At 36.3% G+C, this 143,508-nt stretch overlaps 7 protein-coding genes and 1 pseudogene across 7 annotated transcripts in view; all 8 read left to right on the top strand.

The window, feature by feature from the left end:
* Positions 1 to 47,375: 47,375 nt before the first annotated feature.
* Positions 47,376 to 57,114, top strand: LOC133879810 (uncharacterized; annotated as a pseudogene).
* A 3,783-nt stretch (positions 57,115 to 60,897) lies between these two features.
* On the top strand, positions 60,898 to 74,186 carry LOC133880545 (uncharacterized). The gene is made up of 14 exons (XM_062319498.1): positions 60,898 to 61,321; positions 61,925 to 62,470; positions 63,019 to 64,227; positions 64,311 to 64,638; positions 64,748 to 65,003; positions 65,096 to 65,312; positions 65,451 to 65,824; positions 65,989 to 66,522; positions 66,828 to 68,025; positions 68,433 to 68,783; positions 69,008 to 69,245; positions 70,528 to 73,184; positions 73,283 to 73,407; positions 73,652 to 74,186. The coding sequence occupies exons 1-14, from the start codon at positions 61,202 to 61,204 to the stop codon at positions 73,914 to 73,916; spliced, it is 8,418 nt and encodes a 2,805-aa protein (XP_062175482.1). The 5' UTR covers positions 60,898 to 61,201; the 3' UTR covers positions 73,917 to 74,186.
* Positions 74,187 to 86,775: 12,589 nt separating this feature from the next.
* Positions 86,776 to 90,781, top strand: LOC133879809 (uncharacterized). Its single transcript, XM_062318585.1, has 4 exons — positions 86,776 to 86,918; positions 88,751 to 89,335; positions 89,478 to 90,669; positions 90,771 to 90,781. The coding sequence occupies exons 1-4, from the start codon at positions 86,793 to 86,795 to the stop codon at positions 90,779 to 90,781; spliced, it is 1,914 nt and encodes a 637-aa protein (XP_062174569.1). The 5' UTR covers positions 86,776 to 86,792.
* A 169-nt stretch (positions 90,782 to 90,950) lies between these two features.
* LOC133879808 (uncharacterized) lies at positions 90,951 to 100,099 on the top strand. Its single transcript, XM_062318584.1, has 11 exons — positions 90,951 to 91,098; positions 91,211 to 91,460; positions 91,559 to 91,760; positions 91,896 to 92,248; positions 92,375 to 92,908; positions 93,204 to 94,401; positions 94,829 to 95,179; positions 95,413 to 95,650; positions 96,148 to 98,795; positions 98,895 to 99,043; positions 99,618 to 100,099. The coding sequence occupies exons 1-11, from the start codon at positions 90,951 to 90,953 to the stop codon at positions 99,961 to 99,963; spliced, it is 6,417 nt and encodes a 2,138-aa protein (XP_062174568.1). The 3' UTR covers positions 99,964 to 100,099.
* A 5,627-nt stretch (positions 100,100 to 105,726) lies between these two features.
* Positions 105,727 to 109,802, top strand: LOC133879807 (helicase sen1-like). The gene is made up of 5 exons (XM_062318583.1): positions 105,727 to 105,846; positions 107,139 to 107,663; positions 107,805 to 108,989; positions 109,096 to 109,423; positions 109,543 to 109,802. The coding sequence occupies exons 1-5, from the start codon at positions 105,727 to 105,729 to the stop codon at positions 109,800 to 109,802; spliced, it is 2,418 nt and encodes an 805-aa protein (XP_062174567.1).
* Positions 109,803 to 109,807: 5 nt separating this feature from the next.
* Positions 109,808 to 118,187, top strand: LOC133879806 (uncharacterized). The gene is made up of 9 exons (XM_062318582.1): positions 109,808 to 110,107; positions 110,247 to 110,620; positions 110,774 to 111,304; positions 111,639 to 112,836; positions 113,262 to 113,612; positions 113,822 to 114,059; positions 114,564 to 117,202; positions 117,303 to 117,451; positions 117,818 to 118,187. The coding sequence occupies exons 1-9, from the start codon at positions 109,808 to 109,810 to the stop codon at positions 118,101 to 118,103; spliced, it is 6,066 nt and encodes a 2,021-aa protein (XP_062174566.1). The 3' UTR covers positions 118,104 to 118,187.
* A 21,554-nt stretch (positions 118,188 to 139,741) lies between these two features.
* Positions 139,742 to 140,595, top strand: LOC133879805 (probable helicase MAGATAMA 3). The gene is made up of 3 exons (XM_062318581.1): positions 139,742 to 139,813; positions 139,902 to 140,229; positions 140,336 to 140,595. Exons 1-3 carry the CDS (start codon positions 139,799 to 139,801, stop codon positions 140,593 to 140,595), a joined length of 603 nt encoding a protein of 200 aa, XP_062174565.1. The 5' UTR covers positions 139,742 to 139,798.
* Positions 140,596 to 140,648: 53 nt separating this feature from the next.
* The window catches only part of LOC133879803 (uncharacterized), an 8,473-nt gene continuing 5,613 nt past the window's right edge, over positions 140,649 to 143,508 (top strand). The window contains exons 1-4 of the mRNA XM_062318579.1: positions 140,649 to 140,900; positions 141,130 to 141,503; positions 141,657 to 142,190; positions 142,523 to 143,508. The exon at positions 142,523 to 143,508 is cut by the window's right edge and continues 212 nt beyond it. Of these exons, the coding sequence (XP_062174563.1) occupies positions 140,649 to 140,900; positions 141,130 to 141,503; positions 141,657 to 142,190; positions 142,523 to 143,508 (2,146 nt within the window). The remainder of the gene's footprint in view (positions 140,901 to 141,129; positions 141,504 to 141,656; positions 142,191 to 142,522) is intronic.

The following is a 143,508-nucleotide window of genomic DNA, read 5'->3' as shown; positions in this document are numbered from 1 at the left end:
TGACTTCACCACCATTAACCTAAGAAAGAAATAAAGAAGCAGAACAAAATAGAAAGAAGAAAGAGGAAAGATCAGAAGAAGAAAGAAAGACGACCCTTTTTTTTTTTTTTACAAACATAAACGAGTCCTCACAGTGGCACGACGATGTGTCGCAAAGCCAACATATGGTATATATCCCATAATATATATACCTAGTAAATCAGAGTAACATATAACTAACTATGCAGCAGAAACATAAACCTGAACAGTGAAAAGTATAGCTTATACATCTATTACAAATTATTTACAATACATAGCCATTTAACATCTATATGTTTAAGTCTTCTCAACATAATATTTAAACAACAGGAATGGCTTATACAATAACAAGTGACCAAAGCGTCACAAGCCATAAACAAACCTATAAAATAGTGGACAACTGTGGTCCAACCATTACGACCATCGCGGCGAATTTCGGTCATATTATCCCAAGTGCACACCTACAACACTCTCCCCTACGACCGGAGTACCTGCAGCCAAAGGAACATCTATACGGTTGTGGGGGTTTGCCACATCCGTATAGGTGGAATTATGAGCCCACCGTCTTAGCATACATAAATACATTAAGACCTCAGAGGTATACTATTCACTGAGTTTTCGCAAAGAACCAACTTTCTTTTTCTAGTCCTGCGTACACTATAACAGCCACCAATTTTATAAACTTTTGTTTGAAAACCACCATAGCTGATGTAGCACACACCGGCTAATAGAAAACATTTGAACATACTTGGCAGCTAAGATTATACGTAGAAGTTCTGTTGTAGAAACAACTACGTACGACCTCACCTACGATAATAGTTTAAGGTTTGTTTGCTTAGGTTTACATAATCCTTACGTTAGAAATCAATGGCATTTAAATCATGCAACTATCCGATAGAAATATACATAAGCTCTTTTTCATTGAAACTCATATGCATACCAATACGTATAGCAAAACTACTCACAGTATAAAAACATCACTCATCAAAACCATGCTATAAATGATTATGCAATGCACATCATGGAAATTAATCCAAGCATCATGGGTTACCCCAAGCATCATGGAACTTAATCCAAGCATCATGGAAATTAATCCAAGCATCATGGGTTACCCCAAGCATCATGGAAATTAATCCAAGCATCATGGAAAATAATCCAAGCATCATGGGTTACCCCAAGCATCATGGAAATTAATCCAAGCATCATGGGTTACCCCAAGCATCATGGAACTTAATCCAAGCATTGTTTCCCATGGGCTATGAACCTCCCTTCGATGCACGTTTAGCGTTCATATGCATATGCATCATACCTTAAAACAATATACATTTCATGAATTATGCCTTTAACACATGCTTTCTTTATAAAAACGTAAACGATTTAACATGTCATTTCTTAAACAATTTGCATAACTTAATTCATTCTAAAATCCTATTCATGTTCCATTGCAATCATAGTTTTCAAAACTCCCAACCCTAACATATAGTAACTTCATTTATTTAAACTCCACATATCATATTCATACTTCAAAGCATTATCATAACTTCAAAATACTCAAAAGTACTCAAATCATCCAAACAAATCATAATCAACATACAGTTGGCTCTAGTTTGTAAAACAACATATACTTTGCAATTCATCATTTATGAAAATAATACTTCTCAGTGAGTAGAATACTCACCTTGGCTGCATTGGACTCTTGACTCAAACATTTCTCCTGTGTTCTAGTTACTTGAACTCAAGATTAGAGAACACGATGAAGTTTCCAATCACGACACGTGCCTGCAAACATTTATGACGTTAAACTATGCTATTGAACATATACTCTATGACACATCAACTACCCGCGTGCTCACACGTCGCTTTACTCGCTTCCAAAGCCAACTAAGCACCTTGCCTACCATTGGGTTAACCATTGGTTATAGGTTCATAATTATTTCGCTTATTATTTTTAAGTCGCGTTTACTATTTTATTTGCCTACTTATTATTATTTCATCACATTATCATCGTTAATCCTTTAATGGCTTGATACTTATTTACTAAGTCAACAATATATTTAACCCATATATATATATATACACAACGCTTAAACCTAATCAATTGATGCACATTAATATCATGTGTACACGGATATGTGAATTAGGTACTTAGTCACCTTCTTATCATTATTATCAATTAAGTCTTATAATTTGCTTATCCACTTAGGCTAACTATGTGTATTCGGTCAATATACATATGTAGGTACATATATGCATAGAAGGCTTATTAAGTAAAACATAGACTCCTAACGCACTTAGAGGTTTCATATTACATAGGTAAACACATTAGTCATCCAATTACATTTACCAAATGACTCCAGAGCTTATTATGTATTTCTCTCACTTATGTATACTTATTGACTTAAGATTGTGTTGGACATAACAACTTTATGTTCTTTTAACCTTAATCACTACATCTAATATTTTATTCTTATTAGTTTCTAACTTTCCAAGTAGATTAGATTTAAGACTTTAATCTTATTTAACATACTAATTTAATAACTCATGTTAAACTAGATTATAATCACATTTATAAGATATCTATATTCATTCATTAAACTTATATATAGACTTCAAAGCTAAACATTAGGCTTAGGTTCTAGGTCTAATTCATGCTTTGTCATATTACTTAAAACTCCTAAGCAATATATAAATCGTACATCTACAACTCAATAACTTAGTTAAACCTAAGCATCCAAAATGAAGTCATAAACTCTCATCATCTCAAGCTAACATCAAACCCTCAATTAGTCATGAGAACCAACATCAACCATTAACAATTCCTCTCTAAATACCAAAATCAACTCCATATACCTAAGGGAAACACTCATAGATTCTCTACACAAAATCACATAGCAATACTCATTGAATTCCCCACCAATTAATAATCACCCTAACCCTAAATCAAAGCTCCAACTCACCGCCTTAAACATCATCAAAAACACTTCCATAAACACTGCCAACTCACACATACAACTGGCCCAAATACAAATGGCCATCAACACTAAATTTAAACGTCCCAAAACCACCGAAATCAAGGCCCTAAGAAAATCAATAACTCCATTAGAATTTCAACCAACATAAACCAAGCAAAACACCTCTACAAAAATGTTACAAAAGCATACAAACTATCCCATTAACAACCAATCAGTTATAGTCATCAAGAACTACCAAAATCAACCTAAGAATGCTATTTGACCAACCATAAAAATTTGCCCAAATCAACAAGACCAACCTAATTTGATATACCCAATTTCTTCCTAATCACTAGGCCATCCCATTCGGTCACCATAAAAAGGAGCCAAATCCAACGCTTCCACTCAGCCCCTCCACTTTCAAGAACACTAACCCATTCAATTCGACTTCCATGGAAAACCAACCAAAACTCTAACCTCATCACTGCCGTGACCCCTCATTCATCAAAATACAACAACATATCTAAACAAAATCAAACCCAAAATAAGAAATCACAAATCAAATACCTAAGTTAGACACAAATCGACAAGAACAAACCGAATCAAACTAGATTATAGGATTTACTCACATTGAGGATTTTCCTAGAAAATCCACCGAAGAAATCACTGAACATTGGCTCTGGTTCGTCGGAGAATTCGCCGGAAAACCATTACTAGAGGGTTGGGTCTCACAGGTCTCGGGTCGTGGATCACTGGGTCACGGGTTTCGGATTACACGGGTTTTGCACTCATCCGGGCCACAGCTCGCTGGAAACCGCTACTAGGACCGCCAGATTTCAGTTCTTGCCGCCGGAAATCGCGCCGGACTTCACCACTGAAAGATCGGGTCACATGGGTTCAGTGGGTCATGGGTCGCAGGTCTCGGGTTCGTGGGGTTCTGGGCAGTCCACTACCGATGGAAACCACCGGAGAACGGCCTCCACCCGCCGAAAATCGCTTCTCGGGCCGCTGGAGCGTCTCTGGTTCGGTAGGTCGTTCGGGTTTCACACGGACAGGTTACGGGTTTTCGAACTGCCCGGGTTTTCTCTCACGGGTCTGGCGGGTTGTGGGTCACAGGCTTGCCGGAAATCGGCTCCCCTTGCTCTCTCTGTCGGGTCTCCAACTCACGGATCCACCGAATCCGTTCCTCTCACTCTCTGTCTCTTCCTTTCTCCCGATCCCTCGGTCTCCCTCTATCTCATGCTCTCTGTCTCTCTTTCCCTCTCAGTCTCTCGATCTCTCTCTCGTTCTCTCTACGGGTCACTCAGCAGAAGGACGAAGAAGAAGAAGAAATGAAGAAGAAAGAAGAAAGGGAGAAGAAAAATAGAAGAGAAAAGAAAAGAGGAAGGGGGGGGGGGGCCAATGCGTAGGGTTTGCCACATCCGTATAGGTGGAATCATGAGCCCACCGTCTTAGCATAAATAGCTACACTAAGACCTCAGAGGTATACTATTCACTGAGTTTTCGCAAAGAACCAACTTTTCATTTTCTAGTCATGTATACACTATAACAGCTACCAATCTTATAAATTTTTGTTTGAAAATCCCCATAGCTGATTTAGCGAACACTGACTAATAGAAAACATTTAAAGCATATTACGCAGCTGAGCTTATACATAGAAGTTTCATTGTTGGAAACCACTACATACATCCTCACCTACTATATTACTTTTATTTCAATGAGATTTAGAAGACAATAACATTTAAATCATGCAACCATCCGATAGAAATATACATAAGCTCTTTTTCATTAAAACTCTTATGCATACCAATACGTATAGCAAAACTACTCATAGTATAAAAACATCACTCATCAAAACCATGCTATGAATGATTATGCAATGCACATCATGGAAATTAATCCAAGCATCATGGGTTACCCCAAGCATCATGGAAATTAATCCAAGCATTGTTTCCCGTGGGCTATGAACCTCACTTCAATGCACGTTTAGCGTTCATATGCATATGCATCATGCCTTAAACGTCCAGAGAAATAGTAAGCGTCCAGAATTGTGGTCCTTTATTGCGAGGCGATTTTGATATAGTAAACGTCCGAATTTAGGAAAAGATATTTCTGACATATTTGTTGGAATTTTTATTATCTTTCCAACGCCACTAATTTCATCGCAATCCAATATCTGATGCAAAAGTTATGATTAAAACACTGAGACATGTGCAGAATCCAAATTTGAACCCAATCCGATTTTGACTCTTATTAGAGAAATTCCGATTTAATCCTTCACTTGATTTGATTAAACTTAACCACATCATATAGGTATTCTATTATGATTGGTTAAGCTTAAACATATCTTCTAGGTCTTCTTAAAGTGTACTTTAAGCCCAAAAAGCATGAAATTAATTGCATCTTTATTTAAAACCTGAAAACATTAAAACAACACAAAATTAAACAAATAACAATGCTAAGGAATTAACATATATAAGTTAAGGGGCTTGAATGTGTAACATTCAACGCTTATCACACCCCCAAACTTACATATTGCTAGTCCCTTAGCAATACAAAACAAGAAATAAAACTGAAAAACAACGGAATAAATCCTTCTTTCGTGGGATGTACGATTGCATTTAGCGTATGCAACAAGCCTTTTAAACCTCTAGGACTCCCTAGTGGACGAGTGAAGTCTCGTGAGGGTTTGCCAGAAATGATACCCACAAACATTGTTCCTACCATGTTATCCCCAAGAATGCAGCATCATAAAAATAATGGTTCTCATTCATTAGCAAGCTTAACAAAATAAACTCCATCTTCACAATTTCAGGGAACAAAAAATTAAGCTACTAACATGGCATTATGAGATATCACAAGATTCAACTAGTGTAAAGTGAACTTAACACATAGTCATGAGGTTTCAAAACTAATTTCAATCATGAATGGTTCAACACTCAAAATTCGTTGGACTCCCCATTAGATAAAACAACCAAGGCATATATATATTTTATTATTTTTATATATGCAGGCTGTGCAATGCTTAGCTCCCTTAAGCTTTCTAATTGACCCATGTAACGAGTGTTAGGTCAATGACTCCCAAACCAGATGGTTTTAGGGCACTAGGTGTAAAACACCCTAAAGACTTACTAACTCGAGTCAAAAAGGCTACGAAGCTAAACTTAGCCATTTATCAATCAAGGTAAACTTCCACCTTTTGACGCGAATACTCAATGCTTAATGAGGCAAGAGATCCGGTTACTCAGTGAAAAGCTCAAAGTAATCAATATTATTATTCTTTTATTTCTTTCTTTCTTTCTTTCTTTCTTCTTTTTTTTATTTTTTTTTTATTTTTTTTTTATGCCAAGGTTATTCCTCCAATAAGTTACCCAGCTGCATCTAAGATATTGATAACAGACATAACTGATTTCAAATTTCATACCCCACAGACTACATGCTAGTGTGCTTGTGAGAATCAAATTGAAACAAGTAATATCTCATGCTGCCAAAGAAATTAACAAAACTTCTTAATTCCCTAGTCAAGTGATCATGTGTTCATCATGTTAAGCTCACCAATGAAATACGAATCAAAATTCAAAATTTAACCAAATTCTTAGAAATAGCATGATCAGGCAGTCACAATATCTACAAGAGGACAACAAAATGTTTTTCTCACCCCCAAACTTAAACGATACATTGTCCCCAATGTATAGATAGAGATACAATACCGGGTGGAAGGAAAAAAATAAATGGGACTGGTTGTACTCCCCCAATCTTCAACGCAAGAATGCCTGTCCTAAAAAAAAAAAACAAAGCACTACTCCAGCTTTATAATAAGAATCAAGAAAATCAACAAGAGAAGTGTTAGTAAAGTGGGTTGCCTCCCATTAGCGCTAAGTTTAACGTCTTCAGCCAGACAAACTAGATCCACAAACAAATCAAAAATAAAAATGAGGAAGGGTAAGAAAAACTCCTCTAATCCAAGTAGATGGGATCCGTCAAGTGGATGGAAGCAGCATTTTCATTCTGTGCAACGCCCTCTATGTAGGGCTTCAATCTTTGGCCGTTGACTTTGAACAAAGTGCCATCTTTTGGGTCCTGTAATTCGATGGCGCCATGTGGAGACACTGACGTGACTATGAAAGGGCCATCCCATCTGGAGCGAAGCTTCCCAGGAAAGAGCCGGAGTTTGGAATTGAAAAGCCATACCTTTTGTTCTGGCACAAAGGATTTGGGCAGAATATGTCGGTCATGAAATGCCTTTGTCTTTTCCTTGTAAATGCGGGCACTATCATATGCATCATTGCGCAGCTCCTCCAATTCTGTCAACTGAAGTTTCCGGTGAGAGCCAGCTTCTTTCATGTCAAAATTGAACTGCTTGATTGCCCACAGAGCTTTGTGCTCTAGCTCCACAGGAAGGTGGCATGCCTTACCATAAACAATCCGATATGGAGACATACCGATTGGTGTCTTGTAAGCTGTGCGATAGGCCCATAATGCATCATGGAGGCGCAAGGACCAATCCTTACGATCTGGCCTAACTGTCTTCTCTAGAATGTGCTTCATCTCCCTGTTGGAAACTTCCACTTGGCCACTAGTTTGAGGATGGTAGGGAGTGGCTACTTTGTGTGTGACGGAATATTTAAGGAGCAAGGTCTTGAGAAACCGGTTGCAAAAGTGCTTACCTCCATCACTAATGATGGCCCGTGGGGTACTGAATCGGCTGAAAATGTTAGTCTGGATGAATTTGACCACAACCTTGTGATCATTAGTCTTGGTGGCCACAGCCTCAACCCATTTAGAGACATAATCCACTCCTACAAGAATATACTCAAACCCAAAAGATGGCGGGAAGGGTCCCATGAAGTCGATACCCCAAACGTCAAAGATTTCAACAATTAGGATAGGGTTTAGTGGCATCATGTCCCTCCGAGACATAGCTCCAAGGCGTTGGCACCTCTCACAAGCTCGACAAAACCCATAGGCATCTTTGAACAAGGTAGGCCATGTGAATCCGCTCTGTAGAACCTTGGCTGCAGTTTTCTTGGCACTGAAGTGTCCTCCACATGCTAATGAATGGCAGAAGGTAAGAATACTGTGGAATTCACTCTCGGGAACACAACGGCGGATTATCTGATCAGCACAATACTTGAATAACTCCGGATCTTCCCAAAAATAAGATCGAACTTGCTTGAAGAAGCGGTCCTTGTCTTGTTTGGACCAATGAGAAGGGATCCGACCTGTGGCTAAATAGTTAACAGTATCAGCATACCAAGGCAGCTCCCTCGAAGTAATCTCAAATAGTTGCTCATCTGGGAAGGAATCATTAACTGGAATAGGCTGAGGTTTCTCAAACATAATCCGTGACAGGTGGTCAGCGACAACATTCTCAGTTCCCTTCTTGTCCCGTATTTCGATGTCAAATTCTTGCAGAAGAAGTATCCATCGAATCAACCGGGGCTTAGTTTCTTTCTTGGATAGCAAATGGCGCAGAGCCGCATGATCTGAGTAGATGATTACCTTGGATCCCAGAAGATATGAGCGGAATTTATCCAAGGCAAAGACAACGGCTAGCAACTCTTTTTCTGTTGTTGTGTAATTGACTTGAGCATCCATCAGAGTCTTGCTAGCATAATAGATGACATGAGGAAGCTTACCTTCATGTTGTCCCAGGACCGCACCCACAGCATAATCAGATGCATCACACATGATTTCAAACGGCAAAGACCAGTCGGGGGGCTTCATGATGGGAGCAGAAGATAGCATAGAACGGAGCTTATGGAATGCCTCTAGACATGCATCATCAAAGTGGAAAGTAGTATCCTTGGCAAGTAAATTACACAAGGGTCTTGAAATCTTACTGAAATCCTTGATGAAGCGGCGATAGAAGCCGGCATGGCCGAGGAAGGAACGAATCTGCTTCACTGAAGTAGGTGGCGGTAGATTTTCAATCAGTTCAACTTTGGCACGGTCCACCTCAATTCCTCTTTTAGATACTATATGGCCCAAAACTATTCCCTCTTGCACCATGAAGTGGCTCTTCTCCCAGCTTAAGATTAGATCTGTTTCTTTGCAACGTTGAAGCACAAGTGATAGATTGTGGAGACATGTATCAAAGGAGGAACCAAAAACAGAGAAATCATCCATAAATACCTCTAAAAAATTTTCTACCATGTCTGAGAAGATCGACATCATGCATCGCTGAAAAGTGGCAGGTGCATTGCATAATCCAAAGGGCATGCGCCTATAAGCGAAAGTACCAAAAGGGCAGGTAAAGGTCGTCTTCTCTTGGTCTTGGGGATCAACTGCCACTTGATTATACCCGGAGTACCCATCTAGGAAACAGTAGTAGCTTTGGCCAGCAAGACGTTCCAGGATCTGATCAATGAATGGGAGTGGAAAGTGATCCTTCCGAGTATGGGAGTTGAGCTTGCGGTAGTCAATACAGACGCGCCATCCCGTGGTTGTGCGCTGGGGAATCAATTCGCCAACTGAGTTCTCTACCACTGTGATGCCAGACTTTTTTGGAACCACTTGGGTGGGGCTCACCCACTTGCTATCGGAGATAGGGTAGATGATACCTGCATCAAGTAATTTGACCACCTCCTTCATCACTACTTCCTTCATATTGGGATTCAGCCGGCGCTGTGCCTCACGAGACGGTCGAGCATCTTCCTCTAAATGAATCCGGTGCATACAGATGGAGGGGTCTATGCCCTTCAAATCAGCTACAGTCCATCCAATAGCCTCTTTATGCTTCTTCAATACTGCTAATAAACTGTCTTCTTGGTCCTTTTGTAGATCTGAAGCAATGATGACCGGCAAGGTATCATTAGAGCCGAGGAAGGCATACTTGAGCTTGTCTGGCAGTGGCTTCAATTCAAGCTTCGGTGGAGACTCAAGGGAAGGAACGGGAGGAGTGCTTGAAGTTGGAGGTAGGGGCTCCTTGGGTAGTCTCCATGGATAAAAATCTGCACTGGCAGCTGTCTCTAGCAAGGCATTTACCTCATCAATGTATTGATTGGTGTTGAAGTCTTCAGAGCCAAAGTGAGTTAGGCAGTCTTCCAAATGATCCTTTGCCAAAATAATGGGGAGTGAATCTTCTACATATTCTTCAATGTTGTCCACAAAGAGACACTCATTTTGATCAGGTGCATGCTGGAATGCAGTGAAGATATTTAACCTGACCTTCATATTACCAAAGGAGATCTCCATGACTCCTGTACGACAGTTGATGCATGCATTGGCCGTGGCTAAGAAAGGGCGCCCAAGGATGACCGGGATCAGCTTCTCAGGATTGGGAACGGGCTCAGTGTCAAGTACGATGAAGTCCACTGGGAAGAAAAACTTATCTACTTTGATGATGACATCTTCTATTACCCCTCTTGGTTTCTTAATAGACCGATCAGCCAACTGTAGAATTACTGTGGTGGGCTTCAGTTCCCCTAGGCCAAGTTGCTGATACACTGAATAGGGAAGTAAATTCACACCAGCTCCTAGATCTAGGAGTGCTTTATCAACCTCACTCTGTCCGATGATACATGAAATTGTAGGGGATCCAGGATCCTTGAACTTCGGAGGAGTGTTGTGTTGAATTAGGGAACTCACATGCTCAGTAAGAAGTACTTTCTTGGGAATATGATTTCTACTTTTCCTTTTCTGAGTACACAAGTCCTTGAGGAATTTTGCATAGGCATGTACTTGCTTGATGGCATCAAGGAGTGGAAGGTTGATTTTTACCTGTTTGAATACATCCATCATATCTTGTATTTTCTCTCCTTGTTTCCCAAAGTGAGAAGGTGCCTTGAGACGTTCCGGGAATGGAACTTGAGGCTCATATGGTATCTCAAGAGTGGGAGCTGATGAAGAAGAGGCCTCAATGTTTACTTGCTTACCCTTGTCCTTCTGCAGATTCTGTGGGATCTCAGTTTGCTCATCCACCTTTTCTTGCACATAATTGTCGACCCTTCTTCCACTACGCAATGTGGTGATGGCTTGAACTTGTTGGTGATGTGAAGTATTGCCTTCTACCATGTAATGTCCTTTCGGGTTGGCCACCGGCTGACTTGGAAGTGTCCCCTCTTCTCTCTTGTTGAGGGTATTAGCCATCTGTCCCATTTGAGCCTCTAACTTGGCGATGGATTGAGAGTGAGAGTTCACTATCTGATTCTGAGAGTCCACCTTCTGATTGATCTCGCCTAGAAGTTTCAACATCTGAGCCTGAATGCCAGAATCTGACTGAGAAGATGGTGTGGCCTGAGATTGCTGTTGTGAAGGGCGGTATGTGGAAGAAGATTGGTAGGGCTGCCTGTTAGATTGAGCTTGATTATGCACCCCTGGGACTGAGTCACTTGAAGCTTGAGCCTTCCATGAGAAATTGGGATGATTTCTCCACCCTGGGTTATAAGTATTGGAGTATGGATCATTACCCGGATGTGAAAAAGCTGCATTGACCTGCTCGGTTGAATCATCATAAAACTTTCCAGCAGTAGGACAATCATTTGTATGATGCATAGGATTAGAACAAAATGAGCATGGTGTGTGCTGTGTGTGCATGTGAGTAGAATTAGGAGCAAAACCAGCAACCATCATTTGATCTAATTTCCTAGTGATAGCATCAACTACTTGGGTAGCTACATCTGCAGAATGTCCTATTTCAAAAAGACCTTCGGTCTTTGGTGCTTTAGGTGCAGGTGCTCTACGTCTAGTGGATGCATGCTGAGTGGAATTATTACTCAAGTTTTCAAACAATGTCCATGCTTCGTCCTCACTTTTCATCATAAATGTTCCCCCACAAGATGCATCTACCATTTGTCTATTAGGCTCAGTCAAGCCTTCATAGAAGCTTTGCACTAGCTGCCACTTTGGGACAGCGTGGTGTGGGCATGATCTAAGTAGGTCCTTGAGTCTTTCCCAGGTCTCATACAATTGTTCTCCCTCATATTGGGAGATACTAGTGATAGCTCTCCTAATATCATTGGTCTTTCCTATGGGAAAATACTTCTTTAGAAATTCTTGTTGCAATTGAGCCCAAGAAGTAATGGAGTTTGGTGCTAAGGAATGAAACCAATGTTTGGCTCTTTCCTTGAGGGAGAAGGGAAAGAGACGCATCCGTAGAGCGTCCTCGGTGAACCCGCTCAATTTAATGGTAGAACAAATTGCTAAGAATTCACCGAGGAAATCGTAAGGATTTTCAGTACTAAGTCCTAGAAAAGATGGTAAACTCTGTATAGTACTAGGCTTAATCTCATAGTGGGCTGCTGTAACATCCGGCAACCTGAGACATGTGGGAGAAGTGTATGTGGTAGGGAGATAATGATCTCTCAAAGCCATAGGGTTATCGTCACCCATAGTCTCAGTGGTGCGTTTTCCTAGCAAATTAGAGTTCCTTTCGGATCTAAGTTGTCTAAGAGTGCGTTCAATGTCAGGGTCGCAAGAAATTAAAGGCAATGATAAAGAACGACGACCCAGCATACAACAAAACAAAATAAAGATAAAAACAAAATAAAAAGCTCACAACCGGCCCGTAGGAATGCTGGAATTTAGCTGCTGTAGATGATGATGGCGGTCAGCGAGGAAAACTGAGAGGGAAAAGGAAAAGAAAAACTAAAAGCAAAATTAGAAACACAAATCAATAGTAAAAATAAAAATAAAAAGAAATAGAAAATAATGAAGCTAGATTTAATCTTTAAAACTTAATAACACAACCGTTTGTAGTCCCCGGCAACGGCGCCAAAAATTGATGTGGTCTTTTGTTTACCAAAATATATCAATAATAAATAACCACTCGCAATAGGACGAATCCTTGTAGGATAAGGCTATAGAGAGGGTGTCGAACCTCAAGGACTACAGGGGTATTGCTATCAAGTTTATGAAGATTAAAAATAACTAATGAAAAGATTGTTGAAGAAACTTCAGAGAGACTTCAGAGAGATTTCCTGTGGGTGTGGCTAATCGGTTGGAGAAACTTCAGAGAGATTTCCTTTGGGGTGGTGTTGGAGATGAATTCAAATTTCATTTGGTTAATTGACGTTCAATTTGTTCTTCTAAAGCTTCGGGGGGGTTAGGAGTGAGAAGTTTGGTTAGATTCAATAAAGCCTTGATGGGTAAATGGTTATGGAGATTTGCTATGGAGAGAGATGCTTTTTGGAGAAAGGTGGTGGAGGTCAAATATGGTAGTTTGAGGGGTGGTTGGTGTTCTAAGGAGGTTGGGGGTCCTTGATAAGCGTTGAATGTTACACATTCAAGCCCCTTAACTTATATATGTTAATTCCTTAGCATTGTTATTTGTTTAATTTTGTGTTGTTTTAATGTTTTCAGGTTTTAAATAAAGATGCAATTAATTTCATGCTTTTTGGGCTTAAAGTACACTTTGAGAAGACCTAGAAGATATGTTTAAGCTTAACCAATCATAATAGAATACCTATATGATGTGGTTAAGTTTAATCAAATCAAGTGAAGGATTAAATCGGAATTTCTCTAATAAGAGTCAAAATCGGATTGGGTTCAAATTTGGATTCTGCACATGTCTCAGTGTTTTAATCATAACTTTTGCATCAGATATTGGATTGCGATGAAATTAGTGGCGTTGGAAAGATAATAAAAATTCCAACAAATATGTCAGAAATAGCTTTTCCTAAATTCGGACGTTTACTATATCAAAATCGCCTCGCAATAAAGGACCACAATTCTGGCCGAATTTGGAATCCTTTTCCTACTTGGATTGAAGTTTCAATCTCCTACTTGGACAAGAAGACTCAAGAGACGATTTTTCTGGAATGGCAAGAGCTTCTAGGCCTTAAAAAAAAATTGAGAAAAGACACTGCTACGGAGAGAAAAATTCAGAGAAAAACTTCTTGAAGGCTTGAAGAGTTGAAGAGAAGTAATCATGGCAAGAGGCCATTGCAGCAACTTCATGAGCGGCTAAAAACCTTTGTAGGGTATTGATGTAGCCCTATCCAAGCACAATGGTTTGATTGTATTTTAATTTAGAGAATTTTAGTTTATGCATGTTGGTTGTATAATTATGAGAATTGCTACAATTTGATATTGTTCTTCATCTTTTAATGCAATTGTTCTTCAATTCATAATCAATATTGGTAGAATTCTTCTCTTGTCTTAGAAAGCTTTTTACCTTTATTGAACACAAATCATTCTTATTTTCTGTGATTATGAGAATGATGATTATACAACGGGTTTAATTGACATATGATCAAGAGAATTAGATAGGCCATGCCTAGGGAAGATGAATCGTACTACACCCTAGTTTAGTGTAATTTAGGTAGACGATTCGTGCCAACCGAAGATGGGTTATACTTTTTCATTGATTGTATGTATCCTATTAAAGACGTAGCTAATCCATGCCTAGGGAAGACGGGTCGTACCGCATCTTAGTGGTTAGGTGGACGGTCCGTGCCAACCGAAGATGGATTATACTTATGCTTTAATATGGTAATTTCTTGTTTATTTATAGCATGCATAGAATGAATTTCTCTAATTAAATATGATTAACCATTGATGTGCGGATAGCGGTGAAGTCAATACTCTACTCTTTTTCTCTCTCTTATATTTCAATTCTCTTTTACGTTTATTTTTATGCACTTTAGTTAATTACAAATTCAACAATCTTTTCATTAGTTATTTTTAATCTTCATAAACTTGATAGCAATACCCCTGTAGTCCTTGAGGTTCGACACCCTCTCTATAGCCTTATCCTACAAGGATTCGTCCTATTGCGAGTGGTTATTTATTATTGATATATTTTGGTAAACAAAAGACCACATCAATTTTTGGCGCCGTTGCCGGGGACTACAAACGGTTGTGTTATTAAGTTTTAAAGATTAAATCTAGCTTCATTATTTTCTATTTCTTTTTATTTTTATTTTTACTATTGATTTGTGTTTCTAATTTTGCTTTTAGTTTTTCTTTTCCTTTTCCCTCTCAGTTTTCCTCGCTGACCGCCATCATCATCTACAGCAGCTAAATTCCAGCATTCCTACGGGCCGGTTGTGAGCTTTTTATTTTGTTTTTATCTTTATTTTGTTTTGTTGTATGCTGGGTCGTCGTTCTTTATCATTGCCTTTAATTTCTTGCGACCCTGACATTGAACGCACTCTTAGACAACTTAGATCCGAAAGGAACTCTAATTTGCTAGGAAAACGCACCACTGAGACTATGGGTGACGATAACCCTATGGCTTTGAGAGATCATTATCTCCCTACCACATACACTTCTCCCACATGTCTCAGGTTGCCGGATGTTACAGCAGCCCACTATGAGATTAAGCCTAGTACTATACAGAGTTTACCATCTTTTCTAGGACTTAGTACTGAAAATCCTTACGATTTCCTCGGTGAATTCTTAGCAATTTGTTCTACCATTAAATTGAGCGGGTTCACCGAGGACGCTCTACGGATGCGTCTCTTTCCCTTCTCCCTCAAGGAAAGAGCCAAACATTGGTTTCATTCCTTAGCACCAAACTCCATTACTTCTTGGGCTCAATTGCAACAAGAATTTCTAAAGAAGTATTTTCCCATAGGAAAGACCAATGATATTAGGAGAGCTATCACTAGTATCTCCCAATATGAGGGAGAACAATTGTATGAGACCTGGGAAAGACTCAAGGACCTACTTAGATCATGCCCACACCACGCTGTCCCAAAGTGGCAGCTAGTGCAAAGCTTCTATGAAGGCTTGACTGAGCCTAATAGACAAATGGTAGATGCATCTTGTGGGGGAACATTTATGATGAAAAGTGAGGACGAAGCATGGACATTGTTTGAAAACTTGAGTAATAATTCCACTCAGCATGCATCCACTAGACGTAGAGCACCTGCACCTAAAGCACCAAAGACCGAAGGTCTTTTTGAAATAGGACATTCTGCAGATGTAGCTACCCAAGTAGTTGATGCTATCACTAGGAAATTAGATCAAATGATGGTTGCTGGTTTTGCTCCTAATTCTACTCACATGCACACACAGCACACACCATGCTCATTTTGTTCTAATCCTATGCATCATACAAATGATTGTCCTACTGCTGGAAAGTTTTATGATGATTCAACCGAGCAGGTCAATGCAGCTTTTTCACATCCGGGTAATGATCCATACTCCAATACTTATAACCCAGGGTGGAGAAATCATCCCAATTTCTCATGGAAGGCTCAAGCTTCAAGTGACTCAGTCCCAGGGGTGCATAATCAAGCTCAATCTAACAGGCAGCCCTACCAATCTTCTTCCACATACCGCCCTTCACAACAGCAATCTCAGGCCACACCATCTTCTCAGTCAGATTCTGGCATTCAGGCTCAGATGTTGAAACTTCTAGGCGAGATCAATCAGAAGGTGGACTCTCAGAATCAGATAGTGAACTCTCACTCTCAATCCATCGCCAAGTTAGAGGCTCAAATGGGACAGATGGCTAATACCCTCAACAAGAGAGAAGAGGGGACACTTCCAAGTCAGCCGGTGGCCAACCCGAAAGGACATTACATGGTAGAAGGCAATACTTCACATCACCAACAAGTTCAAGCCATCACCACATTGCGTAGTGGAAGAAGGGTCGACAATTATGTGCAAGAAAAGGTGGATGAGCAAACTGAGATCCCACAGAATCTGCAGAAGGACAAGGGTAAGCAAGTAAACATTGAGGCCTCTTCTTCATCAGCTCCCACTCTTGAGATACCATATGAGCCTCAAGTTCCATTCCCGGAACGTCTCAAGGCACCTTCTCACTTTGGGAAACAAGGAGAGAAAATACAAGATATGATGGATGTATTCAAACAGGTAAAAATCAACCTTCCACTCCTTGATGCCATCAAGCAAGTACATGCCTATGCAAAATTCCTCAAGGACTTGTGTACTCAGAAAAGGAAAAGTAGAAATCATATTCCCAAGAAAGTACTTCTTACTGAGCATGTGAGTTCCCTAATTCAACACAACACTCCTCCGAAGTTCAAGGATCCTGGATCCCCTACAATTTCATGTATCATCGGACAGAGTGAGGTTGATAAAGCACTCCTAGATCTAGGAGCTGGTGTGAATTTACTTCCCTATTCAGTGTATCAGCAACTTGGCCTAGGGGAACTGAAGCCCACCACAGTAATTCTACAGTTGGCTGATCGGTCTATTAAGAAACCAAGAGGGGTAATAGAAGATGTCATCATCAAAGTAGATAAGTTTTTCTTCCCAGTGGACTTCATCGTACTTGACACTGAGCCCGTTCCCAATCCTGAGAAGCTGATCCCGGTCATCCTTGGGCGCCCTTTCTTAGCCACGGCCAATGCATGCATCAACTGTCGTACAGGAGTCATGGAGATCTCCTTTGGTAATATGAAGGTCAGGTTAAATATCTTCACTGCATTCCAGCATGCACCTGATCAAAATGAGTGTCTCTTTGTGGACAACATTGAAGAATATGTAGAAGATTCACTCCCCATTATTTTGGCAAAGGATCATTTGGAAGACTGCCTAACTCACTTTGGCTCTGAAGACTTCAACACCAATCAATACATTGATGAGGTAAATGCCTTGCTAGAGACAGCTGCCAGTGCAGATTTTTATCCATGGAGACTACCCAAGGAGCCCCTACCTCCAACTTCAAGCACTCCTCCCGTTCCTTCCCTTGAGTCTCCACCGAAGCTTGAATTGAAGCCACTGCCAGACAAGCTCAAGTATGCCTTCCTCGGCTCTAATGATACCTTGCCGGTCATCATTGCTTCAGATCTACAAAAGGACCAAGAAGACAGTTTATTAGCAGTATTGAAGAAGCATAAAGAGGCTATTGGATGGACTGTAGCTGATTTGAAGGGCATAGACCCCTCCATCTGTATGCACCGGATTCATTTAGAGGAAGATGCTCGACCGTCTCGTGAGGCACAGCGCCGGCTGAATCCCAATATGAAGGAAGTAGTGATGAAGGAGGTGGTCAAATTACTTGATGCAGGTATCATCTACCCTATCTCCGATAGCAAGTGGGTGAGCCCCACCCAAGTGGTTCCAAAAAAGTCTGGCATCACAGTGGTAGAGAACTCAGTTGGCGAATTGATTCCCCAGCGCACAACCACGGGATGGCGCGTCTGTATTGACTACCGCAAGCTCAACTCCCATACTCGGAAGGATCACTTTCCACTCCCATTCATTGATCAGATCCTGGAACGTCTTGCTGGCCAAAGCTACTACTGTTTCCTAGATGGGTACTCCGGGTATAATCAAGTGGCAGTTGATCCCCAAGACCAAGAGAAGACGACCTTTACCTGCCCTTTTGGTACTTTCGCTTATAGGCGCATGCCCTTTGGATTATGCAATGCACCTGCCACTTTTCAGCGATGCATGATGTCGATCTTCTCAGACATGGTAGAAAATTTTTTAGAGGTATTTATGGATGATTTCTCTGTTTTTGGTTCCTCCTTTGATACATGTCTCCACAATCTATCACTTGTGCTTCAACGTTGCAAAGAAACAGATCTAATCTTAAGCTGGGAGAAGAGCCACTTCATGGTGCAAGAGGGAATAGTTTTGGGCCATATAGTATCTAAAAGAGGAATTGAGGTGGACCGTGCCAAAGTTGAACTGATTGAAAATCTACCGCCACCTACTTCAGTGAAGCAGATTCGTTCCTTCCTCGGCCATGCCGGCTTCTATCGCCGCTTCATCAAGGATTTCAGTAAGATTTCAAGACCCTTGTGTAATTTACTTGCCAAGGATACTACTTTCCACTTTGATGATGCATGTCTAGAGGCATTCCATAAGCTCCGTTCTATGCTATCTTCTGCTCCCATCATGAAGCCCCCCGACTGGTCTTTGCCGTTTGAAATCATGTGTGATGCATCTGATTATGCTGTGGGTGCGGTCCTGGGACAACATGAAGGTAAGCTTCCTCATGTCATCTATTATGCTAGCAAGACTCTGATGGATGCTCAAGTCAATTACACAACAACAGAAAAAGAGTTGCTAGCCGTTGTCTTTGCCTTGGATAAATTCCGCTCATATCTTCTGGGATCCAAGGTAATCATCTACTCAGATCATGCGGCTCTGCGCCATTTGCTATCCAAGAAAGAAACTAAGCCCCGGTTGATTCGATGGATACTTCTTCTGCAAGAATTTGACATCGAAATACGGGACAAGAAGGGAACTGAGAATGTTGTCGCTGACCACCTGTCACGGATTATGTTTGAGAAACCTCAGCCTATTCCAGTTAATGATTCCTTCCCAGATGAGCAACTATTTGAGATTACTTCGAGGGAGCTGCCTTGGTATGCTGATACTGTTAACTATTTAGCCACAGGTCGGATCCCTTCTCATTGGTCCAAACAAGACAAGGACCGCTTCTTCAAGCAAGTTCGATCTTATTTTTGGGAAGATCCGGAGTTATTCAAGTATTGTGCTGATCAGATAATCCGCCGTTGTGTTCCCGAGAGTGAATTCCACAGTATTCTTACCTTCTGCCATTCATTAGCATGTGGAGGACACTTCAGTGCCAAGAAAACTGCAGCCAAGGTTCTACAGAGCGGATTCACATGGCCTACCTTGTTCAAAGATGCCTATGGGTTTTGTCGAGCTTGTGAGAGGTGCCAACGCCTTGGAGCTATGTCTCGGAGGGACATGATGCCACTAAACCCTATCCTAATTGTTGAAATCTTTGACGTTTGGGGTATCGACTTCATGGGACCCTTCCCGCCATCTTTTGGGTTTGAGTATATTCTTGTAGGAGTGGATTATGTCTCTAAATGGGTTGAGGCTGTGGCCACCAAGACTAATGATCACAAGGTTGTGGTCAAATTCATCCAGACTAACATTTTCAGCCGATTCAGTACCCCACGGGCCATCATTAGTGATGGAGGTAAGCACTTTTGCAACCGGTTTCTCAAGACCTTGCTCCTTAAATATTCCGTCACACACAAAGTAGCCACTCCCTACCATCCTCAAACTAGTGGCCAAGTGGAAGTTTCCAACAGGGAGATGAAGCACATTCTAGAGAAGACAGTTAGGCCAGATCGTAAGGATTGGTCCTTGCGCCTCCATGATGCATTATGGGCCTATCGCACAGCTTACAAGACACCAATCGGTATGTCTCCATATCGGATTGTTTATGGTAAGGCATGCCACCTTCCTGTGGAGCTAGAGCACAAAGCTCTGTGGGCAATCAAGCAGTTCAATTTTGACATGAAAGAAGCTGGCTCTCACCGGAAACTTCAGTTGACAGAATTGGAGGAGCTGCGCAATGATGCATATGATAGTGCCCGCATTTACAAGGAAAAGACAAAGGCATTTCATGACCGACATATTCTGCCCAAATCCTTTGTGCCAGAACAAAAGGTATGGCTTTTCAATTCCAAACTCCGGCTCTTTCCTGGGAAGCTTCGCTCCAGATGGGATGGCCCTTTCATAGTCACGTCAGTGTCTCCACATGGCGCCATCGAATTACAGGACCCAAAAGATGGCACTTTGTTCAAAGTCAACGGCCAAAGATTGAAGCCCTACATAGAGGGCGTTGCACAGAATGAAAATGCAGCTTCCATCCACTTGACGGATCCCATCTACTTGGATTAGAGGAGTTTTTCTTACCCTTCCTCATTTTTATTTTTGATTTGTTTGTGGATCTAGTTTGTCTGGCTGAAGACGTTAAACTTAGCGCTAATGGGAGGCAACCCACTTTACTAACACTTCTCTTGTTGATTTTCTTGATTCTTATTATAAAGCTGGAGTAGTGCTTTGTTTTTTTTTTTTAGGACAGGCATTCTTGCGTTGAAGATTGGGGGAGTACAACCAGTCCCATTTATTTTTTTCCTTCCACCCGGTATTGTATCTCTATCTATACATTGGGGACAATGTATCGTTTAAGTTTGGGGGTGAGAAAAACATTTTGTTGTCCTCTTGTAGATATTGTGACTGCCTGATCATGCTATTTCTAAGAATTTGGTTAAATTTTGAATTTTGATTCGTATTTCATTGGTGAGCTTAACATGATGAACACATGATCACTTGACTAGGGAATTAAGAAGTTTTGTTAATTTCTTTGGCAGCATGAGATATTACTTGTTTCAATTTGATTCTCACAAGCACACTAGCATGTAGTCTGTGGGGTATGAAATTTGAAATCAGTTATGTCTGTTATCAATATCTTAGATGCAGCTGGGTAACTTATTGGAGGAATAACCTTGGCATAAAAAAAAAAAAAAAAAAAAAAAAAAAAAAAAAAGAAAGAAAGAAAGAAAGAAATAAAAGAATAATAATATTGATTACTTTGAGCTTTTCACTGAGTAACCGGATCTCTTGCCTCATTAAGCATTGAGTATTCGCGTCAAAAGGTGGAAGTTTACCTTGATTGATAAATGGCTAAGTTTAGCTTCGTAGCCTTTTTGACTCGAGTTAGTAAGTCTTTAAGGTGTTTTACACCTAGTGCCCTAAAACCATCTGGTTTGGGAGTCATTGACCTAACACTCGTTACATGGGTCAATTAGAAAGCTTAAGGGAGCTAAGCATTGCACAGCCTGCATATATAAAAATAATAAAATATATATATATGCCTTGGTTGTTTTATCTAATGGGGAGTCCAACGAATTTTGAGTGTTGAACCATTCATGATTGAAATTAGTTTTGAAACCTCATGACTATGTGTTAAGTTCACTTTACACTAGTTGAATCTTGTGATATCTCATAATGCCATGTTAGTAGCTTAATTTTTTGTTCCCTGAAATTGTGAAGATGGAGTTTATTTTGTTAAGCTTGTTAATGAATGAGAACCATTATTTTTATGATGCTGCATTCTTGGGGATAACATGGTAGGAACAATGTTTGTGGGTATCATTTCTGGCAAACCCTCACGAGACTTCACTCGTCCACTAGGGAGTCCTAGAGGTTTAAAAGGCTTGTTGCATACGCTAAATGCAATCGTACATCCCACGAAAGAAGGATTTATTCCGTTGTTTTTCAGTTTTATTTCTTGTTTTGTATTGCTAAGGGACTAGCAATATGTAAGTTTGGGGGTGTGATAAGCGTTGAATGTTACACATTCAAGCCCCTTAACTTATATATGTTAATTCCTTAGCATTGTTATTTGTTTAATTTTGTGTTGTTTTAATGTTTTCAGGTTTTAAATAAAGATGCAATTAATTTCATGCTTTTTGGGCTTAAAGTACACTTTGAGAAGACCTAGAAGATATGTTTAAGCTTAACCAATCATAATAGAATACCTATATGATGTGGTTAAGTTTAATCAAATCAAGTGAAGGATTAAATCGGAATTTCTCTAATAAGAGTCAAAATCGGATTGGGTTCAAATTTGGATTCTGCACATGTCTCAGTGTTTTAATCATAACTTTTGCATCAGATATTGGATTTCGATGAAATTAGTGGCGTTGGAAAGCTAATAAAAATTCCAACAAATATGTCAGAAATAGCTTTTCCTAAATTCGGACGTTTACTATATCAAAATCGCCTCGCAATAAAGGACCACAATTCTGGCCGAATTTGGAATCCTTTTCCTACTTGGATTGAAGTTTCAATCTCCTACTTGGACAAGAAGACTCAAGAGACGATTTTTCTGGAATGGCAAGAGCTTCTAGGCCTTAAAAAAACATTGAGAAAAGACACTGCTACGGAGAGAAAAATTCAGAGAAAAACTTCTTGAAGGCTTGAAGAGTTGAAGAGAAGTAATCATGGCAAGAGGCCATTGCAGCAACTTCATGAGCGGCTAAAAACCTTTGTAGGGTATTGATGTAGCCCTATCCAAGCACAATGGTTTGATTGTATTTTAATTTAGAGAATTTTAGTTTATGCATGTTGGTTGTATAATTATGAGAATTGCTACAATTTGATATTGTTCTTCATCTTTTAATGCAATTGTTCTTCAATTCATAATCAATATTGGTAGAATTCTTCTCTTGTCTTAGAAAGCTTTTTACCTTTATTGAACACAAATCATTCTTATTTTCTGTGATTATGAGAATGATGATTATACAACGGGTTTAATTGACATATGATCAAGAGAATTAGATAGGCCATGCCTAGGGAAGATGAATCGTACTACACCCTAGTTTAGTGTAATTTAGGTAGACGATTCGTGCCAACCGAAGATGGGTTATACTTTTTCATTGATTGTATGTATCCTATTAAAGACGTAGCTAATCCATGCCTAGGGAAGACGGGTCGTACCGCATCTTAGTGGTTAGGTGGACGGTCCGTGCCAACCGAAGATGGATTATACTTATGCTTTAATATGGTAATTTCTTGTTTATTTATAGCATGCATAGAATGAATTTCTCTAATTAAATATGATTAACCATTGATGTGCGGATAGCGGTGAAGTCAATACTCTACTCTTTTTCTCTCTCTTATATTTCAATTCTCTTTTACGTTTATTTTTATGCACTTTAGTTAATTACAAATTCAACAATCTTTTCATTAGTTATTTTTAATCTTCATAAACTTGATAGCAATACCCCTGTAGTCCTTGAGGTTCGACACCCTCTCTATAGCCTTATCCTACAAGGATTCGTCCTATTGCGAGTGGTTATTTATTATTGATATATTTTGGTAAACAAAAGACCACATCAGTCCTTATGGGTTTGGCGTGTGGAAAAGCATTAGGAGGGGATGGGATGATTTTGCTGCGCATGTGAGATATGAGATCGGGAATGGCTCAAAAGTTCTGTTTTGGCATGATGTTTGGTGTGGGGAAATTCCTTTGAAGATCCTCTTTCCTGAGTTGTTTCTTATTGCTAGAAGAAAGGATGCTTGGGTGAAGGATATTATGCAGAGACAAAATGGCATCATCTCATGGAATATTTTGTTTGCTCGTCCTGTTCATGATTGGGAGGTCGAAGCGGTTAGTAGGTTTTTCGGGATTTTGTACAACATCAAAGTTAGCAGCGAGGGAGAGGATAAGTTGTGTTGGGTGCCAGCACGTAAAAAATCTTTTGAGGTAAAGTCCTACTATCAGTTGATGTCGAGTCCTACTCAGTCTTCATTTCCATGGAGAAGTATTTGGAAAGTTAATGTTCCCTCGAGAGTGGCTTTCTTTGTTTGGACAGCTACTCTAGGGAAATCTTTAACTTTGGATAATCTTCGTAAGAGAAACATTATCGTAATGGATTGGTGCTCTATGTGTAAATCCGCTGGAGAATCCATTGATCATTTATTTCTGCATTGTATGATGGCTACTGTATTATGGAGGGCGCTCTTGCAATTGTTTGGGGTGGAGTGGGTAATGCCGAAGTCGGTGAAAGACATGTTGGGGAGTTGGAGGGGCCAGAAGGGTAATCGGACCTCGTTACAGATTTGGCGCATGGCTCCGTTGTGTTTGATGTGGTGCATTTGGAGGGAACGGAATGCTCGCTGCTTTGAAGATTGTGAGACTGATTTGTCAAATCTGAAGAGAAAGATGTTTCAAATGTTGTTTATGTGGAGGGATAGAATTAAGACTATGCATGAATGTTCCTATTTTGAATTCTTAGATAGTTGTTCTCTTTCTTCCTTACTTTAGGGGTTCCTTGTATACATCCTGTGTACTTTGGGTTGCGCCCCTTTGCGCCTTTTCAATACATTTTACTTATCAAAAAAAAAATTCAACACTCAAGGTTACTCTCTTAAATAAACAACTTAAAGTCAATGACAACCTTCATCAATAAACCACAATTTACAACTCCAAAAATCAGATTTGCATCCCATCAAAATACTCATCAAAACTAGTCCATACCTTCTCCAAAACTCAACTCAATTCAACCAAACATTAGGCCATCCACTTAATGGAGAATTAGCCATCAATTAACACAATTAACCCTAATCTAGGAGCACAAACCAGATCTGGAACTTTATCCAAAAATATTACTTTTCCAATCCCATTAACAATCTAACGATCTATTTTAGAGTACAATACATGGGCTAGCATCTACAAAATAAAAACCCCAATCTTCACCAATGTTCATTACCAATTCACTAACATTATTACTCAATTAAAACCCCCAATTCCAGATTTGGATTTCCATAAAAAGAACCCTTCATAATCTCTTTTTATTCAAGCATTAACCACTTGCAACAAAGCATTAATCATAGGTTATCAAAATCAATAATCAAAACCCATAAAATATACATCATTTGACAAACACCAAGAAACCCATCCAGAATTTTCCACAACAATACCATCAATTCAAAGCTTTAAGAAATAAACTACCCAACGATTGTACAAGCCAACATAACCAAGATACATCTTTCTAACACTACTCCATTATAGCGAATTAAATGCCCATCCTCATATACAAACACCCCTTCGAGTAGCACCACATGAGGAACTCTAAAAATCTCCAATCATAAACCCTATTTTCGGACCCAAATAAAGCCCTCACAAATCAATATGATTTCAAGCTTCAAACTATACCATTCTAGCTTCAATGGGCGAAACTCCTTAGCAATTAACCCAAAAATTAACTATAATCTCACAAAAACCGAAATCCATACCAATATAAACCTAGAATCCGAATCTAAACAAATCGCAAACCTTACGCATGATTTTCGTGCTAAACAATTGAAGGGTAACATAAAACACAAGGAAAAATGCTAGAAATTACCCCACAAAAGCCCATGGCCGAAACCCATAAATTTTCCCATCAACCGGTTGCTTCTTCTTCTCTGAAATTCAGCATCTCTCTCTCTCGGGTTGTCGCTTGGCTGGGCAAAAGAAAGGGAGAAGGAGATGAGAACGTGGGGGAAAGAAAGGGAGGGGGCTGGGCTGCATGAAAAACTAGGGGAGGAGAGTGCGTGAGATGGAGAAGAGGAAAGAAAGAAAAGAAAGGAGAAGAGAAGTGTGCGGTGAGGGAGAGAAAATGGAGAAAAGGGGAAAAAGAATAAAAAGAAAAGAAAGAGGAAGAGAGAGGGAGAAGTATTCGGGTGGTACAAAAAGAGAGGAGAAAAGAAAGAGAAAAGGGGAAGGAAGATAAGATAAGGGGGCCATGTGTCATTTTGTGGTTGAGTGAGAGATGATAATGTAATCTTCTTCTAACCAACCCGGTGAAAACATGTGGCAAGCTAAGATTCCTTTTATTAAAACCCCCCAACTATAATAAATTAAGATAGGACCCCATCATATTTTATTTCTATCATTTATTAATTAATATTTAATCCCACATTTATTTAAACTACACTTTAACAAATGTGATTAATTATTTATTCAATTAGGACCTACTATAATAATTATCCATCTTAACCCATTGTATTTTATTTTCATAATATAAATATTATTACCTAGAATATAATTATTGTCCCATCAATTAAATAAATACAATTTATTAAATGCTAAATTCTTATAAATTTTTTTTGGTCTTTACAGAATTCAACAAGAGCTCAAAGAAGTTCAAGATCCCTCTAAAGCCGTTTCAAGTGTGCTGCGCTACAATTGAAGTTTATCTTAGAGGTCGGCTCTAAGGTAAGGAATTCCATTGAAGACCCCTTCAGGCAGGAGACCTGGTTGGAAAGCATTCGTGTTGGGTTACACTTGAGAGAGCAAGGTACGACCACTGCATCGGTACATGTGAGTGTTACTATCTTGTATCTAGCTTCGTCTTCTGAATAGTGGAATTCCTGGGTTTGGCTGCTCCGGAGTGGTTTTTCTCTTAATTGAGTTTCCACTTCATCAACAAAAACTATGTGTCTTTTATTTTCCGCTGTGCTTGATTTTTGTTGACACTTATTGCACACACTTTATTTTTAGAAGTCAATTTCAATTTTCACATTTACTCCCTGTTGCCAGGTACAGTGGGAAGTGAACCCCCACTTAATTATTGTATGTCCATGATGTTCTTGTTTCATGTTCCATGCTCATGCTCATGCTCAATTAGTATATTATTACTTTCATGCTCATGCCTTAGACACATACTTTCAATATAAAACAATAAACAATTCAACACATCAATTCATCAATCAATATTGCGTAATTTAAATCCCAAACCACAGCATGCAGTCAAACATTTAAATCATAATTCATATCACACTTCACATTCATAAATCAATTCACAATAATGTTATTGGCATAATTTTCAACATATACGAAACTATTTAAATCATCTAAAACATATATTTTTAATATAACGTCGGTTCGGTAAGAAAAACACATTATTTGCATTTCAATAAACGACATAAAAATAGTATTTTGCTCAGTGAATAAAATACTCACATTGACTGCGCGGATTTAAGCACTAGGTCTCTTAGACACCACATTGCAATGTGTCGCTGTGGAATAACACATTGCACTATTTAACACTTTAAATAATTAACACCATAATTAGCACTTGAATCTCAAGGCTAAATTGTTGGAAAACTCATAATATTTTTAATGGTTTCAAACACTTACCCACAAATCTTAGACACTAACTAAAACTCAAACAATATTGTTTGGGAAAAAATCAACTCCGAGGACACGTGGAGCCTAACCTTGAGTCACCTCGGACACTCATCCTGACCTTGTATAAGAACATGTCTCGGATATTTACACCTCAGAGGACTGGTATCCTGAGATCTCCCAGTCTGATCAGAGCGAACATGTCTCAGATATTTACACCTCGGAGGACTGGTATCTTGAGATCTCCCAGTCTGATCGGAGCGAACATGTCTCGGATATTTACGCCTCGGAGGATTGATCGAAGCACACTATAACCGTCTCGGAGGTATCTTCCTAAACTAGACTAATAAGTGATTAAATGTTAACAGAACACTGGAATGAGTTCATCCCTGAGGCAAGAACGCTGCACAATGAGATAAGGCCTGTATCCCAGAAGCCTAGGGATAAGTCTTTATCTCATAATCAACGGGATAAGACCGCTAATAATGTGGAACTAAGATTGAAAAGGCAGAGTGCTGTCCAAGTTGGACTCTGCTGCCTTATTCAAATTTCTTGAAGATAAGGCAGAGACTCGAGCAAACTAGGACTCAAACTCCTAGTCCAATTGGGCTTCAAGAGTTCCAGTAGGTCTGTAACTACAAGCCTATAAATAAGACCACTACGCCAGGTATTAAGAACAGATTCTCTGAGCTTTTAAGATTACTGATATTCTCCAAAAAATTAGTTTGAACTGACTTAGGCATCGGAGTGGGCGTAGTCAGCACCCCCGACCAGTCGTACGTTATTTTGTAGCTTTCAAGGTAGGCCAATGAAGGGAGACAACGAATCATAAGGCGACATGTCACCATACCGGAAACTGTACCAACAGTTTGGCACCGTCTGTGGGAAGTGAGATAATTCGTTTCTTATAACAATCCGTGATGGTGACTACGAGACGCTCTAATCCGGTTCAAAATGAAACTCATGAAGAAGAGCAATGCCCTAATCTAGGCCGAGATGATGTCCGTGGAGAAGCAGAGTCTACCGGTCCAGAGGCCAGAATAACCCAGCTGAGCCAACAATTGGTTCAGGCACAGAAGAATGTGGAGGACTTGCTGGCTCAGAATGCCTTCCTGATAGCTGCTCAGACACCACCTCCATTAAATCATGATGCGGTTGAAGGAACAAATCCTAATGGAAACCCTGAAGGGTTAGGGGAGAGAGCTGAGCCGCGGGTCGAAGACCATGCGGAGCCTATTAAGCATGTTCCACCCCCAACAACGGATGTAGAGAAATGATTGCAGCAGATGGTCTTGGACTTGAGCGCAAAGTACGATGCCCTTTCGAGAACCATGGATCAGAAACGCGATGGGACAGAGTCTCTTGTGGGCAACCTCCTCAAAAGCAAGGATTCCATATTCACTGACGAAGTGTCAAACTTCAACTTAGCTGGAAGGTTCAAGCTAACCGATATTTCTATTTTTCAGGTAGTGAAGACCCAGCCGAGCACCTGGATAACTTCCAAGCTCACATGTCTCTACACAAGACACCCGACGCGGTGGCGTGTCGAGCTTTTCCCCTTACCTTGTCAGGAAAGGCCCGAGACTAGCTCAAGAACCTTCTCCCAAAATCGATTGATAATTTCGATACCTTTGGTAGGAAGGTCCTAGCCCAGTTTGTGTCTAGGAGGATCAGGAGGAAACCCCGAGGGTATCTACTCTCTATACGACAAGGACCAAACAAATCTTTGAAAGATTATTTATGGAGATTCAACCAGGAGAAGTTGGAAACAGAGAGCGCGCCAGACGATTTTATTTATGGTGCAATTTTCCAAGGACTAAAGAAAGACGGACCTCTGATGGCTGACTTGGGGTTGAAACCACCTAAGGATCTCCATACCTTTATGGTAAAGGTGGACAGGTACATCAATCAGGAGGAAACGTTTGAGCCCTTCTCGGTGATTCTCAGCAGCAGCAGCAATAGCCTTCCATCGAGAAGTCCAAGAAAAAGAAGAACCCTGAGGCCACACAGGATGCCAGTCCCGGGGAGCACAAGAAGACAAAGAAGAATTTTGGAGATTACAAGTGGACTCTATTAAATACCTCTCTCACCGAGGTACTTATGGAACTCAAAAAAGATCCACACTACTAGAGGCCTAGGCCCATCCCAGGAAATCCTCCTCCACGCTTGGCTCACATATACTACGCCTTCCATGATTCATATGGTCACCTAACCGAGCAGTGTGTATCGCTGAGACAGTTGATTGAGAAGTTCATCAAAAATGGGAAGTTAGTTCGATTTCTCGTTAATGAGAGAAACCAATAGGAACGGGACCAATATCCACGGCTGAGAAGAGAAGAGGATCGGAATGAAAGGAGGAACTATCAACCAAGGCGGGAAGAGAGAAGAAGTAGAAGCAGAGAGCCAGCCCCTCGGCCTCGAGAGGAAGAAAGAAGGGGAAGAAGCAAGAGCAGGGCTCGGTAGGAGCAACAAGGCAACCTTCTTGTCATTCACACCATCTCGGGAGGATTTGGAGGTGGAGGAGAGTCCAATTCGGCTCGGGAGGCTTCCGTACACAGACGCCTTTGTGGTCACTCTGACAATAGCGAATTATCAGACTCGGTGGATCCTTGTTGACACATGGAGCTCGACTGATATTCTGTTTAAGTCAGCTTTTGACTACATGGGAGTCCCACGGGAGAAGGTGGTCCCGGTCTCATGCCACTTATTGGGTTTCGCTGGAGAGAATGTGCTGCCTATCGGTTCGATTGATCTCCCTATCACGGCAGGGACTTATCCGAGGCAAAGGGTCATCATGGTAAGATTTTTGATAGTTGATAGAACTTTGGTCTACAACGCCATTATTGGAAGGACAGCTCTCAACGATTTAAAAGCTGTGACCTCAACACCACATCTCAGTATGAAGTTCTCGATAGAAGAAGGAGTTGGAGTGGTAAAGGGAGACCAGAGGAGGCTAGACGTTGTTACAACTTGTCCTTGAAAAGCACCTTGAGGCAGTACAATCTGGGTGAGAAAGCTAAGGAGGACAGGAAGTAGCAATCATCGTTGGGGGAGCCTGTGGTAGGCTTGGAAGAGTTTGAAATGGGTGATCCAGGGAAGAAAGTTCGTATAGGTTCATAACTCCCATAACTTGTGAAAGAAGATCTGGTGGCATTCTTGAGGCGCAATAGTGATGTATTCGACTGGAGCCATGAAGACATGCCCAGGATCGATCCCTCAATCATTGTCCATAAGTTGAATGTGGACCCGAATCATCGACCAATGAAACAGAAAAGAAGAACTTTCGCCGCTGAGCAAAATCAAGCTGTTGCAAAAGAGGTAGAGAAGCTGCTAAAAGCTGGATTTATCCGGGAAGTGGATTACCCCGAATGGTTGTCCAATGTGGTGCTGGTGAAGAAGTCTAATGGCAAGTGGAGGATGTGCGTAGACTTCACTGATTTAAATAAGGCGTGCCCGAAGGATAGTTTTCCTTTGCCTCGGATTGATCTGTTGGTAGACTCGACGTCAGGACATAAGCTCCTAAGCTTTATGGATGCTTTTTCGGGATATAACCAGATCTATATGGAAGAGGCTGATCAAGAAAAAACTTCTTTCATCACAAATCGAGGGCTCTACTGCTATAAAATGATGCCATTCGGATCGAAGAACACCGGAGCCACTTATCAGCGGCTGGCGAACAGGATGTTTCGGAGTCAAGTTGGCAAAAACGTTGAGGTGTACGTAGATGACATGCTGGTTAAAAGTATCCGGGCAACCAAACACATAGAAGACCTCCGAGAAACTTTCCAGAATTTAAGAAAGCACAAAATGAAGCTTAACCCTATGAAGTGTGCCTTCGGAGTTTCTTCAGGAAAATTTTTAGGGTTCATGGTATCACACAGGGGTATTGAAGCGAATCCAGAGAAGGTCAATGCTGTCCTTGAGATGGAGGCACCGAGAACAACGAAACAACTTCAACGGCTGACAGGAAGAATTGCGGCCTTGAACCGATTCATTTCACAGTCAACAGATAAATGCCTTCCATTCTTTAAAATTTTGAGAAAAGCGTTTACGTGGAGTGAGGAATGTGAGGAAGCTTTCAAAAAGTTGAAAGAATACTTAATTAACCCTCCATTGTTGAGCTGCTCTACAGAAGGGGAAATACTCTTTCTCTATTTGACAGTATCCCCCTCAGCGGTAAGCTCGACTTTAGTTAGAGAAGATGCAGGAATTCAAAAATCAGTCTACTTTACGAGTAAGGCACTTCACGGAGCAGAGGAAATGTATCCTCGGATAAAAAAGTTGGCGTTCGCTTTGATTGTCTCGGCCAGGAGATTGAGGCCATACTTTTAGGCTTATGCCATTCTAGTCTTGACGGAGTATCCGATGAAAAAAGTTCTGCAAAAGCCTGACCTCTCGAGAAGGTTAGTCAACTGGGCAATGGAACTCGGACAATTCGATATCGAGTTTCATCCTCGGACAGCTATCAAGGGGCAGGTTCTGGCAGATTTCTTGGTGGAATTTTGTAACATCCCCGAAGCGGAAGAACTTCCTGAAGAACTAACCTGGGTGGTGTATGTGGATGGTTCCTCAGCACGGGGCAGAAGCGGAGTAGGTGTCATCCTCAAGAATCCTGAAGATCAAGAGTTCGGTTTTGCTATAAAATTGGACTTTGTCACGATGAATAATGAAGCAGAGTATGAAGCCGTAATAGCAGGTTTGGCATTATCCCGAGAGATGGGAGCAACTAATGTTGAAATCCGAAGTGATTCTCAAGTAGTGGTGGGCCAAGTTCAAGGACAATTTGAAACAGAAGAACGAATGACCAGATATCTGGACCAGGTGCGTCATTTCCAATCTTATTTTAAAAGGGTCGTTGTCACAAAGATACCTCGGGAGGAAAATATCCGAGTAGATGAACTTTCAAAGATAGCATCAGGAACAAATGAAGAAATTGAGGTATCGAGACGATAGATTATTGTTCTGACTGAGTTGTCCATAACCTCGAAGATTGACGTCATGGAAGCGGATACAACGCCGAACGAACCATAATGGGCTAATGAGATTATTCAGTTCCTGAGAAACGGGTTGTTACCCAAGACAAGGTTGCAGCTCGGAAGGTGAAGATTCAAGCAACACGGTTTTGCCTCCTCGAAGAAGTACTATATAAAAGGGGATACTTCCGAACCCCTGCTCAAATGCCTCTCTAAGACCGAGGCCGATTATGTTCTTAAGGAAATCCATGAAGGTGTGTGCGGAAACCATTTGGGAGGAAGGATGCTAGCACAAAAGACCATCTAAGCAGGTTATTATTGGCCTACGATCAGCAAGGATTCAGCTCTTCTTGTAAAGCATTGTGACAAATGCCAGAGGTTCTCAAGAATTATGAAAACAGCGCCCGAGAAGCTTACTCCCCTCACTTCTCCATGGCCATTTGCAAAATGGGGGGTGGATATTGTCGGTCCAATGCCTGTAGGGAAAGGGGGTCGAAAGTTCTTAGCTGTAGTTGTAGACTATTTTACTAAATGGACAGAAGCAGAAGCATTAGCAGCTATAACTACAACAAACATCACAAGTTTCCTTTAGAAGTCGGTGGTGTGTCGATTCGGAATCCCTCATACGTTTGTAACAGACAATGGGAAGTAGTTTGACTGCAAACCATTCCGGAGGGGGTGTTCAGAACTTCGTATCCGAAACTACTATGCTTCGGTACTGTATCCAAAGGCAAATGGGCAAGTGGAGGTGACAAACAAGACCCTGGTAAGGACATTGAAGAAAAAGCTCGAAAAGAAGAAATGAGCATGGGTTGAATATGTTCCAGAGGTGATCTAGTCATACCGAATCACAATGAGAACTCCAACAGGCGAGAAGCCATTTTCACTCAACAATGGGACCGAGGCCGTGATACCAGTCGAAGTGGGATCCCCGAGTTTTCGTGTAGCTTACTACAATCCCCGGCTCAATGACGAAAAAGCTAAGTTACACCTAGATCTTTTGCAGAAAAAAAGAGACGACGCTCAAATTACATGGGCAGCATATCAGAATCAAACAGCTCGGTACTTCAATAAATTGGTGGTTCCTAAAAAGTTTCAAGTCGAAGATTGGGTACTCAGGAAAGTGAGCTTAATGACAAAAGATCCAACGGAAGGCAAAATGGCACCAAAATGGGAAGGTCCCTATAAGGTAGTAGGATGCCATCAGAAAGGAGCTTATCATCTGATGACCGAGACAGGGAAGATGCTCCCGAGATCGTGGAACGCCGAGCACTTGAAGAAGTACTATATGTAATTCTTTGTTTTTTCTCTACAGATTTTATCATCAATAAAGATATTTCGCCAGTTCATTTCAAAAATTGTGGAAGTCTAAGAAATAGCCTGGCTCCTTTCCTCGGACGACTTGAAAGGGTTATGGAAGGAAGTCCAAGAAAAGAATCCACCCGAATCCTTCCTTCGAACAACCCGAAAGGGTCATGGAAAGGATGCAAAGGGAAAAACCCCTCAGTTGGGGGTTTCCGAATGGATAAGGTTAAGGATATCCGGATAAAGATCCGCCCGAATCCTTTCCTCGAACAACCCGAAAGAGTCATGGAAAGGATGCAAAGGGAAGAAACCCCTCGGTTGGAGGTTTCCAAAGGGATAAGGTTAAGGATATCCAGATAAGGATCCGCCTGAATCCTTTCATCGGACAACCCGAAAGGGTCATGGAAATGATACAAAGTAGGGTTGGCAATTTTTGACACGACCCGCGAACCCGACACGAACACGACACGAAAATTCAGGGTTAGGGTTTAATATTATCGGGTTCGGGTCAACCCGATTATGACCCGTTTATAATCGTGTCTGGCGGGTCAACCCGCGGGTTGACCCGCCAGACACGATTACACGATTAGCTCCTCTTTTTTTTTTCTTTTTTTTTTTTATAAAAAAAGTCAGGTCCAAAACCAAAAGGACCGAAACGGCGAAACCCTACCCGGATCACGCATCACCCATTTCTTGTTTTCTTTTCGCTTCACGCCATCACCCAGTTGGGCCAGTGCCGCCAGTTCACCGTCTTCAATCTTCATGAAGTTCACAGACTCACAGTTCACACCGCAACCCTCATAAACGGCCGAGACACCTCTCGGAGACTCGGATCCTCCCCACGAGGTCCAGGGGCCCAAGTTCTCAGAGCCGCAAAAGCCGAGTTCTCAAAGCCGAGCTCCACCACGCAACCCTCCAAAACGGCGACGTCTCCACCGGTTCTGTCCGGGCTTTCCCTTCGATCTCCACCGGCGTCGTCCCCACCAGCTCTTTCCCTTCAATTTCCACCGGCGTCGTCCCCACCGGATCTTTCAAGGTCCAAGCCAGTCGAACCTCCTAAAGGCGGAAGTGCTCGGTTCTAGTCATCAGATCCGGAGGCCTGGGCTTGCCAGCCCTACTCGGCTGCTCCACCTCGTCGACGTCGTGTCCTGTGGGCTGTGGGGTGGGCACTGGGCTCGTCGACGTCGTGTCCTGTGGGTTGTGGGGTGGGCAGTGGGCACGCGTTACCGGGTTCAACGGGTTCGTGTCGTGTAACCCGGTTCACAACTGGGTCGTGTTCGGGTTATAGTGTTTGACCCGATTAATAATCGGGTCGGGTTCGTGTCTGACCCGATTATGTAATCGGGTCAGCCGGGTCGACACGAACCCCACCCGCTGACCCGAATTGCCAAGCCTAATACAAAGGGAAGAAACCCCTTGGTTGGGGGTTTTCAAAGGGATAAGGTTAAGAATTTGCCCGAGTCCTTTCCTCGGACAACCGGAAAGGGTTATAGGAAGGATACCAAGGCAAGAAACCCCTCGGTTGGGGGCTTCCAGATGCTAAGGATATGAATTATCTAAATACAGTCATTACAAGACGTAACTTCACATGGAAGAAAAGAGATGAGGAGATTGAAAGGTCAACAAGTGATTTATAAAGTCTTTTACAGGTTACAAAGATTTAAAAAAAAAAAAAAAAAAAAAAAAAAAAAAAAAAAAAGAAAAGAAAAGAAAAGAAAAGAAAAGAAAGAAAGAAAGAAGAAAGAAAGAAAAATTCAGGCCTAGGGAACAACTCTTAGTTCGCAACGTCATCGAGAGGATCATCTCGGGGGTCCGGTGTGTCAGGCCCCCAACTCGGAACATCAGGCATGAATTCTTTACCAAAGTCTTCCATTTCTTGGACTGCTTCATCCAGAATTCCGACTAGAAGCGGCCCAACAATTTCAGGATCGAACTTATACTAAGGATTCATCACCAAGGTTCGGAAATTTTTGAAACCCCAGTTGAATCCCCGACCCCAGCTCTGGTCTCGAAGATGTGGCAGTAACTCAGTTGCTTCAGATAGCGCTTCAATTTTGCTTGGCCCGCGTCATTTCTGGCTCTAAGTCTGATCAAAAGACTTTCCGAACGGTCCTGTGCCTTGACAGCTTTGTCTCTTTCGGCCTCGAGCCTTTCAACCTCGGCCTTAAGCTTCTCCTTTTGGCTTCAGCATTTTCAGCATTCTTGAACGCTTCAGAGCATTCGTTTTGCACAGCCCGCAAGCAAGAAGCTAGTTGATCTGCACGGTCAAGTTCCGCAGAGAGGCCCGTGACAGAGCGAGTATACTGCTCATTTGCCTCAAACACTTCCTTTTCTAAACGAGCTTTGGCGGAACGTTCCTCAAATATAATTAAGTCCCGGGAAGCAAGCTCTTCGTCTCGGGATTGAAGGAGAGCTTTCAAAGTTGCTACTTCATTCTCTAGGCCCGAGAGTCGAGCTTGCATTTCGGGAGTTGGTGCAGTAGGCTGCGCTTCTTGACGGTTTTCATATCTTTTCCAGAGGGCTGTCATCTTCACCAGAAGCTATAAAGAAGAAGGTAGGCAAATTTAGATTAAAGTGCTTAAATTTGGTTCAAACGAAACAAAGGTTTTCTTTCGGAAGCTCACCTGGTAATGGGATATAAGAATGCCTTGCGCAATTCTCTCAGGGGAGGAAGTCCCTGCATTTCCCAGGAACCCTTCGGGGATTAAGTTTTTAATGGCCTCCATCGGATGACCCAGAAGACCTCTACCCAAGACCTCAAAGGCCGCTGTAAATCTAGAAGAAGAGCTAGGGCCAACAGAAGGAGCAGCTTTCATATTTGGGGCTGCCTCAGACTCATTAGGCCTTAATTCAGAAATGCTAGCCTTGGTGTTGGATCTGTTTCTATTAGAAGCTTCGAGATGCAGAGCTACCTCGGGAGTGGTTGTCTCGGTGCTGACTCTTGATCTTTCAGGCACTTCGAGATGTTGGTTCGCTTCGGGCTGATTCGCGCCCCCTACTTCAAGGTCAGCACCTGGCCTATTCTAAACTCCCGCTTGCAGAGGAATTTTTAGCCCTTCGGTACTTACCTTCTCGAGTGTTCCTGTTTGAACTTCTTCTTCAGTCTGATCAGGAGCCGTGTATGATTCTGGAGAGGTAGCATGCTCCATTTCGCAATCATAGTTGGGGGGTGGGGGAGTTCCGGGACGCTCTGTTGAAGGAGTCCAAGGAGTATGCTCTTCCACCATGTCTTCGGCGAAAGCTTCATCTGGGGGGGGGTGCTAACATCCTCATCCCTCTCTTCAGCAGACTCTTCACCCGAAGAGGCAGATTCTTGCCGAACCTCCTCGGCATCAGAAGGCCTTATGACCGGCCTCCCCCACATGTGCTCAGCCTCCGAAATTATTTCGGCCAAGTGATCTTGGGCACAAAATTTCTTTTTCCTCGCCAGGTGCTTCACTCGACGCGTGGCTGACAAGTTATAGGCCTCAGGTATTGGTTTGCCCTCCCCTTCTGGTCTCTTTGGCACCGGACTTGTTGTTATAGAGGTACAGGCATTGGCTTCCTCAAGAGGAATATCTGAGCCCCGGTATGATGCCTCGGAGCCAGATTCATCTCTTAGGGCGAAAGGGGGCAAAGAGCCAGCTCCTCGGGTTGGGGAGATTTCTGGAACAAAACCCCGAAAGCTCGCTGATCCCTCTTCAGTGTTGGTTTCATCTGTGGACATCCTCGGAGAAGTTCTCTTCACACTTGAGGCGGTCAGAGGAATGTTCCCTCTTCTTCATCAAAGGAACGTCCTCGGGAGTTCCTTCAGCTCTGCCAGAAGGTCTCTTCTTGGTGACAGGCCTCGGAGACGGAGGTGCATCACTTCTTTTCTTGGCTGCTCCCCTTTTGGTGATGGTATTCTTGTCCCTCGGAATATTGTATCCAAGAAATTGCCTTAAATTTTCCTCGGTCATAGTGTTATCAAAATCAATCTCCTCAAACTTCTCGGTTTTAACCCTAGCTGCAGACCAGTCACTTATCTTCATGACATCTTCCCGATCAGATATGCTAATTGAAGGGAGTTCACTTCGATCAGGTCGCAATAATGGCCAGGTCCGAGACTTCCTGCGGTTCTCGGGAAAAATCACACCTTTGGGGCATTCCCATTCCCCAGATACTCGAAAGAACTGTTGCTCCCAGAACTTGTTATTGGTCAACCCACTCTTAAGTTTGATGAATATCGGGGGGTGACAGACGGATAGCTCAATCATTCCCTCTAAAGTCTGCCTTGGCCTATAGATATTCAAGAATTGAAGAATCCTCATCTCCTTCTTCAATACTAGCCTCCAGTGGATGAATGAAGCGAATAAATATCTCCAGGCGTTAGGCATGATCTGACCAGAAGCAGCCATTAGAAAAAGGACGAAGTCCCGAGCGATCTCCTGGAAGGGTAACCGGAGTCCAGCCATGAACATCTTTTCGAATAAAGTGACGTTGCTGCCATCGATAACCCGAGCCCCAGGGGTTTGATAGAATATCTTCACCGTCGGAGGGATGTCATAGTTAAGTTGTAGTACACCCTCGTGCCTTGCAAAGACGGCGGTCCCCACCCTGCTCTCCAGGGGAGAAAGGTCTACGTGGCCATCAGACCTTTTGGTTCGGGCCCGAGAGGTAGAGGGAATATTGGAGGTAGCTTTCTTGGGGGCCATTTTAGAAAGAGAGAGGAAGAGTGGGAGTTTCAGAGAAGGAAAAGTTCGAAGAAAATGGCGACAATGGAGGATAATGAGAGAGTACGGAAGTATGTAGAAGGATGAATAGTGAAAGCAGTCAAAACATTAAATATCCCCCCACGCGTCCAAGATATTAAAAGGTGCCATCATTTCAGTATCTCCGAAAATTGAAGGGACGTACGTTTCGAATCCAGAAATTAAATGGTTATTAAAAGACGCAACCTCGAGAATAGCACGTCGTGATTTCAAAAGAGCGGTGGCGTCAGGAATATGCCGGTTTCCATCATTATAATAAAAAGAAGCGGCAAAATTTAAACGTTCAAACTTCTAAAAAGGCGCGGCACTTATGACAAAAGTGATGACAGAGTGCAGGTTTGCGGGCAACAAATAATTCCCTTAATTTCAATTTATTTTTGAAATTAGAGAATTAAGGGGGTAACTGTTAGGGGAAAAATCAACTTCGAGGACACATGGAGCCTAACCTTGAGTCACCTGGGTGTTGATACCTCGGACACTCATCCTGACCTTGTATAAGAACATGTCTTAGATATTTACACCTCGGAGGGCTGGTATCCTAAGATCTCCCAGTCTGATCGGAGCGAACATGTCTCGGATATTTACACCTCGGAGGACTGGTATCCTGAGATCTCCCAGTCTGATCGGAGCGAACATGTCTCGGATGTTTACGCCTCGGAGGATTGATCGAAGCACACTACAACCGTCTCGGAGGTATCTTCTTAAACTAGACTAATAAGTGATTAATGTTAACAGAATACTGGCATGAGTTCATCCCTAAGGCAAGAACGCTGCACAATGAGATAAGGCTCGTATCCCATAAGCCTAGGGATAAGTCTTTATCCCATAATCAACGGGATAAGACCGCTAATAATGTGAAACTAAGATTGAAAAGGCAGAGTGCTGTCCAAGTTGGACTCTGCTGCCTTATTCAAATTTCCAGAAGATAAGGCAGAGACTCTAGCAAACTAGGACTCAAACTCTTAGTCCAATTGGGCTTCAAGAGTTTCAGTAGGTCTGTAACTACAAGCCTATAAATAAGACCACTACGCCAGGTATTAAGAATAGATTCTTTGAGCTTTTGAGATTACTGATATTCTCCAGAAAATTAGTTTGAACTGACTTAGGCATCGGAGTGGGCGTAGTCGGCACCCCCGACTAGTCATTTGTTATTTTGCAGGTTTCTAGGTAGGCCAATCAAGGGAGACAACGAATTACAATGTGACACGTCACCATACCGGAAACTGTACCAACAAATACTAACTCAAAGTATTTACTAAGTGTTAGATATTAAAATCACTATCTAACTATTTACTCATAATATTAATTACTAACCCACAATTAATTTCACTAACCCATAATTCACAAATTAACAATCTAGGTTTTAAAACACTCAAAAACCCAAAATTAATTTAACTCATCAAATTAGGGTTTCTAATCTTGAATCCAAATCACAAAAACATTACCCCAATCATAATATTATTAACTCAATAGCATCTACTAAGGGTTAATCATATGAAAACACCACTAAAATTAAATTCCCAAAAGTTAGGTTTTGAGGAAAACTTACCAAAATTTCATCAAACCAAAACTCATAGTTTGGGAAGCTATAAGCAAGTTCCAAGTAATCCATCACCTAAAAAAACACTATATTAAGCTCACATTTCAAGATTTTAACTCGTAATTATAAAATCGTGAGTTTAGTATTTTATCTTAAAACGATCGGTGAAAATGTAAATCGTTACGCATAGATTATGTTCCCGAAGTCAGATTTGAGTTTGGAGACAAGAGAGAGGTGTGCTCTTTTTTTCTTTTTCTTTTTTTAATGAGGGGCGCCATATCTTTGTTTTCTTTTCTTTTGTGAAGGGCCAGGCGGGCCCTTCACTTTGTCATACATGTGGGGCGCAAGTCGCCCCACATCTGTAGTTTATTATTTTTTTTTATTATTCTTTTGACTTTTTTTTTCTGATTCTTTTTTTTTCTTTTTCTATTATTTCTATTTTTTTATTTTCTTTTCTACTTTCTTTTCTTTTGTATTTTCTTTTAGACTTTAAAAATTTTCATTTTCATTTTTAATGACACTAAATTAATTTTAATCAATTATTTACTCAAATTTCGTATTTTAATTATTACGAAATGTCTCGGACATTACAATTCGAATCTCACTTCGAACGTTCATGCCTAGGATTTCATCGATCATTCGATTTCAACTTATGTTCGGTCCAACAGAAAAATCCTTTAAAAGGTCCAAGGCCTCACACTATATCAAATGGGAACCAACCCTAAGATCCTTAAGTCATAATTAGAATGTACTTAACTCTAATTGATGTCTGGTTATTACATAAAGTTACTTGATTTTTTTTCTTTACTCTAAAATATTTGGAAAATTCTAAGAATAAAATACTTTAGTTTGAGGAAAGAGGAGGACACTACCCAATGAACTTCTTTTACCATTCCCTTTTTCTTTCCTGGCAAACTCTCTTAGCATTTCTGGTGAGCTTTTCTTTAAAAGTTTGAGAAAACTCAAAAAATGGCCATCTAACAAGCTCTCAACTCTATCTCAAATTTTACTTTTGTCAAACAAGCTCTCCAAATATCAAGAGCCAAAAAGTGAGAGCTATTTAATTTTTTAAGGTTATATATTCATTTCCCTTCTCTCTCCCATCTACCAAGAACAAAGAAATAATTAAAAATAATAATATTTAACTAAAATAGAGCAAGATGTAGAGAGTTTGATGATCGGTTCCTTTTAAAAGTGGCTCTCCAAATTAGAAAATGTAGGTTTTTCTCCTCAATTTTAACTTTTGTTTGAAGAGTTCACTAGGAGTGCTCTAAGAGCATTTACACTTGGCTAGCGAAATGTTATTTTGTCTACCCATAATACAAATTTGGATGAAAAATTACATACATTCAACTAGCTACTTTAACAAAAAATTTGGTGAGATACTAGAGTGCTCAATAAATTTGGTGAGTACTTTACACTCACCAAGTGTTAAAAAAACATTTTTTTTTTTATTCTATTTGGAGGGCCTACTTATCGATGGTACAATAAAAATTCCCATGAACGACTACCAGTTCAAGGAAATTAGGACATTATTGGAGGGCCTACTTATAGACGGGCATATAATTGAATTTTTCAAGAATGACTACCAAGCCACATCGTTCAAGGAAATTTGTGACTATTGGAGGGCCTACTTACCGATGGGCTTTTGATAAGTCACCCACCGAAGTTGCCAAAGGCCCAACGGCCCATTACTGAATGGGCCTAAAAAGGCCGATGGTCCATAACTAAAGGAGCTGGAATGTTCAATGGCATGCGGTCCAGACAACCAACAAGGATTCGAGTGCACTCTTGTCAAGGTACAATGCCCAACACCCAATTCCCCCACTCCGCCAGCTTAGAAAACGGTCTGATCACGCCATGCACTCTCATAACAAACTTGAGGAAGGAATCGTCACCTCAATAACAAATTATTGACGAGAATTCTTAAAACCTTGAAAAGCAAGGCGAGGTGATGACCTATAAATGGATATAAGAGGGCCTTTTCTCAGGTGAACCCTCCAACCTCATTTTTCTCTTGCAAATCCTCTTCCCCATGAGTTGCGTGCAGTCACTATATTAACACTATCATTCTCTCTCATCTCGATAAAAAAATCATTGAAAAAATAAATTTAAATTGAATAAGTAAAATAAAAAAGTGTAATGTAATTACTTTGAAAACATGGGCATATAATTTTATTTTATTTTTTTAAAAAAAATAAAAAAAAATGAAGACAACCTTTGTTGAGCGAATGTGATTCAGGATTCTCTAATTAAAAGAGTGTTCGAGAGGATGGGCAATTTCCACCTCTTTGTTTTTTTTTTTTTTTTGCACAGTAAATATGACTAGAATTTGGGTCTTTGTTATTCTACTAATTAAACTTGCCGTTTGGTTGTTTCCTAGGTGTTATTGTTGCCTATTTATCAAGCCAACAAGGGGGGTGTGCCAAACATTGTGGTGTGGAATGTGGATGGATTGAAAATGAAAATGGTGAAGTCTTCGTTTGGATATTATTTTTTAAGGAGAATTTTACTTATAATTTTTTATTTTTAATCCATTTTTTTTAAAAAAATATATATATATATATTTAAACTTTAAAAAGTGTCAATTTAGGGTATTCATCTTTTAATTTTTTTTTTTTTCAATTTCAACGCTCTGTTAGAATTTTCCGTTAAATCATGTCAAAATTCTTAAAATACCCCACTTTTTTTTGGAAAAAAAAAAAAAAAAATCTAGGATTTAAGTATTTGTCAGAATTTAATGGAATTTGTAAAAATAACATTGCCAGAATCTTAAAAAAAATTTATAATTTTTTTTTAAAAAAATAAACACATGGGTGTTTTGAGAATTTTGACATGATTTAACGAAAAATTCTAACGAAATGTTGAAATTGAAAAAAGAAAAACAAAAACAAAAAGATAGATACCGTAAATTGATATTTTTAAAGTTTAGGTACATTTTTTCAAAAGTGATGAAATGATCGGAGGTTATAAATAAAGTTTTCCTTATTTTTTGATGAACCCTGAAAACTTTTATCTTTATTTTTCTTCTAACGATTTTACAAACGGAGCCTTAGCGCATGATGCTATGATAGTGGCATGTGTTTTTTTCTTTTCTTTTCCCGCCTTCAAAGAGTTGGGAAAATTCTATGAACAAAATACTATACTTTAGTACGAGGATATAAAAAGGACACGGCACAAATGCATATCTTTTACTTTTGATGAGTAGTAAAGCTCTTTTTTCTTTCTACCTAAGAAATCCCATTCCTCTCTCCTAAGTATATACCTTGTCCCTATAGTTTCCAAACTTCTATAGTTTCCAAGTGAATTGGGTTTTCTTTTCTTGTCATCACGGATATTGGCTGCATATCTTTTACTTTTTCTTCCGACGATTTTACAAACCGAGCCTTAGCGGATGATGCTACGATAGTGGCATGTGCTTCTTTTTCTTATTTTTTTTCTTTTCCCGCCTTCGAAGAGTTGGGAAAATTCTAAGAACAAAATACTACATTTTAGTACGAGGATGTAAAAAGGACACAGCACGAATGCATATCTTTTACTTTTGATGAGTAGTAATGCTTGTACTATAGATTCCTAGCTATAGGTTCAAAGCTCTTTCCTTTCTGCCTAAGAAACCCCATTCCTCTCTCCTAAATATATACCCATGGCCTGTCCCTGTTCTAAACTTCTAAAGTTTCCGAGTGAATTTGGTTTTCTTTTCTTATCAACGATCACTGATATTGGCTGCATATCTTTTACTTTTTTGATAACTAGTAATGCTTGTACTATAGATTCCTAGCTATAGGTTCAAAGCTCTTTCCTTTCTACCTAAGAAATCCCATTCCTCTCTCCTAAATATATATACCCTGTCCCTGTTCTAAACTTCTGACGTCTCCAAGGGAATTGGGTTTTCTTTTCTTTTCTTATCATCGATCACTGATATTGGCTGCAGTTCAGAAGAAGAAAGATATTGGATGAGTGGAAATGATGGAGGGGGGAAGTTCAAAGACAAAGAGAGCAGCTTTTAATGATCGTGGTGGTTTCCTTGATACTGTGCTTTCTTGGTCCCTTGAAGACATTTACGATGAAAATCTTTACAAGAACCAGGTTTGATTGCTTTAAAAAATTTCACTTATAACTCTTGATGTTTCATCACTTTTGTAAGTAAGTACTTAAACTTTAAAAACTGTCAATTAAAAGTATTCATCTTTCAATTTTTTTTTTTTTCAATTGCAACTTTCCGTTAGAATTTTCCGATAAATCCTATCAAAATTCTCAAAATACACCTATTTTTTTAGAAAAAAAAAAATTGCAAGGATTTAGGTGTTGGTCAGAATTTAACAGAATTTACAAAAATATCTATGTCTGAATCTTTGAAAAATTTTCTATTTTCTATTTTTTTTTTAAAAAAAAAAAAATAGGGGTATTTTGAGAATTTTGAACACTTTTTAAAGTCTGAGTACTTAATTACAAAAGCGATGAAAGATCAGGGATTACAAATGAAGTTTTTCCTTTAGTTTATTACAATCTATTATGTATTTTATCATGAGATTTTATCACAAATTTTTGAATAATTTATACCATTTAATAGTCCATGAAACATTGAGATGCTAAAAAAAAATTGCAATATCCGCAATTGCATCTGCAAAATGTGTATATCACTTTTAGATATTCACATCCGTATTATGTTTTTATTAGTCGCATCCGCATGGTTATTGCGGTTATTATCCATTATCCGCATATAGGTAATAGACATTTTAGGCCTTCTTGGGTCTCTATAAGGGCCAATTTTAAACGATTTTTAAAATAATTTGGGCCAATTTTGGGTATTTTTAACTTGTTTTAATTTTTTTTTTTTTATGCCATAATCTTTTGAAAATATATTAATTTCATATCACTTTTGTCTTTTTGCAAAATGGTACAAAAGAATTCAACATAGCCAACCAAACCAATGTAAACATAACATATACTTAATCCAAAACAATATAATTTTGATATTAAATGGTTGTTCGAACATGTCCGGACAGGTGGGCTAGATAGGGACATTGTAACAATTACTTGTCTGAATTATACCCGTTCAAATAGGTCTCGGGCTGCTGCTCAACACTTATCTATAGAGAAAGCTCCCAAGATTTGAATTATACTAAATGGTTAATGAAAACATCTATTTGTTTTCCCCATCATCAAAAAGAGATCTATTTGTTTAACATTTTTTTTTTTTTCCTTACGTTAATTGAGTGATATGTTGGTAGGAGGAATTTTAGTTGTAGGCGATTTCACTTACTACTGTTCTGAAGAACAAATACAAGCTGTTGCATGCTTCAGTGATTAATTCACGTTTTTTATCTTCTCTTAGTTGCATGTTTATGTGGATTAATTCATGCATTTTAGCTTATTGTTTGATTCTTTATAGGTAGAAAAAATTCCACAGGAGTTTGAATCTGTTCATCAGTATTTTGGGTCATACGTTTATCCCTTACTGGAAGAAACTCGTGCAGAACTGCAATCAAGTATGGAGATTATATCAAACGCTCCATTCGCTGAAGTAAGAGCATTTGATGAATCTAAGCCGTATGGGAAGAATTTGTATGATGTTAAGATTGATTCTTGGAGAAACAGATTCAGTTCTCCTGGGAAGGAGCCCTACAAAACACTGCCTGGAGATTTATTTGTTTTAGCAGATGCTAAACCTGAGGATGTTTCTGATTTACAGAGAACAGGAAGGCAATGGTCTTTTGTAACGGTCACTAAAATCCAAGAGGATGAAAACGAGGATAATAGCACATCTACTAGTTTTAAAGTCAAGGCGTCGAAAGACATTGGAGATGATGCTGGGATACAGAAATCATTGTTTCTGATTTTCTTGATAAATACAGTCACTAACAAGAGAATATGGAATGCCTTGCACATGTCTGGGAATCTGGAGATTATCAAAAACGTTCTGAGTACTAATTCTTTGGTAAATACTAATTCTTTAGCATTTCATTCCGATTAAATCACTACTTATCCTATAAGCTTGAAATTGATTTGAAATGGTAAAGTTAATCATTTAATTAACATTTTAACTCTCCCATTCATGTGGGGCAATAACCATGTGAAATGGAGATGAACCATTTTATAGTCAACATTTAATGTTATTGCATCTAACGATGTAAATAATGTCATATCATTTAAATTTTTTAAATGGCGTGCAAATATATTTATTACATGATATCATTTACCCTGTTAAAACAACATTAAATTGTTATGTGCTGAACTCATTATTTCCTCTAGTTATCAAAGCTGTGTACTGTTGTGGATAGTTTTGTTTGAGTTTATTACATCTCTCTCCCCTCCCCTTACCCCCTTAATTTTGGTTATAAAATGTCATACTCATATATTTTGTATGTAAACAATAACAAGAGAAATTTGTTTTGACTTAATTTGAACTCATATTTGTTTTACTGACATTAATGAATTGTTGGAGACTTAGTTTGACTATTTTCTTTTTCTGATGTTGCACAATAGATTGAGGAAGATGGTGGTCTCTGTTGTGCACAGAGAGGTGGGAGCTCGGATGAGAAATTTGTGACAAGTGTTACTTCTAAACTGAATGAATCACAAACCAAGGCAGTTCTGGCATGTCTCCATAAGATACATTGCAACCACAAATCAGCTGTGGAACTTATATGGGGTCCTCCAGGTACAGGGAAAACAAAAACTACCAGTACACTGCTCTTTACCCTTTTAAAAATGGGATGTAGGACTCTTACCTGTGCCCCAACAAATGCTGCAATCACAACAGTGGCCTCTTGCACTTTAAAGCTGGTGAAAGAATCCTTCGAAACTAATAATTGGAGCGGTGCTTTGTTTTTCTCATTGGGAGATATTCTCTTATTTGGGAGTAAGGAGCGGCTGCAATTTGGTTTAGACGTAGAAGAGATACATTTGGATTATCGGGTCAAAAGGCTTACTGAGTGCTTAGGACCTCTGACTGGTTGGAGGCATTGTTTTGCTTCAATGATTGATCTTCTCGAAGATTGTGTTTCTCAATATAAAATCGTCTTGGAGAATGAATCTCCCAAGGAGAGAGAACACAACAACGAAAATGAAATCAAAAAGAAAGGTAGTAGTATTAGCAAGAGGGAGTACAACTCATTTCTGGATTTTTTGAGGAAAAGATTTGTTTCTACTTCACCATCAGTCAAAAATTGTATTCTTGTCTTTTGTATGCATTTACCAAAAAAAAACGTTCTGGAACAAAATTTCCAAAACATGGTCTCTCTTATTGGCTTGCTTGAGTCTTTTGAAACCTTGTTGTTTCAAGATAATGTGGAATCTGAAGTACTGGAGGAACTTTTTTCGCGTTCGGAATTAGCTGCGGATATATCTCAGTCATTCATGGATATGCCATTCCAGTTGTATGAAAGGAGAAGTGAGTGTCTGTCTGTTTTAAGGACTCTTAACGGTTCGTTTAATAAACTTCACCTTCCAAACATTATGAACAAACAGTCAGTAGCGGAATATTGTCTTCAAACAGCTTCCTTAATTTTTTGCACTGCTTCAAGTTCTTCTAAGCTGCACTCAATGGCAATGAAACCACTGAGCATTCTGGTTATTGATGAAGCTGCACAATTAAAGGAGTGCGAGTCAGCCATACCATTGCAACTTCCGGGTTTAAGGCATGCGATTCTTGTTGGCGATGAGTGCCAATTACCAGCAATGGTTGAAAGCAATGTATGTAAACGCTATTTGGTTACTCTTTTTTTTTTTTTTTTTTTTTCCTTTTAGTATTTTTCAATATCTATTATGTTTCTTTTCACAGATTTCTGATGAAGCTGGCTTTGGGAGAAGTTTATTTGAGAGATTGAGCTCATTGGGTCACTCAAAGCATCTTCTCAATATACAGTACCGGATGCATCCATCCATAAGTTTCTTCCCAAATTCAAATTTTTATCACAAACAGATCTTAGATTCTCCAAATGTTAAAAGAAGAGGCCACAAAAAGCACTACCTTTCTGGGCCAATGTTTGGTCCCTATTCTTTTATAAATGTAGTAGGTGGAAGAGAAGAGAAGGATGATGTTGGGCGTAGTTGGAGAAACATGGTTGAGGTTGCTGTTGTTATGAAAATAATGCTGAACTTATACAAAGGTTACCCTCTTTTGTCTGAATTTAAAAAAGGTTGCTTTTGTTATAGAGAAGCTAGTGCTTAAACCTTTCATTAACTTCTTTTCCCCCTCTTTTGTCTTTTGCTCTGAATACAGCTTGGGATGGTTCAGAACAGAAACTCAGCGTTGGTGTTGTATCTCCTTATGCTGCCCAAGTTGTTGCAATTCAAAAGAAACTTGGACAGAAGTACGATAACCTTGACGGGTTTGCTGTGAAGGTTAAATCAGTTGATGGGTTCCAAGGTGGGGAAGAGGACATAATAATAATATCAACTGTAAGATCTAATAGTTGTGCATCAATTGGGTTCTTATCAAATCCTCAGAGAACTAATGTTGCTCTTACAAGAGCTAGGTAATACTTATGCTAAACTCTTTTGATAAGTTTGCTTTTGCTTCCATTTTAACAAGTGTGTTGAATAATAATTAGCCCTATAATACCTTTAGGCACTGTCTATGGATTTTGGGAAATGAAAGAACGCTGTGTAATAGTGAATCTGTTTGGAAAGCCTTGGTCCGTGATGCTAAGAATCGCCAATGTTTCTATAATGCCGATGAAGATCATGATTTGAAAAAAGCAATACTGGATGTGAAGAAAGAGTTTGAACAATTTGACGATTTGCTCAATGGGGATAGCATACTTTTCAGAAGTTCTAGGTGGAAGGTACTTGGTGTTCAATAGTTATTCTTTTCATACAACATATTTATATTTGTAACTCCTATAAGTGGCAATTTTAATTTTCTTGTTTACATTTTTTTTTTGTAGTCTTTGTATTAAAATTTTTGTACTCAATATCAACAGGTTCTTTTCAGTGATAACTTTCTGAAGTCATTTCAAAAACTGAAGTCTGTACAAACAAAGAAATCAGTTATACACTTTCTAGTTAAACTTTCTAGCGGATGGAGACCCAAGAGGAAGCATGTACATCCCCTTTGTGGAGGTTCTTCACAGATTTTAAAGCAATTTGAGGTTGAAGGTCTTTATGTTGTTTGTGCAAATGACATAGTAAAAGATTGGAGTGACATGGTGAAGGAATTTAGGTACTGTCAAGTTTTGAAGATCTGGGACATATTATCTGTAGAGGATATTCCAAAATTAATCAAACGTCTTGATATTATGTTTGGAAAATATACAGATGACTTTATTAAACACAGCAAAGAGAGATGTCTGGAGGGGTATGTATGTTCTTTTGCATTCTTGTAGATTTGTATGATAAGTTTTAAAACTTAAATGAATCCTTTTCTGGATCTTTTAAATTTACGAGCATCTCTTCTTTACGTTTGACGTTCTAATTGGCTTAAACTTTTTTTTTTTTTTTTAACATTTTTTTTACATAGGAATTTGGAAGTTCCGAAGAGTTGGTCATGTTCTTCTGATATTGTCAGGATTAAGAATCTTGATAGCAGTGAAAATGAGATTGATTTAAGTGGTTCCGCTTCTGATGGAAGAAGTTACGTTGAGAATGTAAGGGTGAGTGAGAGTCTGATGCTGATGAAATTTTACTCCTTATCATCAGGTGTAGTGGGCCATTTGCTTTCTGATCATGATGGTGGCGAATTGGACCTTCCATTTGAAGTAACTGAACAAGAGTTGGAGATAATCCTTTTTCCTAAAAGTACCTTTATACTTGGCCGGTCAGGTACTGGGAAAACAACTGTTTTGACTATGAAGTTATTTCAAAAAGAAAAACTACACCATATGGCAAAACACTTATTCTATGGTGTCAAGAGTGATAGACCTGTGCATAGTCAGGAAAAGGAAGCCGAGGAGACTATTTCAGAAAAAGAGCGAGCCGTACTACGCCAGCTTTTCGTGACAGTCAGTCATAAACTGTGTTATGCTGTCAAACAACACGTTTCTCATTTGAAAAGGTGTGTAGATTAGAGCTTAGGGCAGCACATGAGATATCAGGAGTGTAGATTATTCTTTTCCTATCATTTATTTACATGGGAATGTTTTTGCATATGTTTAGCTTTCAAATCTGTGATATGGGGATAAGAGTTTAGGGTAGGACGTATACATGAATTAAAATATGTCTTTCTTCTATTGGTAGGAATCTAGCTGGCAAATCCATCTCTACCTAATATTTAGGTTCTGGCTTTTAGTTCCTCATGTGCATTGGTTGTTTTGTTTATTAACATGATAAGCCTTAGTCAACTTTTTTTTTTCCTTGCAGCTCTGCCTGTGGTGGTAATTATTCCAAAGGATGCAATTCAATTGATATTGATGATTTTGGTGATGCAACTCAATTCAAGGATGTCCTAGATACTTTTGTTGATGTTCCACCCAAGGCATACCCTCTTGTCATTACATTTCATGATTTTCTGATAATGCTTGATGGAACTGTGGGTAATTCATACTTTGAAAGATTCCATGAAGTAAGGAAACATTCTCTTGGTAAAGTTCGTGCTGGATCTGTTGCCTTACAGACATTTATAAGGAATAGAGAAGTTAATTATGAAAGGTTTAGTTCATCATACTGGCCCCATTTCAGTACCCAATTGACCAAGAATCTTGACTCTTCAAGAGTTTTTACAGAGATTATTTCTCATATAAAAGGTGGCCCACAAGCTCTAGAGCCAGGTGATGGTATACTCAGTGGTGAAGACTATGTTTTACTATCAGACAGCAGAGTGTCCAGTTTAAATAGACAGAAGAGAGAGAATATATATGAAGCCTTTCAAAATTATGAAAAAATGAAGGTTGAAAATGGTGAATTTGATATGGCTGATCTTGTAATTGATCTTCATCGTCGATTGAGAGTTGAAAGATATGAAGGTGATGAAATTCATTTTGTATATGTGGATGAGGTGCAGGATCTGACATTGAGCCAAATTTCACTATTCAAATATATTTGCAAAAATGTAGAAGAAGGTTTTGTTTTCTCTGGTGACACAGCACAGACAATTGCGAGGGGAATTGATTTTAGATTCCAGGATATACGATCTCTGTTCTACAAGAAGTTTCTACTGGAGTCTAAAAGTTGTGGACATGATAAAAGAAAAGAGAAAGGGATAATCTCAGATATTTTTAATTTGAGCCAAAATTTCCGTACTCATGATGGGGTTCTTAAACTGTCACAGAGTGTTATTGAACTTCTTTATCATTTCTTTCCTCATTCTATTGATGTTTTGCAGCCTGAGACTAGTCTTATATATGGTGAAGCTCCAATCTTGCTTGGATCAGGGAACAATCAAAACACAATCATTACTATTTTTGGAAATATTGGAAAAGCTGGAAGGAGTATTGTTGGCTTTGGTGCGGAGCAGGTAATATTGGTACGGGATGATCATGTTCGGAAGGAAATTACCAAATATGTTGGGAAGCAAGCTCTTGTTCTAACTATTGTGGAGTGCAAGGGCCTTGAGTTTCAGGTGGTTATAATGCATAACTATTTATTCAATTTACTGGTTTATATGGAGCTGAATAAAGTTATCATCTTGAAAGGTCCTTTTTGGTATGCTCAGATTCATCACCATTTTTAGTGGGAAAGCATAACTCAAATGCTGGCTCTGCCATGTTTGCCTGATTACCGTATCAAAATATTTCAAAGTGCATATATAGCAATTTTCTTGCAAAAGTTCAAAGTTTGAAGCTTCATGTCTAAACACATTTCTGTAAGAGATCTGTTGCAGTAACAGGAAATGAAAAACTTAATTTTTCTAAAATTTATTTAGATGTTAACAACTATCACTGTATTTGTTCAAATTTGTATCTTTGTCAGTAGTTTATTGTCTTATTGTTCTACCCATTTGTGACACCTATTTTGCTCTTCATGTAGGATGTATTGTTGTACAACTTTTTTGGCGCATCACCTCTGAAAAATCAGTGGAGGGTGATATATAAATATATGAAGGAGAAAGATTTACTCGACTCAACTTCTCTCTCTTTCCCAAGTTTCAATGAGGCTAAGCACAATGTCTTGTGCTCAGAACTGAAGCAACTTTATGTGGCTGTCACTCGTACGAGGCAGAGGTTGTGGATCTGTGAGAATGTAGAGGAGTTCTGCATGCCTATGTTTGACTATTGGAAGAAAAAGTGTCTTGTCCAAGTCAGACAGCTGGATGACTCACTTGCTCAGGCAATGCAAGTTGCCAGCAGCCCAGAGGAGTGGAGGTCGCGGGGCATCAAGGTTAGTACTATTTATTATTGAAGCGTAGTTTGCTGCAGTTGTGAATGGAAAATAAGATCATGGTGAAGGAATAGTTTATTTGTATCATAGACATACAATAGTTTCAAAAAACAATAATGGTGATGTCTAACTCTTCTTTCTTTTGTCTTGCAGTTGTATCGTGAGTATAACTATGAAATGGCAACACTTTGCTTTGAGAGAGCTGAAGATACTTATTGGGAAAGAAGGTCTAAGGCTTCTGGCTTAAGAGCTACTGCTGACCGCATGCGCCATTCGAATCCTAAAGATGCAAACGTGATCCTTAGGGAAGCTGCTGAAATATTTGAAGCCATAGGCAAGGCTGATTCTGCTGCCCAATGTTTCTCTGATTTGGGGGAGTATGAAAGAGCAGGTACGCATTCGGTTCTCTGACGTGGGTCAACTAGAACTTACCATCTTTGACGAAAATTTTGGTGTTACGGTTGTGCTATTGCAACTATATCATTTTTATGGAACATAAACAACATCTTTAAAATTCAATCTGTCTCTCAATTGAAAGATAATCCTTTTGTAATGTTGGAAGTTTTAATATAACACAACTAGGAGATGATAATTCTATGTTGGATTTCTTTGTCATGGCTGGATTTTATGAAAGAAATAAGTTGGGGGGAGAGGATCCATTGTCTGGTGCAATGGAAAAGTCATGAGCTGCCAAGTGCAGGAGCACATTACATTGTGAATGGCCGCTTCATGAGAAAATATTGAAAAAGGTAGGTCCATATCCAAGCTACTCCCCAGATCCCACTTAGATTGAACCAGCATTGGGTGATGACACTTTTTAGAAATAACTTTGGAGAGGGGCGACCTTATAGTGGGAAATGTATCAAACATTGTATAGCTTACTATTGATGTTTGATCAAAATAAGTTGTTTCCACAATGTGTTCAAAAAATCCAGCAGGTATAACATGTGCAGGTTTTCTGACTTTACATATTGCAGTGGCCACTAGAACATTATTCAGAACTTAGGTTGCTTGCCACTAGTTATTTCAGTCAGCAGCTCATAGGAACAGACCAAATGACACTGCACTTCAGCTAATGGTGAGCGGTAGTTGGGCGTTAGCTCAAGTGGTAGATTGGGTTTTTCTTCCACTTTAAATGTGTAGTTCTACAGTCTTTTTACTGTTTACTTTGGTCTCTTTTCCATTATTTATTGCAATCTTCTTAGAATCTCTATTATATTTTGTCATTTGACGTTGGGAAGTTTTTTTAATTGATCTCTGAATTTTCCGGGATAAATTGGTCTCTTGATGAGGGCCAGAAAATCACAATGACCTCTATTTTTTATTTCTAGCTAACGTTTTTATGCTCTAGTATTGGTTCCAGTCTGAGATTGGTAGATTTTGACTTCGAACATTTCAACTTATTGTTTCAGGGAGGCTTTATTTGGAAAAATGTGGCGAATCTGAGCTGAAAAGAGCCGGCGAATGCTTTTCTCTAGCTGGATGCTATGAACTTGCAGCTGATGTTTATGCTAAGGGCTGTTTTTTCTCAGACTGTTTGGAAGTTTGCACCAAAGGAAAATTATTTGACATTGGTTTTCAGTACGTTCAGGATTGGAAACAACATGGAACTGCAGATTTTGGTGTGGTTAGAATGGGAAAAGAAATAGGCAAAATTGCACAAGAGTTTCTAGAGAGTTGTGCTCGTCATTATCACAAGCTTAAGGATAGCAGATCCATGATGAAATTTGTTAAAGCTTTTCAATCCATGGATTTGATTCGCGAGTTCTTGAAATTCCATGGCTGTCTTGATGAGCTTATTATGTTGGAAGAAGAATCAGGAAACTTCTTGGTGGCTGCAGATATGGCTTGGCAGATAGGAGATATTCTTCATGAAGCTGATCTCCTGGGGAAGGCTGGGAATTTCAAAGAAGCATCCTTGTTATTTCTTTTCTATGTTCTCTCCAACTCACTTTGGGAGCCTGGAAGCAAAGGCTGGCCATTAAAGCAGTTTACAAAGAAGCAGGAGCTTTTAGAAAAAGCTAGGACATTTGCAAAGAATGAGTCAGAAAACTTTTTCTTGTTTGTTTGTATTGAGGCTGATATTTTATCAAATGAGCAGAGTAACTTGTCCATGATGGACAATAATTTGAATGCAGCTCAGAGACATAATAGTATTGGAGGTGAAATAATATGTGCTCGAAAAATTCTAGATGCTCATCTCCATTCAAACTCCTCAGAGAATGTATGGGAAGATAATTTTGTTTTCGATCTGATAAAGCATTCGGAACAGAAGATCACTACAAATCATATTTCTTTAGAAACACTGGTTTGCTTTTGGAATCTTTGGAAAGAAAAGATTGTGAACATTATTGAATACCTCAGATGTCCTGAAACCCAAGTTGTTAATGAATATGGAGATTTCTGCTTGAATTACTTTGGAGTGAGGAAGCGGTTTCAGAATGACAAAGCCATCTATCTTTTGCTCAACCCTGATGCTGATTGGGTGAGACAATTGGATAATAAATTCCTTCATCGGAATGGGAAGGTGGTTTCTATCAATTTCCACCAATTTGTTTCGATTGCTCGAAGTTACTGGTGTTCAGAATTACTTTATGTGGGTATGAAGGTTTTGGGCAGCGTTAAAGCCCTTTATGATTTGTCATTAAAGAATCCCCTCTCTATGTTCCGCCAAAGCATATCTCTTACTCATATCTATGAGGTTGCAAAGTCTCTTTTGGAATCCCAATATCTGGACCTCAAGGTCCATGATAATAAGGCATTGAGGAAATATGTCGAACTTTCCACTGATATCTTTGACTACATATTTCCTTTGGACTGGCAGAATTCATTGGCAGAGAACATGTTTTCTTTGAGAGGAACTGAGGTTATGAAGAATTTACTAAAACAGGTCATACGTAAAAACATCAGCTCAAAGGGTAGGCTGACTTACGGGCAAATTGGAAGAGTTGTAATGGTAATTCTTGGATTGGGTAAGCTTGACAATGATTTATGTGAGGAGATTTTGGATAGGTTTGATGTGAATTACGGGAATGTGCCCTGGAAGACCTTCATTCAAACTCTCTTCGTGAATATGGGATCAAAATTTCCACATCATACCGTCCCTGACAATAGCAGTGAATCTCCACGAGTGGTATCCCTTCTGCTGACTCTCAATGAAGCTTTGGTAAATACTTACAGGGTAGAGTGGAAGAAAGAAAAGGACTATATGTCACCTGGTTGTTTTTTGTATCTTGTTGAGCGCCTACTGATCTTGGCATCATACTCCCAGGGTTACTTTATCACTTCAAAGTCTTCTTTTGCTGAATGGTTTATCTACCAAGAGGGAGATACCAGCCCAGTTTCCACTTCTATGGCTGAAATGCAACCATTGCTTAAAAGAATCTACCACTTTGTTGTCAAGGAAGTTGTTATGCCGCTTATTTATAATATGAATGAAACAATGGAATGGATCAAGAAGTCTCGTATAGATGCGAAAGACTACTATCCACAGCTGGTGTTGAGATTGGTTGCCATCATATGTTTGGTTCATCTGAACTGTGGGAATTTTTCAGATTTACTTTTTGATTTGCTTCAAAGGAACTATATTACTGAGCAACTTCCACGGGACTTTTATGATGTCCTTAGGAGAAGATTGAAACATTTCAACAATGTAAATGCGATTGCTGAAGCATTTAAAAAAATTGACAATCCTCTTGTAATTGTGGGTTTGGGAAAAAATTGTTCAGAATTTCGATGCCCAGATGCCATTTTTGTGGACATGACGGTAAAACAGTGCAGGGAGGACATTATAAGAGTCTTGTTTCCAAAGACAGCCAAAGAATTGCAAGGTCAAACTGGAATTATTGAAGTGGAAACTACTAATTCTTGCAGCGAAGTGCTTTCATCTGGCGGTTATGATCAGGAGGGCTGTGAACTTGCATTTTCAAACTCTGTTTTGAACAACATGAATGGAAGCAAGCTGCCAATGGACTGTAGTTACTTTTGGGAAATGTTTGAAGCATTAAAGTCATTGGAGAATGGTAGAGATCCAAAGAGCTTTTTGGCCAATGCTCAAGTAATCAAGGTAATGCAAAATTGCTTCACATTATTTTCAACTTGAGTGGAAAGCATATGCACATGAGGTCCATACTGAATTTTCTTCTTTTTATGTGTAAATATCAGGTGGATGTTGACAAAAGTATTCTCCTTCTAAATAATGTTGTGAACGAAAGCCGTCAGAACACTATTTACCATGATGATGAAAACCTATTGCAGGAAGTAGCCTGCATGCTTGATGAACTGAAACTACTTTCTGCTGCATTGGGTGTGAGGTAAGTATAATGGAGGTTGATATATGCCTTGCCTTCTGAGGCTATTTCCCAAGTTTATTTTTTGTTTTTTTTATTTTTATTTTATTTTATGGTAATATCTTTAAATGCCTTTAATTTCTCATGGATCTGAAGCTAAATCGAACTTACACGATTGGGTCATCACAACACTTACTGATGGTATATATAATGAGATGATTTTATCTAGCTGACATGCTATTTCACTTTCTCAGTGAACCGGAGCTTGGGAAGAATATGTCAACAATTGGAGATCTTTCCAAGAGATTGCTGTCAAGGATGCCAAATGTGAAACCTATCTTGAGTCAGCAATTCTTGCAACACGGCACAAACATTCTGGTTGAGACATCAGAAGCTAGAAGTACATCTGTTGACCAGGATGATGAGGACGATGGTAGCAAGGGCAAGACAAATAGTAGTTCTGATAAGGGTAAGTCAAAGGCTTTAGAAGCCAACAGTGAAAACAGTCAGAAAACAGAAAACAAGGGGAAGGGGAACAAGTCCAAGAAAAAGAACAATCGTAAAGGAGGCAAGAAGAGATAAATGGCTGCACATGAGGTGGAAGCTGCTATGCCATCTTATGTTTCAGAAATGTTCTTCATATGCACTGTGCACTATATAGGATTTTAGATTATTGTAATTGACAATGCTGTTTCCCTATCTTTTTCTGCAGTAAATATGTTGTGGGTTAGACGTTCTTTCTCGAATTTTAATCCCCCAACTAAGTAAACTTCATGCCTAACCAGAATCAAGGTCTAGAAATTAGAAGGTCACGAGTCTCAAATCAAAAGTAAGGGTCCATATGATTATTGCATATTTTCAGACATTTTTAATAAATAAATAAATAAAATCAAACATTTGAAACTGTGATTATTTTACCGAGACTGGCAGCAGGCCTGATGGATGCAAGTCACTGTCATTGAAAACTGGAGTCTGGAGTTGTTCACCTTCACGCCATGCTTCAAGTTCACGCAATCCCGCGACACGCGATTTTATTAATAGCAAAAAAATCTCTTCTGCTTCATTTACACAGCCACCTATAAGTGATTCACGGCCACCTAAAAGCACAACTTCTTACCAACCCCGTACGTGGCACTTTCCTTTTTTTTTTTTTTTTTTTTTTTTTTTTGAAAACCCAAAAAACTAAAACCAGCTGAAATCAACTTCTCCAAATTTCCCCCCACGCACAGTCCCCAAATTTCCCCCCAACACTGAAACCCCCAAATTTCCTCTCTCTCTCTCTCTCTCTCTCTCGTTCGCTCTCCGGCAGGCCGTCCCCCTCCGGCGTGTTCCTCATCTTCTTGGCCGGCTGTCACTTCGTTAAACAAATCTCACCGGTGTACAAACTTTTTTCCCGGTGGTTTCGAGGGGGAATATTTGGTGTAGAGGGATGGGCTCGACTGGCGAGAGGGAGAGAGAGAGAGAGAGAGAGAGAGAGAGAGAGAGAGAGAGAGAGAGAGAGAGAGAGAGAGCTGCATGCATATGGCATCCTCCCGGAGATCTGCTGTGCTCTATGTCGACAAAATGTCGAAGATCTCAATCACTTGTTCTTCACCTGTCCCTTCTCAGAGCGTATATGGTGTATTCTATGTGATAAGAGCAACCTGCCATGGGTCCATAGGAGCTGGGGGGAAACTATGCATTGGATGACTCAGAATTTCAAAGGGGTGGGGGGAGGAAATTTGAGCGAGAGGGAGAGAGAGAGGCGGCGGATTGGGGGAGGAAAAAAATTTGGGGAACTTTGGGCGAGAGAGAGAGAGAGAGAGAGGGGCGGCGATTTGGGGGGACGTATAGTGTTTTCTTTTTCTTTTTTTTTTTTTAAAAAAAAAAAAAAAATTCACAAACCACTAAGCAAGTTGGCTAGCTAGCGATTTGGGAGGAAATTGCATCAACATCATGCAGAAGAACATAAATATGATTTTTCCCTTACATTTGCCCCTTTAACACTGCCAAGTGCCAAGCCAATCACGAAGCGGAGAAATTCAATGAGAATAACAATTTCTTTCTTTGGCAGAGAAAGATGAAGGATCTTTTGATTCAACAACGGACCTACAATGCGTTATTGAGAAAGGTGAGGAAACCTTGAAGATATATGAACACTAATCATGAGTGGGAAGAGATGGATGGGAAAGCTACCAATATGAGCCGTCTTAATTTGTTAGATGAAATCATTCACAATATGACTGATAAAAGAAAAAGCACAATCAATTTGGCAGAAATTAGAGAATCTATACATGGCGGAGAATTTGAAAAATAAGTTGTATGTGAAGATACAATTATCACTTAAAAAAAAAAAAATTATTTAGTATCGTTTGAGTTTGCGGCACTTGTACAAAATGACACTAAATAGCGTTATTTAGTGTTCAAATGCCACTAATTGTAATTTAGTGTCGTTTAAATAGTAAACAACGTCATTAAAAATTAGAATTTAGTGTCGTTTGATATTTTGTGACTCGTGAATTTTGACACGTCACTAAATACCCTATATTTTTTTTTAAATATATATATATATTGAAATTTAAATATTTAGGGACATGTCAAATTTGACACATCACTAATAAATTGATTAATAATATTAATATGTGTTTAAAAAAATATTTAGTAACAAAAATTAATTGGTATACCCTATAGAGTGTATAATTATATCATTGTAGTTTAAGGTTTTTCTTCTCTGTATATATAATGATTATACATATTAATTAATAAAAAAATTTGAAAAAATATTATTTAAATGGAATTGTAGATAGTGAATAGTTAAAATGGTAAGGCCGGTGGTGGTGCTTTAAAAAAATGGTTCACTATAATAGAGAAAAGTGATTTTTAATTATTTTGGTGAGACAATCTCACCAAATTTCACTAACTAAAATAGTTAAAAATAACTTTTATTTATTTTAGTTGTCCATTTTTTTAAAGCACTTCAGCAATCAAAGAGGGAGGGAGGGGAGTCGAGAGGGGGCACATGCCCCCACTCAACTCCCAAAAATTTCCCTTAGCCCCAGTAGAAATTTTTCAGATATTATGGTTGCCCCCCACCGTACCTCAGAGTCTCACTATTTCATATATTCACTATCACTATTTTATTTAAATAATCTTTTTCAAAAGTGACCGGAGGTCATGTGTGATACATGAGAAAGAAATGAAAAAAAAAAAAAAAAATTGAAGAGAGAAAATTTTAATAGTTTTTGATTGTTTTGGGTGTGTGAATAATGATTATTATTGTTGGTGAGTACTGTTCACTCGGTCACCAAATTAATGATCTTAATGGGGACTCATTTTGCACCAACAAATTAACTCACCAAAATAGTCATAAGTCAGCCATTTCACCGTCAAGATTTTATTTCATAAATTTAACGATGAATATGCTGTGATGTCACGTCGTTAAATATAATAAAATAAAATATTTTCAGTCCATTTTGGCTCCTAATAATGCAACAACGATTAAAGCAGAATCATTTTAATGCATGCATGCATTTGCCGCGCGTCCGTAAATTGGATGATTGTTCATGCCAATAGCAATGATTGCATGGCATCGCTGATAGCTCTCTTGGGAAGGCAGATCGACCGTCGCCACCTTTCCCACTTCTCCATGTTATAAGCGAAGCGAGACTATAATTTGAAGACATGAACCGGCCAATGCTTTTTTACCCTCGAGAAATAGAAGAAAAATCCAAGGCTTGGAGGTGGAATCATCCGCCATGGGATCGGAACTGCTTTTTCAGGTATGTAAGATATTTCAATCTTCATGCATGTTTAATTATGATCAGACCCTTCAACCATTCTTAACATTGAAACTAAAAATAGATCTATTTTTTCAGTAAAATCCTGGAATTTTTTCTTCTTCTTCTTTCATAGTTTTCGGTTTGACATTACGTCGTTAGTATGTATACCATTAAATACAATAAAATAAATCAACTAATTAAACGATAAAGGGAAAAAGATGCAGATGATCATATCATCAAATAGTTTAAACCTTTCTCCTATATATACTAGAAGTTGAAACGGAATACTATTAAGTCTAAATGAAAAGGGATGGTATAAGATAGAAGATTTATTATAGTAAAGAAGAATCCAATGCAGCTTTAATGCAAGAGTCCTTTTTTTCTTTTCTTTTTTCCCTTTTTTTTTTTTAAATAACAAAAAGATTGAAAAAAAAATATAAAAAACAAAATAACGTGTTTTAAATGACTTTTTATCTAAACTACTTAAAAAAAAAAACTTACTTAAAATATGTCACATTAATTAATATAAAATTTGTGTAAACAGTAATATTATTCGATTCATATGCAAAATACCCACAAACTTTAAAATTACGTTTTACTTTTACATCAAATCAAAACATTTTTTTAAACAAAATTATCACCCTATTTTTAATTATTTACACCTACACACTTTAAAAGGTGGCATGAAAACCTCTTAAACTATGACGTGTGTTTTTTTCTTTTCTTTTCCCGCCAACTAAAAAAAATGTGGAAAATTCTAAGAACAAAATACCAAAAATATCTTTTTAGTACGATGAAAGGGAAGGACGTACACTTCACTGACCAAAGAACTTCTTTTCACTTTCCCTTTTCTTCTTCTTCTTTTTGAATAAATCATTGATATTGCCTGCAGATCAGAAGAAGAAAGAATGCGAGAAAGACATTGGAAGAGTGGAAGTGATATTGGCTGCAGTTGATCGATCAGAAGAAGAAAGATTGTGAGAAAGATGTTGGAAGAGTGGAAGTGATATTGCCTGCAGTTGATCAGAAGAAGAAAGATTGTGAGAAAGATATTGGAAGAGTGGAAATGATGGAGGGGCAACGTTCAAAGACAAAGAGAGCAGCTTTTAGTGATCGCGGTTACCTTGATGTTGTGCTTTCTTGGTCCCTTGAAGACATCTACGATGAGAACCTTTACAAGAACCAGGTTTAATTGCTTTAATCCAACATTCTCTTTCTTCTTTTGGTTTTTAGTTTATTATGGTCTCATTATATTTTATCGCAATTTTTTTGAATAATTTTTAGCATTTACAAAAGAAAAGACTTGTACTTTTTGTTACCATTTCTATACTTAGCCCACTTTGCATGAGCCCGTCTAATTTTATATCAAGACCAAAAGATATAAAGAACAAAAAAAGAGATCGACGTAGCTTGGCCATCCCAAAGCTTCCTTTTTGGCTTTTGCGTGTCATTTTCTTCCCTTTAGTACCATTTGTGGAGAGAAGAATGAAGCTCTCCACGCTCATTTTATTGGCCGAGGACGTCAACCACTTAAAAGAATCACTTGTCCGAACACTTGTCCCGACAGGTAGACTTGATAGAAACTCTTTCATAATTGTCGGTCCGAATTGTTGACAGACAATTACACTGAATCTCAATCCTATAGAGAAAGCTACCAAAATTTTGTGTTATATATACTAAATGGTTAATAAAAAAGATATTTTTGTTTAAATTTATCTTCTCTTAAGTCTTTGGCGCATGTTTCTGTGGATTAAGTCATGCATTTGAACACTTGTTTGATTCTTTATAGGTAGAAAAAATTCCACAGGCGTTTGAAAATGTTGGGCAGTATTTTGGGTCATACGTTTACCCCTTGCTGGAAGAGACTCGTGCACAACTGCAATCAAGTATGGAGATTATATCAAACGCTCCATTTGCTGAAGTAAGAGCATTTGATGAATCTAAGCCGTATGGGAAGAATTTGTATGATGTTAAGATTGATTCTTGGAGAAACAGATTCAGTTCTCCTGGGAAGGAGCCCTACAAAACACTGCCTGGAGATTTATTTGTTTTAGCAGATGCTAAACCTGATGATGTTTCTGATTTACAGAGAACAGGAAGGCAATGGTCTTTTGTAACGGTCACTAAAATCCAAGAGGATGAAAACGAGGATAATAGCACATCTACTAGTTTTAAAGTCAAGGCGTCAAAAGACATTGGAGATGATGCTGGGATACAGAAATCATTGTTTCTGATTTTCTTGATAAATACAGTCACTAACAAGAGAATATGGAATGCCTTGCACATGTCTGGGAATCTGGAGATTATCAAAAACGTTCTGAGCACTAATTCTTTGGTAAATACTAATTCTTTAGCATTTCATTCCGGTTAAATCACTACTTATCCTAGAAGCTTGAAATTGATTTGAAATGGTAAAGTTAATCATTTAATTAACACTTTAACACTCCCATTCACGTGGGGCAATAATCATGTGAAATGGAGATGAACCATTTTATAGTCAACATTTAATGTTATTGCATCTAACGATGTAAATAATGTCATATCATTTAAATTTTTTAAATGGCGTGCAAATATATTTTTTACATGACATCATTTACACCGTTAAAACAACATTAAATTGTTATGTGCTGAACTCATTATTTCCTCTAGTTATCAAAGCTGTGTACTGTTGTGGATAGTTTTGTTTGAGTTTATTACATCTCTCTCCCCTCCCCTTACCCCCTTAATTTTGGTTATAAAATGTCATACTCATATATTTTGTATGTAAACAATAACAAGAGAAATTTGTTTTGACTTAATCTGAACTCATATTTGTTTTACTGACATTAATTAATTGTTGGAGACTTAGTTTGACTATTTTCTTTTTCTGATGTTGTACAATAGATTGAGGAAGATGGTGGTCTCTGTTGTGCACAGAGAGGTGGGAGCTGGGATGAGAAATTTGTGACAAGTGTTACTTCTAAACTGGATGAATCGCAAACCAAGGCAGTTCTGGCATGTCTCCATAAGATACATTGCAACCACAAATCAGCTGTGGAACTTATATGGGGTCCTCCAGGTACAGGGAAAACAAAAACTACCAGTACACTGCTCTTTACCCTTTTAAAAATGGGATGTAGGACTCTTACCTGTGCCCCAACAAATGCTGCAATTACAACAGTGGCCTCTTGCACTTTAAAGCTGGTGAAAGAATCCTTCGAAACTAACAATTGGAGCGGTGCTTTGTTTTTCTCATTGGGAGATATTCTCTTATTTGGGAGTAAGGAGCGGCTGCAATTTGGTTCAGACGTTGAAGAGATACATTTGGATTATCGGGTCAAAAGGCTTACTGAGTGCTTAGGACCTCTGACTGGTTGGAGGCATTCTTTTGCTTCAATGATTGATCTTCTTGAAGATTGTGTTTCTCAATATAAAATCTTCTTGGAGAATGAATCTCTCAAGGAGAGAGAACACAACAATGAAAATGAAATCAAAAAGAAAGGTAGTAGTATTAGCAAGAGGGAGTGCAACTCATTTCTGGATTTTTTGAGGAAAAGATTTGTTTCTACTTCACCATCAGTCAAAAATTGTATTCTCGTCTTTTGTATGCATTTACCAAAAAAAAACGTTCTGGAACAAAATTTCCAAAACATGGTCTCTCTTATTGGCTTGCTTGAGTCTTTTGAAACCTTGTTGTTTCAAGATAATGTGGAATCTGAAGTACTGGAGGAACTTTTTTCGCGTTCGGAATTAGCTGCGGATATATCTCAGTCATTCATGGATATGCCATTCCAGTTGTATGAAAGGAGAAGTGAGTGTCTGTCTGTTTTAAGGACTCTTAACCGTTCGTTTAATAAACTTCACCTCCCAAACATTATGAACAAACAGTCAGTAGCGGAATATTGTCTTCAAACAGCTTCCTTACTTTTTTGCACTGCTTCAAGTTCTTCTAAGCTGCACTCAATGGCAATGAAACCACTGAGCATTCTGGTCATTGATGAAGCTGCACAATTAAAGGAGTGCGAGTCAGCCATACCATTACAACTTCTGGGTTTAAGGCATGCGATTCTTGTTGGCGATGAGTGCCAATTACCAGCAATGGTTGAAAGCAATGTATGTAAATGCTATTTGGTTACTCCTTTTTTTTTTTTTTTCCTTTTAATATTTTTCAATATCTATTATGTTTCTTTTCACAGATTTCTGATGAAGCTGGCTTTGGGAGAAGTTTATTTGAGAGATTGAGCTCATTGGGTCACTCAAAGCATCTTCTCAATATACAGTACCGGATGCATCCATCCATAAGTTTCTTCCCAAATTCAAAATTTTATCACAAACAGATCTTAGATTCTCCAAATGTTAAAAGAAGAGGCCACAAAAAGCACTACCTTTCTGGGCCAATGTTTGGTCCCTATTCTTTTATCAATGTAGTAGGTGGAAGAGAAGAGAAGGATGATGTTGGGCGTAGTAGGAGAAACATGGTTGAGGTTGCTGTTGTTATGAAAATAATGCTGAACTTATACAAAGGTTACCCTCCTTTGTCTGAATTTAAAAGGTTGCTTTTGTTATAGAGAAGCTAGCTTAAACCTTTCATTAACTTCTTTTCCCCCTCTTTTGTCTTTTGCTCTGAATACAGCTTGGGATGGTTCAGAACAGAAACTCAGCGTTGGTGTTGTCTCTCCTTATGCTGCCCAAGTAGTTGCAATTCAAAAGAAACTTGGACAGAAGTACGATAACCTTGACGGGTTTGCTGTGAAGGTTAAATCAGTTGATGGGTTCCAAGGTGGGGAAGAGGACATAATAATAATATCAACTGTAAGATCTAATAGTTGTGCATCAATTGGGTTCTTATCAAATCCTCAGAGAACTAATGTTGCTCTTACAAGGGCTAGGTAATACTTATTCTAAACTCTTTTGATAAGTTTGCTTTTGCTTCCATTTTAACAAGTGTGTTGAATAATAATTGGCCCTGTAATACCTTTAGGCATTGTCTATGGATTTTGGGAAATGAAAGAACGCTGTCTAATAGTGAATCTGTTTGGGAAGCCTTGGTCTGTGATGCTAAGAATCGCCAATGTTTCTTTAATGCCGATGAAGATCATGATTTGAAAAAAGCAATATTGGATGTGAAGAAAGAGTTTGAACAATTTGACGATTTGCTCAATGGGGATAGCATACTTTTCAGAAGTGCTAGGTGGAAGGTACTTGGTGTTCAATAGTTATTCTTTTCATGCAACATATTTATATTTGTAACTCCTATAAGTGGCAATTTTAATATTCTTGTTTACATTTTTTTTTTGTAGTCTTTTTATTAAAATTTTTGTACTCAATATCAACAGGTTCTTTTCAGTGATAACTTTCTGAAGTCATTTCAAAAACTGAAGTCTGTACAAACAAAGAAATCAGTTATACACTTTCTAGTTAAACTTTCTAGCGGATGGAGACCCAAGAGGAAGCATGTAGATCCCATTTGTGGAGGTTCTTCACAGATTTTAAAGCAATTTGAGGTTGAAGGTCTTTATGTTGTTTGTGCAAATGACATAGTAAAAGATTGGAGTGACATGGTGAAGGAATTTAGGTACTGTCAAGTTTTGAAGATCTGGGACATATTATCTGCAGAGGATATTCCAAAATTAATCAAACGTCTTGATATTATGTTTGGAAAATATACAGATGACTTTTTTAAACACAGCAAAGAGAGATGTCTGGAGGGGTATGTATGTTCTTTTGCATTCTAGTAGATTTGTATGATAAGTTTTAAAACTTAAATGATGCCTTTTCTGGATCTTTTAAATTTACAAGCATCTCTTCTTTATGTTTGACGTTCTAATTGGCTCAAACTTTTTTTTTTTTTTTTTTAACATTTTTTTTGCATAGGAATTTGGAAGTTCCGAAGAGTTGGTCATATTCTTCTGACATTGTCAGGATTAAGAATCTTGATAGCAGTGAAAATGAGATTGATTTAAGTGGTTCTGCTTCTAATGGAAGAAGTTATGTTGAGAATGTAAAGGTGAGTGAGAGTCTGATGCTGATGAAATTTTACTCCTTATCATCAGGTGTAGTGGGCCATTTGCTTTCTTATCATGATGGTGGCGAATTGGATCTTCCATTTGAAGTAACTGAACAAGAGTTGGAGATAATCCTTTTTCCTGGAAGTACCTTTATACTTGGCCGGTCAGGTACTGGGAAAACAACTGTTTTGACTATGAAGTTATTTCAAAAAGAAAAACTACACCATATGGCAAAAGACTTATTCTATGGTGTCAAGAGTGATAGACCTGTGCATAGTCAGGAAAAGGAAGCCGAGGAGACTATTTCAGAAAAAGAGCGTGCGGTACTGCGCCAGCTTTTCGTGACAGTCAGTCATAAACTGTGTTATGCTGTCAAACAACACGTTTCTCATTTGAAAAGGTGTGTAGATTAGAGCTTAGGGCAGCACATGAGATATCAGGAGTGTAGGTTATTCTTTTCCTATCATTTATTTACATGGGAATGTTTCTGCATATGTTTAGCTTTCAAATCTCTGACATGGGGATAAGAGCTTAGGGTAAGACGTATACATGAAGTAAAATATGTCTTTCTTCTATTGGTAGGAATCTAGCCGGCAAATCCATCTCTACCGAATATTTAGGTTCTGGCTTTTAGTTCCTCATGTGCATTGGTTGTTTTGTTTATTATCATTATAAGCCTTAGTCAACTTCTTTTTTCCCTTGCAGCTCTGCCTGTGGTGGTAATTATTCCAAAGGAAGCAATTCAATTGATATTGATGATTTTGGTGATGCAACTCAATTCAAGGATGTCCTAGATACTTTTGTTGATGTTCCACCCAAGGCATACCCTCTTGTCATTACATTTCATGATTTTCTGATAATGCTTGATGGAACTGTGGGTAATTCGTACTTTGAAAGATTCCATGAAGTAAGGAAACATTCTCTTGGTAAAGTTCGTGCTGGATCTGTTGCCTTACAGACATTTATAAGGAATAGAGAAGTTAATTATGAAAGGTTTAGTTCATCATACTGGCCCCATTTCAGTACCCAACTGACTAAGAATCTTGACTCTTCAAGAGTTTTTACAGAGATTATTTCTCATATAAAAGGTGGCCCACAAGCTCTAGAGCCAGGTGATGGTATACTCAGTGGTGAAGACTATGTTTTACTATCAGACAGCAGAGTGTCCAGTTTAAATAGACAGAAGAGAGAGAATATTTATGAAGCCTTTCAAAATTATGAAAAAATGAAGGTTGAAAATGGTGACTTTGATATGGCTGATCTTGTAATTGATCTTCATCGTCGATTGAGAGTTGAAAGATATGAGGGTGATGAAATTGATTTTGTATATGTGGATGAGGTGCAGGATCTGACATTGAGCCAAATTTCACTATTCAAATATATCTGCAAAAATGTAGAAGAAGGTTTTGTTTTCTCTGGTGACACAGCACAGACAATTGCGAGGGGAATTGATTTTAGATTCCAGGATATACGATCTCTGTTCTACAAGAAGTTTCTACTGGAGTCTAAGAGTTGTGGACATGATAAAAGAAAAGAGAAAGGGATAATCTCAGATATTTTCCATTTAAGCCAAAATTTCCGTACTCATGATGGGGTTCTTAAACTGTCACAGAGTGTTATTGAACTTCTTTATCATTTCTTTCCTCATTCTATTGATGTTTTGCAGCCTGAGACTAGTCTCATATATGGTGAAGCTCCAATCTTGCTTGGATCAGGGAACAATCAAAACACAATCATTACTATTTTTGGAAATATTGGAAAAGCTGGAAGGAGTATTGTTGGCTTTGGTGCGGAGCAGGTAATATTGGTACGAGATGATCATGTTCGGAAGGAAATTACCAAATATGTTGGGAAGCAAGCTCTTGTTCTAACTATTGTGGAGTGCAAGGGCCTTGAGTTTCAGGTGGTTATAATGCATAACTATTTATTCAATTTACTGGTTTATATGGAGCTGAATAAAGTTATCATCTTGAATGGTCCTTTTTGGTATGCTCAGATTCATCACCATTTTTAGTGGGAAAGCATAACTCAAATGCTGGCTCTGCTATGTTTGCCTGATTACCGTATCAAAATATTTCAAAGTGCGTATATAGCAATTTTCTTGCAAAAGTTCAAAGTTTGAAGCTTAATGTCTAAACACATTTCTGTAAGAGATCTGTTGCAGTAACAGGAAATGAAAAACTTAATTTTTCTAAAATTTATTTAGATGTTAACAACTATCACTGTATTTGTTCAAATTTGTATCTTTGTCAGTAGTTTATTGTCTTTTTGTTCTACCCATTTGTGACTCCTATTTTGCTCTTCATGTAGGATGTATTGTTGTACAACTTTTTTGGCTCTTCACCTCTGAAAAATCAGTGGAGGGTGATATATAAATATATGAACGAGCAAGATTTACTCAACTCAACTTCTATCTCTTTCCCAAGTTTCAATGAGGCTAAGCACAATGTCTTGTGCTCAGAACTGAAGCAACTTTATGTGGCTGTCACTCGTACGAGGCAGAGGTTGTGGATCTGTGAGAATGTAGAGGAGTTCTGCATTCCTATGTTTGACTATTGGAAGAAAAAGTGTCTTGTCCAAGTCAGACAGCTGGATGACTCACTTGCTCAGGCAATGCAAGTTTCCAGCAGCCCAGAGGAGTGGAGGTTGCGGGGCATCAAGGTTAGTACTATTTATTATGCCATTGATTTTGACCCTCTATTATTGAAACATATTTTGCTCCAGTTGTGAATGGTACATATGAGGTTATTGCGTGGAACAAATCATGGGGAAGGAATAAGATTGTTCATTTTTATTTGAATCATAGACTTACAATTGTTTCAAAAAAATTAGCTGTCTAAAACAATAATGGTGAAGTCTTGCTCTTTTTATCGTTTTTCATGTAGTTGTATCGTGAGTATAACTATGAAATGGCGACAATGTGCTTCGAGAGAGCTGGAGATAAATATTGGGAAAGACGGTCTAAGGCTTCTGGCCTTAGAACTACGGCTGACTGCATGCGCCATTCAAATCCTGAAGCAGCAAACATGATCCTTAGGGAAGCTGCTGAAATATTTGAAGCCATAGGCAAGGCTGATTCTGCTGCCCAATGTTTCTCTGATTTGGGGGAGTATGAAAGAGCAGGTACGCATTCGATTCTTTGACGTTGGTCAACTATAACTTACCATCTTTGACGAAAAATTTGGTGTTATGGTTCTACTATTGCAACTATATCATTTTTATGGAACATAAGCATCATCTCTAAAATTCAATTTGTCTCTCAATTGAAAGTTAAACCTTTTGTAACGTTGGAAGTTTTAGTATAACACAACTTGGAGATGATAAATCTATGTTGGATTTCTGTGTCATGGCTGGATTTTATGAGAAAAATATGTTGGGGGAGTGGGGCCATTGTCTGGTGCAATGGTAAAGTTATGGGTGTCCAAGTGCACGTGCACATTCCAGTGTGAATGGCCGCTTCATGAGAAAATATCCAAGCTACTCCCCAGACCCCACTTAGATTGAACCAGCATTAGGTGACAACACTTCTTAGAAATATGTAGGGGGAGGGACGACCCTTCTTAGCAATAGGTGGGAAATGTATCAAACATTGTATAGCTTACTATTGCTGTTTGATCAAAATAAGTTGTTTACATAATGTGTTCTGATAATCCAGCTGGTATAACATGTGCAGGTTTTACATATTACAGAACTTAGATTGCTTGCAACTAGTTATTTCAGTCAGCAGCTCATAGGATTTATGTTGTGTATCCTAAGATACTACCCTTCAGTTATTGGTTAGGGGTACTTGGGCCTTAGCTCAATTGGTAAATTTTTCGGGTAGAGTAAGGTCAGGTCGTCTTAGGTTCAAATCATTTTCTTTTTATAAGTAAATCAATCTTATTAGAAGGTCTTAGGTTCAAATCTTGCCGAAATAAAATACGTTAAGAGTATCATCAAGTGGCAGGTTGAAGTGGGGTAAAGTCGGTTATATCATTGAAAGTTGACACTATGCAACTGCCCCTTGTCTCAAGTACAAAACTTGAGTTGCATTGCACAAACTTGAATTTTTCATCCCACCTCTTAATCAATGCGTACTGAAGCCAAGATGTCTTGTCCTACTTTAAAATGTGCAGTTCTGCAGTCTTCTTATTGTTTACTTTGGTCTCTTTTCCATTATTTATTGCAATCTTGTTAGAATCTCTGTTATAGTTTGTATCTGAAAATTTGCTATGTGAAGTTGGGAAGTAATTTCTGGGAATAAATTATTCCCTTGACGAGTGCCAAAAAATACCATCAACACTATTTTTTATTTGTATCTATATTTTTTATGCTCTAGTTTGTAAGTGTCAAAGTCTGAGTCTATATTATTTCCAGTCTGAGATTGGTAGATTTAGACTTAGAACATTTCAATTTATTGTTTCAGGGTGGCTTTATTTGGAAAAGTGTGGCGAGTCTGGGCTGAAAAGCGCTGGCGAATGCTTTTTTCTAGCCAAATGCTATGAACGTGCAGCTGATGTGTATGCTAGGGGCTATTTTTTCTCAGACTGTTTGAAAGTTTGCTCCAAAGGAAAATTATTTGACATGGGTTTTCAGTACATTCAGCATTGGAAACAACATGCAGTTACAGATTCTGGTGTGGTTAGGATAAGAAAAGAAATAGACAAAATTGAACAAGAGTTTTTAGAGAGTTGTGCTTTTCATCATTATAAGCTTAAGGATAGCAGATCCATGATGAAATTTGTTAAAGCTTTTCAATCCATAGATTTGATGCGCAAATTCTTGAAGTTCTATGGTTGTCTTGATGAGCTTCTGATGTTGGAAGAAGATTCAGGAAACTTCTTGGTGGCTGCAAACATTGCGAGGCAGAGAGGGGAGATTCTACATGAAACTGACCTCCTAGGGAAGGCTGGGAATTTCACAGAAGCATCCTTGTTAATTCTTATGTATGTTATGTCCAACTCACTTTGGCAACTTGGAAGCTATGGCTGGCCGTTAAAGCAGTTTACACAGAAGCAGAAGCTTTTAGCAAAAGCCAAGACATTTGCAAAGAAAGAGTCAAAAAACTTTTTTGAGTTTTTTTGTACTGAGGCTGATGTTTTATCAAATGAGCAGAGTAACTTGTCCACGATGAAAAATTATTTGAATGCAGCTCACAAACATAAGAGTGTTGGAGGTGGAATAATATGTGCGCGAAAAATTCTAGATGCTCATCTTCATTCAAACTCCTCAAAGTATGTATGGGAAGATAATTTTGTTTTTGATCTAAAAAAGCATTCAGAACAGAAGATCGCTACAAATCAGATTTCCTTAGAAACACTGATTTGCTTTTGGAATCTTTGGAAAGATAAGATTGTGAATATCATTGAATACCTCGGATGTCTTCAAACCCAAGCTGTCAATGAATATGGAGATTTTTGCTTGAATTACTTTGGAGTGCGGAAGCAGTTTGATAATGATAGTGCCATCTATCTTTTGCTCAACCCTGATGCAGATTGGGTGAGACAATTGGATAATAGATTTCTTCATCAGAACGGGAAGCTGGTTTCTATCACCTTTCACAAGTTTGTTTCAACTGCACAAAGTTATTGGTGTTCAGAATTACTTTCTGTTGGTATGAAGGTTTTGGACAGTGTCAAAGCCCTTTATGATTTGTCATTAAAGAATTCTCTCTCCATGTTCTGCCAAAGCATATCTCTTACTCATATCTATGAGGTTGCGAAGTTTCTTTTGGAATCCGAATATCTGGACCTCAAGTTCCATGATAATAAGGCATTGTGGCAATATGTCAAACTTTCCACTAATATCTTCGGCTACATATTTCATCTGGACTGGCAGAAATCTTTGGCAGAGAACATGTATTCTTTGAGAGGAACTGAGGTTATGAAGAATTTATTAAAACAAGTCATACGTGGAAACATCAGCTCAAAGGGTAGGTTGACTTATGGGCAAATTGGAAGAGTTGTAATGGTAATTCTTGGATTGGGTAAGCTTGACAATGATTTATGTAAGGAGATTTTGGATAGGTTTGATGGGATTAACAAGGATCTGCCCTGGAAGACCTTCATTGAAACTCTCTTTGTGAATATGGGATCAAAAATTCCACAGGGTACCGTGCCTGACAATAGCAGTGAATCTCCAAGAGTGTTATCCCTTCTGTTGACGCTCAACGAAGCTTTGGTAAATACGTACAGGGTAGGCTGGATTAAAGAAAGGGACTATATGTCACCTGGTTGTTTCTTGTATATTGTTGAGCGTCTACTGATGTTGGCATCATACTCCCAGGGTTACTTTATCACTTCAAAGTCTTCTTTTGCTGAATGGTTTATCTACCAAGAGGGAGATACTAACCCAGATTCCACTTCTTTGGCTGAAATGCAACCATCTCTTGAAAAAATTTACCACTTTGTTGTCTATGAAGTTGTTATGCCACTTATTTATAATAAGAAGGATACAATGAAATGGATCAAAATGTCTGGTATATATGCGAAAGACTACTATCCTCTGATGGTGTTGAGATTGGTTACCATAATATGTTTGGTTCATCTGAACTGTGGGAAGTTTTCAGATTTACTTTTTGATTTGCTTCAAAGGAGCTATATTACTGTGCAACTTCCATGGGACTTTCATGATGTCCTTCGGAGAAGATTGAAACATTTCCACAATGTAAAAGTGATTGCTGAAGCATTTAAAAAAATTAACAATCCTCTTGTAATTGTGAGTTTGGGAAAAAATTGTTCACAATTTCTATGTCCAGATGTCATTTTTGTGGACATGACGGTAAAACAGTGCAGGGAGGACATTTTAAGAGTCTTGTTTCCAAAGACAGCCAAAGCCTTGCAAGGTCAAACTGGAATTATTGAAGTGGAAACAACTCATTCTTGCAGTGATGAAGTGCTTTCATCCGGCAGTTATGTTCAGGAGGGTTGTAAACTTGCACCTTCAAACTTTGTTTTGAACAACATGAATGGAACCATGCTGCCAATGGATTATAGTTTCTTTTGGGAAATGTTTGAAGCATTGAAGTCATTGGAGAATGGTAGAGATCCAAAGAACTTTTTGGCCAATGCTCAAATAATCAAGGTAATGCAAAATCGCTTCACATTATTTTTGACTTGAGTGGAAAGCATATGCACATGAGATCCATACTGAATTTTCCTCTTTTACTGTGTAAATATCAGGTGGATGTTGACAAATGTATTCTCCTTGTAAATACTGTTGTGAACGAAAGCCTTCAGAATACTCTTTTCCTCTTTTCCTGCATGCTTGATGAACTGAAGCTACTTTCTGCTGCATTGGGTGTGAGGTAAGCATAATGGAGGTTGATTTGCCCTGCCTTCTTAGACTTTTTACCATGGGTTTTTGTTTTCTTTTATGGTAATATCTGTATTATACCACATTACCTATTCTACTGGATCTTACAGAGCCTGTTTGATCATAGAAAAGATTCTGTTCTAGTGAACCAGCCTATCCTCTATGGGATACATTTACTGATGCTTTATATGATGAGTATGATTTTATCTCGCTGACTTGCTTTTTCACCTTCTCAGTGAACCGGAGCTTGGGAAGGATATGTCAACAATTGGAGAACTTTCCAAGAGATTGCTGTCAAGAAGGCCAATGGTGGAACCTATATTGAGTCAGCAATTCTTGCAGCAGGGCACAAGCATTCTGGTTGAGACATCAGAAGCTACAAGTACATCTGTTGACCAGGAGAATGCGGAGAATGGTAGCAAGGATAAGACAAATAGTAGTGCTGATCATAAGGGTAAGTCAAAGGCCTTAGAAGCTGATTTTGTCTGGAGCCAACAGTAAAAACAGTCAGGAAACTGAAAACAAGGGGGAAGGGGAAAAAGGCCAAAAATAAAGACGAGTGGTAAAGGAGGATGGAAGTGATAAATAGGTGCGTATGAGCTGAAATGTGCTATGAAATTTTATGTTTCAAAAATGTTCTTCATACGCACTTGAAAGTGTTGAACTATATAGCATTTTAGAACATATCGTTGAAATTTGAAGCTCAATATTTGGTAGTATTATTGTAATTGGCATTTGGCAATGCTATGGCACTTGTAGTTTTAGGTCCTATATTGTGAAGTTGAATCTCAAATCAAAAGTCGTGTCCATAGATTCCTTTAATAAGTAACTATTTTTAAATCATGTCGATGCTTACAAAATAATCTTTACTTTTTCAATTTGAAAAAGAAAAAAGGGAAAAAAAAATAAATAAATAAAAAACCTTGAATTAGTAAATATATTGTGATTTTTTTTTTCCTGAGCAAGTGATTATATTGTGAATGGCCCCCTAGTTAAAGGCATAAATCGGCCAATTTTTTAAAAGGGAAATCAGGTCATTTTTTATATTATTGATTTTCATATTAACTGGATAGTTAAGAGAAGAGAAATAAACACATACATAATAATTTCATTTTTTTTACTTCAAAAAAAAATTAATAATAATAATTTCTTTTTTTTTTTGCTATGTTTCTTTTATTCATTTATTGATTGATCACATTTAACCATTTTTTATGTAAAAATATTATTATAAAACGGGAAAGAAAAAAATTATGTCCTTAATTTCCATTTTTACTTCTAAAGGTACTTTTTTTTATGGGAAAAGTTCACATACCCACTCAAACTACCAAACAAATTTCAATGTCCTCTCCCCCATGACACGTATACTCTTATTAAAATAATAAAAAAAATCTAATCATTTTTTTAAAAACAAATAAATAACTAAAATAAAAAAAAACCCAAAACAGACGTTCCCCATCATAATTCATATCACACTTCACATTCATAAATCAATTCACAATAATGTTATTGGCATAATTTTCAACATATTCGAAACTATTTAAATCATCTAAAACATATATTTTTAATATAACGTCGGTTCGATAAGAAAAACACATATTATTTACATTTCAATAAACTACATAAAAATAGTATTTTGCTTAGTGAGTAAAATACTCACCTTGATTGTGCGGATTTAAACACTAGGTCTCCTAGACACCACCTTCCAATGTATCACTGTGGAATAAAACATTGCACTATTTAGCACTTTAAATAATTAAGACCATAATTAGCACTTGAATTGCTCAAGGATAAACTGCTGGAAAACTTATAATATTTTTAAGAGTTCCAAACGTCTAGCCACAAATCTTATACACTAACTAAAACTCAAACAATACTAACCCAAAGTATTTACTAAGTGTTACATATTAAAATCACTATCTAACTATTTACTCATAATATTAATTACTAACCCACAATTAATTTCACTAACCCATAAATTATTTTCACTAATACTTTTATATTAACATTAACCCTAAAATTATATTCACTAATCTTTTTACAATAATTACTAACTTATCAACATAAATCATTAACACATTTAAAATAACATTAACCTATAACAAAATCTCAAAGTTAACTTCGCAAATACTATTTAAACTAAATACCCATAATTATTTATCTTTACTAACATTAGAACATAACCCATAAATATTTATTTTTTACAAAACTCATAACTAATTTGGAATTAATCATCACTATAACCACAATTAATCCACAAATTAACAATCTAAGTTTTAAAACACTGAAAAACCCAAAATTAATTTAACCCATCAAATTAGGGTTTCTAATCTTGAATCCAAATCACCAAAACACTACCACAATCATAATATTATTAACCCAATAACATTTAATAATGGTTAATCACATGAAAACACCACTAAAATTAAATACCCAAAAGTTTGAGGAAAACTTACCAAAATCTTATATATATATATATATATATATATATATATATATATATAAAAGCCGAGTTTTTCCTTAGAATGACATAGAATAGTGACACGTGGCATGAACCCATACTTTTTAGTGACTGAACCGGTCTTTTAAATAAAATTAAACCGGTCTATTTAATCTCTCTCTCTTTCTCTCTCTCTCTCTCTCTATTAATGATACAAATAGTCTCTCTCTCAATTAATGATATGAGTATGACCTTTTGGTATTTTTATATTTTTGGTTGAAATCTAAATATAACCGGTCAATTTAATTTCTATCTCTCTCTATTAATGATACAAGTAGCATCTTTCTCTCAATTAATGATATAAGTATAACTCTTTGGTATTTTTATATTTTTGGTTGAAATCTAAATATGTTTCCATTTTGTTTGTGAATGTTTATGAGATTTTTTTTTTTATTCATTTGTTTTTTCGAATGTTCAGAATTATATAGGATTGAAATATAATAGGTCTCACACCAACATTAAAAAAAATTCCTACTAATTTTCTATTTTATATTTTGATAATCAAAATCGTGGTTTTCTTCTTGCTATTTTTCTTCTTCATACTTATTTTAATTCTAAACTACACCTATGAGAAAAAATATTTTAACATGTTTTAATTTATATGAATTAAACTAAAAATAAGGGTCTTATGTATTAATTCATTTAAATGTTTTATATACCATATATATATAAAAGCCGAGTTCCAACTTAGAGTTGGCCTAGAATTAGGACACGTGACATGAATCCATACTTTTTAAATATTGAACCGGCCATTTGAGTAAAAAACTGATAATTTAAGTAAAACTAAACCGATCTGTGTATTTCAAGTAAAATAAATTGTGCATTTAATATCACTAATTAACTATCTTATATTGAATAAAAAATGAATAGAAACGTCAATTTTTTTTTTGTCATTAAATCCTCACTAATTTCTACCTATTTCTCTTCCTTTAAGTAAAATCTTTTACTCTAACACCGCTTCTCCTCCTACTAAATGTCCGTTACAAACTAAACCTCAAAGAGTCAAATGTCAGTTTTTTTTTTTCTTTGGGAAATGTCAAAAGTCACTCCAATATCTCTCACTTTCTCAAATAAATATATGGAGAAGTAATGGTTTGTGGCTATGCAAAACTGCAATGTTGTTTACATTACCGGAGAGTGATGCTCAAAGCAAAGAGAGCGAAGTTTTTGCTATTGTTGGAACCTTTTTGTTTGTAATATTGTTATAGCTTTTTTTCTTTTTCTTTTTCTTTTTTTTTTTTTTTTTTTTTAATTTGCCTTTCAAGTTTGTCAAGGTTGTGTTCAATAGAATTGTAAATAATATGTTTGTATTTATTTTATGTGCTTCAGTTTTTCTGATTTGATTTTCTATCCTTATTTTTGCATTGATAATTTTTATATATATATATATATATATATATATATATATATATATATATATATATATATATATATATATATATATATATATATTTTGTTTTGAGTACGAGGTATGATATTTTTTAATTTACGTTGTTCACTGTTTTTTTTTTCCTGTATAATGCACATTGTTAACGTGCTTAATTGATAGACAATATTGATTTTCAAGGTTTATTATGAACCGGAAAAGTATATGAAAAAGAAAACTCTAATTTATTATTTATTTTTTATGTAATTAATATATTATTTTTCATTCAAATTGCTTATTTTATCTTTTGTAAATTTTACACTAAATTCAAGAAAATGATGGTAAGAGAGAGTTTCCTATGATTGTTTTTTGTACGGGGTATGATGATTTTTTAGCGTATTATGTTTATTGAGTAGTTTTTTATTACTTTGTGTAATACAAAAAAGATAATACTATTATATGGACATAAATTTCCTACAAACCGGTTTGTAGGAAATTTCTTACAATCCATATATAAGATTGACATGTGTCATTTGGCATGTGAGAATCATATGTTATTTAAATAGCATGTACGAACATAGCATTAATAAAAAAACATGAGCTTCTCACATGTTTAAAGGATACGTGTCTTTTTTAATTGTGAGTCGTAGAAAATTTCCTATAAACCAGCTTATAAGAAATTTTTGTCCCTATTATATTATATTTTGTTTTATTTTGTATTCATAAAAAAATATTTTGTTTAGTTTGTTAGATTAATTTTTTTAAATGTTTATAATTAATTGGGTTTTGTTTTTATTTAAATATAATGGGCATCACACTAACAGTATCATAAATTCATGCTAATTTTTTATTAATGCTTTGGTAATTAGACTAAACCATGTTTTCTTCTTGCTATTTTTTTTTTCTTTATACTTATTTTTCGTTATAAACTATTCATATGGGCACAAATATTTTACCATGTATTAATTTATATGGATTAAACTAAAATTAAGTGTCTTATTTTTTAGTTATTTTGAATGTTTTAAGGAATATTTGTGTTTTCGTTTGTATGATTTACTCGAGTTTCAGCCATTTTGTTTAGTTTGCTATGCATTTTTTTTAGAATGTTTAAAATTATATGATTTTTATTTGTATCAAAATGTAATATGTATCATACCAATAATATTAGAGACTCCTGCTATTTTGTTTTATTAATACTTTGATAATCATAATCTACAGGTTTTCTTATTGCCTTTTTTTTTTTTTTTTTTTCTTTCTTTATACTTTTTTTTTTTTTTGAACTACTGATATGGGAACAAAGATTTTAATATGTTTTAATTTATATGGATTAAAAAAAAAATTAAGGGTCTTATTTTTTAATATATTTGAATTTTTTATTTTTTTTAGTATGATTCACTCAAAAAAAAAAAAAATTGAAGTGTTTTTTCTGCTTTTGAAAGCAAAATAAGGTAAAAAAATTATTTGATTAAGCATTAAACGTGATGTCAGATGATTTATTTGATTCATTAAATGTTGAGTAAAAAAAATTTGTTTTATTTTGTAGGATTTGGCTTAGGTGCTGTAAAAAAAAATTGCATCACCATCTTGACCATTGAAAAAACTACAGCACCTACGCTATAATATTTGAAATTTAGATTTTCTTTTTGCTATTTTTTTTATACTTTTCGTTATAAACTACACCTATATAAACAAATATTTTAAAAAGTTTTTGTTTTTTTTGGGTTAAAATAAAATTAAGGGTCTTAACCTTTATTGTTTTTTTATTGAAAGATGTGTGATAATTTTTATTTTTTTTTACAAGCATTTTTTAGGCTATAATAAAAAGTACGATGAAGATATGCTTAAATTCTGAAACTAAATTATAATAAAAAATCCCGCGCATAGTACATTATGAGCTAGTTTCATTAAACCAAAACTCATAATTTGGGTAGCTTTAAGCAAGTTTCAAGTAACCCATTATCTAAAAAAACACTAGATTAAACTTACATTTCAAGATTTTAACTCGAAATTACAAAATCGTGAATTTAGTATTTTACCTTCAAACGATCGGTGAAAACGTAGATCCTTACGCGCAAGGGTCAGGCGGCCCTTCACTATGTCATACATGTGGGGCGCAAGTCGCCTCACATCTTTAGTTTATTTATTTGTTTTGATTCTTTTGACTTTTCTTATTTCTTTTCTGATTCTTCTTTTTCTTTTTTCTTTTGCTATTATTTCTATTTTCTCTTTCTTTCTTTTCTATTTTCTTTTCTTTTATATTTTCGTTTAGACTTTAAAAATATTCATCTTCATTTTTAATGACACTAAATAAATTTTAATCAATTATTTACTCAAATTTTATATTTTAATTACTACGAAATGTCTCGGACATTACAATTTGAATCTCACTTCGAACGTTCATGACTAGGATTTCATTGATCATTCGATTCCAACTCATGTTCGGTCCAACAGAAAAATCCTTTAAAAGGTCCAAGCCCTCACACTATACCAAATGGGAACCAACCCTAAGATCCTTAAGTCATAATTAGAACATACTTAACTCTAATTAATGTTCGAGTATTACATAAAGTGACTTGAATTTTTTTCTTTACTGTAAAAAATTTGGAAAATTCTAAGAATAAAATACTTTAGTTTGAAGAAAGAGGAGGACACTACCCAAAGAACTTCTTTTACCATTCCCTATTTCTTTCCTGGCAAACTCTCTTAGCATTTTTGGTGAGTTTTCTTTAAAAGTTTGAGAAAACTCGAAAAATGGCCATTTAACAAGCTCTCGACTCTATCTCAAATTTAACTTTTGTCAAACAAGCTCTCAAAATATCAAGAGCCAAAAAGTGAGAGCTATTTAATTTTTTAAGATTATATATTCATTTCCCTTCTCTCTTTCATCTACCAAGAACAAAGAAATAATTAAAAAAATAATATTTAACTAAAATAAAGCAAGATGTAGAGAGTTTGATGATTGGTTCCTTTTAAAAGTGGCTCTCCAATTAGAAAATGTAGGTTTTTCTCCTCAATTTTAACTTTTGTTTGAAAAGCTTACTAGGAATGCTCTAAAAGCATTTACACTTGGCTAGCCAAATGTTATTTTGTCTACCCGAAATACAAATTTTGAAGAAAAATTACATACATTCAACTAGCTACTTTAACAAAAAAATTTGGTGCGTTTGGGAATTAAATTTTTTGAACTTAGAATAGAATTCTGATTCATTGCGCGAATTTTGAAATTTGACTTTGTGAGATAAAATTTGAAAAAGTTAAATAAAATATAATTTATTTTTGAAAAAAGTAGAGATGAATAGAGAAGAATTCTGATTCAACTCTGTTGTTTTTTGAACTTAGAATAGAATTCTGATTCATTGCGCGAATTTTGAAATTTGACTTTGTGAGATAAAATTTGAAAAAGTTAAATAAAATATAATTTATTTTTTAAAAAAGTAGAGATGAATAGAGAAGAATTCTGATTCAACTCTGTTGGCAAACAGACCAGAGTGCTCAATAAATTTGGTGAGTATTTTACACTCACCAAGTGTTAAAAAAACATTTTTTTTTTATTATTCTATCTGGAGGGCCTACTTTTCGATGGTACAATAAAAATTCCCATGAACGACTATCAGTTCAAGGAAATTAGGACATTATTGGAGGGCCTACTTATAGACGGGCATATAATTGAATTTTTCATGAATGATTATCAGGCCACATCGTTCAAGGAAATTTGTGACTATTGGAGGGCCTACTTACCGATGGGCTTTTGATAAATCATCCACCGAAGTTGCCAGAAGGCCCAACGGCCCATTACTGAATGGGCCTAAAAAGGCCGACAATCCATAACTAAAGGAACTGAATGTTCAATGGCATGCGGTCCAGACAACCAATAAGGATTCGAGTGCACTCTTGTCAAGGTACAATTCCCAACACCCAATTCCCTCACTCCGCCAGCTTAGTAAACGGTTTGATCACGCCATGCACTCTCATAACAAACTTGAGGAAGGAATCGTCACGTCAATAACATATTACTGACGAGATGTGACGACCCATTTTTTTATTTTTTTTTATACAAACATAAAACAAGTCGTCACAGTGGCACGACTATTTGTCGCTCAGCCAACATATGGCACATACCCCATAACATGTACCTGATAATCAGAGTTATATCTAACAACAGAAAACATAATGACACTATCATAATTTCAGCGGAATAGCACATCTAAAATTTAACCTGTTAATTATACAAAAGAGCCATACAGATGTCTATCTGTTTAAGGCTTAACATCATTACATCATATAACAAAATAATGGCTTATACAAAAGAATAGGTGACACCAACGTCACAAGTTATATACAAAATATACCAAAAGAGAGGACATCATAGTCCATCCCATTACAACTATCGCTGCGGACCTCAGTCGTAATATCCCAAATAATACGCCATTGGATCGTCATCGAACCCTGGAGTACCTGCAGCCAAATGAGCAGCATCTATACGATTGTGAGGGTTTACCTCATCCATATAGGTGGAATTATGAGCCCACCGTCTTAGCATAAATAAATACACTAAGACCTCATAGGTATATTATTCACTGAGTTTTCACAAAAAACCAACTTTTCTTTTCTAGTCATGCGTACACTATAACAGCCACCAATTTTATAAACTTTTGTTTGAAAACCCCCATAGCTGATATAGCAAACACCAACTAATAGAAAACATTCAAAGCATACTACGCAACTGAGCTTATACGTAAAAGTTCCATTGTTGGAAACAACTACATACATTCTCACCTATTATATTACTTTTGATTTAGTGAGACTTAGAAAACAATGATATTTAAATAATGCAACCATCCGATAGAAATATACATAAGTTATTTTCCATTGAGACTCTTATGCATACTAATACGTTTAGTAAAACTACTCATAGTATAAAAAACATTACTCATAAAAACAATACTATACATGCTCATGCTTATTGTTTATACCTTGGGAATCTAACCCAAGTATAGTGCTTCAAAAGGAATCTAACCCAAGTAAGTATCTCGTGAATACTTCAAGGGAATTTAAACCAAGAAAGTACTAGTACCTCAAGAGAATCTAATCTAAGTAAGCACCTCATGAGAATCTAACTCATGGTTGACAGGTTGAGGACCTTAAGGGAATCTAACCCAAGTAAGTACCTCGTGAATACCTCAAGGGAATCTAACCCAAGTAGGGATTTCATGGGAATCTAATCCATGTATAATTTTCGGTGGGCTATGAATCTCACTTCGATGCATGTTTAGCGTTCACATGCTTATGCCTCATGCCTTAAATCAGTACATTTCATTTCATGAATTATGCTTATAACACATGTTTTCTTTATAAAATATAAACAGTTCAACATGTCATTTCTTAAACAACTTGCATAACTTAAATCTCCAACCCTAGCAGGCAATAAAACACTTCAAATCATATCTCAAAACATCAAATATATTTCTTACTCATATCTCAAATCATCTTGAATCACATAAACATTATTGTCATATTTCAACATAATTAAAACTACTCAAATCATCCAAAACATATATTTCAACATACAGTCGGTTCGGCTTTATAAAACACATATATTTTACAATTCTATAATATACGAAAATAGTAGTTTCTCAGTGAATAGAATACTCACCTTGAATTGCTCGTACTCTTGATTCCAACTGTAACGACCCACCCCCAATGACACAATATTGTCCGCTTTTGGCTCCCCATACCAGACTTCCCAGGAGGTCACCCATCCTGGGATTGCTATCGCAAAAGCACGCTTAACTGCGGAGTTCTGATAAGTTCATGACCATCACGGCTTTAAAACGCGTTGTGTTATAAATGATACATTTATACATATAAGCACATCCTCATTCTCAGGCGATGTGGGACGTCACAATCACCCCCTCTTTGGACCCAGCGTCCCCGCTGGCGTCCCTCATTGGGCTTGTGCACGCTCCCACCATCTCAGGCTGGGCAATGGCTCTGATACCATTTGTAACGACCTACCCCCAATGACACAATATTGTCCGCTTTTGGCTCCCTATACCAGACTTCCCAGGAGGTCACCCATCCTGGGATTGCTATCGCAAAAGCACGCTTAACTGCGGAGTTCTGATAGGTTCATGACCATCACGGCTTTAAAACGCGTTGTGTCATAAATGGTACATTTATACATATAAGCACATCCTCATTCCCAGGCGATGTGGGACGTCACACCAACAATCCTAGGTTCGACCCGCAAAGTGCCACTATAATTACTACACAATGCACCGTTTAGCTATTTAATCAACAACTATAACAATTAGCACTTTGAATCGCTCAAAGGCTACGACACGAATTTCCCGCTAATTAACTAAACCTATACATGGAAATATTCTTAAATTTGCAATTAAAATTTTTCAATTTATACAAATTATTATTTTTATGACCTAATCCCATGAATGCCTATTTTTCATGAAATCCATAGATGATTTGAAATTATTTAACACTTTCAATGCATTTAATATATTAATTCACAATCTATGTTTTAAACACTTCAAAACCCTCAAATTAATTTAACTCATCAAATTATGACTTCTCAAACTTAACCCATAATTATAAAATACTACCATAATCACAATATCATTAACCCACAGTATTTACTAAGGGTTAATCTCCTAAAATACAACTAAAATCAAATAACTAAAAGTTAAGGTTTGAGGAAAACTCACCACAAGATCACCAAACCAGAACTCAAAGTTTGGGTAGCCTCAAGCAAATACCAACAAGCCAAAATACCTAAAGAACATAGATGATTAAATTTAGGGTTAAATACATATTTGCCCCCTGTGCTTTACGACCTTTATTTTTTGCCCTCTCAGTTTCATTTTTTTTTTATCAAATTTGGTACCTGTGGTATATGAAAAGACGGAAATGGTACCTCCGTCTGATTTCCCGTCCAAAACTAACGTCCACCCACGACATTTTCTGTCATGTTGTTGTCTGGATGTTGTTGGAAACGATGTGTAAAGAATTGGATTCTGGGCTTCAAATTTTTAGGTACCCAATGACGTGGGTGGACGTTAGTTTTGGATGGGAAATCAGACGGAGGTACCATTTCCGTCTTTTCATATACCACAGGTACCAAATTTGATAAAAAGTGAAACTGAGGGGGCAAAAAATAAAGGTCGTAAAGCACATGGGGCAAATATGTATTTAATCCTTACATTTATTTATAAGATTTTACCCAAAAATTACAAAACCGTGAGTTTAATGTTTTACCTCAAAGCGAACGGTAGGAATGTAGATTCAAGTGCAAGGATCACGTTACCGAAGACGGATTGAAGATCAGACCGTTGCATCTTTGTCGATCGTAGTTTTTCTACAAAAGAAAACTCCCCCTTTTTACCCATTTTCTCACGGGTCTGATGGAAAAGGAGACTTCCTTTTCCTTTTTTTTTTTTTTTTTTTTTTTTTCACTTTTGTCTTTTTTTTTTTTTTTTCTTCTTTTTCTTTTAGAAGGGCCACATGGCCCTTCTTGTTTAGTGGTGGGGCGCAGGTCTTGCGCCCTGCGCCTCACCACTTCTTTATATATATATATATATATATATATATATATATATATATATATATATAATTTTTTATATTTTCTTTTATATATATTATATTTAATTACTTATTTTCTTTTATTTTCTATTTTCTTATTTAAGTTCTTTAATTCTTTTTTTTTTTGTAATTTATTTTCTTTGAACCTAAAAATATTCTCTTGCATTTTAAAGACACTAATTTAATTTAAATTATTTATTTACTATAATTTCGTGTTTTAATTATTACAAAATGTCTTAGACATTACACGAGAATTCCTAAAACCTTGAGAAGTAAGACGGGGTGACGACCTATAAATGGATATAAGAGGGCCTTTTCTCAGGTGAACCCTCCAATCTCATTTTTCTCTCGCAGATCCTCTTTCCCATGAGCTGCGTGCAATCACTATGCCAACACTATCATTCCCTCTCATCTTGATAAAAAATTCATTGAAAAAATATATCTAAATTGAATAAGTAAAATAAAAAGTGTAATGTAATTACTTTGAAAACATGGGCATATAATTTTTTTTTTTTTAAAAAATAATAAAAATGAAGACAACATTTGTTGAGCGAATGTGATTCAGGATTCTCTAATTAAAAGAGTCTGTTCGAGAGGATGGGGACATTCCACCTCTTTTTTTTTTTTTTTTTTTTTTGCACCATAAATATGACTAGAATTTGGGTCTTTGTTATCTGCTAATTAAACTTGTCGTTTGGTTGTTTCTTAGGTGTTATTGTTGCCTATTTATCAAGCCAACAAGGGGGGTGGTGCCAAACATAGTGGTGTGGAATGTGGATGGATTGAAAATGAAAATGGTGAAGTCCTCGTTTGGATATTATTTTTTAAGGAGAATTTTACTTATAATTTTTTATTTTTTATCTTTTTTTTTTTAAAAAAAAAATTAAGCTTTAAAAAGTGTTAATTTAAGGTATTCATCTTTCAATTTATTTTTTTTTTCAATTTCAACACTTTGTTAGAATTTTTTGTTAAATCTTGTCAAAATTCTCAATACATCCCTTTTTTTTTTTGAAAAAAAAAAAAAAAAATATAGGATTTAGGTATTTGTCAGAATTTAACGGAATTTGTAAAAGTAACATTGCTTGAATTTTTGAAAAATTGTATAATTTTTTTTTAAAAAAATAAACACATGGGTACGTATTTTGAGAATTTTGACGTGATTTAACAGAAAATTCTAATGAAATATTAAAACTGAAAAAAAAAAATTGAAAAATGAATACTTTAAATTAACATTTTTAAAGTTTAAGTACATTTTTTTCAAGAGTAATAAAAGGATCCAAGGTTATAAATAAAGTTTTCCTTATTTTTTTATGAACCCTGAAAACTTTTATTTTTCTTTTTCTTCCGACGATTTTACAAACGGAGCCTTAGCGGATGATGCTACGATAGTGGCATGTGCTTCTTTTTTTTTCTTTTCCCGCCTTCAAAGAGTTGGGAAAATTCTAAGAACAAAATACTATACTTTAGTACGAGGATATAAAAAGGACACAGCACAAATGAATATCTTTTACTTTTGATGAGCAGTAATGCTTGTACTATATAGATTCGTAGGTTCAAAGCTCTTTCCTTTCCACCTAAGAAACCCCATTCCTCTCTCCTAAATATATACCCATGGCCTGTCCCTGTTCTAAACTTCTGAAGCTTCCAAGTGAATTGGGTTTTCTTTTCTTATCATCGATCACTGATATTGGCTGCATATCTTTTACTTTTTTGATAACTCATAGCTATAGGTTCAAAGCTCTTTCCTTTCTACCTAAGAAATCCCATTCCTCTCTCCTAAATATATACCCATGGCCTGTCCCTGTTCTAAACTTTTATAGTTTCCAAGTGAATTGGGTTTTCTTCCATTTTCTCATCATCACTGATATTGGCTGCAGATAAGAAGAAGAAGATTGTGAGAAAAGATATTGGAAGAGTGGAAATGATGGAGGGGGGAAGTTCAAAGACAAAGAGAGCAGCTTTTAATGATCATGGTGGTTTCCTTGATATTGTGCTTTCTTGGTCCCTTGAGGACATTGACCCCGATACGAGCCCATACAAGAACCAGGTTTGCTTTAATCCAACATTTTCTTCCTTCTTCTGGTTTAGTTTAGAAAAACTTCCCTTATAACTTTCGATTTTGATCGCTTACTCAATTTTTAAAATGTGTTAATTAGAGTATATATCTTTCAATTTTTTTCAATTTCAATTCTCCGTTATAATTTTCTGTTAAATCATGTCAAAATTTCTAAAATACTCCCCTTTCTTTTAAGGGGAAAAAAAATTGCAAGAATTTAAGTGTTAGTAAAAAAATAATGAAATTTACAAAAATACCTATGCCTAAATATTTGAAAACTTTTATAATTTTTTTTTTAAAAAAAGAAACATAGATAGGTCAGATAGGAAAAGGATTTTCCTTTGTGGAAAAGGATCTAGATGTCAGAATTAGTTGTCTACATTGCTTGATATTTGGGTAGGAAAAATGACTCTCGCATAACAGTCGTGCAAAGCCTTAGAATCATGGGGTGAGTGTTATGTAATGGGTTCCACCATATAGGTTCCACGTGGGACTCATCCCATATCTCTAGGGTGGTGTACAATAGTTATATAACTGTTGTGCACCGATCACCCTTAAGAAAAAAAAGTTAAATGTGATAAAGGATTTCTTCTAGGAGATCCGGCTAGTGTGCGGTAGAAAAAAGTACTGCATATCTGCGGTACTTCTTTCTACGGGTGAGATTCATATTTTTCCATATGAGTTTAATTATGGTTAAGTATGGTAGAAAATGCCACGGCCTGCCCTTTAAGATCTCCTTTCTTGTCCTTTGCCGAACAGGTATGACCAAAATGCCATCGACCCAACTCTTTCCCAATCTCGAACTTTTGCCAAATGAGTTTAATTATGGTAGAAAATGACACGGCCTGCCCTTTAAGACTCTCCTTTCTTGCCCTTTGCCGAATAGGTAAGACCATATGAGTTTAACTATGGACCACACGTCCTCTTCTTTGAGCTCCGACGAGTTCTCCACGCCGTTCGAACCCTGGCCGTGGTTCCCCAGGAACCTTTCGCTCTAACATGTCGTCAATTTCCGACCCTTCGCCATAATTGCATTTAGTTAGAGCCCCGGCCACCGAATCGGTTCTACCGACAAAACCCAGTAAAAAAAACTACGAATTTTTGCCCAATCAAACTACGCTACCAACTATAACTCCATTCTAGAGGCTCAAGCAAAAGCTGGGTTTGGAGGAGTGGACGTGTATATATATAGCACTTGGGTTACACCACCACAAAACTTCATTTCATGTGAATTTGGGGTTCATTAGTCTTTGCATTTCGTCAATGCTCTCCAATCAGATTTATGGGGAGAATAGACGATGCCATTCTTATAGAACCTACTAATAGGTTTTGGGTTGTTCGAAAATGTCCGGACGGAACTTTTAACAATTACCTGTTCGAATTACTCTAATACTCGAACACTCATCTTAAGAGAAAGCTCCCAAGATTATACTAAATGGTTGTTTGAACATGTCCGGACAGGTGGGCTAGATAACGACATTCTAACAATCACCTATCCTAATTATACCTGTTCAAATAGGTCTTGAGCTGCTGCTCGAATTATCAATAGAGAAAGCTCCCAAGATTTTGAATTATACTAAATGGTTAATGAAAACATCTATTTGTTTTCCCCATCATCAAAAAGAGATCTATTTGTTTAACTTTTTTTTTTCCTTAGGTTAATTGAGTGATATGTTGGTAGGAGGAATTTTAGTTGTAGGCGATTTCCCTTACTACTGTTCTGAACAACAAATACAAGCTGTTGCATGCTTCTGTGGATTAATTCATGCCTTTTATCTTCTCTTGTTGCATGTTTATGTGGCTTATTGTTTGATTCTTTATAGGTAGAAAAAATTCCACGGGAGTTTGAATCTGTTGAGCAGTATTTTGGGAAATACGTTTACCCCTTACTGGAAGAAACTCGTGCAGAACTGCATTCTAGTATGGAGATTATATCAAACGCTCCTTTTGCTGAAGTAATCGCATTTGATGAATCTAAGCCATATGGGAAGAATTTGTATGATGTTAAGGTTGATTCCTGGAGAAACAGATTCAGTGTTCTTGGCAAGGAGCCCTACAAAACGTTGCCTGGAGATATATTAGTTTTAGCAAATGCTATACCGGAGGATGTTTCTGATTTACAAAGAACAGGATGCCAATGGGCTTTTGTAACGGTCACTAAAATCCCAGAGGATGAAGAAAACGAGGAAGAGGATGAAGAAAACGAGGAAGAGGATGAAGAAAACGAGAATACTAGTTTTACAGAGAATACTAGTTTTACAGTCAAGGCGTTGGAAGGCATTGGGATCCAGAAATCATTGTTTCTGATTTTCTTGATAAATACAACCACTAACAAGAGAATATGGAGTTCCTTGCACATGTCTGGGAATCTGGAGATTATCAAAAACGTTTTGAACACTAATTCTTTCGTAAGTAATTTAATACAAAAAAAGTTTAACATTTCATTTCGGTTTAATATAATTCATTTCATGCAGGCGTATATGCCATCAAATCTAATTACAATCAAATCAATCAATCTAAGTATTTTCTTTTTCTCATGTTGTACAACAGATTGAGGAAAATGGTGCCATCTGTTGTGCTCAGAGAGGTGGGAATTGGGATGAGAAATTTGGGACTAGTGTTACTTCTGAACTGAATGAAACCCAAACCAAGGCAATTCTGGCATGTCTCCATAAGATACATTGCAACCACAAGGTCCACAAGTCAGCTGTGGAACTTATATGGGGTCCTCCGGGTACAGGGAAAACAAAAACCATCAGTACATTGCTCTTTACTCTTTTAAGAAAGGGATGTAGGACTCTTACTTGTGCCCCAACAAATGCTGCAATCAGAGAAACGGCTTCTCGCACCCTAAAGCTGGTGAAAGAATCCTTTGAAAGAGACATTGGGATTGATGCTTTGTTTTTCTCAATGGGAGATATTCTCTTATTTGGGAATAAGGAGCGCCTCCAACTTGGTTCAGACATTAGAGAGATACATTTGGATTATCGGGTCAAAAGGCTTAGTGAGTGCTTAGGACCCCTGAGTACTGGTTGGAGGCATTGTTTTGCTTCAATAATTGATCTTCTTGAACATGGTGTTTCTCTGTATAAAATCTTCTTGGAGAATGAATCACTCAAAGAGAAAGAACACAACAATGAAAATGAAATCAACTCATTTCTTGATTTTCTGAGGGACAGATTTGGTTCTACTTCATCATCACTCAAAAATTGTATTCATGTCTTTTGTACTCATTTACCAAAACAAGACGTTCTGAAACAAAATTTCCAAAACATGGTCTCTCTGATTGGCCTGCTTGAGTCTTTTGAAACCTTGCTGATTCAAGATAATGTGGAATCTGAAGCACTGGAGGAGCTTTTTTCTCATTCAAAATTACCTGCAGATATATTTCTGTCATCTATGGATATGCCATTCTTGTTGTATGAAAGGAGAAGAGAATGCCTGTCTGTTTTAAGGACTTTTAATGGTTCGTTTAATTTGCTTGACCGTCTAAGCGTTATGAGCAAACGGTCAATAGAGGAATATTGTCTTCAAAAAGCTTCCTTACTTTTTTGCACTGCTTCAAGTTCTTATAAGCTGCACTTGGTGCCAATGAAACAACCCCTGAGCATTATGGTTATTGATGAAGCTGCACAATTAAAAGAGTGTGAGTCAACCATACCGTTGCAACTTCGGGGTTTAAGGCATGCTATTCTTTTTGGAGATGAGTGCCAATTACCAGCAATGGTTGAAAGCAATGTATGTAAATGCTATTTGGTTAGTCCTTTTTTTTTTTTTTTTTTTTTTTCTTTTTCTTTTTGGCTTTTAATGTTTTTTCAAAATCTATTATGTTTCTTTTCACAGATTTCTGGTAAAGCTGGCTTTGGGAGAAGTTTATTTGAGAGATTGAGCTCATTGGGTCACTCAAAACATCTTCTCAATATACAATACCGAATGCATCCATCCATAAGTCTCTTCCCAAATTTGAATTTTTATCACAAAAAGATCTTAGATTCTCCAAATGTTAAAAGAGAAAGCCACGAAATGCACTATCTTTCCTGGCCAATGTTTGGTCCCTATTCTTTTATAAATATAGCAGGTGGAAGAGAAGAGAAGGATGATGTTGGGCGTAGTTGGAGAAACATGGTTGAGGTTGCTGTTGTTATGAAAATACTGCTGAAATTAAACAAAGGTTGCACAATTTAAGTATCATATCTTTTCCCACTTTTGTCTGAATTTAAACGGTTAAACCTTTAATTAACTTCTTCTTTTTTTCCCTCTTTTGTCATTTGCTCTGAATACAGCTTGGGGTGGTTCGGAACAGAAACTCAGCGTTGGTGTTATATCTCCTTACGCTGCCCAAGTAGTTGCAATTCGAGAGAAACTTGGACGGAAGTATGATAACCTTGATGGGTTTGCAGTGAAGGTTAAATCAGTTGATGGGTTCCAGGGTGGGGAAGAGGACATAATAATAATATCAACGGTAAGATGTAATGGATCAATTGGGTTCATATCAAATCGTCAGAGAACTAATGCTGCTCTTACAAGGGCTAGGTAATACTTATGCTAAACTCTTTTGATAAGTTTACTTTTGCTTCCATTTAATTGTTATGTGTTGAATAATAATTGGCCCATGAAATAATGCCTTTCAGGTACTGTCTATGGATTTTAGGAAATGAAAGAACCCTTTGTAATAGAAAATCTGTTTGGGAAGATTTAGTCCTTGATGCTAAGAATCGTCAGTGTTTCTTTAATGCTAATGAAGATCAGGATTTGAACAAATCAATCTTGGATGTGAAGAAAAAGTTGGAACAATTTGACGATTTGCTCAATGGGATTGGTGATAGGTGGAAGGTACTTGGTGTTGAGTAGTTATACTATTCATTAAAAATATATATTTGTAACTTCCATTAGTGCCAATTTTAATATTCTTACTTAAATTGGTTATGCAGTCTTTCTTATTAAATCTTTTGTACTCAATATCAACAGGTTCTTTTCAGTGATAACTTTCGGAAATCATTTCAAAGACTGAAGTCTGTACAAACAAAGAAATCAGTTATAACCCTTCTAGTCAAACTTTCCAGTGGCTGGAGACCCGTTTGTGGAGGTTCTTCACAGATTTTAAAGCAATTTAAGGTTGAAGGACTTTATGCCATTTGTGCAAATGACATAGAAAAAGAATGGAGTGATTTGGAGAAGGAATTTAAGTACTATCAAGTCTTGAAGATCTGGGATATATTACCTGTAGAGGATATTCCAAAATTAATCAAACGTCTTGATAGTTTGTTTGGAAAGTATACAGATGACTTTGTTAATCATTGCAAAGAGAAACGTCTGGAAGGGTATGTATGTTCTTTTGCATTCTATTAGATTCGTATGTTAAATTTTAAAATTTGAATGATGCAACTCTTCTTTATGTTTGACATTCTAATTGGCCTTAACTTTTTTTTACATTGTTTTTTGCATAGGAATTTGGAAGTTCCGAAGAGTTGGTCAAGTTCTTCTGATATTGTCAGGATTAAGAATCTTGATAGCAATGAAAATGGGATCGATTTAAGTGATTCTACTTCTGATGGTAGAAGTTATGTTGAGAATGTACAAGTTAGTGAGAGTCTGATGCTAATGAAATTCTACTCCTTATCATCAGGCGTAGTTGGCCACTTGCTTTCTAATCATGATGGTGTTGAATTGGATCTTCCATTTGAAGTAACTGAACAACAGTCGGACATAATCCGTTTTCGTAGAAGTACCTTTATACTTGGCCGGTCAGGTACCGGGAAAACAACTGTTTTGACTATGAAGTTATTTCAAAAAGAAAAACAACACCATATGGCAAAAGACTTATTATATGGTGTCAAGAGCGATAGACCTGTGCATAGTCAGGAAAACGAAGCCAAGGAGACTATTGCAGAAGAAGAGGGTACCATATTGCGCCAGCTTTTCGTGACAGTCAGTCATAAACTGTGTTATGCTGTCAAACAACACGTTTCTCATTTGAAAAGGTGTGTAGATTAGAGCTTAGGGTAGCACATGAGATATCTGGAGTGTTGATTATTCTTTTCCTCTCATTTATTTACATGGGAATGTTTCTGCATATGTTTAGCATTCAAATCTGTGATATGGGGGTGTTTCTTCTGTTGGTAAGAATCTAGCTGGCAAATCCATCTCTACCGAATATTTAGGTTCTGGCTTTTAGTTCCTCATGTGCCTTGGCTTTTAATATCCACTTTTTGTTGCATAAAACTTGGTTAATATCTAATGATAAGCCTTTTTTAACTTTTTTTTTTTTACATGCAGCGTTGCCTATGGTGGTAAATTTTCAAAACGAACCAGTTCAATTGATTTTGATGATTTTGATGAAGCAGCTCATTTCAAGGATGTCCCAGATACTTTTGTTGATGTTCCACCCAAGGCATACCCTCTTGTCATTACATTTCATGATTTTCTGATAATGCTTGATGGAAGTGTGGGTAATTCATACTTTGAAAGATTCCCTGAAGTAATGAAACATTCTCTTGGCAAGGTTCGTGGTGGATCAGTTTCCTTACAGACATTTATAAGGAAGAAAGAAGTTAATTATGAAAGGTTTAATTCATCATACTGGCCCCATTTCAATACCCAACTAACTAAGAATCTTGACTCTTCAAGAGTTTTTACGGAGATAATTTCTTATATAAAAGGTGACCCACAAGCTCTAGAGGCAGGTGGTGGTAAACTCAGCGGTGAAGACTATGTTTTACTATCAAAGAGACGAGTGTTAAGTTTAAATACACAGGAAAGAGAGATAATATATGAAGTCTTTCAAAATTATGAAAAAATGAAGGTTAAAAATGGTGACTTTGATGTGGCTGATCTTGTAATTGATCTTCATTGTCGATTGAGAGATGAAAGATATGAGGGTGATGAAATTGATTTTGTATATGTCGATGAGGTGCAGGATCTCACATTGAACCAAATTGCACTATTCAAGTATATTTGCAAAAATGTAGAAGAAGGTTTTGTTTTCTCTGGTGACACTGCCCAAACAATTGCGAGGGGAATCGATTTTAGATTCCAGGGTTTACGATCTCTGTTCAACAATAAGTTTCTACTGGAATCTAAAAGCTGTGGACATGATAAAAGAAAAGAGAAAGGGATAATCTCAGATATTTTCCATTTGAGCCAAAATTTCCGTACTCACGATGGGGTTCTTAAACTTTCACAGAGTATTATTGACCTTCTTTATCGTTTCTTCCATCAATCTATTGATGTTTTGCAGCCTGAGACTAGTCTTGTAAATGGTGAAGCTCCAATCTTGCTTGGGTCAGTGAACAATCAAAACACAATCAGTACTATCTTTGGAAATAGTGGAAAAGCTGGAAGGAGTTTTGTTGGCTTTGGTGCAGAACAGGTAATATTGGTAAGAGATGATCATGTTCGGAACGAAATTACCAATTATGTTGGGAAGCAAGCTCTTGTTCTAACTATTGCGGAGTGCAAGGGCCTTCAGTTTCAGGTGGTTGTAATGCATAATTATTTATTCAATTTACTGGTTTATATGGAGATAATTATCATGAAGAGTTTTCTTTTGCCTATTTGTTTGCTAATTTTTTTATGAATACAGTTTTCATCTTGAAAGGTCCTTTTTAATATGTTCAGATTCATCACCATTTTAGGTGGGATAGCATAATTCCTTTGTTATGTTTGCCTGATTCCAGGACGCATATGGCAATTTTCTTGCAAAAGTTCAAAGTTTCAAGCTTCATGTCTAAACAGATTTTTGTTCTCTGTTGCTGTAACAGAAAATGAAAAAGTTTATTTCTCAAAATTTATTTAGATGTCAACAATTATCACTTTATTTGTACAAAATGTATATCTTTTTTCAGTAGTTTATTGTCTTATTTTTCTACCCATTTGTGACTCCTATATTGCTCTTCATGTAGGATGTATTGTTGTACAACTTTTTTGGCTCATCACCTCTGAAAAATCGTTGGAGGGTGATATATAATTATATGGAGGAACAAGATTTACTCAACTCAACTTCTCTCTCTTTCCCAAGTTTCAATGAGGCTAAACACAATGTCTTGTGCTCAGAACTGAAGCAACTTTATGTGGCTGTCACTCGTACGAGGCAGAGGTTGTGGATCTGTGAGAATGTAGAGGAATTCTGCATACCTATGTTTGACTATTGGAAGAAAAAGTGTCTTGTCCAAGTCAAACAGCTAGATGACTCACTTGCTCAGGAAATGCAAGTTGCCAGCAGCCCAGAGGAGTGGAGGTTGCGGGGAATCAATGTAAGTACTATTTATTATGCCATTGATTTGGACTCTATTATTGAAAAATATTTTGCTCCAGTTGTGAATGAAAAAAAAAAAAAAAATTGAGGTTATTGCATGAAATAAATCATGGTGAAGGAATAAGATCGTTCATTTTTATTTGTATCATAGACTTACAATTGTTTCAAAACAATTAGCTGTCTAAAACAGTAATGGTGATGTCTAACTCTTATTTTTTTTTTTTCTTGCAGTTGTATCGAGAGTATAACTATGAAATGGCAACAATGTGCTTTGAGAAAGCTGGAGATACTTATTGGGAAAGAAGGTCTAAGGCTTCTGCCCTCAGAGCGACTGCTGACAGCACGCGCCATTCAAATCCTAAAGCGGCAAATGAGATCCTTAGGGAAGCTGCAGAGATATTTGAAGCCATAGGAATGGCTGATTCTGCTGCCCAATGTTTCTCTGATTTGGGGGAGTATGAAAGAGCTGGTGCGCATTTGATTCTCTGACATTGGTCAACTATATCATTTTTATGGAACATAAACATCATCCTTAAAATTAACACTATGCAATTGCCCCTTGTCTCAAGTACAAAAGTTGAGTTGCGTTGCACAAAATTGAATGTTTCATCCCACCTTATAAACAGTGTGTACTGAAGCCTGGATGTCTTGTCCTACTGCTTTGTTTTTTCCTTCCACTTTATAATGTGTAGTTCTGCAGTCCCATACAGTTTACTTATTGCAATCTTCTTAGAATCTCTGTTATAGTTTGTATCTGAAAATTTGCCATGTGATGTTAGGAAGTTTTTTTTAGTTGATCTCTAAATTTCCGGGGATAAATTGGTCCCTTGATGAGGGCCAAAAAATCATCATGAACACTATTTTTTTTATTTATAGCTAACTTTTTTATGCTTTAGTTTGTAAGTGTCAAAGTCTAAGTCAGTATTGGTAGATTTTGACTTCAAAAATTTGAACTCTTTGTTTCAGGGAGGCTTTATTTGGAAAAAAGTGGTGAGCCTGAGCTGAAAAGAGCTGGGGAATGCTTTTCTCTAGCCGGATGCTATGAACTTGCAGCTAATGTGTATGCTAGGGGCTATTTTTTCTCAGACTGTTTGAAAGTATGCACCAAAGGAAAATTATTTGACATGGGTTTTCAGTACATTCAGTATTGGAAGCAACATGCAACTACAGATTCTGACATGGTTAGAATGGGAAAAGAAATAAACAAAATTGAACAAGAGTTTCTAGAGAGTTGTGCTCTTCATCATTACAAGCTTAAGGATAGCAGATCCATGATGAAATTTGTTAAAGATTTTCAATCCATAGATTTGATGCGCAAGTTCCTGGAGTCTCATGGTTGTCTTGATGAGCTTCTGATGTTGGAAGAAGAATTAGGAAACTTCTTGGTGGCTGCAAACATAGCGAGGCAGAGAGGGAAGATTCAACATGAAGCTGATCTCCTAGGGAAGGCTGGGAATTTCATAGAAGCATCCTCGTTAATTCTTTCCTATGTACTATCCAACTCACTTTGGGAACCTGGAAGCAAAGGTTGGCCGTTAAAGCAGTTTACACAAAAGCAAAAGCTTTTAGCAAAAGCCAGAACATTTGCAAAGAATGGGTCTGAAATTTTTTTTGCGTTTGTTTGTACCGAGGCTGATATTTTATCAAATGAGCAGAGTAACTTGTCCATGATGAAAAACTATTTGAATGCAGCTCAGAGACATAAAAGTGTTGGAGGTGAAATAATATGTGCTCGAAAAATTCTAGATGCTCATCTTCATTCAAACTCCTCAGAGTATGTATGGGAAGATAATTTTGTCTTTGATCTAAAAAAGCATTCGGAACAGAAAATCGCTACAAATCAGATTTCTTTAGAAACACTGATTTGCTTTTGGAATCTTTGGAAAGATAAGATTGTGAACATTATTGAATACCTCGGATGTGCTGAAACCCAAGATGTTAATGAATATGGAGATTTTTGCTTGAATTATTTTGGAGTGCGGAAGCAGTTTCGTAATGATAATGCCATCTATCTTTTGCTCAACTCTGCTGCTGATTGGGTGAGACAATTGGATAATAGATTCCTTCGTAAGAACAGGAAGGTGGTTCCTATCAATTTCCACCAATTTGTTTCGGCTGCTCAAAGTTACTGGTGTTCAGAATTACTTTCTGTTGGTACGAAGGTTTTGGACAATGTCAGAGCCCTTTATGATTTGTCATTAAAGAATTCTCTCTCCATGTTCTGCCAAAGCATATCTCTTACTCATATCTATGAGGTTGCAAAGTCTCTTTTGGAATCCAAATATCTTGTCCTCAAGTACCACGATAATAATAAGACATTGTGGCCATATATCAAACTTTCCACTGATATCTTTGGCTACATATTTCCTTTGGACTGGCGGAAATCATCGGCAGAGAACATGTTTTCTTTGAGAGGAACTGAGGTTATGAAGAATTTACTAAAACAAGTCATACGTAAAAACATCGGCTCAAAGGGTAGGTTGACTTACGGGAAAATTGGAAGAGTTGTAATGGTAATTCTTGGATTGGGTAAGCTTGACAATGATTTATGTAAGGAGATTTTGGATAGGTTTGGTGGGATTGACAAGAATTCGCCCTGGAAGACCTTCATTCAAACTCTCTTTGTGAATATGGGATCAAAATTTCTACATGCTACCGTACCTAACAATAGATGTGAGTCTCCAAGAGTGTTATCCCTTCTGCTGACGCTCAATGAAGCTTTAGTAAATACTTACAGGGCAGACTGGATGAATGAAGAGGACTATATGTCACCTGGTTGTTTTTTGTATCTTGTTGAGCGCCTACTGATTTTGGCATCATACTCCCAGGGTTACTTTATCACTTCAAAGTCTTCTTTTGCTGAATGGTTTATCTACAAAGAGGGAGATACCGGCCCAATTTCCACTGAAGTCACTGAAGTGAAACCATTGGTTGAATGGTTTATCTATGAAGTTGTTATGCCGCTTATTGATAATAAGGAGGATACAATGAAATGGATCGAAATGTCGAGCATAAATGTGAAAGACCACTATCCACCGCTGTTGTTGAGATTGGTTGCCATAATATGTTTGGCTCATCTGAACTATGGGAATTTTTCAGATTTACTTTTTGATTTGCTTCATAGGAGCTATATTACAGAGCAACTTCCATGTGACTTTTATGATGTCCTTCAGAGCAACTTCTATGCGACTTTCCACCTAAATGTCCTTGCTGAAGCATTTCAAAAAATTAACAATCCTCTTGTAATTGTGAGTTTGGGAAAAAATTGTTCACAATTTCTATGTCCAGATGTCATTTTTGTGGACATGACGGTAAAGCATTGCAGGGAGGACATTTTAAGAGTCTTGTTTCCAAAGACAGTCAAAGCCTTGCCAGCTCAAACTGAAATTATTGAAGTGGAAACAACTCATTCTTGCAGTGAAGTGCTTTCTTCAGGCAGTTATGATCAGGTGGGTTGTAAACTTGCACCTTCAAACTTTGTTTTGAACAACATAAATGGAAGCAAGCTGCCAATGGATTATAGTTACTTTTGGGAAATGTTTGAAGCATTGAAGTCAATATTGGAGAATGGTGGATATCCAAAGAGCTTTTTGCCCAATGCTCAAGTAATCAAGGTAATGCAAAATTGCTTCACATTATTTTCGACTTGAGCAAAAAGCAGATGCACATGAGATCCATTACTGAATTTTCCTCTTTTCCTGTGTAAACATCAGGTGGATGTGGACAAAAGTATTCACCTTGTAAGTACTGTTGTGAACGAAAGCCTTCAGAACACTATTTACCATGGTGATGAAAACCTATTGCAGGAAGTAGCCTGCATGCTTGATGAACTGAAGGTACTTTCTGCTGCATTGGGTGTGAGGTAAGTATAATGGAGGTTGATATGCCTTGCCTTCTTAGGCTATTTCCCAAGGGTTTTTTGTTTTCTCTTATGACAGTATCTTAAAATGTCTTTATTTAATTCCTCAAAAATAGAAATATCAGGACTTTTTACATACAAAGAATGTACTTGTTACTAATAGAGTCTAGCCTCGGTTTTTCTTTAGATCCCTCGTTTCACTCTGATAGTACCATACATCTTAAATTGAGTCAATGCAAATGAATGCATTTCCATACTATTAAGTGAAATAGATAAGACAGAATCTGTACTATACCACAGTTTATTCTACTGGATCTTCCGGAGCCTGTTCACGCACAACTCAATCAAGTCTGATCATAGAAAAGTTTCTGTTCAAGTGAATCAGCCTATCCTCTATGTGACACATTTTGCTGATACTATATATGATGAGTATGATCAGTGCATATATATGATGCATGTGATGGTTCCATTATATGCGACTCACTTTGACTTTGTTTTAAAAATGTAGTATAGTTTGTAGCCACGGAATATCAAAATCCTGCCTTTATCTTGCTGACTTGCTTTTTCACCTTCTCAGTGATTCGGAACTTGGGACCAATATGTCAACAATTGAAGAAATTTCCATGAGGTTGTTGTCAAGAAGGCCAAAGGTGGAACCTATCTTGAGTCAGCTATTCTTGCAGCATGGCACAAACCTTCTGGTAGAGACATCAGAAACTAGCAGTACATCAGTTGACCAGGATGATGAGGATAGTGGTAGCAATGGTAAGACAAATAGTAGTGTTGATAAGGGTAAGTCAAAGGCTTTAGAAGCTGATTTTATGTCTGGAGCCAACAGTAAAAATCAGTCAGGAAACAGGAAACAAGGGGGGGAGGGGAAAAAGTCCAGGAAAAATACGAGTAGTAAAGGAGGATGGAAGTAATAAATAGCTGCACATGAGCTGAAAGGTGCTATGAAATTATATGTTTCAGAAATGTTCTTTTTCATATGCACTTGAAAGTGTTGAACTATAAAGCATTTTAGAACAGATCGTTGAAATTTGAAGCTCAATATTTGGTATGTAGTATTATTGTAATTGGCAATGCTATGACACTTGTAAGTTTAGGTCCTATATTGTGAAGTTGAATCTAAGATCAAAAGTAAGAGTCCATAGAATCCTTGAATAAGTAACTATTTTGTGAAACATAACTGATGTTAAATGATGTCGATGCTTACAAAATGACCTTTACTTTTTCAATTTAAAAAATAAAAAAGGAAAAATAAAAAATAAAAAACCTTGAATTAGTAATTATATTGTGATTTATTTTCCTGAGCAAGTGATTATGTTGTGAATGGTTCCCTAGTTAAAGGCATAATCGTGCAATTTTTTAAAAGGGAAATCAGGTCATTTTTCTGATTATTGATTTTCATATTAGCTGTGTAGTGAAGAGAAGAGAAATAAACACATACATGATAATCTCATTTTATTTTATTTTTGCTCTGTTTTTTTTATTCATTTATTGATTGATCACATTTAACCATTTTTTATGTAAAAAGATTGTTATAAAATGGAAAAAAATATATATATATATATATAAAAATTATGTCATTTTTTCTATTTTTACTTCTAAAGCTTTTTTTTTTTTTTAAGGAAAAGTTCACATACCCACTCAAACTACCAAATAATTTTCAATTTCCTCTCCCCCATTACGAAAATACTCTTATTGAAATAAAAATAAAAGAAATTCTAATCTTTTTTTTTTTAAAAAAAAAAAAAAACGCAAAATATACGTTTCCACAGTATCAAAAAAATTTCAACGTCAACAGCTTTCTTTTTTTGATGAATGAGCAATTTTTAGAAGTAAACTAAGGGCATCTCCAGCAGTTAAAGTTAAAGTAGCTAATTAAAAATTAAAAATATTTATTTTAGCTACTCCAACAGTTAAAAACACTCTAACAACACTCTTTATTCTACTCTTCATTTTCTTAAAATATTATTTTCCAATCTTTTTTTTATTGTTTTATTTTCTTTCTCTCTCTTCCGTCCCCATCCCCAACAACCGGCCAACCCCATCAAACCCACAACCAAACCAGTGAAACCACCCTTGCCCACCCACACCCAAGACCCATAACCGGTCGATGGTGGCTGGTGCAATCAATGGTCCCTTGTTGGTGGTGCGGTTATGAGCCAGAAAGCAAGCTGGTGAGTCCCCTCCACGGTCCCATTCGCGCCGATCGACTCGTTGACAGTGCCGAGGAAGCTGGAGAATGATCAGAACGCCTTGCCGGCGGAGAGGGCGAGGCTGAGAAAGCTTGGAGGTGAGTTTGGGGTGATACTAGCGGTGGAGATGGTAGAGGCAGCGGATGGCCTACCCTATTGCTGCCATCGGAATCGCAACCTAAAAAGCCAAAGGAGCCGCCGAAATCCTTGCTGGTACACGGCAAATTCTGCGAGAAGACCTCGTCGAAGCTATTGGCCTTTTCCTTGTCCACTGTTCGTTGGGGATGACGGAGAGAGACCGATGGAGAGGGACAGAGGGAAGAAGAGGGAGAGGGGGGAGAGAGAAAATATTAATAAAAATTTTTGACTTGTGTGAACAGTTAATATGCAACTCTGCCTATTCACTATTCAATGTTAGATGAAAAAGTTTACTTTGGTTATTCTGCTGGAGAGGAGAAAAGAGCAAAAATAGTCAAATTTAACCATTTCAGCTAAAGTAGCAACTCTGCTGGAGATGACCTAAATATTTACAACCCTTCCGAAATCTGGAACTCAGCTACAATCCCCAGCATACAACAAAACTCAAGTATCTCTCTCTCTCTCTCTCTCTCTCTCTCTCTCTCTCTCTCTCTATATATATATATATATATATATATATATATGAGGAATGATTCATGCACTGCTAGTGCACAACCCAAGATATATTGGGGGATCCACATCTGCCCTGCTCCTCTCCAAAAGCGGTGATGTGGTCGTCCGGCCAGTGTGGTCTGCACTCGAGCGACATCGGTGCCTAGTTGGGCAATCTCGCTGAGTGGCTGGGCTGCCCAAGGAGGCATGTCCTGGCCTGGGGGTGGATGCTCTGTTGCGGCTACTGGTGTTCCTGACATAGGTTTTGGGGCTGTCCGAGCTAAATGGCCCTCGCTCCTCCTCACAAAATCCTTATCAAAAGTCCCTGACGGAATTTGGACGGCCCTTCCATCAGATGTGTCCACGTTGACCTACCCGACTATCCTCATGATCAAGCCCTTGAAAGGTAAGGTTGCGTTCATCACTCCTCGGTGAAGGTTCTGCATGATTCTGATGACGTGGGTGGCAAAGTCGATGGGGATGTGCTGAAGCAAGGCGTACAAGAAGGGAGCCCTCTCTGGCGCGATCAGGTCGGTGATGAAGATGGGTTGGAGACTTGTTGCTACGACCCGGTAAAAATTTAAGAAATCCCAATTTTGAAATTGATGCCCTAAAAAAAATCAATCTCTTGAAATTAATCGGTATATTGTTGCATACCTCGTATTAGATTTGCAAATACCCTCTATTCTTCGAGAATATGAAAGCTTCTCAAAGCGATTCGGCCGAAATCCACTTGGGAGAGAAGTTATAGGAAGAAAAAGTGGGTTTCGAAATGGGTTTCTGGCGGTTGAAATCCATACTTAGAGCATTTGTAATGAGCTCGTCAAAGTGAGGAAATCATCAAAATCGGCTGAGTTTCATCAAAATCGTGTCTGCAACGAACTCGTTTCTGCTACAGTAATTTGGTGAGTGCTGAAATGGCTCGTCTGATCTGCTGAGGGCAAAGTCAATCGTCTCTTCTTGTTTTGCAATATTTTATTCAATTTCGCGGGTGAAGGTCGTTGGTCTTAGAAGTGGAAATCGATCGAGGGTGAAACTGATTTAGGGCAAAATTGATCCAGAAGATGCCGGCCGTGAGGAAAAGCCGGCCGTCGAAGAAACTGGTCGTCGTGGAAAGTCGGTTCCGGTGGATCTAGAAGCAGAGAAGTCGAGTGTCCACCGGTCGTTGAAGCAGAGAAGGTTGAGCCTTCATCGGTCGTCGAGCCTCACCGGTTGTCGAAAAAGCCGATTCGCGATGAACAGCCGGCCGTCGAGCCTCCACCAGTCGTGAAGTCACTGGTCGTCGAAGGTTAGGTCCGTGGAAGTGGGTTTGGGTCTGATCGAAGTCTGGATTGGGTATTTTGTTGGTTGGTTGAAGGATAATAAAAAATAGTATTTATTTTAAAGTAGAGAATATTTGAAGAGTTTGATATTTGTAGCTTTTGAAAACTAAGTAGCTAAAATAACAAAAGTGATATTTTTCGTCAAAATCTGCTTAAATTTTGACAAGTTCACTACAAGTGCTCTTATCGCATTTTGGGTAATTTCGAACGTTTGAGGATCGTGCCAAACGTTCGTCAACCCTAGGGTTTTTTTTCAACTAAAATTTGATAATTTTGCTTCAAAATGATAAGCCATTTCAAATTGAGTTAAAAGAGGATTTCATTTGAAGGAATGATGTTAAAAGACGATTTCATTTGTCACAAGCAGATTCCTCGAACGGTTCTTCCTCATCTTTAACCATGGCGGCATACTCTTTGTCGATGCTCAAAAGGATGTGTTCCCTTTGCAAGAGCTCATTTATTACATTGGCGGCATCTAATTTTGTTCCATTTCAGCATACTCATCTGCCCATACGGGTCATATAATCTGCCATCTCATGCTTCCTTTATGCGCAAAGGCGGAGTAGCAGAAAATCTCATACGGGTTATATCCTCCAGGAATTAGCAGAAAATCTCTCACTGCAGATATAAAAATTCCCATGAACAACTATCAGTTCAAGGAAATTAGGACATTATTGGAGGGCCTACTTATAGACGGGCATATAATCGAATTTTTCATGAATGACTATCAGGCCACATCATTCAAGGAAATTTGTGACTATTGGAGGGCCTACTTACCAATGGGCTTTTGATAAGTCACCCACCGAAGTTGCCAGAAAGCCCAACCGCCCATTACTGAATGGGCCTAAAAAGGCCGACGATCCATAACTAAAGGAACTGGAATGTTCAATGGCATGCGGTCCAGACAACCAGCAAGGTTTCGAGTGCACTCTCGTCAAGGTACAATGCCCAACACCCGATTCCCCCACTTCGCCAACTTAATAAACTGTCTAATCACGCCATGCACTCTCATAACAAACTTGAGGAAGGAATCCCCACGTCAATAACAGATTACTGCTGAGAATTCCTAAAACCTTGAGAAGCAAGGCGGGGTGACGACCTATAAATGGATATAGGAGGGCCTTTTCTCTGGTGAACCCTTCAACCTCATTTTTCTCTTGCAGATCCTCTTTCCCATGAGTTGCGTTCAATCACTATACTAACACTATCATTCTCTTTTCATCTCGATAAAAAAAAATCATTGAAAAAATATATTTAAATTGAATAAGTAAAATAAAAAGTTTAATGTAATTACTTTGAAAAAATGGGTATATAATTTTTATTTTTTAAAAAAAGAAAATAACAAAAATTAAGATGACGTTTGTTGAGCGAATGTGATTCAGGATTATTCCCAGGATGGGGAATTAATTTCCACCTTTTTTTTTTTTTTTTTTTTTTTTTTTTTTGCACCGTAAATATGACTAGAATTTGGGTCTTTGTTATTATGCTAAACTTGTCGTTTGGTTGTTTAATTTCCTCTTTTTCTGTTACTTTCGAATCTCATAAAGTAAAGATGTGTTATTAAGCTCATAAAGCCAACATAGTTTGGTGAAGTCATCGTTTGGATATTATTTTTTTATGGAGAATTTTACTTATAATTTTTGAGCTTTTCTCTTCTTTTTTTTTTTTTAAATATACTTAAACTTTAAAAAGTGTCAATTTATGATATTTATCCTTTAATTTTTTTTTTTCAATTTCAACCATCGGTTAGAATTTTTCGTTAAATCATGTTAAAATTCTCAAAACTCCTCTTTTTCTTGGGAAAAAAAAAATTATAGGATTTAGGTATTTGTCAGAATTTTACGAAATTTGTAAAAATAACACTGCCGGAATCTTTGAAAAAATTTATAATTTTTTTTTTAAAAAGTAAACATATGGATAATTTGAAAATTTTGACATGATTTAATGAAAAATTCTAACGAAATGTTGAAATTGAAAAAATAAATAAATTAAAAGATGAATAACTTAAATTAACATTTTTAAAATTTAAGTACATTTTTTCAAAATTGATGAAATGAGCTGAGGGTATAAACGAAGTTTTTCCAATTTTTTTATGAACCCCGAAAACTTTTATTTTTCTTTTTCTTCTAACGATTTTACAAACAGAGCCTTAGCGGATGATGCTATGGTAGTGACGTGTGTGTGTGTGTGTTTTTTTTTTTTTTCTTATTCCCGCCTTCAAAGAGTTGGGAAAATTCTAAGAACAAAATACTATACTATACTTCAGTTCGAGGAAAGAAAAAGGACACAGCACTAATGAATATCTTTTACTTTTTTGATAACTATACATTCCTAGGTTCAAAGCTCTTTCCTTTCTGCCTAAGAAATCCCATTCCTCTCTCCTAAATATATACCCATGGCCTGTCCCTGTTCTAAACTTCTAAAGTTTCCAAGTGAATTGGGTTTTCTTTTCTTTTCTTATCATCGATCACTGATATTGGCTGCAGTTCAGAAGAAGAAAGATTGGGAGAAAGATATTGGATGAGTGGAAATGATGGAGGGGGGAAGTTCAAAGACAAAGAGAGCAGCTTTTAATGATCGTGGTGGTTTCCTTGATACTGTGCTTTCTTGGTCCCTTGAAGACATTTACGATGAAAATCTATACAAGAACCAGGTTTGATTGCTTTTAATCCAACATTCTCTTCCTCTTTTGGTTTAGTTGAGGAATTTTTTTTTTTTTTTTTTTTTTTTTTTTTTTTTTTTTTCCAATTTGAACTCTCCATTAGAATTTTTCGTTAAATCCTATCAAAATTCTTAAAATACCCCTATATTTTTTTAAAAAAAAAAGGGAGAGAGAGAAAAAATTTTAAGGATTTAAGTGTTGGTCAGAATTTAATGGAATTTACAAAAATATCTATGCCTGAATCTTTGAAATTTTTTTTATTTTTTTATTTTTAAAAAAATTGAGTATTTTAATAATTTTGAACACTTTTTAAAGTCTGAGTACTTAATTGTAAAAGTGATGAAAGATTAGAAGTTATAAGTGAAGTTTTTCCTTTAGTTTATTACAATCTATTATATATTGTCTCATGAGACTTTATCACAAATTTTTGAATAATTTATAGCATTTAATACTCCATGAAACATTGAGATGCTAAAAAATAAAAATAAAAATTGCAATATCCACAATTGCATCCGCAAAATGCATATATCACTTTTAGATATTCACATCCGTATCATGTTTTTACTAGTCACATCCGCGTGGTTATTGCGGTTATTATCCACTATCTGCATGTAGATAATAGGCTTTTTAGGCCTTCTTGGGTCTCTCTATAAGGGCAAATTTTAAACAATTTTGAAAATAATTTAGACCGATTTTGGGTGTTTTTGACTTGTTTTAATTTTTTTTTTATGCCCTAATCTTTCGAAAATATATTAATTTCACATTACTTTTATCTTTTTGCCAAGTGTTACAAAAGAATTCAACATAACCAACCAAACCAATGTAAACATAACCTATACTTAATCCAAAACGACGTAATTTTGGTATTAAATGGTTGTTCGAACATGTCTTGACAGGTGGGCTAGATGGGGACATTCTAACAATCACTTGTCCGAATTATACCTGTTCAAATAGGTTTCGGGCTGCTGCTCAAACACTTATCTATAGAGAAAGCTCTCAAGATTTTGAATTATACTAAATGGTTAATGAAAACATCTATTTGTTTTCCCCATCATCAAAAAGACATCTATTTGTTTTAACATTTTTTTTTTCCTTAGGTTAATTGAGTGATATGTTGGTAGAAGGAATTTTAGTTGTAGGCGATTTCACTTACTACTGTTCTGAACAACAAATACAAGCTGTTGCATGCTTCTATGGATTTATTAATGCCTTTTATCTTCTCTTAGTTGCATGTTAATGTGGATTAATTCATGCATTTTAGCTTATTGTTTGATTCTTTATAGGTAGAAAATATTCCACTGGAGTTTGAATCTGTTCATCAGTATTTTGGGTCATACGTTTACCCCTTACTGGAAGAAACTCGTGCAGAACTGCATTCCAGTATGGAGATTATATCAAACGCTCCTTTTGCTGAAGTAATCGCATTTGATGAATCTAAGTCATATGGGAAGAATTTGTATGATGTTAAGGTTGATTCCTGGAGAAACAGATTCAGTGTTCTTGGCAAGGAGCCCTACAAAACGTTGCCTGGAGATATATTAGTTTTAGCAAATGCTAAACCCGAGGATGTTTCTGATTTACAAAGAACAGAATGCCAATGGGCTTTTGTAACGGTCACTAAAATCCCAGAGGATGAAGAAAACGAGAATACTAGTTTTACAGTCAAGGAGTTGGAAGACATTGGGATCCAGAAATCATTGTTTCTGATTTTCTTGATAAATACAACCCCTAACAAGAGAATATGGAATTCCTTGCACATGTCTGGGAATCTGGAGATTATCAAAAACGTTTTGAACACTAATTCTTTCGTAAGTAATTTAATATAAAAAAGTTTAGCATTTCATTTCGATTTAATTTAATTCATTTCATGCATGCGTATATGCCACCAAATCTAATTACAATCAAATCAATCAATCTGAGTATTTTCTTTTTCTCATGTTGTACAACAGATTGAGGAAGATGGTGGCCTCTGTTGTGCTCAGAGAGGTGGTAATTGGGATGAGAAATTTGGGACTAGTGTTACTTCTGAACTGAATGAACCCCAAACCAAGGCAATTCTGGCATGTCTCCATAAGATACATTGCAACCACAAGGTCCACAAGTCAGCTGTGGAACTTATATGGGGTCCTCCGGGTACAGGGAAAACAAAAACCCTCAGTACATTGCTCTTTACTCTTTTAAGAAAGGGATGTAGGACTCTTACTTGTGCCCCATCAAATGCTGCAATCAGAGAAATGGCTTCTCGGACCCTAAAGCTGGTGAAAGAATCCTTTGAAAGAGACATTGGGATTGATGCTTTGTTTTTCTCAATGGGAGATATTCTCTTATTTGGGAATAAGGAGCGGCTCCAACTTGGTTCAGACATTGAAGAGATACATTTGGATCATCGGGTCAAAAGGCTTACTGAGTGCTTAGGACCTCTGACTGGTTGGAGGCATTGTTTTGCTTCAATGATTGATCTTCTTGAAGATTGTGTTTCTCAGTATAATATCTTCTTGGAGAATGAATCACTCAAAGAGAAAGAACACAACAATGAAAATGAAATCAACTCATTTCTTGATTTTCTGAGGAAAAGATTTGTTTCTGCTTCATCATCACTCAAAAATTGTATTATCGTCTTTTGTACACATTTACCAAAAAAATACCTTCTAGAACAAAATTTCCAAAACATGGTCTCTCTTATTGGCCTGCTTGAGTCTTTTGAAACCTTGCTGATTCAAGATAATGTGGAATCTGAAGTACTGAATGAGCTTTTTTCTAGTTCAAAATTACCTGCAGATATATCTCTGTCATCTATGGATATGCCATTCCTGTTGTATAAAAAGAGAAGCGAATGCCTATCTGTTTTAAGGACTTTTAATGGTTCGTTTAATTTGCTTGACCGTCTAAGCGATATGAGCAAACAGTCAATAGAGGAATATTGTCTTCAAAAAGCTTCCTTACTTTTTTGCACTGCTTCAAGTTCTTATAAGCTGCACTCAGTGCCAATGAAACAACCCCTGAGCATTATGGTTATTGATGAAGCTGCACAATTAAAGGAGTGCGAGTCAACCATACCATTGCAACTTCCGGGTTTAAGGCATGCTATTCTTTTTGGCGATGAGTGCCAATTACCAGCAATGGTTGAAAGCAATGTATGTAAATGCTATTTGGTTACCCCCTTTTTTTTTTCTTTTTTTTTTTTTTTTTTTTTTTTCACTTTTAATGTTTTTTCAAAATCTATTATGTTTCTTTCCACAGATTTCTCGTGAAGCTGGCTTTGGGAGAAGTTTATTTGAGAGATTGAGCTCATTGGGTCACTCAAAACATCTTCTCAATATACAATACCGAATGCATCCATCCATAAGTTTCTTCCCAAGTTTGAAATTTTATCACAATCAGATCTTAGATTCTCCAAATGTTAAAAGAAAAAACCACGAAAATCACTATCTTTCCTGGCCAATGTTTGGTCCCTATTCTTTTATAAATATAGTAGGTGGAAGAGAAGAGAAGGATGATGTTGGGCGTAGTAGAAGGAACATGGTTGAGGTTGCTGTTGTTATGAAAATACTGCTGAAATTATACAAAGGTTACTCAATTGAAGTATCACATTCTTTCCCTCTTTTGTCTGAATTTAAACGGTTAAAACTTTAATTAACTTCTTCTTCTTCTTCTTTTTCCCTCTTTTGTCATTTGCTCTGAATACAGCTTGGGGTGGTTCGGAACAGAAACTCAGCGTTGGTGTTATATCTCCTTACGCTGCCCAAGTAGTTGCAATTCAAGAGAGACTTGGACCGAAGTATGATAACCTTGATGGGTTTGCAGTGAAGGTTAAATCAGTTGATGGGTTCCAGGGTGGGGAAGAGGACATAATAATAATATCAACGGTAAGATGTAATAGTTATCGATCAATTGGGTTCGTATCAAATCCGCAGAGAACTAATGTTGCTCTTACAAGGGCTAGGTAATACTTATGCTGAACTCTTTTGATAAGTTTGCTTTTGCTTCCATTTTAACAAGTGCGGTGAATAATAATTGGCCCTATAATACCTTTAGGCACTGTCTATGGATTTTGGGAAATGAAAGAGCCCTGTGTAATAGTGAATCTGATTGGGAAGCCTTAGTCCATGATGCTAAGAATCGCCAATGTTTCTTTAATGCCGATGAAGATCATGATTTGACCAAAGCAATATTGGATGTGAAGAAAGAGTTTGAACAATTTGACGATTTGTTCAATGGGGATAGCATACTTTTCAGAAGTGCTAGGTGGAAGGTACTTGGTGTTCAATAGTTATTCTTTTCATGCAACATATTTATATTTGTAACTTCTATAAGTGGCAATTTTAATATTCTTGTTTAAATTTTTTTTTTTGTAGTCTTTTTATTATAACTTTTGTACTCAATTTCAACAGGTTCTTTTTAGTGATAACTTTCTGAAGTCATTTCAAAAACTGAAGTCTGTACAGACAAAGATATTAGTTATACAACTTCTAGTTAAACTTTCTAGCGGATGGAGACCCAAGAGGAAGCATGTAGATCCCATATGTGGAGGTTCTTCACAGATTTTACAGCAATTTAAGGTTAAAGGTCTTTATGTTGTTTGTGCAAATGATATAGCAAAAGATTGGAGCGACGTGGTGGCAGAATTTAGGTACTATCAAGTTTTGAAGATCTGGGATATATTACCTACGTGTGATATTCCAAAATTAATCAAACGTCTTGAGAGTTTGTTTGGAAAACATACAGATGACTGTATTAATCACTGCAAAGAGAGATGTTTGGAGGGGTATGTATGTTCTTTTTCATTCTAGTATTTTTGTATGCTAAATTTTAAAACTTAAATGATGCCTTATTTGGATCTTTTAAAATTGCGAGCATCTCTTCTTTATATTTGACATTCTAATTAGCTTAAACTTTTTTTTACATTGTTTTTGCGTAGGAATTTGGAAGTTCCAAAGAGTTGGTCATGTTCTTTTGATATTGTCAGGATGAAAAATCTTGATAGCAGTGAAAATGAGATTGATCTAAGTGGTTCTACTTCTGATGGTAGAAGTTATGTTGCGAATGTACAGGTTAGTGAGAGTTTGATGCTGATGAAATTCTACTCCTTATCACCAGGTGTAGTTGGCCACTTGCTTTCTAATCATGATGCTGTTGAATTGGATCTTCCATTTGAAGTAACTGAACAAGAGTTGGATATAATCCTTTTTTGTAGAAGTACCTTTATACTTGGCCGAGGTACTGGGAAAACAACTGTTTTGACTATGAAGTTATTTCAAAAAGAAAAACTACACCATATGGCAAAAGACTTATTCTATGGTGTCAAGAGCGATAGACCTGTGCGTAGTCAGGAAAAGGAAGCCGAGGAGACTATTGCAGAAAAAGAGAGTGCCGCACTGCGCCAGCTTTTCGTGACAGTCAGTCATAAACTGTGTTATGCTGTCAAACAACACGTTTCTCATTTGAAAAGGTGTGTAGATTAGAGCTTAGGGTAGCACATGAGATATCAGGAGTGTAGATTATTCTTTTCCTATCATTTATTTACATGGGAATGTTTCTGCATATGTTTAACTTTCAAATCTGTGATATAGGGATAATAGCTTAGGGTAGCACATATGCATGAAGTAAAATGTCTTTCTTCTGATGGTAAGAATCTAGCTAGCAAATCCATCTCTACCGAATGTTTAGGTTTTGGCTTTTAGTTCCTCATGTGCATTGGCTTTTAATATCCACTTTTTGTTGCATAAAACTTGTTTAATATCTAATGATAAGACTTTTTTAACTTTTTTTTTTTTTACATGCAGCTTTGCCTGTGGTGGCAATTTTTCAAAAGGATGCAGTTCAATTGATTTTGATGGTTTTGATGATGCAGCTCAATTCAAGGATGTCCCAGATACTTTTGTTGATGTTCCTCCCAAGGCATACCCTCTTGTCATTACATTTCATGATTTTCTGATAATGCTCGATGGAACTGTGGGTAATTCATACTTTGAAAGATTCCCTGAAGTAAGGAAACATTCTCTTGGTAAGGTTCGTGGTGGATCAGTTGCCTTACAGACATTTATAAAGAAGAAAGAAGTTAATTATGAAAGGTTTAGTTCATCATACTGGCCCCATTTCAATAACCAGCGGACAAAAAATCTTGACTCTTCAAGAGTTTTTACAGAGATTATTTCTCATATAAAAGGTGGCCCACAAGCTCTAGAGCCAGGTGATGGTAAACTCAGTGGTAAAGATTATGTTTCACTATCAAAGAGCCGAGTGTCCAGTTTAAATAAACGGAAGCGAAAGATAATATATGAAATCTTTCAAAAGTATGAAAAAATGAAGGTTAAAAATGGCGACTTTGATATGGCTGATCTTGTAATTGATCTTCATTGTCGATTGAGAGTTGAAAGATACAAGGGTGATGAAATTCATTTTGTATATGTGGATGAGGTGCAGGATCTCACATTGAGCCAAATTGCACTATTCAAATATATCTGTAAAAATGTAGAAGAAGGTTTTGTTTTCTCTGGGGACACAGCACAAACAATTGCGAAGGGAATCCATTTTAGATTTCAGGATATAAGATCTCTGTTCTACAAGAAGTTTCTACCAGAATCTAAAAGCTGTGGACATGATGAAAGAGAAAAGAAAGGGATAATCTCAGATATTTTCCATTTGAGCCAAAATTTCCGTACTCACGATGGGGTTCTTAAACTTTCACAGAGTATTATTGACCTTCTTTATCGTTTCTTTCCTCAATCTATTGATGTTTTGCTGCCTGAGACTAGTCTTATAAATGGCGAAGCTCCAATCTTGCTTGGGTCAGGGAACAATCAAAACACGATCAGTACTATTTTTGGAAATAGTGGAAAATCTGGAAGGAGTTTTGTTGGCTTTGGTGCAGAGCAAGTAATATTGGTAAGAGATGATCATGTTCGGAAGGAAATTACCAATTATGTTGGGAAGCAAGCTCTTGTTCTAACTATTGTGGAGTGCAAGGGCCTTGAGTTTCAGGTGGTTATAATGCATAATTATTTATTCAATTTACTGGTTTATATGGAGATAATTATCATTCATGAGTAGTTTTCTTTTGCCTATATGTTTGCTAATTTTTTTATGAATACAGTTATCATCTTGAAAGGTCCTTTTTAATATGTTCAGATTCATCACCATTTTAGGTGGGATAGCATAATTCAAATGCTGGCTTTGTTATGTACACATATGGCAATTTTCTTGCAAAAGTTCAAAGTTTCAAGCTTCATGTCTAAACAGATTTTTGTTCTCTGTTGCTGTAACAGAAAATGAAAAAGTTTATTTCTCCAAAATTTATTTAGATGTCAACAATTATCACTTTATTTGGACAAAATGTATACCTTTTTTCAGTAGTTTATTGTCTTATTTTCTACCCATTTGTGACTCCTATATTGCTCTTCATGTAGGATGTATTGTTGTACAACTTTTTTGGCTCATCACCTCTGAAAAATCGATGGAGGGTGATATATAAATATATGGAGGAACAAGATTTACTCAACCCAACTTCTCCCTCTTCCCCAAGTTTCAATGAGGCTAAAAACAATGTCTTGTGCTCAGAACTGAAGCAACTTTATGTGGCTGTCAGTCGTACGAGGCAGAGGTTGTGGATCTGTGAGAATGTAGAGGAATTCTGCAGACCTATGTTTTACTATTGGAAGAAAAAGTGTCTTGTCCAAGTCAAACAGCTAGATGACTCACTTGCTCAGGAAATGCAAGTTGCCAGCAGCCCAGAGGAGTGGAGGTTGCGGGGAATCAATGTAAGTACTATTTATTATGCCATTGATTTGGACTCTATTATTGAAACATATTTTGCTCCAGTTGTGAATGAAAAAAAAAAATTGAGGTTATTGCTTGAAACAAATCATGGTGAAGGAATAAGATCGTTCATTTTTATTTGTATCATAGACTTACAATTGTTTCAAAACAATAATGGTGATGTCTAACTCTAATATCTTTTTTCTCGCAGTTGTATCAAGAGTGTAACTATGAAATGGCAACAATGTGCTTTGAGAAAGCTGGAGATACTTATTGGGAAAGAAGGTCCAAGGCTTCTGCCCTCAGATCGACTGCTGACCGCATGCCCCATTCAAATCCTAAAGCGGCAAATGAGATCCTTAGGGAAGCTGCAGAAATATTTGAAGCCATAGGCATGGCTGATTCTGCTGCCCAATGTTTCTTTGATTTGGGGAAGTATGAAAGAGCTGGTGCGCATTTGATTCTCGGACATTGGTCAACTATATCATTTTTATGGAACATAAACATCATCCTTAAAATTCTATCTCTTATAGTCATCCTTAAAATTAACACTATGCAATTGCCCCTTGTCTCAAGTACAAAAGTTGAGTTGTGTTCCACAAAATTGAATTTTTCATCCCACCTTCTATTAAACAGTGTGTACTGTCCTACTTTGTTTTTTTCTTCCACTTTATAATGTGTAGTTCTGCAGTCCTGTACTGTTTACTTATTGCAATCTTCTTAGAATCTCTGTTATAGTTTGTATCTGAAAATTTGCGATGTGATGTTAGGAAGTTTTTCAATTGATCTCTGAATTTCCGGGGATAAATTGGTCCCTTGATGAGGGCCAAAAAATCACCATGAACACTATTTTTTATTTATAGCAAACTTTTTTATGCTCTAGTTTGTAAGTGTTAAAGTCCGAGTCAGTATTGGTAGATTTTGACTTTGAAAATTTGAACTTGTTGTTTCAGAGTGGCTTTATTTGGAAAAATGTGGCAAGCCTGAGCTGAAAAGAGCTGGGGAATGCTTTTCTCTTGCCGGATGCTATGAACTTGCAGCTAATGTGTATGCTAGGGGCTATTTTTTCTCAGACTGTTTGAAAGTTTGCACCAAAGGAAAATTATTTGACATGGGTTTTCAGTACATTCAGGATTGGAAACAACATGCAACTACAGATTCGGGTGTGGTTAGAATGGGAAAAGAAATAGACAAAATTCAACAAGTGTTTCTTGAGAGTTGTGCTCTTCATCATTATAAGCTTAAGGATAGCAGATCCATGGTGAAATTTGTTAAAGCTTTTCAATCCATAGATTTGATGCGCAAGTTCTTGAAGTCTCATGGTTGTCTTGATGAGCTTCTGCTGTTGGAAGAAGAATCAGGAAACTTCTTGGAAAACATAGCGAGGCAGAGAGGGGAGATTCTACATGAAGCTGATCTCCTAGGGAAGGCTGGGAATTTCACAGAAGCATCCTTGTTAATTCTTTCCTATGTACTGTCCAACTCACTTTGGGAACCTGGAAGCAAAGGCTGGCCGTTAAAGCAGTTTACACAAAAGCAGAAGCTTTTAGCAAAAGCCAAGACATTTGCAAAGAATGGGTCTGAAAACTTTTTTGCTTTTGTTTGTACTGAGGCTGATGTTTTATCAAGTGAGCAGAGTAACTTGTCCATGATGAAAAATTATTTGAATGCAGCTCAAAGACATAAGAGTGTTGGAGGTGAAATAATATGTGCTCGAAAAATTCTAGATGCTCATCTTCTTTCAAACTCCTCAAAGTATGTATGGGAAGATAATTTTGTTTTTGATATGATAGAGCATTCGGAACAAAAGATCGCTACAAATCAGATTTCTTTAGAAACACTGGTTTTCTTTTGGAATCTTTGGAAAGATAAGATTGTGAACATTATTAAATACCTCAGATGTGCTGAAACCCAAGATGTTAATGAATATGGGGATTTCTGCTTGAATTACTTTGGAGTGCGGAAGCAGTTTCATAATGATAATGCCATCTATCTTTTGCTCAACTCTGATGCTGATTGGGTGAGACAATTGGATAATAGATTCCTTCGTCGGAACGGGAAGGTGGTTTCTATCAATTTTCACCAGTTTGTTTCAACTGCTCAAAGTTATTGGTGTTCAGAATTACTTTCTGTTGGTATGAAGGCTTTGGACAGTGCCAAAGCCCTTTATGATTTGTCATTAAAGAATTCTCTCTCCATGTTCTGCCAAAGCATATCTCTTACTCATATCTATGAGGTTGCAAAGTCTATTTTGGAATCCCAATATCTGGACCTCAAGTTCCATGATAATAAGGCATTGTGGCAATATGTCGAACTTTCCACTAATATCTTTGGCTACATATTTCCTCTGGACTGGCAGAAATCATTGGCAGAGAACATATTTTCTTTGAGAGGAACTGAGGTTATGAAGAATTTACTAAAACAAGTCATACGTAAAAACATCGGCTCAAAGGGTAGGCTGACTTACGGGAAAATTGGAAGAGTTGTAGTGGTAATTCTTGGATTGGGTAAGCTTGACAATGATTTATGTAAGGAGATTTTGGATAGGTTTGGTGGGATTGACAAGAAATCGCCCTGGAAGACCTTTATTGAAACTCTCTTTGTGAATATGGGATCAAAATTTCTACATGCTACCGCACCTGACAATAGATGTGAATCTCCAAGAGTGTTATCCCTTATGCTGACGCTCAATGAAGCTTTGGTAAATACTTACAGGGCAAACTGGATTAATGAAGAGGACTATATGTCACCTGGTTGTTTTTTGTATCTTGTTGAGCGCCTACTGATTTTGGCGTCATACTCCCAGGGTTACTTTATCACTTCAAAGTCTTCTTTTGTTGAATGGTTTATCTACCAAGAGGGATATACCAGCCCAGATTCCACTTCAGTGGGTGAACTGCAACCATTGCTTGAATTGTTTATCAATGAAGTTGTTACGCCGCTTATTGACAATAAGGAGGATACAATGAAATGGATCGAAATGTCTGGCATAAATGCGAAAGACTACTATCCACTGCTGGTGTTGAGATTGGTTACCATAATATGTTTGGTTCATCTGAACTGTGGGAAGTTTTCAGATTTACTTTTTGATTTGCTTCAAAGGAGCTATATTGCTGTGCAACTGCCATGGGACTTTCATGTTGTCTTTCGGAGAAGATTGAAACATTTCCACAATGTAAATGTGATAGCTGAAGCATTTAAAAAAATTAACAATCCTCTTGTAATTGTGAGTTTGGGAAAAAATTGTTCACAATTTCTATGTCCAGATGTTATTTTTGTGGACATGACGGTAAAACATTGCAGGGAGGACATTTTAAGAGTCTTGTTTCCAAAGACAGTCAAAGCCTTGCCAGCTCAAACTGAAATTATTGAAGTGGAAACAACTCATTCTTGCAGCGAAGTGCTTTCTTCAGGCAGTTATGATCAGGTGGGTTGTAAACTTGCACCTTCAAACTTTGTTTTGAACAACATAAATGGAAGCAAGCTGCTGCCAATGGATTATTGTTACTTTTGGGAAATGTTTGAAGCATTGAATTCATTGGAGAATTTTGGATATCCAAAGAGGTTTTTGCCCAATGCTCAAGTAATCAAGGTAATGCAAAATTGCTTCACATTATTTTTCGACTTGAGCGAAAAGCATATGCACATGAGATCCATTACTGAATTTTCCTCTTTTCCTGTGTAAATATCAGGTAGTTGTGGACAAAAGTATTCACCTTGTAAGTACTGTTGTGAACGAAAGCCTTCAGAACACTATTTACCATGGTGATGAAAACCTATTGCAGGAAGTAGCCTGCATGCTTGATGAACTGAAGCTACTTTCTGCTGCATTGGGTGTGAGGTAAGTATAATGGAGGTTGATATGCCTTGCCTTCTTAGGCTATTTCCCAAGGGTTTTTTTTTGTTTTCTCTTATGACAGTATCTTAAAATGTCTTTATTTAATTCCTCAAAAATAGAAAATATCTGGACTTTTTACATACAAAGAATGTACTTGTTACTAATAGAGTCTAGCCTCTGTTCTTCTTTAGATCCCTTGTTTCACTTTGATAGTTTCATATATCATAAATCTGAGTCAATGCAAAAGAAAGGAATGCATTTCCTTACTATTAAGTAAGTGAAATAGAAAACACAAAAATCTGGATAAGACTAATAGAGTCTAGCCTCTATTCTTCTTTATTTTGCTGACTTCCTTTTTCTCCTTCTTAGTGAACTAGAGCTTCGGAAGAATATGTCAACAATTGGAGAGCTTTCCAAGAGATTGCTGTCAAGAAGGCCAAAGGTGGAACCTATCTTCAGTCAGCAATTCTTGCAACACGGAACAAACATTCTGGTAGAGACATCAGAAGCTAGCGGTACATCTGTTCACCAGTCTGATGTTACAGGCGTCCGTAACAAAAAATGTAGGTTTGGTAAGATAATTGGAGGATTCATGGGCTTTCTAATTTTAGGGTACGTAGTTCGAAGAACCTTAAAACTTTTAAAAAAAAACTAATAGAGTTAGAATAATCAATTCTCATACTATATTGTATTTTAGAACATAGTCGAAGGAGATTGCTCTATCTTTTTGTGCAGTAAATATGATGTGGTTTAGGCGTTCTTTCTTTGAGGCATTGAAAGGAAATTCTAATCCCCCAACTAAGTAAACTTCATGCCTAATCAGCAGCATAAAAGGGTCCCAACTAAGTAAATATGAACTTCATAGAGCATTCTAACTACATTTAGAAAGCTGCTAAATATAGGAAAGTTGACTTCATAATTCTAAGACGGCTTAGGTACATCAAGGTTTTGAAAGTCAAATCTCAAATCAAAAGTAAGTACTCTTAAAATTAACTTAATGCAAACAACACAAAAATTAAAAGAAAATTTCTAAATATATATATATATATATATATATATATATATATTTTTTTTTTTTTTTCAAGGAAAAATAATTTCGTTAAAAAATATTTTACGACGAAAAATATTTTATATCAAAACAAACGAAGCATAAAAGAAATGAAAAAATATTTAAGGAGAATCTACAAAACCATCAATAAAAGAATCAAGCAACGAAACCCCATACAATGTGGAGACAATACTGCCAAAACTTTACAAAGAAAGATGAGAGGAGAAGAAAAAAGAGAGGAAGAAAAAAAACACAGAATTTTTAATTTTAAAATTTGAGAGTGAACAGCATGCTTCCCAAATTTTATACTAGATTGGAGAGAGTAAAAAAAAAATAAAAATAAAAAATAAAATAAAATAAAAAGGCATTTTAGAATTTTGAAAAAGATAGTGCTGATTTCATTCATATAAAAAAAGAAGCTAGAGCATCAAAAACTCTAAAAAATCCAAGAATGAATATTTGATAAAACAATTAGTCTAATACAATCAGAAATACAATCCATCCATACACGTTTTGACTCCTAATTGACACCATCTTTTGCCAAAAAGTGTGCTGCCGCATTTGACATAGACAACAGAATTCCTTCTTAACCAAATACACTGGCAATAGGACTCTCTCTAGTTGAGTTTCAACTAAAAAGGAGCCAGTTAGTTGTAAATAAGGGTATTTTGATAATTTCACATAATGTAAAATAATCAAAATACCCCTATATATAACTAACTGGCCCCTCTCCAATAAAATTACCAAAATACTCTTATATATAACTAACTAGCTCTTCTTCGGTTGAGAATCCAAGTCCAATATGCCGTGCTATCTCCACATTAATATTAACCTCTACGGGAGTACAAATAGCAAAAACTTCTACTCCGTTACCTCTGTAAATGAATTAACAATACTATAACATTTTTGGATTTGCCTCCTACACACCCTCAACACATCAGCCGCGGCTGGACATTCCCACAAAACATTATGTACCGTTTCCATACCTTTTTTTAAAATTTTTGGAGATGTCGATGATGTCTATGCTTACAAAATGACATTTACTTTTCAAATTGGTGATCAAGTAATTATTATTATATTGTGAATGGCTCCGTTAAAGGCATAAACGTGCAATTTTTTTTATTTTTTTTTTCAAAGGGTCCTCTCTTTTTTACTTTAAGGTTTTAGTTATCAAATTGATAACAAAGATAGGTGTGAAAATATCATTACGTCCCTCTAGTCAAAAATTCAATTTTTTTTTTTTTTTTTTTAAAAAAAAAGAAAAGAATAAGAAGAAGAAAGAAAAACTAGCACAATGGCACCAACCCCACCCTTCAGTTATCAGTGGGCGAGCCACTCTCTGTTAGTTTTTCTTTTTACTTTATTAAAGGAATGTAATAATATTTTTATTCTTATGTTTGTTTATATACTTATAATATTATTTTTAATATTTTATTAAAGGAATATAATAATATTTCTTTACTTTTTTTTTTGGTACTTAATAAAGGTTTTTAGCTTAAAATGACTGCCCCGCGTGCTAACTTCTTTTATTTTTTTTACACAAAAAATAAAAATATTAATACAATTTTCATGGCAAAATACTCAAAAATAAAATAAAATAAAACTCAAATACAATTTTCATGGCAAAATACTCAAAAATAAAATAAAATAAAACTCAAAACTCAAAACTTATTTCAACTTTATATCCGTCAAAAATAAATAAAAACACCTCCTAAAAAGTCTATCAAACACACCTCCTAACAATGACCGTTTCATTTGCTAAGTTTTTTTTAACTGCTCAAAGTTATTGGTGTTCAAAATTACTTTCTGTTGGTAGGAAGGTTTGGGCAGGGTCAAAACCCTTTATGATTTGTCATTAAAGAATTCTCTTTCCATGTTCTGTCAATTGTCAAAGCATATCTCTTACACATATCTATAAGGTTACAAAGTCTCGTTTGGAATTCCAATATCTGGACTTGATGTTCCATGATAATAAGGCATTGTCGCAATATGCCAAACTTTCCACTAATATTTTTTGTTACATATTTTCTGACTAGCAGAATTCATTGGCAGAGAGAGAACATGTTTTCTTTGAGAGGAATTGACTTCGATTTAGCCAACATGACTTTTCCCATAAAAAAAAAAAGTACCTTTAAATGATGTCGATCCTTACAAAATAACCTTTACTTTTTCAATTTAAAAAAGAAAAAAAGGGAATAAATAAATAAATAAATAAACCTTGAATTAGTAATTATATTGTGGTTTTTTTTTTTTTTTTTTTTTTTCTGAGCAAGTGATTATATTGTGAATGGGCCCCTAGTTAAAGGCATAAATCGGGCAATTTTTTAAAAGGGAAATCAGGTCATTTTTTTATTATTATTGATTTTCATATTAGCAGGATAGTTAAAAGAAGAGAAATAAACACATACATAATAATTTCATTTTTTTTACTTCAAAAAAAAAAAAAATAATAATCTTTTTTTTGCTCTGTTTCTTTTATTCATTTATTGATTGATCCCATTTAACCATTTTTTATGTAAAAATATTGTTATAAAACGGGAAAGAAAATTATGTTCTTAGTTACCATTTTTACTTTTAATGGTACTTTTCTTTTTTTTTTCTTTTTTTTCTTTTTTTTTTTTTTTTATGGGAAAAGTTCACATGCTCACTCAAACTATCAAACAATTTTCAATGTCCTCTCCCCTATGACGAGTATACTCTTATTGAAATAAAAATAAAAAATTCTAATCATTTTTTTAAAAAAAAAAAATTAAAAAAAAATTAAAGAATAAGTAAATAAATAACTAAAATAAAAAAAAAACCCAAAACAGACGTTTCCCATCATACAACAAAACTCGAGTATCTATACACACAACAGCAAACACACCTCCGACACGTACAATTCTAAGTTTTTTCTACTTGTCGCAAATTTACATTTTTTGAAGCAACCCCAACAATAATTTTCCATCTAATATTTTGAAGAACCTGCTCTTCCGAACAATATACTCCAAGTGGGTTGATCATAGTCTCCCCAATATGAACCATAACCAGAGATTCTGACCTAGCAAGGGCCAACTCCAGTTTTGATCACAAATGACACTAGAAAGGGGCGTGAATGGCTGATTTTTTTTCGATTTTTTTTTTTTAATTTATTGGAATATTTTTGTCTTGTTAAAAAATATTTAGGATCATTTTTGTATTTTTGCTGGCCTTGTGGACATTGACAATTGTTTGATAATTTGGAGGAACATTGTCCCAATTGAAAGTTTGGGAATACATTATCAATGTAATGGTAGTTTTAGTGAAATATGTGAACTTTTTTTCATTTTTATTTTGTTACCAAACATCATTAATAGCCAAAAAGCACTTAACACAATATTTGTCAAATAGCTCAAGATCTTTTCAAAAGTAAAATTTTGAGATATGTTATTTGCACAATTCTTACACAACAATTGAACAACAATGCTAATGTGTCTATCATTTTCGTAAAAATTAAAAATTAAAAAAGAAAAAGAAAAAAAGGGAAGTGATTCATACACAACCCATATTGCACAACTATTCCACAATCAAGACATATGAGGTGAGACCCATGCATGTAGGTCCCACATCTTGGGGTTGTGGGATAGTTGTGCAAGGATTGTAATTTTATCATTTCTCTTTTGACAAAGCTCTAGAGACAAAAGCTCTATTTCTTTTCCTTTTCCCGTCCAACTTCATCCATATTTTTTTCAAATTTACCATTAAATATGTAGGACCCAGATGTAGGTCCAAGAAATCAAATGAAGAATTTTTTAAAATAATAAATTAGAGAAGAAATGGACAAAAATTGGAGGAATAGATGGTCTCGTCATAGTAACATTTTGAGAAATAATTGTGACATTTTCTTATGTGGGGCATTACAGAAACATTTGGGGGTGTACTATCAAACACTTAGTGTATTGTAGGACCAATAATCTCAGGGTTTTAATTGAGTGTTTGTGTTGTATTGTCGTACATTCGAGTTTAGGGTTTTATCGAGCATTCGTGTGACAACCCTTTTGTTTTTTTTTAAAAAAAAACATACAAACGGATCTTCACAGTAGCACGACTACATGTCGCTCAGCCAATATATGACACATACCCCATAACATACACCTGATAATCAAAGTTACATCTGACAACGAAATATAATAATTAATGTGCTGCGGAACACATATCATAAGCATAAATACATCTAATACATAACAGTTAATTACAACAAGAGTTATTTACAAGTCTATTTATTCAAGGCTTATATAACATATTACACTAATTACATACTAAAATACAGGCTCAACAAATTCATATGTCACGTAAGACACGAGCCATAAAATAAAAGATCCAAAATGCGGACTACCTATGAATCCGACTTATGAATGTCGCGATGTGCTCCATTCATAGCATCCATACACCAAGCAAACTGTGTAAGATATTATCTCCATATATGACCTATATGCTACATAAAGAAGTATTTATTAATATTTAATAAATAAATAGTATATACGGTATTACGGTTAGGTAATTTAATTAATTAAATTACCGTAATGGAATATGGAATCGTTTTAATTGATTTAAAATCAATTAATAATATTGTTTCCTTGATGGGAGGAACAATACGATATTTACCATATTTGAGGGTCCCTGACCTAGCCTATAAATAAACAGTCTGTGTACACCATCAGTACGGCAATTCAGTCATAGGCATATGTTAGAAGATCCCTCAGATAATCTTTTTCTTGTTCTTCAGATGGATCGTGGAAACACTTGAACAAATATGGCTAGAGGTAAGCTTGAATCCTGTCTTATTTGTTTTCCGCTGCGCATGTTAGTTTAAACAATATGTTGAATATTTCTAACATGTGGTATCAGAGCAAACCTCTATGCTATTTTGTTCAGCATTAAGTTTTGTCTTTAATTCTCGATTTGTTTGGATGCTATTGAATCGAGTATTTTCTATAATCATATATTTGCCTTGTGAAAGTGTTTCAAAATTTTCTGTAGTAAAGGAATATTTTGGCACTTCGCATATTCTGGTTTTGAAGGTGCATTATTGTTTATCATAAACAATATTTTGGCTTTTTGTACCAAAAGAAACGCATATTTTTTGGGCTGTAATATTCACTGGTTTTTTATGAATTTACTATTTTGCCCTTTATGCTCAAGCAACCCCATACTTGCTACAGTAAAACACCATACTTGCAACAAACCCACTGCCGTGAAACCTCCACCGCCTGATCTCTCCTTTACCACCGGCAGGATCGCCACCGACATACAGTAGGCGCCGGCCCGTCGTGGCCGGCGTTGTTTGTCGAAGGAGAGGCCGCTTCCAGCAACCTCCCCCTTCACCGGGACTGGCGGTCCTCACGGGTCGCCTAGTTCCTGGACCAACGGCGACCTCGCTGGGTCGCCGTTGCTGCTAAGCAGTGGCAGCAAGCCGGCGCTGTTCTGTGTAAGAGGGAGGCCAAGCGGCCTCTCCCCGTCACCGGGATTGGCAGCCCTTGCGGGCTACCTGGATCCTAGACAAGCGGCGACGTGGGTCGCCGTGTCTGCTGAGTGGCGGCCCCTTGTGGTCAGCGCATAAGGAAGGAGGAAGAGGCGGCGGCGGGATGCGGCCTCTCCCTGTCGCCGTGACAGCAACGGCAGCCCGTCTGGGTGAATGGCGACCCATGGGGTTGCCGTGGTCTGCTGAGCGGCGGCCGGAGCAACTAAGGAGGAAAGAAGAGTGCTAGGCACATGAGGAAGGGCGGCGGCGACAGCTAGGGTTTGTTTTTCGGGTCACAGGGTCGAGCATCTGGGTAGGGTTTCATACCCATGCAGTCTTCCGGGCCATTAAGTGGGCTGACCCAAATGGGCCAGCCCAATGAGGAATGATCTAGTTATTTTTTTTAAAAAAAAAGGGCCTTTTTAAGTGGGTTTGACCCAGCCCTATAAAGAGATCCACTAGCCCAATGCCACAACCCATCAAGTTCTTTTAAAAGGGGAACTTAGGCCTTATAGTGTTTAGAACTTGGGTTCACCAAGTGTAAAGGGCCTTGGCCACCTACTAAACTATTGGGCCATGTATTTTATTATGTTCTCATATTGCAATTTCATTTCTCTTATGATTTAGATTGATCTGTATTAAAAATTATTGTTCCTTTAATACATGAATTGAGGAATATATTTTTAATTGTTGAATTTATATTGTTTATATATAAATTGCTTGATGCCTAGACCTAAGAATAATTAACAATACCATGTATACTGGTGTGTTTACAGTAATATCCAAGAATGCAATGTCTAGAAAATTTTTGGCTACGAAAGTTTTGGGATTTAAGTGTGTCCAAGTGACCCCTCTCACTTTCCTGGGAACTCACCTGGTTGCACCTTGGAAAATGTTGTTTACTTCATTTAGGTATTGGTTTGTTATATTCCTAGGGCTGTTAAGGGGGCATCTATAAAGTTGTTAGATGTTAATGAAGTCGCAATTATTATGATAATTTTGGGAGAGCCAAAGCATCCCAATTTTTGAATAATAATTGCATCAAGATTACACACACGTAATTATCATAATAATTATGGGAGAGCCAAAGCATCCCATTTTTGTATGATAATTACATCAGGATTACACACATGAACCTCATAAAGATTTATTAGATGTTCATGAATTACAGCGTGATTATTATGATTTTGGGAGAGCCAAAGCATCCTAATTTTGTAATAATAGGTTAAGGATCGTACACATGAACTTCATATAGAAAAATTAACATCGTATTGTAATTAACTCATAAATTTAATTACCTATAAATTTAATTACCTATCCCCAAAGGGAAGTTTTTATTTTTATGACTTAATTAGAATGAGATAACAAATTTAGTATTAAAAGTAAAATTTCTTTCGGTTGCCCAAAGGTACGAAGAATTTTATTTATTAATATTTAAATTTATTAGTCTTATCAATAAAGAGTAAATTTCATGCGTGATGCAACCTTTGCCCAAAGGTAAGTTGAAATTTATTATTTAAATTGGCATTGGCTGATTTAAAATAAAGTTACTTCATAGCATTAACGTATTTATTTTCTTGGTTATTGCAGCTATTCATATTACTCTATTTTGATAGTTTTATATTCCAATACTTTATGGTAATATTTTTTTGACTGGAAAAAGGTTGATATACTTTTTCATTTGAGTGTTTCTAATCCCATTATGGGAATGAAGGATATTATAGCTTAGCTTAAGTCCCTTATGATTGAGATTTTTTGAGTCATTATTGATCTATTTCATTTTTGAATTATCTCTTCTAAGTGTAGAATTTTATCTTGTAATACACGTAAGGATAAATGATTAGTAAATAAACTTCTAACCATGTGTGTTCAAGGATATGAGAGAATTCATAAAGTGTTCACATGGTTACTCATGTCAAGGGAATGACCGATAAATGCAATCATGTCCAACACTTAAAGCATGAGAATAAGGTGCCAATACAGTATTATGGCAATCAAGATACCTATTTCTCATGCAATAAGGAAAATTAAGGGCATATAAAGAAAGATTGCATGAAGTATAAGAAATGACTTAAAATAAAGATAATCTCATATATCTAATATGTCGTGAATCTCTTTTAGTGACTCATTCAAATATGTTGTGGATTGATTATGTTTTAACAATCCACATTGTCAACACAAATGCAGATCTTTTTAAAGTGAATAACACGTGTTTATAATTTGAGGTTGGTGGGATCTATAGGTTAATTTTGAGATTCAGTTATATTTTTTACCTCAAAAAAAATTATTTATATTCCATAATCTTTTAAGAAATTTATTTTCTTGTTTGGATTGTTAAAAAATTTCAATTTTATTTTAAACTTGAAATTTTTCTTATTTTTGGGTGGAATATTGGTTGGGGTTTATTTAAAGTCTATTTAAAATTGACCTACATCCCAATTTTGAAACAAAATTATTTGTTTGGTTCTACATATTGATGTTGACGTAAAGTAGAGTCTTTGAGAATTTAAAAATGCTCTTGTTATGGCTTTGGAGATTGAAATATATCTCTATACAGAAAATAAAAGTCTGTAATTTACTGACTTTGGTACTTGTGTGGACTGTATAAGGGAAAGCATTCCAACAAGACCACTAGAGGTGCCAAAGAGAGCCTTTTGAGATTCTTGAGATCATGTACATTGAAAGGTGTTGACCTTTTCATACTCATTGCCTAAATGGTCAGAGATTTTTATCTCTTTTAGTGATGACCATATAAAATTTATGTATCTCTATCTTCTAAATATTAAAGCTGGGGTATTGAATGTTTTTAATACCTATAAGGAAAAAGAAGAGAAATAGCATGAAGATCATAAGATCTGATATAGGCATAGAGTATTAAGGTAGGTACACACAAAAGGGGAAATGATTAGTAATACTAATCTGCTATTACCCTTATAGAGTAAAGCTTTGAAAACCGTTGTGTATACGTTAAACAGGATTCCATCTAAGGTTATTCTTAAGACACTTTTTAAAGTATGAAATAGATGGAAGCCAAGTTTAAATTATTTGCACATATGGGGTTGCCTTGCTAAAGAGGAGATTTATAATCCTCGCCTAAGGAAATTAGATTCAAGGACAACCAGCGGATCTTTTATAAGCTATCTAGTAAACTTTAAGGGGTTTTTATGTTTTATTATTCTTTATATAATCCTAGAGTTGTTGATTGTAAAATTTCTAAGAGGATGCAGAACCTAGTGGGAGTGCTCATTCATACAAATTGGAATTTGAGGAAGCACTAGAGTTGGCCAAATCTCCTCCTCATAGAGGATGATTGATTGTATTCAGGAAAAATCAGATTGATTATCCTGAGCCACAATCAGTTCTAGAACAACCAACTCATACAGAACAGGTTCAAAAGTCTATTCTTCCATTGCAAAAATGCAAAGGAAGTAGAATTAAGAAAAATCCTATAGAATAAGGAGATCAACAATTCTTAGTGATCATGTTGTATATCTCTTAGAGTCTGATGTTAACATTGGACATAAAGATGATCCAAAATTGTTTTCACATGCTATGAGTGGAGAAAACTCCACATTGTTATTCAGTGCCATGAAATAAGAGATAAATCCATTGCTCAAAAGTCAAGCTAGACTCGTAGCCAATGGTTTTACTCATAAGGAAGGCATTGATTATCGTGAAACATTCTCTTCAGTGTCTAAGAATGGTTCATCAAGATAATCATAGCATTAGTAGCTCATTTTGATCTAGAGCTACATTAAATGGATGCGAAAACAACCTTTCTGAATGAGGATCTTAAATATGAGGTTTACATGAAACAATCAAAAGGTTTTATAAATAACAGTCAGAAAGCTTGCGAATTAAAGAATTCTATTTATGGGCTGTGATAGATCTCTCATCGGTGATATACTTTTTACAAGGTTATTATTTTATTGTTTATTGAAAACCTTGTTAATTAGTATATATACCTTAAGGTCAGTGGGAGTACAGTAATCTTTCTGGTCCTATATGTAGATATTATTTTTGCAAGTGATGATTTAGGTTTGCTACATAAAGTTCATTTCACAAAACTTTGAAATGAAAGATTTGGGTAAAACCTCTTATGTCTTTTGACATAAAGATTCATAGAGACATAAAGAATATTAACATTATCTCAGAAGGCCTACATTGAAAAAGTTTTAGGAAGATTTAGAATGAAGGATTATGTACCTTCAGTAGCAATTAAGAAGGACCAATTAAATACAGATTAATGTTCCAAAAAGTATTGGAATAAGGGCAGATGAAATTTTTTTTAAAGCGTTTGCATTATGCATAACCATATGACTGATAATAAGAATATTGAGTCAATAAAGTGCTGCAAATAAAGTCTTGCGGTATATGCAAGGAACCAAGAAGTACAACTTAACCTAAGGATACACTTTCCATTTGAAGGTGGTTAGTTGTTCAGATTTGAGTTTTGCTGATTGTGTAGATAGTAGAAAGTCTACTTTAGGGTATATATCTTTTTATTGAGAGATATATCTTAAAGATGCAGTATGCAGACTATGGTTGCTACGTCTACCAAGAAAGCTAAAATTCTAGCGTGCTATGAATTTAGTACACAGGCATGATGGATGAGACATTTTGTTGAAAGTCTTAATATTGTTGATTTCTCAGTTAGACCATAAAGATACTCTGAGGTAATTCTACTATAATCTTCTTTTATAAGAATAAAGAGTAGAAGCAGAAGTAAATCGACATCAAGTATCTTAGTACGAGAGATAACATTAAGAGACATAAAGGGTCTATTGAGCATATAAGCACTGAATTAATAATTGCGGATCCCATGACTTAAAGTTTACCGGTAAAGAAAGAATAAAGTCATGCGGAGTATATGAAACTCATTAATCCATTTTTTGCTTGGTTAAATTGGTTTGTCTCTTTTTGGTCTATAGACATAAAGTTATTATAATAAAGATTTTGTGCACATTTGTTATTTTATCCATGAGGATAAATATAGTTGGACCCGAATGACTTATAGGAAGTTCATTCATAAAGCTTGATTATCCATAAGGTACTCATGTAAGGAGTGTTTTACATTGTGATACATGGAAGGGACGACCTAATTTTATAATGGTTTTACCGCCATGATTCGTGTGAAACATTTCTTATCTGAGTGGGAGGATTCCATAAGTGATTGGCCAAACTAAGGAACATAATACCATAAGGTTATGTGTCATAAAGGCCAAGTGGGAGAATGTAAGATATTATCTCCATATATGGCCTATACGCCACATAAAGAAGTATTTATTAATATTTAATAAATAAATAGTATATACGGTATTACGGTTAGGTAATTTAATTAATTAAATTACCGTAATGGAATATGAAATTGTTTTAATTGATTTAAAATCAATTAATAATATTGTTTCTTTAATGGGAGGAACAATACGGTATTTACCATATTTGAGGGTCCCTGACCTAACCTATAAATAAACAGCCTGTGTACACCATCAGTACGGCAATACAGTCATAGGCATAGGTTAGAAGATCCCTTAGATAATCTTTTTCTTGTTCTTCAGATGGATCATGGAAACGCTTGAGCAAATATGGCTAGAGGTAAGCCTGAATCCTGTCTTATTTGTTTTCCGCTGCGCATGTTAGTTTAAACAATATGTTGAATATTTCTAACAAACTGGTCATCCTCTACATCCGCGATACATGTAGCCAAGAAATCACATCTATACGGTTGTAGAGATAGCCACATCCGTATAGGTGAAATAATGAGTTTACCGTCTCAGTACATAATACCGAGAAATCGGTGATATTAAACTGAATGAGTTTTCGCAAAGAACCAACTTTTCATTTTTAGTCTTGCGAACACTATATCAGCTACCAATTTTGTAAACTTTTGTTTGAAAAACCCTCATAGTTGATATAGCAAACATCGACTAATAAAACCATTTTAATCATACTATACAACTGAGACTTATACGTAGAAGTTTCATTGTTGGAAACAACTATATACATTCTACTTACTATAATACTTTTGATTCAGTGGCTTAGGCTTACATACACACGAGGGCGTTCGCATGCACGTAGACCTTAAGCTAGAAAACAATGACATTTAAATCATGCAACCATCCGAAAGAAATATACAAATGCTTTTGTCCATTAAAACTCATATGCATACTAATACGTCTAGCATAAAACTACTATACATCATATTATGAAAACATCACACTCATAAAGACAATGTCATACATGCTCATGCTAGTTTCCGTTCATTTACACCCTATTGCCAGGTGCCATGGGACGTGTACCCCCACATAATTAATCCATTTACTCCCTGTTGCCAGATACTGTGGGACGTGAACCCCCATTTAATTATTGTATGTCCATGCTGTTCTTGTTTCATGTTCCATGCTCATGTTCAATTAGTATATTATTACTTTCATGCTCATGCCTTAGACACATACTTTCAATGTAAAACAATAAACAATTCAACACATCAATTCATCAATCAATATTTGCGTAATTTAAATCCAAAACCACAGACTGCAGTCAAACATTTAAATCATAATTCATATCACACTTCACATTCATAAATCAATTCACAATAATGTTATTGGCATAATTTTCAACATATTCGAAACTATTTAAATCATCTAAAACATATATTTTTAATATAACGTCGGTTTGGTAAGAAAAACACATATTATTTACATTTCAATAAACTACATAAAAATAGTATTTTGCTTAGTGAGTAAAATACTCACCTTAATTGCGTGGATTTAAACACTAGGTCTCCTAGACACCACCTTGCAATGTATCACTGTGAAATAAAACATTGCACTATTTTGCACTTTAAATAATTAACACCATAATTAGCATTTGAATTGCTCAAGGTTAAACTATTGGAAAACCCATAATATTTTTAAGGGTTCTAAACGTCTACCCACAAATCCTAGACACTAACTAAAACTCAAACAATACTAACCCAAAGTATTTACTAAGTGTTACATATTAAAATCACTATCTAACTATTTACTCATAATATTAATTACTAACCCACAATTAATTTCATTAACCCATAAATTATTTTCACTAATACTTTTATATTAACATTAACCCTAAAATTATATTAACTAATCTTTTTACAATAATTACTAACTTATCAACTTAAATCATTTACACATTTAAATAACATTAACCCATAACAAAATCTCAAAGTTAATTTCGCAAATACTATTTAAACTAGATACCCATAATTATTTATCTTTACTAACATTAGAACATAACCCATAAATATTTACTTTTTACCAAAGTCATAACTAATTTGGAATTAATCATCACTATAACTACAATTAATCCACAAATTAACAATCTAGGTTTTAAAACACTGAAAACCCCAAATTAATTTAACCCATCAAATTAGGGTTTCTAATCTTGAATCCAAATCACCAAAACACTACTACAATCATAATATTATTAACCCAATAGCATTTACTAAGGGTTAATCACATGAAAACACTACTAAAATTAAATACCCAAAAGTTAGGATTTGAGGAAAACTTACCAAAATTTCATCAGACCAAAACTCATAATTTGGATAGCTTTAAGCAAGTTTCAAGTAACTCATTACCTAAAAAAAAACACTAGATTAAACTCACATTTCAAAATTTTAACTCGAAATTACAAAATCGTAAATTTAGTATTTTACCTTAAAACGATCGGTGAAAACGTAGATCCTTACGCGTATATTATATTTCCAAAGTCAGATTTGAGTTTGGAGACAAGAGAGAGGCATGCCTCTCTTTTTTCTTTTTCTTTCTTTTTTTATTTTTATTTTTTTATTTTATTTTTTATGAGGGGCGCCTTATCTTTGTTTTCTTTTCTTTTGTGAAGGGCCAGGCAGCCCTTCACTTTGTCATACATGTGGGGCGCAAGTCGCCCCACATCTGTAGTTTCTTTATTTATTTTTATTCTTTTGACTTTTCTTATTTCTTTTCTGATTTTTCTTTTTCTTTTTCTTTTTTCTTTTTCTTTTTTCTTTTTCTATTATTTCTATTTTTTTTTTCTTTCTTTTCTATTTTCTTTTCTTTTAGACTTTAAAAATATTCATTTTCATTTTTAATGACAGTAAATTAATTTTAATCAATTATTTACTCAAATTTCATATTTTAATTACTACGAAATGTCTCGGACATTACAATTTGAATCTCACTTCAAACGTTCATGACAAGGATTTCATTGATCATTCGATTCCAACTTATGTTCGGTCCAACAGAAAAATCCTTTAAACGGTCCAAGGCCTCACACTATACCAAATGGGAACCAACCCTAAGATCCTTAAGTCATAATTAGAACATACTTAACTCTAATTAATGTTCGGGTATTACATAAAGTGACTTGATTTTTTTTCTTTACTCTAAAAAATTTGGAAAATTCTAAGAATAAAATACTTTAGTTTGAGGAAAAAGGAGGACACTACCCAAAGAACTTCTTTTTCCATTCCCTATTTCTTTCCTGGCAAACTCTCTTAGCATTTCTGGTGAGCTTTTCTTTAAAAGTTTGAGAAAACTCGAAAATGGCCATTTAACAAGCTCTCAACTCTATCTCAAATTTAACTTTTGTCAAACAAGCTCTCCAAATATCAAGAGCAAAAAAGTGAGAGCTATTTAATTTTTTAAGGTTATATATTCATTTCCCTTCTCTCTCTCATCTACCAAGAACAAAGAAATAATTAAAAAAATAATATTTAACTAAAATAGAGCAAGATGTAGAGAGTTTGATGATTGGTTCCTTTTAAAAGTGGCTTTCCAAATTAGAAAATGTAGGTTTTTCTCCTCAATTTTAACTTTTTTTGAAAAGCTCACTAGGAATGCTCTAAAAGCATTTACACTTGGCTAACCAAATGTTATTTTGTCTACCTGGAATACAAATTTGGATGAAAAATGACATACATTCAGCTAGCTACTTTAACAAAAAATTTGGTGAGATACTAGAGTGCTCAATAAATTTGGTGAGTATTTTACACTTACCAAGTGTTAAAAGAACATTTTTTTTATTCTATCTAGAGGGCCTACTTATCGATGGTACAATAAAAATTCCCATGAATGACTATCAGTTCAAGGAAATTAGGACATTATTGGAGGGCCTACTTATAGACGGGCATATAATTGAATTTTTCATGAATGATTATTAGGCCACATCGTTTAAGGAAATCTGTGACTATTGGAGGGCCTACTTACCGATGAGCTTTTGATAAATCATCCACCGAAGTTGCCAAAAGGCCCAACGGCCCATTACTGAATGGGCCTAAAAAGGCCGACGGTCCAAAACTAAAGGAACTGGAATGTTCAATGGCATGCGGTCCAGACAACCAATAAGGATTCGAGTGCACTCTTGTCAAGGTACAATTCCCAACACCCAATTCCCCCACTCCACCAGCTTAGTAAACGGTCTGATCACGCCCTGCACTCTCATAACAAACTTGAGGAAGGAATCATCACGTCAATAACAGATTACTGACGAGATGTGACGACCCATTATTTTTTTTTTATACAAACATAAAAAAGTCGTCACAGTGGCAAGACTATTTGTCGCTCAGCCAACATATGGCACATGCCCCATAACATGTACCTGATAATCAAAGTTATATCCAATAGCAGAAAACATAATGACACCATCATAATTTCAGCAGAATAGCACATCTAAAATTTAACCTGTTAATTATACAAAAGAGTCATACAGATTTCTATCTGTTTAAGGCTTAACATCATTACATCATATAACAAAAGAATGACTTGTACAAAAGAATAGGTGACACCAAGTCACAAGCCATATACAAAATATACCAAAAGAGATGACAGCATAGTCCATCCCATTACAACTATCGCTGCGGCCCTCAGTCGTAATATCCCAAATAATACGCCATTGGATCGTCATCTCTAACTCTGGAGTACTTGCAGCCAGATGAGCAGCATCTATACGGTTGTGGGGGTTTACCACATCCGTATAAGTGGAATTATGAGCCTATTGTCTTAGCATAAATAAATACACTAAGACCTCAGAGGTATATTATTCACTGAGTTTTCGCAAAGAACCAACTTTTTTTTTTTAGTCATGCGTACACTATAACAACCACCAATTTTATAAACTTTTGTTTGAAAACCCCCATAGCTGATATAGCAAACACCGACTAATAGAAAACATTCAAAGCATACTACGCAGCTGAGCTTATACGTAAAAGTTCCATTGTTGGAAATAACTACATATATCCTCACCTACTATATTACTTTTGATTTAATGAGACTTAGAAAACAATGGCATTTAAATAATGCAACCATCCGATAGAAATATACATAAGTTATTTTCCATTGAGACTCTTATGCATACTAATACGTTTAGTAAAACTACTCATAGTATAAAAAACATCACTCATAAAAACAATACTATACATGCTCATGCTTATTGTTTATACCTTGGGAATCTAACTCAAGTATAGTGCTTCAAAGGAATCTAACCCAAGTAAGCACCTCATGGGAATCTAACCCATGGTCGAGGACCTCAAGGGAATCTAATCCAAGTAAGTACCTCGTGAATACTTCAATGGAATCTAAACCAAGTAAGTAATAGTACCTCAAGGGAATCTAACCTAAGTAAGCACTTCATGAGAATCTAACCTATGGTCGAGGACCTCAAGGGAATCTAACCTAAGTAAGTACCTCGTGAATACCTCAAGGGAATCTAACCCAAGTAGGCACCTCATGGGAATTTAACCCATGTATAATTTCCCGTGGGCTATGAACCTCACTTCGATGCACGTTTAGCATATGCTTATGCCTCATGCCTTAAATCAATACATTTCATTTCATGAATCATGCTTATAACACATGTTTTCTTTATAAAATATAAACAGTTCAACATATCATTTATTAAACAACTTGCATAACTTAAATCTCCAACCGTAGCAGGCAATAAAACACTTCAAATCATATCTCAAAACACCAAATATATTTCTTACTCATATCTCAAAACATCTTGAATCACATAAAACATTATTGTCATATTTCAGCATAATTAAAATTACTCAAATCATCCAAAACATATATTTCAACATACAGTCGATTCGGCTTTATAAAATACGTATATTTTGCAATTCTATAATATACGAAAATATTAGTTTCTCAGTGAGTAGAATACTCACCTTGGATTGCTCGTACTTTTGATTCCAACAATCCTAGGTTTGACCCGCAAAGTGCCGCTATAATTACAACACAATGCACCATTTAGCTATTTAATCAACAACTATAACAATTAGCACTTTGAATTGCTCAAAGGCTACAACACGAATTTCCCGCTAATTAACTAAACCTATACATGGAAATATTCTTAAATTTGTAATTAAAATTTTTCAATTTATACAAATTATTATTTTTATGACCTAATCCTAGGAATGCTTATTTTTCATGAAACCCATAGATGATTTGAAATTATTTAACACTTTCAATGCATTTAATCCATTAATTCACAATCTATGTTTTAAACATTTCAAAACCCCCAAATTAATTTAACCAGTCAAATTAGGACTTCTCAAACTTAACCCATAATTATAAAATACTACCCTAATTACAATATCATTAACCCATAGTATTTACTAAGGGTTAATCCCCTAAAATACAACTAAAATCAAATAACTAAAAGTTAGGGTTTGAGGAAAACTCACCACAAGATCACCAAACCAAAACTCAAGGTTTGGGTAGCCTCAAGCAAGTACCAACAAGCTCAAATACCTAAAAAACATAGAGGATTAAATTTATTTATAGGATTTTACCCAAAAATCACAAAACCGTGAGTTTAGTGTTTTACCTCAAAGCGAACGGTAGAAATGTAAATTCAAGTGCAAAGATCACGTTATTGAAGACGGATTAAAAATTGGACCGTTGCATCTTTGTGGATCGTGATTTTTCTACAAAAGAAAACTCCTCCCTTTTTACCCCTTTTCTCACGGGTCTAATAGAAAAGGAAACACTACCTCCTTTTCCTTTTTTTTTTTGGTTCTCTTCTTTTTCTTTTAAAAGGGCCATGTGGTGCCTCACGTTGTCTTTTTTTTTTTTTTTTTTTTTTTAAATCTTTTTCTTCTTTTTCTTTTAGAAGGGCCACATGGCCCTTCTTGTTTAGCGGTGGGGCGCAGGTCTTGCGCCTTGCTCCTCACCACTTCTTTTATATATATATATATATATATATATTATTTAATTATTATTATTATTATTTTTTATATTTTCGTTTATATATATATATATATATATATATATTATATTTAATTACTTATTTTCTTTTATATTTTTTTTGTTTTATTTTCTATTTTCTTATTTAAGTTCTTTAATTTTTTTTTTTTTGTAATTTCTTTTCTTTGGACAAAAAAATATTCTCTTGCATTTTAAAGACACTAATTTAACTTAAATTAATTATTTACCATAATTTTGTGTTTTAGTTATTACAAAATGTCTTAAATATTACACAAGAATTCCTAAAACCTTGAGAAGCAAGACGGGGTGACGACCTATAAATGGATATAAGAGGGCATTTTCTCAGGTGAACCCTCCGATCTCAATTTTCTCTCGCAGATCCTCTTCCCCATGAGCTGCGTGTAATCACTATACTAACACTATCATTCTCTCTCATCTTGATAAAAAAATCATTGAAAAAATATATCTAAATTGAATAAGTAAAATAAAAAGTGTAATGTAATTACTTTGAAAACATGGGCATATAATTTTTTTTTTTTTTTAAAAAAAAAATAACAAAAATGAAGACGACATTTGTTAATTGAGCGAATGTGATTCAGGATTCTCTAATTAAAAGAGTCTGTTCGAGAGGATGGGGACATTCCACCTCTTTTTTTTTTTTTTTTTTGCACCATAAATATGACTAGAATTTGGGACTTTGTTATTCTGCTAATTAAACTTGTCGTTTGGTTGTTTCTTAGGTGTTATTGTTGCCTATTTATCAAGCCAACAAGGGGGGTGGTGCCAAACATAGTGGTGTGGAATGTGGATGGATTGAAAATGAAAATGGTGAAGTCCTCGTTTGGATATTATTTTTTAAGGATAATTTTACTTATAATTTTTTATTTTTTATCCTTTTTTTTTTTAAAAAAAAAATTAAACTTTAAAAAGTGTTAATTTATGGTATTCATCTTTCAATTTTTTTTTTTTCAATTTCAACACTCTGTTAGAATTTTCTGTTAAATCATGTCAAAATTCTCAAAACACCCTTTTTTTTTGTGAAAAAAAAAAATCTAGAATTTAGGTATTTGTCAGAATTTAACGAAATTTGTAAAAGTAACACTGCTTGAATTTTTGAAAAATTTTCTAATTTTTTTTTTTAAAAAATAAACACATGGGTAGGTATTTTGAGAATTTTGACGTGATTTAATAGAAAATTCTAACGAAATATTAAAATTGAAAAAAAAAAATTGAAAAATGAATACCTTAAATTAACATTTTTAAAGTTTAAATACATTTTTTTTAAGAGTGATAAAAGGATCGAAGGTTATAAATAAAGTTTCCCTTTTTTTTTTTTTTTTTTATGAACCCTGAAAACTTTAATTTTGGCATGTGCTTCTTTTTTTTTCTTTTCCCGCCTTCAAAGAGTTGGGAAATTCTAAGAACAAAATAGTATACTTTAGTACGAGGATATAAAAAGGACACAGCACAAATGAATATCTTTTACTTTTGATGAGCAGTAATGCTTGTACTATAGATTCCTAGGTTCAGAGCTCTTTCCTTTCTACCTAAGAAACCCCATTCCTCTCTCCTAAATATATACCCATGGCCTGTCCTTGTTCTAAACTCTTATAGTTTCCAAGTGAATTGGGTTTTCTTTTCTTATCATCGATCACTGATATTGGCTGCATATCTTTTACTTTTTTGATAACTATTAATGCTTGTACTATACAGTCATAGCTATAGGTTCAAAAGCTCTTTCCTTTCTACCTAAGAAATCCCATTCCTCTCTCCTAAATATATACCCATGATCCTGTCCCTGTTCTAAACTTTTATAGTTTCCAAGTGAATTGAGTTTTCTTTCATTTTCTTATCATCACTGATATTGGCTGCAGATAAGAAGAAGAAGATTGTGAGAAAAGATATTGGAAGAGTGGAAATGATGGAGGGGGGAAGTTCAAAGACAGAGAGAGCAGCGTTTAATGATATTGTGCTTTCTTGGTCCCTTGAAGACATTGACCCCGATACGAGCCCATACAAGAACCAGGTTTGCTTTAATCCAACATTCACTTCCTTCTTCTGGTTTAGTTTAGAAAAACTTCGCTTATAACTTTTGATTTTTATCACTTTTATAATTAAGTACTCAAATTTTAAAATGTGTTAATTAGAGTATATATCTTTCAATTTTTTATTTTTTATTTTTTTTTTAATTTCAATTCTCCGTTATAATTTTCTGTTAAAACATGTCAAAATTTTTAAAATACTCCTTTTTTTTTTGAAGGGAAAAAAAAATTGCAAGAATTTAAGTGTCGGTAAAAAAATAATAAAATTTACAAAAATACCTATGCCTTAATATTTGAAAACTTTTATAATATTTTTTTTAAAAAAAAAAATTTAAAAAAAAAAACATAGGTAGGTTAGATAGGAAAAGGATTTTTCATTTGTGGAAAAGGATCTAGATGTCAGAATTAGTTGTCTGAATTGCTTGATATTTGGGTAGGAAAAATGACTCTCGCATAACAGTTGTGCAAGGTCTTAGAATCATGGGGTGGGTGTCATGTAGTGGGTTCCATCATATAGGTCCCACGTGGGATCCATCACATATCTTTAGAGTGGTGTACAATAATTACATAACTGTTGTGCACCAATCATTCTTAAGAAAAAAAAGTTAAATGTAATAAAGGATTTCTTGTAGGGGATCATATCTGCTGTACTTCTTTCTACGGCTGAGATTCATATTTTTCTATATGAGTTTAATTATGGTTAACTAGTGTGCGGTAGAAAATGCCACGGCCTGCCCTTTAAGATCTCCTTTCTTGTCCTTTGCCGAACAGGTATGACCAAAATGCCCTCGACCCAACTCTTTCCCAATCTCGAACTTTTGCCAAATGAGTTTAATTATGGTAGAAAATGACACGGCCTGCCCTTTAAGACTCTCCTTTCTTGCCCTTTGCCGCGGAATAGGTAAGGACCATATGAGTTTAACTATGGACCACACGTCCTCTTCTTTGAGCTCCGACGAGTTCTCCACTCCGTTCGAACGCTGGCCGTGGTTCCCCAGGAACCTTTCGCTCTAACTCGTCGTCAATTTCCGACCCTTCGCCATAATTGCATTTAGTTAGAGCCCCGGCCACCGAATCGGGTTCTACCGACAAAACCCAGTAAAAAAAACTACGAATTTTTGCCCAATCAAACTACGCTACCAACTATGACTCCATTCTAGAGGCTCAAGCAAAAGCTGGGTTTGGAGGAGTGGACGTGTATATATAGCACTTGGGTTACACCACCACAAAACTTCATTTCATGTGAATTTGGGGTTCATTTAGTCTCTGCATTTCGTCAATGCTCTCCAATCAGATTTTTTGGGGAGAATAGAAGACGCCATTCTTAGAGAACCTACGAATAGGTTTTGGATTGTTCCAAAATGTCTGGACAGAACTTTTAACAAATACCTGTCCGAATTACACATGTCCAAATAGGTTTTTGGCTGCTACTCGAACACTCATCTATAGAGAAAGCTCCCAAGATTTTGAATTATACTAAATGGTTAATGAAAACATCTATTTGATTTCCCCATCATCAAAAAGAGATCTATTTGTTTTAACTTACCAGCAATGGTTGAAAGCAATGTATGTAAATGCTATTTGGTTACTCCTTTTTTTTTTTTTTTTTTTTCCTTTAATATTCTTTCACTATCTATTATGTTTCTTTTCACAGATTTCTGGCGAAGCTGGCTTTGGGAGAAGTTTATTTGAGAGATTGAGCTCATTGGGTCACTCAAAACATCTTCTCAAAATACAGTACCGAATGCATCCATCCATAAGTTTCTTCCCAAATTTGAAATTTTATCACAATCAGATCTTAGATTCTCCAAATGTTGAAAGAAAAAGCCACGAAAAGCACTATCTTTCCTGGCCAATGTTTGGTCCCTATTCTTTTATAAATATAGTAGGTGGAAGAGAAGAGAAGGATGATGTTGGGCGTAGTACAAGGAACATGGTTGAGGTTGCTGTTGTTATGAAAATACTGCTGAAATTATACAAAGGTTACTCAATTGAAGTATCATATTCCCTCTTTTGTCTGAATTTAAACGGTTAAACCTTTAATTAACTTCTTTTTTTTCCCTCTTTTGTCATTTGCTCTAAATACAGCTTGGGGTGGTTCGGAACAGAAACTCAGCATTGGTGTTATATCTCCTTACGCTGCCCAAGTAGTTGCAATTCAAGAGAGACTTGGGCGGAAGTATGATAACCTTGATGGGTTTGCAGTGAAGGTTAAATCAGTTGATGGGTTCCAGGGTGGGGAAGAGGACATAATAATAATATCAACAGTAAGATGTTATAGTTATGGATCAATTGGGTTCGTATCAAATCCTCAGAGAACTAATGCTGCTCTTACAAGGGCTAGGTAATACTTATGCTAAACTCTTTTGATAAGTTTGCTTTTGCTTCCCTTTTAACAAGTATGGTGAATAATAATTGGCCCTATAATACCTTTAGGCACTGTCTATGGATTTTGGGAAATGAAAGAACCCTGTGTAATGGTGAATCTGATTGGGAAGCCTTAGTCCGTGATGCTAAGAATCGCCAATGTTTCTTTAATGCCGATGAAGATCATGATTTGAACAAAGCAATATTGGATGTGAAGAAAGAGTTTGAACAATTTGACAATTTGTGCAATGGGGATAGCATACTTTTCAGAAGTGCTAGGTGGAAGGTACTTGTTGTTCAATAGTTATTCTTTTCATGCAACATATTTATATTTGTAACTTCTATAAGTGGCAATTTTAATAGGGGGGTGGTTGCTGCACTTTAAGAGCACAACATGTGCACTCCCCCCACTCACATGAGGGTGGGGTCCACACATTTCCCATTTTAATATTCTTGTTTAATTTTTTTTTTTTTTGTAGTCTTTTTATTATAACTTTTGTACTCAATTTCAACAGGTTCTTTTCAGTGATAACTTTCTGAAGGCATTTCAAAAACTGAAGTCTGTACAGACAAAGAAATTAGTCATATACCTTCTAGTTAAACTTTCTAGCGGATGGAGACCCAAGAGGAAGCATGTAGATCCCATTTGTGGAGGTTCTTCACAGATTTTACAGCAATTTAAGGTTAAAGGTCTTTATGTTGTTTGTGCAAATGATATAGCAAAAGATTGGAGCGACGTGGTGACAGAATTTAGGTACTATCAAGTTTTGAAGATCTGGGATATATTACCTGTGTGTGATATTCCAAAATTAATCAAACGTCTTGAGAGTTTGTTTGGAAAACATACAGATGACTTTATTAATCACTGCAAAGAGAGATGTCTGGAGGGGTATGTATGTTCTTTTTCATTCTAGTATCTTTGTATGCTAAATTTTAAAACTTAAATGATGCCTTATTTGGATCTTTTAAAATTGCGAGCATCTCTTCTTTAGATTTGACATTCTAATTGGCTTAAACTTTTTTAACATTGTTTTTTGTGTAGGAATTTGGAAGTTCCAAAGAGTTGGTCATGTTCTTCTGATATTGTCAGGATGAAGAATCTTGATAGCAGTGAAAATGAGATCGATTTAAGTGGTTCTACTTTTGATGGTAGAAGTTATGTTGAGAATGTACAGGTTAGTGAGAGTCTGATGCTGATGAAATTCTACTACTTATCATCAGGTGTAGTTGGCCACTTGCTTTCTAATCATGATGGTGTTGAATTGGATCTTCCATTTGAAGTAACTGAACAAGAGTTGGACATAATCCGTTTTCGTAGAAGTACCTTTATACTTGGTCGGTCAGGTACTGGGAAAACAACTGTTTTGACTATGAAGTTATTTCAAAAAGAAAAACAGCACCATATGGCAAAAGACTTATTATATGGTGTCAAGAGCGATATACCTGTGCATAGTCAGGAAAAGGAAGCCGATGAGACTATTGCAGAAAAAGAGGGTACCATATTGCGCCAGCTTTTCGTGACAGTCAGTCATAAATTGTGTTATGCTGTCAAACAACACGTTTCTCATTTGAAAAGGTGTGTAGATTAGAGCTTAGGGTAGCACATGAGATATTTGGAGTGTAGATTATTCTTTTCCTCTCATTTATTTACATGGGAATGTTTCTGCATATGTTTAGCTTTCAAATCTGTGATATAGGGATAATAGCTTAGGGTAGCACATATGCATGAAGTAAAATGTCTTTCTTCTGTTGGTAAGAATCTAGCTAGCAAATCCATCTCTACCGAATATTTAGGTTTTGGCTTTTAGCTCCTCATGTGCATTGGCTTTTAATATCCACTTTTTTTTTTTGCTTAAAACTTGTTTAATATCTAATGATAAGCCTTTTTTTTTTTTTTTTTACATGCAGCTTTGCCTGTGGTGGTAATTTTTCAAAAGGAAGCAGTTCAATTGATTTTGATGGTTTTGATGATGTAGCCCAATTCAAGGATGTCCCAGATACTTTTGTTGATGTTCCACCCGAGGCATACCCTCTTGTCATTACATTTCATGATTTTCTGATAATGCTTGATGGAAGTGTGGGTAATTCATACTTTGAAAGATTCCATGAAGTAAGGAAACATTCTCTTGGTAAGGTTCGTGGTGGATCAGTTGCCTTACAGACATTTATAAGGAAGAAAGAAGTTAACTATGAAAGGTTTAGTTCATCATACTGGCCCCATTTCAATGACCAGTGTACAAAGAATCTTGACTCTTCAAGAGTTTTTACAGAGATTATTTCTCATATAAAAGGTGGCCCACAAGCTCTAGAGCTAGGTGATGGTAAACTCAGTGGTAAAGACTATGTTTCATTATCAGAGGGCCGAGTGTCCAGTTTAAATAAATGGGAGAGAGAGATAATATATGAAGTCTTTCAAAAGTATGAAAAAATGAAGGTTAAAAATGGTGACTTTGATATGGCCGATCTTGTAATTGATCTTCATTGTCGATTGAGTGTTGAAAGATACAAGGGTGATGAAATTGATTTTGTATATGTGGATGAGGTGCAGGATCTCACATTGAGCCAAATTGCACTATTCAAATATATCTGTAAAAATGTAGAAGAAGGTTTTGTTTTCTCTGGTGACACAGCACAAACAATTGCGAAGGGAATCGATTTTAGATTCCAGGATATAAGATCTCTGTTCTACAAGAAGTTTCTACTGGAATCTAAAAGCTGTGGACATGATAAAAGAAAAAAGAAAGGGATAATCTCAGATATTTTCCATTTGAGCCAAAATTTCCGTACTCATGATGGGGTTCTTAAACTTTCACAGAGTATTATTGAACTTCTTTATCGTTTCTTTCCTCAATCTGTTGATGTTTTGCAGCCTGAGACTAGTCTTATAAATGGTG

Source organism: Alnus glutinosa, chromosome 10, assembly GCF_958979055.1.
Source record: "Alnus glutinosa chromosome 10, dhAlnGlut1.1, whole genome shotgun sequence".
Taxonomy (NCBI): Eukaryota; Viridiplantae; Streptophyta; class Magnoliopsida; order Fagales; family Betulaceae; genus Alnus; species Alnus glutinosa.
This window is presented reverse-complemented; position numbering and strand designations above follow the sequence as displayed.

Coding starts and splice junctions, on each gene's coding strand:
- LOC133879807 (XM_062318583.1), top strand. CDS start 105,727: ATGGAGGGGGGAAGTTCAAAGACAAAGAGAGCAGCTTTTAATGATCGT. Junction 105,847..107,138: donor AAAATCTATACAAGAACCAG/GTTTGATTGCTT, acceptor GATTCTTTATAG/GTAGAAAATATTCCACTGGA. Junction 109,424..109,542: donor ACTGCTGAAATTATACAAAG/GTTACTCAATTG, acceptor CTCTGAATACAG/CTTGGGGTGGTTCGGAACAG.
- LOC133879806 (XM_062318582.1), top strand. CDS start 109,808: ATGCTGAACTCTTTTGATAAGTTTGCTTTTGCTTCCATTTTAACAAGT. Junction 110,621..110,773: donor AAAGAGAGATGTTTGGAGGG/GTATGTATGTTC, acceptor GTTTTTGCGTAG/GAATTTGGAAGTTCCAAAGA. Junction 117,452..117,817: donor TCTGCTGCATTGGGTGTGAG/GTAAGTATAATG, acceptor TCTCCTTCTTAG/TGAACTAGAGCTTCGGAAGA.
- LOC133879808 (XM_062318584.1), top strand. CDS start 90,951: ATGCACTATCTTTCCTGGCCAATGTTTGGTCCCTATTCTTTTATAAAT. Junction 91,761..91,895: donor GGATTGGTGATAGGTGGAAG/GTACTTGGTGTT, acceptor CAATATCAACAG/GTTCTTTTCAGTGATAACTT. Junction 99,044..99,617: donor TCTGCTGCATTGGGTGTGAG/GTAAGTATAATG, acceptor TCACCTTCTCAG/TGATTCGGAACTTGGGACCA.
- LOC133879805 (XM_062318581.1), top strand. Junction 140,230..140,335: donor ACTGCTGAAATTATACAAAG/GTTACTCAATTG, acceptor CTCTAAATACAG/CTTGGGGTGGTTCGGAACAG.
- LOC133879809 (XM_062318585.1), top strand. CDS start 86,793: ATGATGGAGGGGGGAAGTTCAAAGACAAAGAGAGCAGCTTTTAATGAT. Junction 86,919..88,750: donor CGAGCCCATACAAGAACCAG/GTTTGCTTTAAT, acceptor GATTCTTTATAG/GTAGAAAAAATTCCACGGGA. Junction 89,336..89,477: donor TTTTGAACACTAATTCTTTC/GTAAGTAATTTA, acceptor GTTGTACAACAG/ATTGAGGAAAATGGTGCCAT.
- LOC133880545 (XM_062319498.1), top strand. CDS start 61,202: ATGATGGAGGGGCAACGTTCAAAGACAAAGAGAGCAGCTTTTAGTGAT. Junction 68,784..69,007: donor GGAGGTTGCGGGGCATCAAG/GTTAGTACTATT, acceptor TTTTTCATGTAG/TTGTATCGTGAGTATAACTA. Junction 73,185..73,282: donor CCAATGCTCAAATAATCAAG/GTAATGCAAAAT, acceptor TGTAAATATCAG/GTGGATGTTGACAAATGTAT.